General features: G+C 39.2%; 1 protein-coding gene, 1 long non-coding RNA gene and 1 pseudogene across 2 annotated transcripts; 2 read left to right on the forward strand and 1 right to left on the reverse strand.

Annotated features, from left to right (window-relative positions):
• Window positions 1-44,932: 44,932 nt before the first annotated feature.
• LOC144318537 (uncharacterized) lies at window positions 44,933-70,666 on the reverse strand. The gene is made up of 2 exons (XR_013384544.1): window positions 70,421-70,666; window positions 44,933-45,075 (listed from the first exon to the last, which is right to left on the reverse strand). It is a non-coding gene; the product is annotated as an uncharacterized LOC144318537 (long non-coding RNA).
• Window positions 50,503-51,509, forward strand: LOC144318051 (proteasome subunit alpha type-1 pseudogene; annotated as a pseudogene).
• On the forward strand, window positions 70,140-119,916 carry PALMD (palmdelphin). Its single transcript, XM_077905568.1, has 8 exons — window positions 70,140-70,268; window positions 86,826-86,906; window positions 93,103-93,227; window positions 111,141-111,255; window positions 111,392-111,425; window positions 111,532-111,645; window positions 114,345-115,439; window positions 119,554-119,916. Exons 1-8 carry the CDS (start codon window positions 70,224-70,226, stop codon window positions 119,595-119,597), a joined length of 1,653 nt encoding a protein of 550 aa, XP_077761694.1. The 5' UTR covers window positions 70,140-70,223; the 3' UTR covers window positions 119,598-119,916.
• Window positions 119,917-126,466: the final 6,550 nt, after the last annotated feature.

Consider the following 126,466-nt stretch of genomic DNA (forward strand, 5'->3'; position numbering starts at 1 on the left):
AAGCCAAAGAAAACATTTGATCATATCAATTGATGCAGAAAAAGCATTTGATAAAAAATCACTATTCATTCATGATTTTTAAAAACCCTCAGAAAACTAGGAATAGAGTGGAACTTCCTCAGTTTGATTTTTAAAATCTACCAAAAACTACAGATAATGATGAAAGACTGAATGCAGGGGATCCCTGGGTGGCGCAGCGGTTTGGCGCCTGCCTTTGGCCCAGGGCGCGATCCTGGAGACCCGGGATCGAATCCCACATCGGGCTCCCGGTGCATGGAGCCTGCTTCTCCCTCTGCCTGTGTCTCTGCCTCTCTCTCTCTCTCTCTGTGACTATCAAGAATAAATAAATAAAATATTAAAAAAAAAAAAAAAAGAAAGACTGAATGCACACACCTCCATTACCACCACCACCTAGATCAAGAACAAGGCAATGACACCCCTCTCACCACTGTAATTCTGGAAGTTCTAGTCAGTACAATAAGAAAAAAAGGAGGGGGAAAGGCATCGAGATTGGAAAGGAAAAAATGAAACTGCTTCTATTTTCAGATGACATGATTGTCTATGTAGAAAGTCCTAAGGAATCTACAAAAAAACCTCTAGTACTTCCTAATACTGATAAATGAGCTCAGCAAGGTCACAGGACATAAATATACAAAAATCAATTATATTTCTATATCCTATCAATGAAAATATAAATGCTGAAATTGAAAAGGCAGCACTGTTTACAACTGCTCAAGAAAATAAAACACCAGATGTAAATCTAACAGAACAAGGACAAGACTTACATGTTGAAAAGTATAAAACACTTATGAAAGAAATCAAAGAAGATCTAATAAATTAAGAGAAATAACATATTCACAGATTGGAACACCAACATAAAATGGTGTTACTTCTCCTCAAATTGATATACAAGATTTAACACAATTCTTATCAAACTTAAGTAAGACTTCTTATAGATATAGACAAAACTTCTCCAAGATTTATATGGAAAGACAAAGAAACTAGAATAGTTTACAACTTCTAAAAAATAGGTTTGGCTCAGTCAGTAGAGCACCCAACTCTTGGTTTCAGCCCAGATCATGATCTCAGTGTCATGGATGGAGCCCCCAGTAGGTCTGGCTCCATGCTCAGCAGGGAGTTGGCTCCTTTCCCTCTCCCTCTGCCCCTCCCCTCACTTGTACATTCTCTCTCTCTCTCTCTCATCAAATAAATAAATCTTTAAATAAATAATAAGGTGGGAGTAATCAGTCTACCTGAATTGAAGACTTATAACATAACTGTAGTAATCAAGACTGTGTGGTAATGTTGGAGGGATAAGCACACAGATCAATGAAACATAATAGAGAACCAAAAAACAGATGTACACAATTATGCCCAACTGATTTTTGACAAAAATAGAAAAACAATTCCATGGAGGAAAGATTGTCTTTTCAATAAATTATGCCAAAGCAAGTGGACATCCATAGGTAAAAGAAAAGAAAAAAGAAGAAAAGAAAGAAAAGAAAAAAAAGAAACTTGACCTAAGCCTTACCTTATACAAAAATTAGCACAAAATAGATCATGGACTTAAATGAAACACATAAAACTATAAAACTTTTAAAAGAGCACATATGAGAAATTCTTCAGAACCAAGGACTGGACACAGTTCTTAGGCATGGTATCAAACAAAAAAATTGGTAATTTGGACCTTATCAAAATTAAACTTTTTGTTTTGTGGAACTTTGTTAAGGTAAGCTATGGACTAAAGAAAAAATATTATGCTGAGTGAAGTAAGTCAGTCGGAGAAGGACAAACATTGTATGTTCTCATTCATTTGGGGAATATAAATAATAGTGAAAGGGAATATAAGGGAAGGGAGAAGAAATGTGTGGGAAATATCAGAAAGGGAGACAGAACGTAAAGACTGCTAACTCTGGGAAACAAACTAGGGGTGGTAGAAGGGGAGGAGGGTGGGGGATGGGAGTGAATGGGTGACGGGCACTGGGGGTTATTCTGTATGTTAGTAAATTGAACACCAATAAAAAATAAATTAAAAAAAAAGACAATATCACCCAAACTTCTACAATATTTATAGTGTCTGACATTTGATTAAAAATTACCAGTGCTGGGATCCCTGGGTGGCGCAGCGGTTTGGCGCCTGCATTTGGCCCAGGGCGCGATCCTGGAGACCCGGGATCGAATCCCACATCAGGCTCCCGGTGCATGGAGCCTGCTTCTCCCTCGGCCTATGTCTCTGCCTCTCTCTCTCTCTCTCTCTCTCTCTCTCTCTGTGTGACTATCATAAATAAATAAAATTTAAAAAAAATTACCAGTGCTCCCAAGAAATAGAATCAAAAGAATAAATAAACTACAAAAAAGTCAAAAAAAAAAAAAAAGAAAATATTTGCAAACCACATATCCAACAGAGGACAGGTATCTAGTCAGCAGAATATATACAGGATTCTCAAAACTCAACAGAAAGAAAATCCAATTAGGAAGTAAGCAAAAGATGAAAAGTCATTTCACCAAAGAAGATCTACAGATGACAAATAAATACATGCAAAAAGTTGGACACCACTAGCCTTTAGAGAAATGCAAACTAAAACGACAATGACTTATCACCACACACCTATCAGAATGACTAAAACAAAAAAATAGTGACAATACCAAAAGGCAACAAGGATACAGGGAAGCTGGCTCGTTCACACTTTGCTACTTAGAATATAAAATGATACAACTACTCTAGAAAACATTTTACCAGTTTCTTCAGAAACTAAGCATAGCTACCATGCAATCCGACAGCAATTGCACTCAGGCATCTAACCCAGAGAAGCAGACTTATGTGCGCATAAAAACCTGTGGATGAATATTTATTGCAGTTTTATTCAGAATAGCCTCAAACTGGAAATAACACATGGCACTTTATGTACTAAAATTATATACTCTTGGAGCTTTTTAGTTATTTGCTTCTGTGTTCTTCTACCCACCTAAACAATGACATGTTTGAGGTCAGAAGTCTTATCTACCTGTGGGGCATAATGTGGCGAGTTAAAGGATGAAACCTCTGGAGCCAGACAGTGGGAATCAGACCCCACGTGGTAGCTTTCTTGCCTTGGACAAGTTATTTGATTTCTCCTGTGTTTTTATTTTCTCATCTATAATAAGGATAATAATAAGACACCCTCCTGCACAGCACTGGCATGTAGTAAGCTCTCATCACGTACACCTGGCTTCTGGCACCTATCCCAGAGCCCAGCAAAGAGTAGGTGCTTTAATAAAGGTTCCAAAATGCTTTCCCCATAGCGTATAAATTGTTGCCCCTTTCTCTCCCCATGGCTAAAATCTAATCAAGTCCCTTACCACATCTCATCCTATAATAAACTCTGACCTAATAAATGAGATCATGTTTAACGTAGTTAACCCAATGCCTGACGCAAAATACTCAGTGATCATAGCCATGATTACACGGCTACAGCCTGTGACCTCCTTCACAGTTCTATCACAGGGGATCGCTCTTTTCTTGCTCTAATAATAAAGGATAAATCTTTAGCATAACATTTAAGGCATTGCAATCTGACATTAACCAAGTATTACCTACAAGAAAATATTCAGTAAATAATAGCCAAAATTTTACTGACTTTCTCGCTAGAGTCCTTTCCATGCCCTGTATCTAAATCCCATCAAATCACCATTTCCTGAAGAATCCAATGATTCTGTCTGAAATGTTCTTTCTCCCTTCCTCATCTGACTTATATTTTCTCTTCAACGAAGCCCCATACCATCATCTATCTCCACCCAAGCCCTGCCCACACATCTATCCATCTAAATCTGTCTTCAAGCAATGATTTATTATCTTCTTATGCGCAGGGTACAGCGTGGTGCCTGGCACATAATAATGCTCACTAATGTTTGTTGCATTGAATTGAGGAAGAGAGAGAGAATCACTAAAGTCACCAATTTTCAAAACTCTTGAAACCAGCCCTGGTTTCTTGGAAATGTAATCATTGTAATTGAATGCTACATGCAATGTTTGGTAAAGCGCTTGAGTTTCTAAGAAGTAGGACACTAACTTTTAAGACATTATTTAGAGAGTTGCCACATGAATTTCCTAGGAAACCATGAGTATGTCTCTAAGGGGTGTGTCCAAGCTGGGTATCCAAGGAGGTGCCACCACTGTGACCTTCCTCTCCCTGGTTCCCTGCCCCCAGGAGCACTCTTCCCAGCCGCCTTATCCCGTTCTGCCCAAAGTTCCCAAACACACACATCTAGTCTCCATTCCCACTCTGTCCTTCCTACTTCTTCTAGCTACCTTCTTTCTCTTTCCCATCAGATCCGACTCGTAGGCTCCTGTTCTCAGCTTTTTTCAGTAATACTAACACCTTGATGACTAACGCAACTTACCATTTTTCTTCTACCCTTGTCACATCATTTGAGCACTTGAGCAGTTTGAAGTAATTCTTGTTTTGACTTCATAAATCCCAGCCAGGAATTTTACCTCACCCTTCAAATTACCACCACCAGATAGTGCCAATGATGAGAATATAAGCTTTACAGAACGCCAAGCCCAACTTTGTATAAACCTGACTTCATTTTCAAAAATTAAAAGAGTCTAATTAAAAGGGAATAAATTTGCATTCATTATATAATTGAATCAAATAACTCTTAGAGCAAAGATATCACTCTCAAGGTACATGAATCCACTAAATGCTTTTATTTATTTAGTTTTCTTTTCGGTAAGACTTTCTGACAAGATTTTGACAGAGGTTCCTAAATAGATTTTTCCCATCAGGATTTTCTCTGCAACTTTAATGAGCTATTTTTTTCATTAATAAGTCATTCTTTGACCAAAATTAATCTATACAGAATGAGGGTGCGCTTTCCCTAGCTGTTTTAACTTTTTTTAAAAAGATTTTATTTATTTATTCATGTAAGACACAGAGAGAGAGAGAGGCAGAGACCTAGACAGAGGGAGAAGCAGGCTCCTTGCGGGGAGCCCGATATGGCACTTGATCCCCAGACCCGAGATCACGCCCTGAGATGAAGGCAGATGCTCAACTGCCAAGCCACCCAGGCGTCCCTGCTTTAACTCTTAAATACTGTTTCACCAAATCATCTCCCCACCACTCAGGGTATAGAAATATAATCAAATTTTAAAATCTATGCCTTTGCTTTCCTTTTTCTTATGTATATGATACCAAGTCTGATCATATACATACATTTTCCACCTGCAGCCTGAACAGACCTCACAGGTTCCCCCAACTCTTAACATAGAATTTCTACCCCTAGACAAAGTCTGTGAATGTCCTAAGGCCAAGGCCACTGATCCACTCACAACCAGAGCCTCCGAGGTGATCTATGGAGTGATGAGGACAACGCTTCTCTCCTACTTGGGTTAATTTCTAAAGGTGGGGATCCTCACAGGTATTTCTCAAACTTCACCATTTACATTTTTAGTGAAAGAGATGTTTCTATTTTTACTTATGCTCTTTCCCTGTCAAAAGACCAACACTACACTTTCATGTTCAAAATCATTTTTCCTCTTCAATGTCTAAGACTTTATGAGTCAGCCAAGCGTGGGGTCTGGCTCTTTCTGCTTTTAGGATGAAGTTTCCACCCAGACAAGCTCAGCTTGTATAAACAGTTCTCTGAACTGCCTGGGCATCTCACCAGACCAATCCAGCACGCCTCAGTCCTGGAAGGAGCAAAGCTCAGGTTCCAGTTGATTCCCCACCACCTACTGGGACTAAGTGAAGGAATAGGACAAAAATTCATTGCATTAAAACCTCTTGCAGATTCTCCCATTTCAAAAGAGACCATTTGAAAATGAGAATACCTTCACCCAAAGAAACAAATGCCTGACAGCAAAACTTCCAAGAAGGGGATAGCAGGTGAGGAAATACATTTAGAGATTTTATATCAAAACTCCACTCTAACCAGGATTATATTGGCAGCCTCCTCAAAACATCCAGAGCTTTCTTAACTCCCAGACAGAATCACTCTTGATGAGCCTCATGGACCCACCAGCCCACCTCGTGCCCTGGATCCTAAGTAGCCCAGGTGGTATCATGTCGTGTCTCTAGGACACTTAGATAACTGCACTCCAGAGCCAGCTGCCATCACAGGAAGCAAGGTCACACAGGTTTATTGTGGTAATTTGGGGACCCAGAAACAACCTGACATTTAACTTTTGCCACTAATTATTCTAACAATCAACCCACTGTTCTTTCAGTGCCACCTTGAGTTCCGTTCATTTCCATCCAAGCTTTCTTTTTGAACTAAAAATCATTTCCCACCTGACTTCTTTGGCTTTCTCTCTGTGCAGATTTGCGAAAATCTTTCCTCTGGATTTCTTTTATTTTTAAATCTATCTGAGGATTTTTGAAGTGTGTAGACAGTGGTTAATCATGAAGTTGTCAGATTGAGCATCTGCTCCATGTGGGGAAGGGAGAAGAGGAGTATTGACATTTTTAGGGTTTTATTCTGGGCTCTTTACACAGATGTAAAAGACTCACAACTTCCTTCATGGATGAGTTGTGTTGCCTTCATTTTACAGGTGGAAAAACAGAGGCACCAAGAGATGAAGGAATATGTTCAAGCTCATCTGCTCCTAAAGCACAGAGACTGGGTCTGAGCCCAGGTCTGTCAAACTCCAGATCCCATTCCTTTCCATATACAAAAAGTCTTCCATCAGTCAGAAAGAGAATTCTGTAGATAATTCTCTCCACCACCCAGCACGCCCTGAATTTAAGTCTAGCAATTCACTTCCCAAAATACCTCTAAATAGATGTTCCAATAGTCACCACGTTAGAAGAGTATTTCTGCCTTGTATTTGTCTCCAAGTAGATATATCTATTTTGTCTCATTTGTATATTTTTTGTATCTCAGAGGTGCACTTTTAGAATTATTCCATACTTTCTTACAAAGTCCTAGCTTACAAACATACTTTCTCTCTCCTGGAGACCACTCATTTGGATGAAATTACTTGGGACTATTTAACCGAATTACAGTTACTGAAGTCTGAAATAAAACTTAAAGATTTAAATCTACAATCTCAAAAGACCTTGCTACCTGGAAAATTGTTCATTGTTACCTGGAAGAGTTCCTTGATAAAAAGACAGTTTGGGCAATATTGATCGGGGAAACCGTAAACCTTGACTTCTGTAACAGTTTGATAAACGGCAATGAGGAGAAAATAAATGTTAATATAATTTTGTAAACACCAATCAGACATACGAGGTGAAGATTACATAGAGTCAAATATTTGTATAGAACATGCCTAAAATTCTGGGTATTTAACTTTCCTCTGTAAACTCTTCTGAATTTTGATTTGTGTGGGCAGCACTGTTCAAGAATTCTACAAAGAAATACTCAACCAGTGAGGTCAGCCTTTGTTAAGTGCCTGAAAAAGAGAGAGAAAGAGAGAGAGAAAAGAAATGTGTATTAAGAATATAAATCACTGAGTCAACACCACCTAGAGAAAATGCAGCAGCTATGTAGAAATGCAACCAGACAATTTTGAAATCCAAGAGTAATTTACAACGTACTATCTAGTTACAGTAGCCTACAACAGCATCTTGCCTTACAAAGGGCAAAGCAGCCAAGGTCTTGATTTGGACAAAATTCATGTCGCCTGCTTTGGGTGGCTCCTCATTTAAACAAGTAAGTTCTGTAAGCAAATAAAATTTTTATTTAATTTTTAAAATGTTTTCTCTCGTTTCTTTAAGTTGGGAAATCTGTGATACATCAGCATAGCCATTCTCAGTAAAAACGCCCCCCAATGTTCTCAGTTTCCCTCCTCTGGAAAATGTTCCATCATCTTCACGACACCAAAAACCATCTGCTGCTCCTACTACTATACTTATTAGCAGCATCCTTCACTTGCCACTCATTATACATTATCTTGTATTACTAATTATCTTTCACAACTGATTATTTGTGTCTCACACATATGCAATTTGTCCACCAATAGTAGAAACAGAAGTTGTGATACATCTTTATATTCTCCCCAATGTGTAAAGTGCTGTTGTGTATGCAGTGGGTGCTCAACACAAACTTGCTGCTAAATACCTAGCACTGTTTTGTTTTGTTTTTAATTCTAACCAGGGTTATCTTCTTCAATAAATGTGAAATATTTTTGCTAAAATATTCTGCTAATCAGAACAGATCGTTTTTTAGTTCATATAGAGATATCTTTATCACAGCATTATATGGATATAATGTCTAGTGCTGAGACAGTCACTAATACAATTTACAAGAAATATAAACATAATATGTAAGAATTCTAGAAACAAAATACCAGAATAGGCCTTGAGAGATTGTCAAATGATCATTCTGCCTCAGCATTAAATGATCTTTTAACCATTCATTTAAAAACACAGTATAAAGGCTATAACGTCTAAAATTACTTTTTATTCTAGCTTTGATGTACTTTAGATGTGATTCATTAATAACTCTAGTATGTTCCTTTAACTAAAATATTTTGGTACATATTTACTACTCTGTAGTTGCCAGATGACATTGCAGTATAAATCTTTTTAAAGCTTTGGATCTTCCAGGCATTGGTTCATTTGCTACTTTGGCAGATCTAACAAACATTCTCTAATTTTATTATTTCATTTCCTTTTCAATGATCCAATGCCTTTTATATTTTTTCATTTTGATATTTTGGTAGAAAATTTCAACTAAAATTCAGCATGTACTTAATTCTAACCTTGAATAACCCATAAAGTAAATACATGATGACACTGACAAGGATCTCTGGACCTTATCCTAAATTCAGACATTCTTTGGAAGACAGAGGAGAGTATAGGTATCATAACAGTATAAGAAAATCATGACAAATAAGCTGATAAAGATTGAGATGACAATTTTCCAGTTTCTCAAATGTATCAACCCTTAACAACCCAAGATTATAAAGAACTTTGAATAAAAGCTGAATGCCTTCCACTACCTATGTCCATTTTAAACTGGAGCTATATCCAGTCTGTGGAACTGACACTCACTTTAACTTAAAATCTAATCTCTGGAGGATCATCCTAAAACTATCATGGAAAGACTCATAATAATGAGCAGGAAATCTGGCAATCAACCTGGTGCCTGAACCACTCTCCAAACCTTTAATATTCACTAGCCATGAGTCCAAGCACCATTGCTGAGAGAGGTTTATGGACCTTCTGCTCCACTGGAACATTTTGAGGTAAGCCAGAACTAGGAAGAACGTTATTGCTTGTGAGAGAACCTAATAGACAACTTTGAAGGAGGAAATCTGTTTTCACAAGTGAATTATCAACTCCTGGAGGAATTGAGACAAGTGACATTTTTAACAGAGGAGACATCTCCAGAGAAAGTCCCAGTGAGGAGAGGAACATAACATGGACATGGAGGCAGGAGAAAAGTGGAAAGGGGGACTAAAGAACTAGAGAAAGAGACAAGGGAGGAGACTAAGACCAAGCCTGAGGAGTCTGTAGGAGGTAGGACAGGTCATCCAGTATCCCTACTTCCTGAAAGCCCTCTCCCTCCCCAATTCTCTCTCTCACATACACACACACACACACACTAACACTCTAAGAAGGTTAGGTTGGTTACAAAAGAACGTTGGTTGCAATAATCTCCACTGAGGTGCTTTACTAAGCAAGACAGAGAGGTAAAAGAACAATCCCTGCCCTGCCCAGTTGGTAGTGGAGGCTTAGTGGAGATGAGGAGATCAGGATAAGGAGCTTGGATTGACACCAGAAGATCCCTGTCAGCATCTTCTTATCTAGCGTCTGCCTCCCTGACAGATCGGAAAAGTCCCACAGTACAGAGTTTTTGTGTCTTGGTGGCTGGCCATGGCCTAGAAGGGAAAGCTGATCCTTAGGTGAAGACATCTGAGGGGGTGCTTTTTCCCTTCCCTCGTCTGGCTCAGAGCAAGGAAGACAGATTAATAGGGATTTCTCTTTCTAAAATCTTACTCAGACTTTCCTTTTCGGCAAATCTGCCAAAGATATTATTATTGCTACTTTTTGTTACATAAAAGCTAGAATTGAGATATTCCAGATTTAACTTAAATGATTAAATGTTTATATTTCAGCACCCTCCTCCCTGAGAAAAAGTGATAGCTGAACTATAGTTGTAATATCCCCTCCAAAATGCAGATTTTAATGTAAATTAGGGGAAAACCTCCTTAGAGAACACAGTCAAAAATGGAATGGGTTGCCTTTAGAGGGACAGAAGTCTTCACTTCTTCAGGAAGAATCTGAGCCCTAATAAATTATTAGAGAATAGCCATGAATCAGGTGTTTTGTGTGTTTGTGTGTGTGTGTGTGTGTGTATGTGTGTTCAGAGAAAAAGAGAAATAAGTATGGCAAAATGTTAGCAATTATTGAATCTAAGTGAAAAATATATGTATGTTTCTTATTCTTTCACTCCTCTGTATGTTTGAAATTTTCATAATAAAACATTGGGAAAAATGTTATTCAATCTTGTGGACTTAACCTGAGCACTCCCAGTCAAATTATTACATTATATGATCAGTGCTGTCTTATGTTCTTTTCTCACCAAATATATTATAGGCATGTCTTCATACGAATCAATTTATGTTTACGTTATAGTTTAAAGTAGCCCATTGTTTTGCTTTGAATTTTTAAACCAGTCATCATTAGTCCTTGAAATATTAGGTAGTTTCCATTTGTTGTTATTTTAAATAAAGTAGCCATGAGCATCTTACTTACACGTCTTTGCTTCCATGTGATTACATCCTTAAATAATTCCTCAAAGTAGAAATATAGGGACTGGGGAGTACATGTATTTTACATTTTGAAACAATGGTTGCAAGCTTATTCTTCATTGATTTGTACCAAGGTATATTCCCCTACAGCGTACTGAGAGGGCCACTAGCCTCAGTTTGCTAATTGGTTATTAGAAATTCTAAAATATTTTCCATGATAAAATGGTAAGCATTCTTTTCATTTGCATTTATTTCATCATTGATGAGTTATACCTTATTTCATATTTTTAATGGCCATGTGTATCATTTCTTCTGTTTTTCTCCAGAAGTGTCCACTATTTCCTTATTGACTTTATACCTCCTTTATCATGCCTCTTATATAGAAAGCTTAGTGCTTTTTGTCATTCAAATTTGTTTGCTGTGCTTTCCTTTATTAAGGATAGATTTATTTATTTATTTACTTGAATGAGCAGGGGGAGGGGCAGATGGAGAGGGAGGGGCAGAGAATCTCAAGCAGACTCTGTGCTGAGCATGGAGCCCAACCTGGGGCTCAGTCTCAGGACCCTGAGATCATGACCTAAGCTGAAACCAAGAGTTAGACACAACCAGCTGAGCCACCCAGGCACCTCTATTTATCATGCTTCTTTTTTTTTTTCTTTTAAATGTAACTGTGTAACAGAAGGTTTTTTTTTTTTTTTTAAGATTTTATTTATTTATTCAGGAGAGATACTGAGAGGCAGAGACACAGGCAGAGGGAGAAGCAGGCTCCATGCAGGAAGCCCGATGTGGCACTCCATCCCGGGACTCCAGGATCACGCCCTGGGCCAAAGGCAGACACTCAACCGCTGAGCCACCCAGGCATCCCTTATCATGGTTTTACCATGAAAATATTTTCATGCAACCAACTTGCAATTTTTTTTTCAATTTTTCTTTAGATGTTGGCTTTAGATGTCATTTTTAGAAAGTCCTATTCCTTGATTATGAAATTCTTCCTCAGATCTTCAACTATCATTATGCTTTTTTACATTTAAATTATAATTGCTCTGAAATTTAATTTGACATAATGTTTTGTTTTGTTCTGGTTTTCTCCAGACATGGAGAATAAATCTTTTTCCTTCAGGGTTCCATGTCTCTCCTTATGTCGTTCACTGATACTTCAGGATTATTAATTCTGTGCCCTAATTCCATCTGCTCTCTACTCCTAAACGGACTTTCACTCTACTCCTGAACTACTTGCCAATATGGCCATTTGAATTCAGAAAGTACTCCTGACACAAATATTCATGCAATGATACTTAGGACATTCATACAAATTCCTCAAGTTCTGAAAAATCATTTCAAAACCATCCAAGTCTCCGTAAAGTATCAGCTTTCCTGCCACCCCGCTGGCAGGAAATGGTCTAAGTGTCTCAGCTCATTTAAGAAGCAACTTAAGTAAAAGGTAACACTTCTAGCTGTCTAAGAGTTTATCAAAGTCTCCTGTTCACAGAAAAGGACTGAATTTTCTCTTGTGCTGCTGCCACTTTACTTGATCCACACAGGTGACAAGTCAGAGTGTAGCATTTTCCTTACAAAGACGTTTCCTGTGTCCTCTGATCACAGACCTGACATTAGAAAGACAGTGAAACCTAAAGCCAATGGTGAAGAAAAGGAATCTGTCCCACTGTATTATCAAAAATTGGTCTCCTTTTCTCATTCAGGTTTATCCATAAAGGTTTTCTAATCACTTGGTGACAGCTCTACATCTGGAGCCTCTGTGTAGTTTGACAGAACTGAGGTGAGAGAAGGCATATTTCTGTTCCTACAGAATAAAATTCTGTATAAATAAAAGGAAGGCCCTTTCCCTTTTTTCCGTAGAATAGTCAGTGAGGTACTATGAAAGGTAGACTTTCATGAATCAAGCAGAATAAACTGAATGTGTTGGCTATTTCCAAATCACAATGGCTCCATGTTCTCTCTCATCTGAAAGCCAATAGTCTCTGCTTTGTATCAACGAATTTGTTTTCTTTTGAACTAACTATTGTAGGCTTCAGGTTAAGAAATTGCTCTGTGAGTATTAATCACAATTTTATTTCATGTCTTCCAAGCAGGTCATAACGTGTCCCTCCAACAATACTATCCCATCTCTCCCCCAGAAATTCCTTCAGGGAAACTGGCATCATCTTTCCATTTGTTAGTCTTTTGTTGTATTTTCTCCCCGTCACTGGAAGAAGGATGAAGTCATCTAGCTGAACAGGTTTATTTCTTCTTAATTAATAATAAAAAAAATATGCCAGAGGAGGCTTATTTTTTTCTGGAGGATCACTGTGAGCTGTGATGATTTACCGGTCTGTTATTGAGTATGTCACCTACGAAACTAATGCAGAAGGCACTAGAAATGTTGCCACAATCCACTCACCTGTTTGGTGATGGGAGCAAGTAGAAGTATTGTGAAACTTTAAGTGCTTAGTTTCTATGATCCAGTTGCATTCATGGAGTCACCATTTGCACCAGGGTCCCCGGAGGATAGGAAAGTTAGCATAAAGTAGGGTATCTCGTGATATAGTTTTTGAAGTGTAAGCTGTAAGCAGGTCTCCTGCAAGCTGTGCACCTGAACTGCTTTTTTGTGTTTGGTATCCACCTAAACAGTGTCAGTCAGACCATACTGAAGATTGGCAGTGATACAGAAGACAGGAGGTACCATACCTTTTGAAAAGCTATGATTTAGCCATGTGGAATCCACCCTGTCTCCGATAGGGAACTTGCAAGCTTTGGCAGGTCTTCCCGTGCTGGTCTGCCAGCCTCCACACATTATATTTTGAAAGCACTTCCTCCAACTGCCGCTGAGTTGGCAGGGTGGACCTCCTGTGGATCAGTTTTTCCATTCTCTCAGTCCTGCTCAGGCACGGTGTTCTGTTGTCTGTCAACTTTCTATTCTAGACCAGGCCCTGTCCTTGGCCTGCTAGAAACCTGGGAGCTGTTGGAAAAGGGAGAGCGCTGTTAATGGTACATACTGTACAGTCAGACATCTGAATCTTCCTCACCTCTCCAACCACATACCATTGGCTTTAGACCAGCAGTATAAGCAGGAGCAGAGCAGAGGGGATGTGATAATTTGGTTTGTTTAAACCAGATTCTTTTACTGAATGTTCACTGGTCTCCTTATACATCTTGAACACATTTGATTGTAGCCAGAATCCCTTTTGGTCCTCGTTAAGCCCAGGGATCATCTCTCTAGACCCAGTCCAGAGCTATCAGTGACATCTCATGAGATGTCCTTTTGATACATACCAGCAGAAGAATATTATTTTAGTCACCTTCTAAATAAAAAGCAAACTCAGCAGTTGCTTATTGAGCACAGGCTCTTTGCCCAGCACCACCTAAAATACTCAAGATGGCACAAATGTGGCATAAGGCATGATCCTTGCTCTGGAGGTACTTAAATTCTGTTAAGAAGGAAAGTCCACAACCAGAGCCACGAGAGAAAAAACTAGTAATGAATTAAATAGTATGATATAGTTCTTAGTAATATGGATGATAGGAATGCCAAGAAAGAAAAGATATGAGCGAAATGGAAGTGTTGGGAACATACTTCATGAGGGAGGTTGACCTCAGAAGATGAATTGATAGTACTTTGCTTTGTAGAGAAAGTCAGGAAGTAGGAAAACTGAATGCACCATAATGAAATGCTTTGATGTTTTCAAAGGACAACTGAATAGGAAGTATCTTTTGCCAAGGAATACACTTATAATGATAAAAAAAAATGTTACTATTTAATGAAGAGCTTACTATGCAAGCAGTACATTGTATAATGTCATATATGACATAGTGTATAATGGCATTTAATCAACACAATAAACCCTGTTGCCATTATTAGCCTCATTTGAAAGATAATGAAACTGAAGTTTGAAGTAACTAAGTAGTTTGTTCAACAACACGGTAGGCAATAGTGCTAAGAACACAGGCCTTCTGACTCCCAGAACCAAGATCTAGACCAGCTTCACCCAGACCTCATGCTGTATTATGATCACCCACAAAGGACAATGCTTGAACCCTGGGGAAAAAAAAAAAAAAAAAAAAAAGACCAGTCAGAGCCCATATTGTTTAAGATTCCTAAAACTTCCATCCTTAAATAATACTAGTTTGGAGAACCACAGTAGCAAAATCTACCTAAAGAGAACCCAAACTCATCTGGTCACAAGATTTTCATAGTGAATGGGCTATAGGACCCTACTGGTGAAGAACATGGATGCTGAGGCCTTTGGAGTTATAGTGCTTCTCACTATAGTCCAGAGCAGTCCCAGAATTTACAACATAACCTTGTGTTATTGGCAATCAAGAAAATTCCCTGAGTTGTGTAGGAACAACACCTACATAAGTCCCCACAAAGACCTTACAGATTCCTTAGTCTGTCTTAGAACCAATGCAAATATTTCAGGCCTGCCTACTTATGATTAGGCCCAATCTGGACCTCTCACACTGTTCTACTGTGCGGAAGAGCTCCTGGATCACCCAATACCTTGTCTATCTTTGACATAAACTTCAGCAAAGCCCACCATGGATCCATGGGTCTTCTCTTAATGGCCAAGTCTTAGTAATTTATTTATTTGTTCAACAACTATTTATTGAGTGCCTGCTATGTGATAATCTCTGTTCTGCCAAGTGGTATCAGAAAAGGAGTCTTTCTTCTTTTTTCTCCTTTTGTCCTTCCTCATAGGAGTAGTGAGATATGTTGCCTAACCTAATATCATTAAAGTTATGTTGCGAAAGGTGCTCAGTATTACTGAGAAAAGACTGTTGGCTTCCAGTATTGCAATCTGTCAACTACAGGGCTATTTCTTAGTTTTCCTAGAAATAAAACAAAAGTGAGTCCCATTGGCTTTGGAAATAGCTTGTGGGGGCAGGACAGAGCGAGGAATGATGGCAGAGGTTTATAAAAGAAAGGTGGGGAGTTGGGGGAACAGACAAAGAGGAGCCTTCCAGAGCCCATCTGTTCTTGTTATCTATTGCTACATAAAAAGTTGCCCCAAACCTTTGTGACTTAAAACAACAATAACCATTTATCATCTCCCAGGGTTTCTGTGGATAAGGAATTCACAATGTTCATGGTGTCTGCACCTAAACTGGGAGACTAAAACGCCAGAGACTGGAAAACACCATTATGTGGCTTTCCCAAGTGGCCTGGGTTTCCTCACATGATGGCTGCGATCCATAGACAAGCATCCTGAGAGAGCGTGACACACACAGAGAGAGGAGAGAGAGAGAGAGAGAGAGAGAGAGAGGCAAGACTGTATCTTGTTTATGACCTAGCTTCAGACATCACAAAGTATCCACTCTGCCATACTTGATCAGAACCTAGATTCAAGTTAAGGACCTAAGACTCACTTCTTGGTAAGGGAAGTAAAAGTCATATTTCAAGAAGAGCTCATGAAACTGGATAAACATATTTATATGGCCACCTTTATAAAATGCAATCTACCGTATCAGCTATGGCTGAATCTGAGTGGACCACGAGATGATCAGTATGCACAGTAACCAGATGTTTTTGCAATCTCCCCTAAACCATGAGAATGTTGGGCATCTCTTGGAGGGAGAGTATCCCTACGTGCCTTTCCACATATTGTGGAATGGTGCTATTGTGCTGGATCATTCTATTATCAATAACACTAACCTGGAAACAAAAGTTGCCGGAATCCTCTTCCCTGGGTGGCCCAAGGTTAAAAGAGAAACTTGTGTGGGATTTAGTAGGTGGAAGTAAGGCAGTAGGCATTACTCTCTGAAAGCCATTGTAATGGGATATACTGAGGGGCAGAGTTGCCCAGCGGGCTCCACCCCATCTTTGTCCTGCTCCACTATGCATCCATCAATTCTTCCTCTGCTAACCCTGCGGACCGACGGTAGCCTCATGCCTACCACTAGATGCTTGGCTACAGACCCAGAGAGGCAGTAGTAGCTGTACCTACCAGCAGCTTTCCACAGACATCAGACAAGTTTCTGTTCTGATTCCTGCTTCAGTGGGCAGGCATGCTTAGCTTCTCAGATGTTCCTCACACCTTCACTTCCTCATCTGTGAAAGTGCTTTAAGAGGAAGAATTCGGGGACTCCTGGGTGGCTCAGTGGTTGAGAGTCTGCCTTTGGCTCTGGGATGATCCCAGAGTTCTGATATAAAGTCCCACATTAGGCTCCCCTCGAGGAGCTTACTTCTCCCTCTGCCTGTGTCTCTGCCTCTCTCTCTGTATCTCTCATGAATAAATAAATAAAATCTTTAAATTAAAAAAAAAAAGAGGAAGGATTGGTCACTCTTTTCTCAACCTCCAACTTCTTTATGAAGTTCACTCCCTCAGCTCCTCTCAGTTTTTTTAGTCTAATTCCTATGGTAAATCTCTGATTTGATAACATTCATGGTGGCTCTGCTTCTCTGGGTGAACCCTGACTAGCAAAGCTCCATACAGAAAATTCATGGAAGCATCTGGACCAGTGATATTGGCAGACCCACTTCCTGCCGGTTTAGACAATGTGAACACTGGGGCACAGCAAAGGCTTTTTCAAGCAATTGTGTGTGTCTATGTTATATAAAGGGCCAGGCCAAGTAGTGGAGTATTTGCTGTCTATCTTAGCCTTAAAGACAAGACATAGGCAGAAAATATTCAACATAGATTGAAAATAAAGATGTGTTAGAATTGTGTTCTCATGTATTCTTGCCCCCCTCAAAGCTAAGTACTTATATTAATATTGCAAGATGGGGAAATAATGGAGAAATTGAGCAGAATTGGGTGCATGATTCTTCTTTTTCCTTTTAATAATAAATTAATTCCAATATTTAAATTAAATTAAAACCAATATTTATTAGGAAACTCTTTTGCCCACCTCTGGCTAACTTTTGTCAAAGTTGAGCAAGGGGGATGAACAAAATATGAATCCTGTTCTCTAAGAACTTACAATCTAGTAAACGAATGTCTCAAATGTACATTTCTTTAATGAAAGAAGATTTTTTAAAAACTGCTATGATAAAAGTTCAAATGTAGGTAAACACAGTTTAGAACAAAAGAGATTGCTTCTGGTATGTTTCTTTCATATTTGAACAGAGCCATGGAAATCTAGTAATATGTTATTCATTCAACAAATACTTTATTTATTTAAATGTTTTATTCCAGGTCCTTTTACACCAACACATAATCATACCTTACATAAATGCATGAAGCTGTGACTTGGAAACCAGAACCTTTGTTTAGAGAAAGAGGTGTCAGAAAACTAAGTGAAGGCAAGGTGATGTTCATCCTAGTAAACCGCCCTTTGGAGAAGCCATCAAGGTGTTACACCTCTGAGATTCATAATAGTCACAGGTAGAGAGAAGTCGTTCCTCCCTCCCTCTCTCTCTTTCTACCTCTCTCTTTATCTCTCTTTTTGATTAAAAAAAAAATGCCTTCATTCTGGGGCTTGAGGCCCTATGAAGCTAGGAAAATAAAGACTCATGAGGAAAGGAAGTATTTCTTGGCAACAGACTAATCTACAACAACATTGCACTCATCACCAGTGAGTCTTGAAGGTCACAAAACCACACCTTAGTTCACACAGCCATCTTATACCCAAGTGGAACAAGACACTGCAGACCTTGAGGAAATAACTTGCCTAACAAAACACGGCCAACAGTGAGTGTCTGTTAGAAAGCGCTTCCTCTGTAAGACGGAGACAACAGAAACAGAACAGCTTCTGTTCCAAGGCCTGGAGCCTTTTGTGAGAAGACATGCTCACTTTGGGGTTTTTTTGGTTTGCTTTTTTGTTTGTTTGCTTGCTTTGTTTTGTTTTGTTTTTTGTTTTGTTTTGTTTTTGCCTCTCCAACTTGGCTCCACTTCTGCAGGCTGAACCTGCTTGATCTCTGCCAGCAGCAAGAGCTGGTCCTCTCCAGGCATCCCCTGAGCACTCTGTATCATGGCTCCCTCCTTATAGTAATGTAGCAAGTTTCTACTACCTTCTCAGACTTCAACTAGGACCACACAGACTTACATCCTAGTCCTTCTTCTGTAGAAGTAGAACTGTTCTTCTTCAAGTAGAGTGAAACTCTTAACATGTCAAAACAAAGCCTGTCTTAGACTTCCTGAGAGAATGAGTAGAGAACTTAAGGAGCAAGATCAGTGACAATCAAGTTGTTTTTCTAGCCTTGCCAGAGCTGGCAAGAGAAGTGAAGAGCCTTTCATACAACTCTGCCTCAGGTCTTCTCCCCAAAACCATCATTTGACAGAATTGTCCTATCAACAATGGGCTGAGTGCAGGTGGCATTTATTAAATGAAACTATCTTAGAGGCAGTCCTGTCAGAGGAATTAGAACAAAATAAGGTCAAAGACAAATGACAAGTGCTCAAGCACACTGCCATTTATGTCCTTCTGATGCCCTCCAAGTCACTATATGCTCTGAAGCAACTAACATCAAAACCAGAGTATCATCTTGACTCCTTTGTTAACTGAATGCATTAGAAATCCAGGCCTGTAACAGTATATATTCCAAAAAGATAAATTAAATGAAAAATCAGTTTAAATTTTCCTTATGTATGTAAAGAATCACATATTGATTTTATATGACCAGGAATTAGACAGAAGAAGAGGAGATATTCATAGGTAAGAGAAATAGTTCTCAACCGGGAGCAATTTTGCCACATACACCCCCTCCCCAGGTATATCTGGCAAGATCTGAAGACATTTTTGCTCATCACAAACTGGGAGGGACAGAGTTGCTCCTGGCATCTAGCGAACAGAAGCCAAGGATGCTTCTGGACATCCTATAAAGCACAAGACAGCCCTCTTCCCCTAACAAATAATTATCTGGCCCAAAATGCCAAGAGTTCTGAAATGGAGAAATCCTGGAGTAGAGCCACCAAAAATTTATTATTTTCAGCAATCATGAATTTTAAAATATAGTTTAACAGTTCTAATCTAATACTTTGAGCCTCTCCTCATCATTGCAAAGCCCTTGTCCTAACCATTGTACTGACAGATAATATACGAAAGACAACATTGAAATACAAAACTATGCTTACAAATAAGATAAGCATCTTTGTGAAGCAGAGCCAGACAGCAGTGTAAGTTGGAGAGTCTACTAGACTCTGGATACAGGTGCAGGCAGTGGCAGCCAGGAGTTTGGTCCCTATACACAATAAAGAAGGTGGGAAATGCAGCAAGTTTCACTGCATAAAAGCACGTTGTGAAAATAAGTTGAGAAAGGCTGTTACATACAGCTCTGTGATGCTATGGCTTGTAGGAAGCTAGATCCCCAAGAGACAAAGGAAACATATACAGACTCTTAACTAGGACACAAGTCTAGCCACACAGTGTTTAAGAATCTATGTATGATATCCTTAATATCACCATGGGACAGGAACCTGAGCCATCAGCTTATGACCTGGTTCTGTGTTTGGGGCTAAGGAACCACAGACAATGACTGCAAAAGCACTAGACAGCAGAGGGTAGGAGACAATAAATCTGTACATCAATTCCAAAACACATGCAAAAAATTAACACTGAGAAAATAACTTTAGAAAAAGTAAAACATAAATTCACTCAGAATTAGTGGTCCTCAATTGGGGATGATTTTGTCAATCGGGACATTTGGCAATGGCTGGAGATATTTTTGATTATTGTCTCAACTGGTAGGGGTAGAGGTGCTACTGGCATCTTGTACATAGAAGCCAGGGGTGCTACTGCACATCTTACAGTGCACAGGACAACCCAGAACAAAGAATGGTCTGGCCCAAAATGCCAATAGAAAAATCTACTGTAGAAGAAACAGACATTAATGAAAATGTATAAAGTCCTCAAAGAGGTCATTGAGGCAATAACATCCATTTTTAAAAATGGGAAGTTTTGAAACAAGTTCAAGAAATGGAATGAATGCATTAAAATCTGAGAAATGAAAAATATCAAGATTTAAAAATTCAAAAGTCTACTCAACATAGAAAATTAACAAATTAGTGTAAAGTGTAATATAAAAGTAGTACTAAAAAATTCACCAAAATTCCAAAAAGCAGTATGGAAATAATTATTTTAACATGAAGAAGTAGATAAAGGACAGGAAGAAGAGATTAAGTGTCTCCAACTTCTAACAGTAATTCCAGGAAGGATGTTAAAGGCAATGGTGCCAATGCAATATTCATTTTTTTAAAGATTTATTTATTTATTCATGATAGACATAGAGAGAGAGAGAGAGGCAGAGACACAGGAGGAGGGAGAAGCAGGCTCAATGCCGGGAGCCTGATGTGGGACTTGATCCCAGGACTCCAGAATCAGGCCCTGGACCAAAGGCAGGTGCTAAACCACTGAGCCACCCAGGGATCCCCGTGCAATATTCAAAGATAGAGTGGATAAAATAGTTTACAAGGAAGGCTATGGGCACTGATTAAGAGAGCCCTCTAAGTACAAATAGGATGAACAAAGATAAATCTGTATTGAGATACATCAGAGTAAATCAGCACAATATTAATATGCAAAGAGAAAACTTGTAAGAACTGCCAAAGAAAAAGAGAGATCACCTAAAAAGTTACGACTATCAACATTTTTAAAGTATTTTTATTGTCATTAGATTTTGCATTGGTGGCAATAGATGCCAGAAAATAATGGAATGATAGCTTCTAAAACCTTAGGAAGAATAAGTTTAAACCTAAAATTCTATATTCAGCCAAGCTATCTTTCAAAAGTATGAAAAAAATAAAAATACTTTCAGACGTAAGAATACATATAGACTCAATGTAGACAAGAAGCAAAGATGTGTGTAGATAGCCTTACATGTAGAGTTGTATATAATCATGAATGCATACAAACAAACAAAACAAACATATGCATATGTATGGATGTGTACATATAAATTTTAGCTTCTAAACCAGGATAGGAACAAAAAAAGGGAGAATGTGTAAGACTCTATCATTTTAGTCTTTAGAAAAGACGTTATCATTTTAGAAAGACAATGTGGCACACATATACCATGGAATATTATTCAACCATAAAAAAGAATGAAATCTTGCCATGTGCAAAACATGGATGGATCTCAAGGATACAATGCTAAGTAAAATAAGTCAGTCAGAGAAAGACAAATACCATATGATTTCACTCATACGTGGGATTTAAGAAACAAAACAAACAGAAAGAGGAAAAAGGACCCAAACCAAAAACACGGACTCTTAACTATAGAGAACAAACAAATGATTACCAGGGGGCAGATGGGTGAAATAGGTGAAGAGGATTAAGAGTACACTTGTCAGGGCAGCCCGGGTGGCTCAGCGGTCTAGCATTGCCTTCGGCCCAGGGCCTGATCCCACCAGGATCAAGTCCCACATCGGGCTCCCTGCATGGAGCCTGCTTCTCCCTCTGCGTGTGTCTCTGCCTCTCTCTCTGTGTATCTCATGAATAAATAAATAAAATCTTAAAAAAAAAGAGTACACTTATTATGAGCACTGAGCAATGTATATAATTGTTGAATCACTATATTGTATACCTGAAACTAATATAACATTATATGTTAATTATACTGGAATTTTAAACAATTTTTAAACTATCATTTTAAACGAAAGAGCAAGAAGGAGCAAAGAGAAAGGGTAATAACCAGATAACACAAGTAAGATAGTAGAAACAAGTCCAAATATACCAATAATTATAATAAATGTAAATAGATTAAACAATAAAAGTACACAGAAAGTTTGGAAATAAAGGGCTAGAAAAGTTGTATCATGAGACTATTAATCAAAAGAAAGCTCATGTTTCAAATGAGTAAATGTAAATGTTTTGGGAAAAAATAATAAGGAAATGTTGGGCACTAAATAATAAACAAGGAACTTTCCACTGTTACAACAATAAATATATATGCATCTAATAATTTGGCCTCAAGTTTATAAAGCTAAAACAAAGAGAATAATAAAGATCTAAGCAAAGTGATAGTGAGAGATTTTAAAGCATCTCTATCAGAAACAGATCGATCAGGAAAAAATTGAGATTTAGGAAATCCAAACAACATAATATTGCAAGTTTAATCTAAGAGACATAAAGAGAATCCTGCATCTTGCAAATAGATAACATTTTTATTCATACTTAACACATTTTTTGAAAAAAAAAAACTATATTTTATTAATCCTAAGAAGTACATGCTAAAACTTTTTTATTTGCTAGTCATTACTAGATAGAAGAGTTCTTGAGAAGAAGAGCTGGGGGAAAACAGAGATAAAAGAAATATATTTTAGTTTATTTAGTAGATAAATGTCTGAGCGTCTAATATGTTGCATACTCCAAATTAGTTTCAAAAAAAGAAAACTTCCAAAGTGCTTACCACCCAACCCACTGCCACACACAGTCTTGATCCATTCTCCCAGATGCTTCTCAAGTTCCTTCTCCAAACAAAAAGCAGAGATCACTTTTGAAATTTCTCTCCTAATAAGCAGGTAATTCTTTTAAGTATATTTGGAGTACTATTATTTTAAGCTACAGAAAGCTTATCAGGGACAAAGGAGTAAGAATTTCATTAAAGGGTTAATTGATTTATTGAGCCTATTCAGCTAATCATTATTAGTGATTTTAGATTTTACTTAATTGCAAGAACTCAGAGTGGGAGTAGACACACAATTTTAAATCCTTTTTCCCATCGCAAAACCCACAAAACCAGGAACCTGCTCCAAAAATATCTATGGGGCTAAAGGACAGGGGGAAAGGAAATAAGAGGCTTTCATCTTCTCTCAGGGAGCAGCAGGGTAAAGAGCACCCTGACACGAATCTGACTCCACCATTTGTTAGTACACAACCTCTAGCAAGTTCTTAACCTCTCTGAACATCAATTTCCTCTTAGTGAAATAGAGATGATGATGCATCATAACGCTAGTCTTCCGAGATTGTGGTAATGAGAAAATGACATAAGGTCCAAATGTGTAGCCCAGGCCTAATGCGTAATAAATACTCGATCCCTGTTAGATCTCAATCTCTCATCCTGAAACAGTGTGCGGAGAACTCCCAAACACACTAAAGACTGTTCCTTTCCTTAAAGACCCACGCCTAATCCTGAGAGCTGGCCCCACCCATTCCTGAGTTGGTGACATCAACTCCATGACCACTTCACTGTTTCCATACTGGGAAATTGGCAACTTCAATTCAGGAATAAAGAGTCTGTATTGGGTAGCAATGCCCATCAGGATAAAGTATTAAGAGAATTTCATGGATGCAATAGGAGCATATACAGACAAAAATCAAAGCTCCATAACCCTGGGATTATGGAGGGAAAGATGCTATTTTTGTTCCATTCTCAGTGTTTAATATTACTGGGAAATGAATACACTAGAAGAAACAACTTTCTGATTGAAAGAAGATCTAAGGAGAGATCTGACCATACTGTTATTTTAAAAATGGTGTAAAATCCTAAAATCCTGCTAGATGAAAAAAAAAAAACCCACAGAATGTAAAATATTATTATAGCTTTTAGAATTTTCAAATAACAATGCCTTAAATTCAAAATAGTAGCTTATAATTTAGTCTATTCCAATTTACAATCTTCAGCAAAATATCCCTATAATAAGAACATTCAGCTACATTTGGAAAGGCAAAAACTGACCACAAATAGAAGGTAGAATTTGGTTTTGACTTTATATGCCATGAAAGCTACATCTACTTAGCTAATAGGAGGTGCCAGGCTTTGTAACTGTTTTTCCTGTTTGTTGGTTTGTTTTTTCTTATCTTTTGAAAGCTTCCAAACTAGATATTTGCTTTCACTTTCATGTTTAGCAAGAAAATATTTCCCAGCTCTTGCTCCCAACCCAGTGTTTAAGCAGCTGCCACTCTGAATTGACACTCCCCAAAATCCTGGAACCAGTGTGCAATGAGACATTGGCCCTCACATCAAACTTACGTGTGAATTATAGCAAGATGCCCTCTGCCCCAGCTTTCTTTTGATGTAATGCTTCTAAGCTTTCCACTTCAGTAATGAGGTGTCCTATAAGAGAAGCCTTTACACACTTCATTTCCACCTTCCAAATCTCAGGCAAGATCACATAGCCCATGCTCACCCAGAATTATGCAGGGAAGGGAATTCTGAGAAATGTAGTTCAAGTTTAGCTAAATCAACAGAATACAAACCCACTCCATTCTGCTGTGAAATGGATGCCTTGCGCCTTCAGTTCCAAGTGGAGCCTTGAGCCAATGTGTCTGAGAGGAAGACTCTTAAGTCATATATGGCGCCTTAGTTACAAGGGATTCTTGGGCTATGCAGTTCCTCTAGCTTACACAGTAAGCTAAAAGGCACAGTAGAAGGAGATTGGAAGAGAGGCTGAGCCAGCCAACACATAATATCTGCTGTAGTAAACATTTATTGAATCTTTACTCTGTGGTATGTGCTATACTTAATATTGATATGTATCATCATTATAACTTATAAGGAATAGTCTTTCATGACTGTGGAGGCTGAGGAGTCCTACAATCTGCCATCTCCAACCTGGAGATGCAGGAAAGCCCCTGGTGTTGTTCAAAGGCCTAAGAGCCTGAGAGCTAGAGAGCTGATGGTATGGATTTCAGCTGGAGACTAACAGCCTAAGAATCAAGAGACTAACAGCCTAAGAATCTTCTGCATGGAGCAGAAGAAAATAACGTCCCAACTCAACCAATCAGGCAGAGAGCAAATTCAACCTTCCTCTGGCTTTTTGTTCATTTCAGGACCTCAGTGGATTGGACGATATCCACCACAATGGGGATGGCCACCTGCTCTACTGGACTCACCAATTCAAATGCTAATCTCTTCTGGGGACACCCTCGCAGACACTCACAGAAATAATATTTAATCAGTCCTGGGCAATCCGTGGCCCAGTCAATCTCACACATAAAATTAACCATCACAGAGGAGCAAGTGCCAATTAGCAGACCCAGATGGGTTTCCCATGAACCAACTCTCCCTTCCCTCTTTTCATAATTTTCCATTTCCCCGGCTCTCCTGAGCCCCTCTCTCTCCTGTCCCTAGTCTCTCATTCTCCCTTTCAAATGCCAGGTCACCACTTTACAATCAAAGTTGAGTCCCAGCTCCTACTGGACTCATTTCCCTATTGCAATAATATATTACAGCTCAAAATCTGTCTTTACCACTTTAATTAGTACCCAGCTTTATCTTTGGCAATACTAAAGTACTAAAATAAAATGGCTTTCAAAGCCATTTAACTTAAAAAGTTAAATTATTCTGACTGTACAAGAAAACCTATGAAGAAGAAAGGAAAAGACAAAGGAGAAGGAAAAGAAAAGCCATGCTGGGTATTTTGATAATAAATCGATTGACTAACACCTTAAATTTATCATGGATATTTTGATGCTAATAAATGTGAATCTGTTTGAGTTGCTCTGGAATGGAGAATACTAACGTTGCCTCAGCAGTGAATACAGAAGACCACTGCCAACCTTCCTTCCTCTATTTGGCCATTCAACAGATTTTATTGAGTACCTAGTATGTCAAGAACCAAGTAAGAGGACAGAATAATCTGGCAGCCAAAAATAAGATAGAAATCAGAATTTAAGCCTGATTAAAGAAAAGGAAAAACAAAAACAAAAGAGGATCATGCATAATTTATTGTCTATTATCATATCTTACATTTCCTGAGGACCTGCTAAGTATTGGTCCTGTGCTACATGCAAATTTATATTATGGAAGACGTGCCCATCCCCAGATCATTTTAGCAAATGAAATTATTCCAGCCTCTGACCGCTCACCTCTTGTATTTCTTCACATAGTTTCATATTCTATTTTTTTTCTCTCTTAACAAGAAAAATAACCTGGTATCATTCTGATAAAGACTTGGATTAATTCAAATTCACCTAAGCCGAGAAAGCCCACTAGCATTGCCATCAGACTTGAAAGGGCTGGACCCCATCTGGATTATAATTTTCTAAGGCACACCTGAATTGTGTGTCCCTCCCAAGTCTCCTCCTCAATACTCCCCTCTCATATCAGCATTCTCAGTCCTCAATGTGTGCAACATTTTACATAGACTGTAGACTATGGTTTGGACTGAGGCCCGTACTTCCTCCAGACTGCCAGAGGGATATTGTAAAAGAATTCCTGAACCAATTTGAGACTCTTCATTACTGAAAACAGTCTAGATATCTTGTTTTACTCCCAGGAAAGGTCACATGAGATAGTCTATGTGAGAAAGTTTTTTAAACACTATACAATACTCTATAAATGCTCAAGTTTATATTTCCCCACCAACCTACCCTGAACCAGGCTGGCACATGGTTCAGGACTGAAATGGTCCTCAACTAGACTCCAAGTGACAGGAAGTTAAAAGACTAATAAACTTTTTTATTGTGGCCTACAACTGTAAGAAGTCTTTTTTTTTTTTTTTTTTTTTTTTTGCACAAGTGCCAACTCAATAAAAACGAAATTTGTACAGGCCACAAAAAAATTGTCAAAGAAATGAAGAGATTTTCTACAGGCCCTACCACCAGTTAGTCCAGAACAGGAGCTAGAATCAATCCATTTCATTTAAGGTAACCTTTTCTGATGAGAGCTGAGGAGAGGAAAATGAATGATCTCAGTCCTCCATCCTCCACAGTTAGCTTCCTTATGGCTACAGAATCTTCGTTCTCCTTGGTTGGATCATGCTCCTGGGAAAGACACCATGGCCACCTGTTTCTTAGAATGACCAGCTGGACCCGGGCCTGTTGGAGAGAGCTGTGCAACTCTCCTGTGATTTCTGATGCCAGGGGTCATGCTGGGTCACAGTGCAGCCCTGTCCTGTGGGATCCTTCACTCCTGAGACTGCACCTCTGACTGCCACCCTGAAGACCAGCAATTCTTCAAGGTAACTCTTCTGGTTGCCCTGGAAATTGTCTCCTCTATTCCTTTTCTTTGCAGTACTTGAAGAGCATTGGTTTGACGCATAAAACTAGAGGGCCACTTGCCCAGGTTGCTGGATGCTTCTGAGTTAACTGAAGTTTTTAAACCCAAACACACAAAATCTCATCGTAAAATCCAACACAGAGGTCAACAATCCTTACTGTTTCGACCCTTGCTGTCACGATAGTAGGGTAATATGATGCAGGCCACAGGAAAAAGCTTTGCAGCATTACTACTCACCTGTCTAATGGGGAAGCATCCCGTTGGCAACCTCTTTCATCAAAATATTTGAATTTGTCCTCCCAAAATGAGGACCCCTAGCAATCTTTAATGGCCTGGAGGAATTTGATTTATTTGCAGGATAAAACCAAGTTAAAATTTTTTTCAAAAGAAAAAAAGAATATCAGACATCCAAGTCCCTGAAGACCAACAGAAACACTAAAGTCTAAGAAAGGAGATCCACAGAAAGAACTCTTGGGTATGAAGAAAACAGTGACCACAGAGAAAAGATCAACCCAGCCCCACAGCTTCAAAAAGGAGGGCAAACCAAGGGGAATTCTGAGGGTGACAGGTGTAACAGATGGAGAAACTTCATCATAAAAGTGATTGAATGTGAGGATATCAAGGGCAGGGAAGGCAGAGAAACTTAATCAAAAGAAATGACACTTTTCTGCACGGAGAAAGCACACAATTTTTTGGAGCGGCCCAAACTTCATGAGGAAAGGGTTATTACTATTGTTTGTTCTTTCCTATCGCAGCAGCCTAGCTGGAAAGCGATAGTCAGCTAGAAAAAACACAATGCAGCCTTCTGTTCTAGGGGAAGTGGAAACAAAAAAAGAGGTCCAAGGTTGCCTCCTTCTTACCCACTCTGGAGGCACATTTTTATACCATTGTTGGACTTTGCGGTTTTCTTCTGGTTGCCATGGCATCAGAGAGACAAATGCCTGGCTTCCACTTTAAAGCTGAATTCTCTTACAAACAAAATTGTTTCCATTTGAGTATATTCTCACCCTCACGCTCCACCAGACATGCTTTCAAAAGAACATGTCTTTTTTAAAATATAGATGAAATTCATTGCATTCTTCTATTTACCAAAAAAAATTTATTTTAAAAAATTAGAAAATGCAGAAAAATATTGTCTTATATATTTTATTTATTTATCCATGAGAGATACAGAGAGAGAGGCAGAGACACAGGCAGAGGGAGAAGCAGGCTCCATGCAGGGAGCCTAATGCGGGACCTGATCCCAGGACCCCGGGGTCATGACTGAGCCAAAGGCAGCCGCTCACTGAGCCACCCAAACATTCTAAAAATATTTTTTTTAATAAAATGGAATTGCCCTATAAGCTCTTCACCTTCACATGACAAATAATTCACCTTTTGGCATATTTATTTCAGATCTTTCCTCTATATATATATATATATTGTTTATTATATGGTACGTAATTGCAGCCCTGTTAGGTAGAGCATTGTGCAATGCAAGTTCTTTTTTATTTACTTTATATCCTACAGGCACACTCTCCTGAAGCAGATAGGTATTTATAGAACTTCAGCATTTTACCCATTTGAATCCTACATATTCTTATCAAAAGAAGAATTTAATAAGACAATAGTTTGGTTTTTACATCCCCCTGAATCTAAAAGTTTATGAAAAGTTAGCAGCAGGGAAGCATGAGTTAACTATACTCAGAAATGCTTGCAATGGCTATTTGCTTTCCATTAATTTATGCCATTAAAGAGAGTATGGATAGCATCTTATGTTATCCTGAGTTTGTTTAAACAACAAAAAAATCTGAGAAGATAACTATAAAATGTCATGATTTTCCTTTCAATAACTGTGTGTTCTCTACAAGTACCAGAATACTTTACAATTAGTAATTCATTAGCCCATTCATTCTTTCTTTTTTTAAAGATTTTATTTATTTATTTCAGAGAGAGAAAAAAAAACAGCAGTGGGGGAGGGACAGAGGGACAAGCAGACTCCCCGCTGAGCCGGGATTCCCAAAGAAGACTCAGGGCTCATCTCAGGACCCGGAGATCATGACCTGAGCCAAAGTAGATGCTTAACCGACTGAGCTGCCCAGGTGTCACCTCGCCCCCCTTCATTCTTGAAAAACAAATCAAGATTACTAGGCTAGTCCCAAAAGGCAGGAGACTGGACTCTGAAGTATGTAAAAACACCAACAAAGACAGTGTGCTATAGCAGAAATTGTATTGCAGTTTTGCATCACAGAAATCCAGAAAGATGCGTGATCTTGAACATGTTATTAAAATTCCCTAAATCTCAACTTCCTTATCTCTAATAATCTGTATTTAAAAAAAACTACCCAGCCATGGGATTGCACTAAGAATTAGATGACATGAAGTATGGGGGGAAGATGCCTCCCATCATGACTGACACACGGTAGGTACTTGGCAACCACTGATCTCCTTCTTTTGGCGGCAACCTGAGTTGAACTTAAAGCCCTTCCTTGGGGTTACGCTGTTTCTGTAAATAGCGGTGTTTACATTGTTCGTCAGGTGACTAGTAATTTTATGTTGTTTCTCAGCTTCATTAACAACCATGCTTGGTAAATCCTGCCTCCCTTCTCCTCTTAGTAAAAAGTTTCTTAACGAAACTAAGACTCAGGAAGAGCAGGAATGTGCATATTTCCAACAGGTTCCTTTTTCGGAATTCCCAGCTCGGTAGAGGAAACGAGTTGATTTGTGTACCATCAAAACCAAAAGAGAAAAAAAGACTTCCCTGTTCGCTGTTAAGAATCTCCTTAACTATTCTACCAGGGTTTCCAGAATCAAGATTAAAAAGAAAGGGAAAAAAATGACGTTTCCACACGTTTCATATCAATAGAAGGATGTTGAAACTGTGCTGGTAAACAGGGTTAGGAAGCAAAGGCCTCATTAGAACCTAATTGTTTTATAATTAACCCTACTGGAAGCAGCTATCAGGGGGTTTTCTGGAAAGATTTTTGAAGATCACAAGATTAAGTTAAAGCAATTATTTACTAAATCTAAAAATATATAGCAGGCACAAAAAAGCATTCTCATTTTTTAATATTGTCAGGATTGGTCTAAGTCCTAATAAATAGCAAAAAATGTGATTATTTTCTTTTGTTTTTTTTATTTTTTTATTATTTATTTATTTTTTTATTATTTTTCTTTTGGATATTAGATTTGTTTATTTTGCATGCTGCAATCAAGGTAACTAAAACCAAAACCACTTGTATAGATAAATCAATGTAATATTGGAAACTGGAATAATTCAGACCCTGTATTTACATCCACCCTAAATACAAACTACTACTACTACTTCTACTGAGAGAGACAGAGACAGAGAGATAATGGGTAAAGCAAATTACTATTTTTAAATTTTTTTTTAATTCAATTAATTAACAATATAATGTATTATTGGTTTCAGAGGTAGAGGTCATTGATTCATCACTCTTAAATAACACCCAGTGGTGCCTCCTTAATGTCCATCACCCAGTTACCCCCTCTTCCTTCCTCCCTCCCCTCCAGTGACCCTCAGTTTGTTTCCTATGATTAGGAGTCTCTTATGGTTTGTCTTCCCCTCTGACTTTGTCTTGTTTTATTTTTTTCTCCTTCTGCTATGATCCTCTGTTTTGTTTTCCAAATTCCACAAATTAGTGAGATCACATAATTGCCTTTTGCTGATTGACTTAGTAGTTCACTTAGCATAATATACTCTAGTTCCATCCATGTTGTTGCAAATGGCAAGATTTCATTTTTTTTTTTATGGATGAGCAGTATTCCATTGTGTGTGTGTGTGTGTGTGTGTGTGTGTGTGTGTGTGTGTGTGTGTATTACATTTTCTTTATCCATTCATCTCTTGATGGACATCTGAGCTCTTTCAATAGTTTGGCTATTGTGAACATTGCCGCTATAAACATTAGGATGCAGATGTCTCTTTGGATCACTGCATTTGCATCTTTGGGGTAAATAAAGTAGTGCAATTACTGGGTGACAGAGTAGCTCTATTTTCAACTTTTTGAGGAAACTCCATACTGTTTACCAGAGTGGATGCATCAGCTTTCATTCCCACCAACAGTGTATGAGGGTTCCCCTTTCTCTGCACCCTTGCCAAAATTTGTAATTTCCTGTTCTGTTAACTTTAGCCATTCTGACTGGTGTGAAGTGGTATCTTATTGTGGTTTTGATCTGTATTTTCCTGATGCCGCATGATGTGGAGCATTTTTTCATGTACTTTTTGGCCATTTGTATGTCTTCTTTGGAGAAATGTCTTTTGCCCATTTCTTGATTGGATTATTAGTTCTTTGCATGTTGAGTTTGATAAATTCTTTATAGATTTTGAATACTAGCCCTTTATCTGATAGGTCATTTGCAAAAACCTTCTCCCACTCTGTCAGTTGTCTTTTGGTTTTGTTGTCTGTTTCCTTTGCTGTGCAAAAGCTTTTGATTTGAACCATTTAAAAAATGATTATATATCTGCCCTAAGCTACTAAAATAATCTGAGCTTCTATATGTCAATATCATTTTACAGATGAAATAAAACAATATCCAAGAAAATTTTTTATAATAAATTTATTTTTTATTGGTGTTCAATTTGCCAACATACAGAATAACACCCAGTGCTCATCCCGTCAAGTGCCCCCCTCAGTGCCCGCCACCCATTCACCCCCACCCCCCACCCTCCTCCCCTTCCATCACCTCTAGTTCGTTTCCCAGAGTTAGGAGTCTTTATGTTCTGTCTCCCTTTCTGATATTTCCCACACATTTCTTCTCCCTTCTCTTATATTCCCTTTCACTATTATTTATATTCCCCAAATGAATGAGAACATACACTGTTTGTCCTTCTCCAATTGACTTACTTCACTCAGCATAATACCCTCCAGTTCCATCCACGTCGAAGCAAATGGTGGGTATTTGTCGTTTCTAATGGCTGAGGAATATTCCATTGTATACATAAATCACATCTTCTTTATCCATTCATCTTTCGATGGACACTGAGGCTCCTTCCACAGTTTGGCTATTGTGGCCATTGCTGCTAGAAACATCCGGGGTGCAGGTGTCCCGGCGTTTCATTGCATCTGTACCTTTGGGGTAAATCCCCAACAGTGCAATTGCTGGGTCGTAGGGCAGGTCTATTTTTAACTCTTTGAGGAACCTCCACACAGTTTTCCAGAGTGGCTGCACCAGTTCACATTCCCACCAACAGTGTAAGAGGGTTCCCCTTTCTCCGCATCCTCTCCAACATTTGTGGTTTCCTGCCTTGTTAATTTTCCCCATTCTCACTGGTGTGAGGCGGTATCTCATTGTGGTTTTGATTTGTATTTCCATGATGGCAAGTGATGCAGAGCATTTTCTCATGTGCATGTTGGCCATGTCTATGTCTTCCTCTGTGAGAAATTTTGTGATTTCTTTAATGATCTAAAGACTCAAAAAACAAAGTTGAGGGGCACCTCAGTGGCTCATTGGTTGGGTGTCTGCCTTTGGCTCAGGGTGCGATCCCGGAGTCCTGGAATCAAGTGTCACATTGGGCTACCCACAGGGAGCCTGCTTCTCCCTCTGCCTATGTCTCTGCCTTTCTCTGTGTGTCTCTCATGAATTAAAAAAAAAAAAAAAAAAAAAAAAAAAAGATCTTTTAAAAAAGAAAGAAAACCAGTTGAAGTGTTTGGATTTTCTTTCTGGGACAATGACAAGTCATTGAAAACTTTTCACCATGAAGGTTATATTGTCACTAAGATGTCTTAGGAAGGTCATTTAGAAAGTACTTTGCAGAATAAACTGAAACAGAGAAATTGGTATTAGGGAGGTCAAATAGAAGCCTAAATGAAATAATCCAGCAAAGAGATTAATTTTAAAAGAGTGATATATGACATGTTTGTTTCCACTAAAAATAGCTTGGTTTGGTTTGCTTTCTGATTTGTTTTGTTTTTGTTCTCCTACCCCATTAGAAATACCATCTCTATTGTCTCTCCTTCTTTAGAGGAAATGTGGCCACTGTCCCTCCCCTTTCCTTCCCATTCTTGGGAACTCCCTCCTTGTGGCATCTCATTCTTGCTTCAAATTCCAGCCTCTGATTCTGAAACTTCTCTGTAACTATAGGAGCAGATGTCAGGACTGTCCATAATGTTTCCTATTCACTCCTCCAATCTCTCCACTTGCAGTACATGCAAGTTTGGGCCCCTCAGAAAAGCTGCCTCCATGTGCAGCTATAGACTATAAATTCTTTGTGAGATTACCTTTCAACCAAAGAGAGACATGGGATGTCTATCATCCAGCATTCCCAAGTAAGTCTTGACTTTTAACCCCACAAGCTCCTTCAAACTGAGATGAATTTCTTTGCACAGAGAAATTGCAAATCACACACACACAAAGCATTTTCTTTTAAAATGCCCATTCCTGAAGTTTTGAAGAGCTAGGGTTGGCTGGCTAGGGGTGCCAGTGTACAGTACGTGCTTTGGGGCCACTCAGGGCCCAGCCTTCTTAGAAAAGTAATAAGGTTGATCATTCTTTTGAGGTATGCTGCCTGCTTTAGGGAATATATGGAGGGTTTTTTTTTTCACTGTGAGAATATCTTTCTTCTTTGGGATACATTTTTCTATTTCAGATAAACTGAAGAAATGGGAATCTTGATGAAGGCAAAACATGACCAGGTTTATTTTTATACGATCAGTAAGTAAACCTTTTTCACTGATTTAATAAATAGTTAAGAAAATGTATCATATTTGAGGAAGCTCACTGACTTTTAAAATTGAAAAATGGGCAGCCCCGGTGGCTCAGTGGTTTAGTGCCGCTTGCAGCCCGGGGTGTGATCCTGGAGACACAGGATCGAGTCCTGCGTCCGGCTCCCTGCATGGAGCCTGCTTCTCCCTTTGCCTGTGTATCTGCCTCTGTGTGTGTGTGTGTGTGTGTGTGTGTGTCTATGAATAAATAAATAAAATCTTTAAAAAAATAAATAAAATAAAATTGGAAAATATTTTAAAGAATGTATACTTTGATTCGCCATTTTGAATGTGAAAAAAAAGAAATAGTGCTCCACCTGATAAGAAGAATTCTTTGGTGGACAAAGTATAATAAAGAATATCCCCAAATTTCTCTGATAAAAATCTTTGAAATACTTGGAAAATCATTCAGAGTTTAGAGATTACCCAGTATAAAAACATAATCAATATATAAATATAATTACTAAACATAAAAAATAATCAATATTATTTTTCCTAATACGTTTTCTGTCTTCTAGGATCTAGTTAACATGCCATGTCTATTAATTTCAATATAGGAGAAAAAATATTTTTTTAAGCCTCTGGCACTTTCTCAAAGTGCTTATCAGATTGTTTTGAACTTCCCTATTGTCTTTATCCACTACTAAACTGTAAGTTCAGGAGGACAGGACAGCATCTGACATGTGCATCGTTTTATCAGTGACTAGAGACCACAGGCTTCAGCAACTGTTTCTTGAATAAATTCAACAATTTACTAATCAATTAAGATTTTAGCAGCAGAGCTGTTTTTTAAATAATTTTTTTTATGTTTTAATACCTTTAAAATTAGAGACAAGTAGTGAAGATAGTACAGAAAGTTCCAGTGTATTTCCTTTACCCAGTTTCAGTTTCCTTTAAATGTTATCATCTGGCCATGGGGCATTTCTCAAAACTAAGAAGCCAACGCGGGTACATTATTATGAAGTAAACTCTAGACTCTTTCCCAGATTTCAATTTCATTCTCCCATGAGTGTTCTTTCTCTGTTCCAGAACCCAATCCAGGGCACTACACTGTATGTAGTTATCGTATCAGTTTAGCGCCCTCTGGTCTGTGACAGTTTCTCAGTCTTTCCTCACTTTAGAGTTTTAAGGAGTACTGATTATGCATTTTATACAGTATCCTCAGAATTGGTTTGTCCAATGTTTTTCTCATGATTAGACTGGAGTTATGGGGTTTTGGAAAGAATGCCACAGAGGTGAAGCACCCTTCTCACTACATCATATCGAGGGTGTATGATGTGCACATGACAACACTGGTGGTGTTAACCTTGATCACATGGTTACAGTAGGGTTTGCCAGTTTCTCTACAATAAAGTTATTATTTTTCTCATTCCTTACTCTTTCCTTTAGAAGTGACTCAGTAAGTCCAACCACATTCAAAAAGGGGATGGGGAAGTACCTACCTAAATTATTTGGAATTCTTCTGTTAGAAAGATTTGTCTCTTCTCCCTTGTTTACTATTTTATCCAATAATTTGTGTATGAATTTTAATGTATGTATATTTACTTTGTATTTTATAATACTATATTATGCTATTTATCTTGGGGCCCAAATTATTCTACTTTGGTCAATGCACATTCCTTCAGTTTAGCTCCTATCCCTTTGTCACACTCAATTCCTTATTTTTTGAGCATGTCCTTACTTTTTGATACTACAAGATGCTCTAGGCTTATCTTCTGTTTTCCCTGCCCAGTCCAGCAATCAATCATTTATCCAAGGACCCCGCGTTGCTTGTATAGCAAAATGACATTTAGAAACCAAGATGTATTTGGTGCTTGTGTCTTCTGGGATGCCACTGCTCCTTAGACTCTTAGTGGACAAAGCTGGGTAATATATGGGTATTGACCTATATGTACACACATGTCTAATTTTTTTTCTGTATTAATCCATCTGGGTATATGTTAAGCCATAGGTGAGTTCAGACTGATGTTTTCAACTCCAATCCAATACCACAGGATTCATTCTAGCCTTCCCCTCTTCTAACCTCTCACTCTAATAATGAGAAATAATGCACCCACCATCCGCTATCCACTTACTTATTTGTTCATCTCAGCATAAATGTAAAGCAGTTTTGTAATTGTTAATCCATACGTCCATGAAAAACAAATTCACCAGCTGGAATATAGTATGTATATGCATTTCTTTTGTCTTCACTCTTAATAGTTTTGAGCCAAAACCCATTTTCCAACTTATATTAGCTTTTTTCCCCCATACACTAGTGTTATGTTGTACATTTGTACTATAGTTAGAATCATTGGCTAAAGTCTGCATTCCACCTTGGGAATCTCTACCATCCTGGTGGACTTTTTTATAACTTACATAGGTTAAAGTTCACTATATGTGATGTGCAGTTCTATGGATTTTGAAAAACACATAAAGTTATACATCTACCATCCCAATGGCATGCAGAATAGTTCTATCACCCTAAATTTTTCTTGTATATCGCCCTTATAGTCAACTACTGCCCCCATCCACCAACTCCTAGCAACCCTGATATCTTTTCTGCCACTGCAGTTTTGCCTTTTCCAGAATGTCATAAAAACGGAATGATACAAAACATAGCCCATGGGATCTACCTTTTTCACTTAGTAGAATGTATTTAAAATTCATCATGTTGTTGGGTAAATCAACTGTTCATTCCTTTTTATTGCTGAAGAGCGCACCACTGAATAGATATACCACAGTTTATCCATTTTCTAGCTGAAAAACATCAGTTGTTAGTGATTATGAATACAGCTTTTATAGACATTCACCTGCAGGCTTGGGTTTGAATAGAAGTCTTAACTCAGTTAGAAAATACCTAGTAGTGTGATTGCTGGGTCATATTGTAAATCTATGCTTAACTTTATGAGAAACTGCAAAATTATCTTTCAGGGACCTTTTAAAATACTATAATATAGACTACAGAATTAAAATCATTCTTGAACCAATTCAGCTATAAATTAAATGGTAGCATTCATAGTTTATTATCATAATTTTTTTAAACCATGCTAGTTAAAAGCTCCTCTAAAAATGTCTACAATTATTGGTGACTGGAGGGTCTCAGGCCAATTATTTCTCAGCTAATAACATCTGTGAATAGTGTTGTATTACTTACATACAAAAATTACCAGATCAAAGTAGTTTTTGTCTCAAGGGTATTTGTAGCCAGTGTAGCTAATTCATAAAGACAAACTAATTTCAAATGAAGAATGTGGTAATTCTCTGCAAAGCTCATTCAGAATTCTGCAAATACTAATGAGTAACTTTTTTGTCCTACTTTAAAGCATCATATATCTCAAATATAAGAGCATTAGGCTATTAATTTTAAGAAAAATTAAGTAATGGTCCTCAGAATTACTAATGAAGCTCTTCTTTTGTATGTCATATATTTTATATGGCATTCTTTCCATTGACCTCCTGTTTTAGGTAAATTATTCCTAAAAAATTAGTAAGTTATTCTTATATCATCCTCAATCTTCTTCAACTTCAGCCATATACTTTCTTAGATATCTTTCTAAATCTGTTTCCTGAAATGTAAACTAATTTGTCAGTTCTTCAAAAGGCAAGGCTATTTCTTTCATTTCTTTAGTTTTGCCTACAGCTCCAGAAGGTCAGAAGACTTTATAAGTAGGCGTTTTTAACTACTCAACTGTGTCATTTATGTGCTGCCTATCCTTTGTCCTCTCACCAAAGAGAGAACATGGAAAAAAAAATACTAGAGTGTCAATATAAATAAAATGTATTTTCATGTTGTTATTACCTCCTCTGTCCATGAAATCATAGTTTCTGAACAGCTGAGCTAATTATGGACTCATTTTCCATTTATTAAAATACATTTCTCCCACTCTTGTCTGTGCCCTCCTCCAAAAAAGGACAAAATTATAGACTTGACTATTCTAGAGCTTGTCATGCAGACTAAAATTTTCTTAAATTTAATGTCATCTTTACTCTTTACTCCACAACTCTATTAATGGGGAATGACCTATAACCTTTATATCAACCTATCTTCAATGTAGATCAATAAAAAGAACCAGGAGAGGTAATTCCTTCTCTGAGTTCAAGATCCAGGATGAACTTCACAGGTGCAACCTATGCAGATGCTCAGAGCTCCACACTTAAAAAGCTTCACATTTGGTTTAATGCTCTGCTATCTCTGTCTTGAAATTCCTAATAATTTTTGAACAAGGAGTCTCTCATTTCCATTTTGTACTGACCCCTGAAATCATGTAGCCAGTCCTTCAAGATCATATCTTAACCACTAATCAAGACATGGCAAGGGCACTCTGTAGAACTGTGCATAGTTTTTCCTTCCAACAGGATCTGTTTTTAGGGTCATAGCCTCCTGAGTCAGCCAACTTGGTTTTACAAAGGCTACAATTCTATAAATGCCTTTCCACTTGTTTGTCAGGAATGAGGATACAGCAGGGGAAAAAGCAGAGAGGAGCATGATAGTCAAAAAATTCTTTGCAGTTTTTAAATTAAAATGGACCTTTCTAATGGTCCAGATTAATGAAAAGGTTTCTTAGTTAAGGGGCTACATCTAGTAATCTACTCTCCCAGACCTGGAATCAGAGGCAATTAAGTATTACGGATGAGATTTCTGATTAGTAGACCTGCAGATGAAGCCCTTTATCACCACTCACCAGGTTTCTGATCTTGGACAAATTATTTAAACACTGAGGCTCAGTCATCCATTTTTTAAATTTAAATAACAGAAATAATGATATTTCTCTACAGACTTTTGGAAAGTTAGAGAAAAAAACTAAAACATGCTATAAAATAAATAAATAAATAAATAAATCATGCTATATATTCAATATTATGCTGGAACCATTCCCTTTCTAAAAATTAAAACAAACACAAAAAAATTCACACACCCTTAGATGATTATGATCTTTTTAAAGATTATTTATTTGTTTGTTTATTTTAGCAGGGGAGGGGCAGATGGATAAGGGGAGAGAAAGGGACATTCAGACTACCCACTGGGTGAGTATTTCCATTCAGGGCTGTATTCGGGGTGGGAGGGAGTGGAGAGGAGTTCAATGTCACAACCCTGAGATCATGACCCTGAAATCATTATCTAAGCTGAAATCAAGAGTCGGACACTCAAATCAAGCAACTGAGACACCCAAGCACCCCTGGATGATTACAATTTTAAAGACTCCTTAAATCTCCTCCTCTTGAACCATACTCACTTCAGGGCTCTTTTATTATTTTGTCATGTTGTTATTAAAAATTCATCACATGTATTTTTATATCCTAGCTGAAAAACACAAAAGGATTAAGAATAGGCTTCAGCACATAGGTTCTTTACACTTCACAGATCCTTATTAAACTGTTTGGAAATGAATAAAAGGAGATAGAAGAATTGCATCAAAAACAGCCTTTATTCATAGTTTTTCAAGAACTGGCCTACCTATCTCATCAAAGCCCTGTATAAAAAAAAAAGCCCTATAAATCTACACCCTTCTTTCAGATGGATTGATCTCCTTCTTATTAGTTAAGGATGGGTTTCTCTTTCTTACTAGTAAAGATAATAGAAGTAAGAAGAGGGTACTTTCATCTATATTTTGCTTATAAATCTTTACTTCTCTTTAAGAAAAAAATTATCTATTTTTTAATTCATCATCCATTCCCAGAAACACTACATAACATGGTTTACTTCATTTTAAAAATCCACATTTTCAATGCCTTTAAATAAAAAAAATTAGTTAAAGATTGTTTCATGCTGTTATCATCACCAAGTGATGTAGCTAAATTCCAATAGGATGACTTCATAGAGGACACTCAATATTAAATTTGTTCAGAGCTATTTATAATTAAGTTTTAATATGATGAAGTTCGTAAGTAAACAATCTAGATGCTTTATCAAATTCCGCCACCTAAATTTACCCTGCCACAGTCACTTATGCATTGAAACCTTAACTCAAAGGCTTTCTTTCTATATGCCTGATTGTTGACATTGACCCATGAGAGGAAATTACCTAAAAAAAGAGATGGGATGCAGAGTGCAATCAGCCCTCTCAACCTTCCCCAAAAAGTTTAACTCACCTAACACCAGTTAGCAGTTAAGTTGGTCCTGTAAGACTCTGATTAAAGTTCTGGAGCCACAACAGGTCATTTCAATCTATTTTTCAATTTTTTTCATTTCTAACATGGCTCTGTATTATTTCTCAGAATAAAGACATCAATCGTTACTTAACAAACCTGTTTTCCTATTAAAATTGTCATTGAATTTTAGATTTAGTACCTTTGGAATTATCTCACCCATCCCCTTTATTTTACAGTCCAGAAAATGAGAACAGATAATTTAAGAAACTTGCTCAAATATATAGTCCCAGCATACTAATAGCAGACCTGGAGCTAGAACTTATCTCCTGACTCCTGACTCCTGACTCCTAAGACTACCATCCTTTTCATTAACAAGTGAAGCCACTCTAAAGTTTATTAAAACTGTCTGTGTCTTTTGCTAAAAACTTCCTCTTGCTCACTGACAGCAGAATTTACTCAATGCTGGGACACCTGAGTGTCTCAGCAGTTGAGCATCTGCCTTCAGCTCAAGGTGTGATCCTGGGGTCCTGGAATTGAGTCCCACATCGGGATCCCCACAAGGAGCCTGCTTCTCCCTCTGCCTATGTCTCTGCCTCTCTCTGTCTCTCTCTCTCTGTGTCTATCATGAATAAATAAAATCTTTTAAAAATTTTTTTAAAATTTACTCAATGTCAGAAAAGAGACTCAAGTATGGATGAGAATCTTAGGTACAGTCAGAACAAATATTCCTGCCTACACAGGAGTTTAAGTTAGGAAAATCATTTCTTTCAAAGTATGAAGATTTTCCCCATGAATTTGCATCATTTATAGGCTTGACATCAGCTGCCACAATCATGAAACAGCTCCACAACCAAGGAATCTCCAGATGGCTACACCAAGTTGGCAAGATTTGAAATTCTTTCCCTCATGTCTTCATCATCTCATGAAGGATCTGGATATGCATTCATGCCAATATGTCTCGTTTTTTTTGTTTTGTTTGACAAAATCTATAGAACATACAACACCAAGAGTGAACCCTAATGTATCCTAATGAATTTTGGATGATAATGTGTCAGTGTAGGTCCATCAATTGTAAAAAATATCCCACTGGAGTGGGAGATGTTGATAGTGGGGAAGCTATGCCCATGTGGAGACAGGTACCTAGGAACTCTACTTTCTGCACAGTCTTGCTGTGAAACTGCTCTAAAAAATAAAGTCTGTTCTTAAAAGAAAAAGAAAAAAAGTAAGTGTGAGAAATGTTAATGAAAGCTGTAAGAATGTCCCTGTTATGTAGTGGCAGAAATGTTAGTACTGTTGCCTGCAGTAATGGGCAAAGGAGAAAACGTATCTAATGAGCTAGAGGATCTAGCTACAGAGATTTCCAGCAGGTGGCTATACGTGCCACCTGGCTTCTTTTTGCTCCTTACATTAAAATGTGAGTGGAGAGAAGAGCTGAAGAAAAACCTTTAAATATAAAGAAACCAATACTTGCCGAGTTCAAAAATGAAACTCTTTCATCCACAGCCCTCCCAAGATTCTTGAATTAAGAAATGACTTCAGGACAAAGATCAAATCCCGTGGGGCACCATAAGGTCCTTTCTTAAGGCCTTGAGACCTTTCTGGACCAGGCAATACCTAGATAAATGAGACAAAAGGTCAACTGAGGTCTAAGACTAAGAAGCACAGATTTGCTCCTCTAACCAAAAATCCCTCGAAGACTCTTAAAGGTAACATCTTGGTGAAAAATTGACGATTGGTGCCATTTTAAAATAAATTTGGAGAAGCTACTATAGAAAAACTGCCTTATCCACCTTTGTTTGAACTGGCCCAAAACCTTTGGACCAGGCAAAATGGCACTTATTTTAAGCAATTGTTTGAGAAGTCAGCAGAACGGACATCCTGATCACAAGACTGATGGTTGTGGACTTTCTGAAGATAGAATCAGTAGTCAGTAGATGTATAACCCAGGGTAACCTAGCTTGTAAACACACACAGAGAACAGTTTTTTCTCTTAACTTAAATAGTTCCCTCTACCCTCCTTCCTTTTCCTGAAAACCCCCTTGCTTTTACCCTGTAAGCAGGAGCACTACTTAGGTATCTACCTGAATCTGTGCTTCTTGAATGCAATTCTTTAATCCTAAATAAACACTCATTGGTCTGTCCCTGTGACTCTTTATTTTCTGGATGACATTTCTCAGTAACCTTGTAGGAAGATCAAGGTAAAGAGGGGCCTATCTTGAAAAATGTGTTTATATAGCTTCGGTCTAATAGACTGGATTATACATCAATTCATTAAAAACTCACGAAACTTTAAAAAGGGTTATATCTTCTTGGACTTAAAGGGACGGAGACAGTACAAAATGAGAGACCCTTGGATCCCCAAACACTACGGGCTAGGACCACGTTGAAAAAACCACTCAGCTGCAAATACTAGTCATTTCATACAAAAAAAAAGGAAGACTCAGAAGGTAAAGTCAGAAGCCCAGAGATCAGAGGCAAGAGCCTTGGAGAATCCTTCCCAAGCAGTAGTCAGTCAACTCCTGATCAAGGAACTGGCAATTTGTGTCTAGTTGGACTGTAGAATTGCCACAAGTCACAGACCACTGTGTGATGCCTGTTTTCTCTCCTTTTTGAAGAGTGTGAATTGCTATTATCCTACGCCTTTCCCTTGTTGGATACTGGGCACTTCAGGGGACAGCATATTTGTCTCCTTAGCTCACAGGTCTTCAGATCTTGAGTAACTTTATTAAGGAGCTGTACCCAGATCTGACCTAAATGATGCAGTTGTGAACTTTGAGCTGATACTTTAATAGCATGAGATTCAGGGATCTTGTGAAAGGAGATTAATACATTTTTAAAATGGGAGAAACATAAACCATTGGTAACTGGTCTCAAAGATGACTGCTAATGATCCTCACCTCCACGTAGTCATGCCTTGCATAGCCTGTCACACCCATACTGAATCATATCTGTTCCTGTTGTGACTAGTATAATAATGGCAGAAGTGACAGTGTATGACTTCAAAGACTAGGTCATAAAAAGCATTTCAGCTTCTCTCAGTTCATTTACTCTGGAGGAAGCCAAGTGTCATACAGGAGGAGACCAGAATGCACCACCCTCAAAACATGCCTCTTTGGCATCAAGTTAACTTTGAGAAACAGTAAACACCAGAGAAGCTCTGAAAATAGAGTAGAAATTACCTTTAGATTTTCCACAAGGCAAATTTAGATTTATAAAGAAAATCTTCATTGTAAAGATGTCTCCCCATTTGTACCAGGAAGATTATTCTAAATCACAAAAGACTCTTTATCAATGGAGAAGCCACTTAAGTCTGCATAATAAACTTTACCCTTATTTATCATACTTTTCCTATTCATTTTCCCATAACTCACCTCCCCCAAACCCTTCTTCTTCTATTTCAGCTAAAGATGGTATTTAAAACTAAGCCCTAACCACCTCTTTGATTACTCATCCCCCAATTTTTCCCATGTGTATATGAGATATACATGTTAATAAACTGTTTTTCTCTTGTTAATCTGTCTCTTGTTACAGGGGCTCCAGTTAAAACCTAGAAAGGTAGAAGGAAAAAAGATTTTTTTTCTTCCCCTACAGTTCCATGAGGAAACTCAAACAGCCATGTGAGGAGGCCTGGGGAGACAAACTGAAGTGCCTAGCTAACAGCTATATGAGTAAACCACCTTGAAAGTGGATCTTCCACCCCTGTTAAGCCTCAGGTCACAGGAGCCACACCTGACATCTGACTACAATATAGTGAGATACTCCTAAGCTCTTGACCCACAAAACAATGAGAAATAATAAATTATTATTACCATTTTCACTGCCACTAAATTTTGGAGTGATTTGTTACACAGCCATAGATAACAAATACAGCAAAATTAGAAATATAGGAGGTAGGCAGGAGAAAGGACTCAAACATGACACAAACATCACATCTTTGATGCGATTAATGACAAGGCCCAGGCTGCATAGGAAAGCAAATAATGCTTCAAAGGAAGTTTAAGTTGTTTTTTTTTTTTTAATTTTTTATTTATTTATGATAGTCACAGAGAGAGAGAGAGAGAGAGAGAGAGGCAGAGACACAGGCAGAGGGAGAAGCAGGCTCCATGCACCGGGAGCCCGACGTGGGATTCAATCCTGGGTCTCCAGGATGGCGCTAAACTGCTGCGTCACCCAGGGATCCCTCAAAGGAAGTTTAATGAAGTTTTAATGGGGAAGTTTAAAATGAAGTCCCAGTGTTCTGAGATAGTCCGGCATCCCTAATAAGGCAACTGAAATGGCATATATTCCTGTGCTTAGAAATGTGTGGTTGTAGTAATAGTCATTCATTCAAAAAAGATTTTATGGGCAGCCCAGATGGCTCGGGCCGGTTTAGCTCCGCCTTCAGCCCAGGGCCTGATCCTGAAGACCCAGGATCAAGTCCCACGGGCTCCCTGCAGGGAGCCTACTTCTCCCTCTGCCTGTGTCTCCTCTGCCTCTGTGTGTGTGTGTGTGTGTGTGTGTGTGTGTGTGTCTCACGAATAAATAAGTAAAATCTTAAAAAAAAAAAAAAAAGATTTTATGAGCAAATATTCTTAGTAATTTACTTGTGTTTGGTCTTTGCACCCTTAATTTCACATATCTTTTGGTGTTTAATATTCACAGTAACTGTGTGAAGACAGCTATAATTAATTCCATTTTATAGATGAAGAAGCTAAGGCTTGAAAAAGTCACCTAAGGTCATAATTAGGAAATGGCAGAGCCAGGATGGAAATTCAGGTCTTCTGATTCAATGCTTAGTTTTTGTTCCTTTGATCAAAGTTGCCCTGTGGAGAGAACAAAAGAAATAATAAGTCTTGTAAGCCCCATCTTCTCTGAATTTAAAGCTTTGTTAAGGTGAAAAGATATAAATATACAGAGTAGGTAATTCATGATAATTAGCACTTTATTCTCATGGAAACAAAGGAACAATGTAGATAGCAAATGCAACAGGAATTTAAAGAAAGAAGAGATACATGGCACTAAAGAAAAGCTTCATGAAGGGCACCCAGGGTTTTAGTGGAGGAAGAGTACAATTTGGATAGTGGGAGGCGAAGAAATATTTCTTTCAAAGGCCACAGAATAAATCAGGAGCAAAGCTTCAAGTCAGGAAGCACAGCATATGCAGGAAACAGAAATGAGACTTCTTAGATCCAACAGAAGATCTATATTGAATCCCAGAAGAACAGCTAGAAAAACACTGGAAACTGGTAAGAGGAATTGAAGGTATTAACCATCTGCAGCGGGAACTGGAGAATTCTGGACAAGGTGATGACCCATAGTAACCTCTATTCAGGGATGTAAGACCTTCTTCCAGCTTCTGGTATAAATACAGTCAGACCTCCTTTACTTTTCCAGCTCGTTGCTAGAAACTGCATTGGCCCCAGCAGGAAGTCTGCTATCCATCTCCTGAAAATGGCAGCCCATCCTAATCCTGAATTGTCTGAGAATTCCAAGGGCTTTCACAATTCAATTCAAGGGTCATTTCCCAACCCCCAAATGTTGGGGAAATGAGAGAATAAAAAGGCACATCAGTCCACTAGCATCATAGCTGGGCTCACTGTCAGAGTTCCCGCACCAGCTGAACAACTATCCACTGCTGGAGTGACGTCCATACTGGACCAGATGACAGTCATGACCACAGCGTTTCCCTACACTTGCATTTCAATGCTTTTCTTCTGTAATTCTCATATGCTTAGCCATTGTCCCCAGAACAACCTCCTACCAGGGCAGCTGGTCCAAAGGGGCATCTACCACATGCTGTTCAGAATCAATCTCCCCTACATTTTTTTTTAGATTTTATTTTTTTATTTGAGCGAGAAAGCACACTTGGGTGCATAAGTTGAGGGAGGGGCAGGAGAGGGAGAGAGAATCTCAAGCAGACTCATACTGAGCACAGAGCCCATTGCAGGGCTGGATCCCAAGACCCTAAGATCATTCCCTGAGCCAAAACCAAGAATCAGATACTTCACTGACTGATACTCCACCCAGGCACCCCTCCCCTCCTTTAACTCCTGGTCCATGCACTGAACCCAGATCACTAACAATTTAGCCTTTCCCTTGAGGTGATGCTAATAATAGGATTCATCCTAAAGTAAAAATTGAGTGTTTCAATATATGTAAAGAACATACACTATGTGGTACATAGCAAGTTCTCCCTAAATGTTATTATCACTAGTATTTTACATTTGAGAATGCATCTCAAGCTGGTGGGAATCTCAGAGATATGGGCTAAGCATATTGTTGTTTTCAAAATAATTTCTAGCTCTTACTAGTACCACAGAAATAAAATTTGGTCACTCTCCCTTTCCCAGAGCAAAAATTGAGTACCGTCAAGAGTACTTTGTCAAGAGGCAAATCTTCAGCCTAGGTAGTTATTAAAAGTGAGAAGAGATGAGTCAAGATTTCCAATCCTCACTGAGCTCTATGTGTTATAAATAGGTCTTTTATAATAGAGCAAGCAAGTCAGGGCAAGGCAACTTTAGTGAAGAAAAACTAAAAAGACAAGTGGTTGTAGAGGGGGAAATTTCCAGTGGGGTAGCACGAGAGACAGGATCACTTCAGGAAGAATAAAGTATGATCACTATACTATGTGCGTTTTCCGTGCTGATACTGTGACATACAAATCCTTCCTTGTCCTGTCTTCCAAACTTCACTCACGTTTCGCACATCGGTTGTACATCAAAGTCCTGAAGACAGTGTCAGAGTGTGCAGAGTACCTCTGCCATTCAGAAGCATGAGAGGGCCTAGGGCAGGGCAAGTCTCCTCAAAGAAATATGGGCAGGTGAACACTGAGGGCAACCGTGCTCTACTCTACATGCTGCCTTGGAAGCAAGCCTATTTTTTTAACACTCACCAACTCAGGTGGTAGGAAGGACTTCAACAAAGGGCACTCCTTGAGGATTGACTGTTTGGAAGCAGGGAGAATTTTAAAATAACTCTCAGGTCCTTCTCCTCCCTAGGAAATGCCAGGCCCTTTGAGAGCTATTGCATAAAGGACTACTGCCCAAGCATTTCATGTCTAATTAACCGCGGATCCCCACTTTTGTCCCTGTGCTGACACCAATGTTTAACTAAAACTGGTATTCCCAATTCTTCCCCTGCTGCGTCCCCTATCCCTTCGGGATCACGAAGACAGCAGCATCAGTACCGAGAAACCTTCATCTAAATCATCACTTCTTGGGGCCCCTGGGTGGCTCAGGGGTTGAGCATCTGCCTTGGGCTCAGGTTGTTATCCTGGGGGTCCTGGGATCGAGTTCTGCTTTGAGCTCCCCACAGGGAGCCTGCCTCTCCCTCTGCCTATGTCTCTGCCTTTCTCCCTGTATCTCTCATGAATAAATAAATTTTAAAAGAAAGAAAGAAAGAAAGAAAGATAAAGAAAGAAAGAAAGAAAGAAAGAAGAAAGAAAGAAAGAAAGAAAGAAAGAAAGAAAGAAAGAAAGAAAGAGAAAAGAAAAGAAATCACTTCTCTTTTGAAGAATCTATTTCCCTTCACTGGGCCTCTTTAAGTGACATATCATGACAGTTTTCTTTATAATATTTCACCAAGTTTTGGTAATAAAACTGCCTTGGTAACAAAGAAAGTAATACTCTAATCAAGCATGACTGTGAGTGTCAGCCAGTCACATAGAAGCAAAGAAGAAAGCTCTGGAAAATAATATGAAACTTAATGAGCCTGCTCTGCAGGTAGTTCACCTGGGTTCCCCCAGCCCCTTGCTGGGAGAACTTTGTTCTGTCTGTGCCCTGGGTGCCTGCACCTGTCGTCCTAGCCTCTCCCCTGTGGCTCCTGCCCTGTGCCTCACTGCAGACTCACATGACTGACATGGCCTGTCCTCCTGCTCTGGCTCCAGCCACTGACCAGCTACAAAGCAGGGATGATTGACAAAGGATGGAAGGCCCTGCATTTCAGAAGGCGTTTTAAATTCCAGGGAAATATCTGTGAGCTCGAAAGGAAATAAATGCTGGGGGGCCAGCACCTGAGGAGCAGCAAATCACACTCTTCGATGTCATTGTTAGAGTGTGTCATCTTAGTGACAGGATTGGAATAACTAGATTCCCTGGAACCAGAGGGTCAGATCCAGGCAAAATTAGCTCAGCTTTCCATCAGGGTAAGGACTATAATCTTTTTGCGTTCCCTAGAGTGCTTTATAGCCAGGGATCTTAGGGACAGTTTGCCAACAATTAATCTCAGCAGAGGCCTGTGGGTGGCAAGGTGGACAATAACACTCATTTACTTCTTTCTTGTCTGTGGGATGCTCTGACAAAGACTGCCTGCAAGGACCATGGTTATCAAACCATAATTTTGCCAGTAATATTACCTTTCAATAAATGGTCCTCTCGAGGACTCAGTGATCCATGCTGAGCCCAAAAGTGGAACAGCACATGCCAAAGCTGGCTGCAAAGCAATGCATTCACCAAGAGGGGGACATGCACTGACACCCTGCCATCAAACGGCCCCTAGGTCCCAGGGAAGGGTTTGAATAGAAACCCCAGAGACTAGGTCTGAGACAGACCTATCTTCTATGAAACATACTCTTTTTAAGTCCAGATAATATTTCTGAGAATACAAAAAAGAGAGAGATCAATAAAACAAAAAGAATATTTCCACAAACAGGATGGAAATATTATATTTTCTCAAGGAAAATATAATCAGTAGTTTTCATTTTGCCCAGAAAAGAGACAGAATCATAGAATCACAAGATTTTAGAGCAGGAAGGGATCTCGGATATCATCTAGACCAATTTCCTTATTTCACAAGAAAAAATGTAGACTAATTTTTTTTGGGCCAGCCCTCAGCCAATTAAGAATAGGTTTCCACTGAAGGGGAAGGGCCAGGTTGAGCCAGGGCAAAAGGCACTTCCTGAGAAGCGGGGGGCTCTGTGGGATTCCCCATGACCAAGGTGGACACAAGGATCAAGATGCTGAAAGCTGACAGAAGAATGCTGGAAGGGCAGTTAGAAGGAAACCAAAACCAATACTACTTCCCAGATTCTCCTAGACTTTCCTAGAACCCACCCTGAAAGCTTGCAAGCAAAAATGAGGATCTTGAGTCTAAAATGAATTCAACAAGTTACAATCCAATGTCAAATAAAACTGCCCCATGCATTTCTGGGAAGCCCTGATGGTCTTCCTACAAAATGTGGCAAGAAGCATAAGTCTTTTGCCAAATATAGACCTTTGCTCTATGTTCCCTCATAATAATGTTAAATAAGACATGAATGAAGAGAGATAATTAATGACACCAGGAAGCAGGATCCTACAAGCTTTTCCATTTGAATTTAGCATAGTAAAATACATAATTAAAAATATGTACTTTTGACAATTAAAGAGTGCCATTTCTCAAACTCTCTGACAATGCTATAGTCTCATGCTGCTTCTAAAAATTCCTTTCACAGTTGCTACTATAGAAGTTTACGTTCTGCACTATTCTTAGCTCTCAGCTAGGTCTCCAGCAGTTGGGAGGATTCCGGGGAGTCTTCAATGTCAAATTCCAAGGCATGAAGCTCATACCACCTCTTCAAACTTCTCTCTTTAGAGTAAATGCATGATTTTAGGTCTTAGTTAACAAAAGAATGCTGCTTTTAAATATAATGTAGGCTAAAACAAAGATTTTTCTGGAGTAAACTCTTAACCATTTCAACAAAACCTTATGACAGGGTAGCAGTTGGGGTAATAAATAAAAGCATATATATATCATATATATATGATATATATCAGATTTAATATATAAAGCATATTTTTATATTTAAAGCATATATATGATATATATATCAGATTTATTTTTTTTATATATCAGATTTAATATATGATTCTAGTACCAGACCTTCAAAGAAAATTGATATTTCACACAGTAAAACAACTTGATCAATAAATTTAATAGATGATACTGAATGCATTTCTCAATTTCTCAGATCAATTCATTGATCAAATATTTATTGAGCACCTATTATGAGCCAGCACTGAGTGGCTGTAGATAAAAAAAAAAAAATCCCAGACTCCATAGAGCTTACATTCTAGTGGAAAGAAACAAACAACAAAAATAATCATTAAAAAAAGAAAAATTATATAGTGTATTAGAAGGTAGCAAACATCTTGCAAAAACAGAACAGGTAAGATCAGGGCGGAGACGTTATGTGCTTTTAAATAGAGTGGCCTGGGCCATGCTCCTGAAGCCACTACTTCTGCGGGAGGCCGCAGCCGGACTGCACCTGAACCATGTTTGGCAACCAGTATGACGATGACGTCACTGTTTGGAGCCCTCAGGGCAGGATTCATTAAATTGAATATGCAATGGAAGCTGTCAAACAAGGTTCAGCCACAGTTGGTCTGAAATCAAAAACCCATGCAGTGTTGGTTGCATTGAAGAGAGCACAGTCAGAGCTTGCAGCTCATCAGAAGAAAATTCTCCATGTTGATAACCATATTGGTATCTCAATTGCGGGACTTATTGCTGATGCTAGACTGTTATGTAATTTTATGCACCAGGAGTGTTTGGATTCCAGATTTGTATTTGACAGACCTCTTGCTGTGTCTCATCTTGTATCTCTAATTGGAAGCAAGACCCAGATACCAACACAATGGTATGGCCAGAGACCATATGGTGTTGGACTACTTATTGCTGGTTATGATGATATGGGCCCTCACATTTTCCAAACCTGTGCATCTGCCAACTATTTTGACTGTAGAGCCATGTCCATTGGAGCCCGTTCTCAATCAGCTGGTACTTACTTAGAGAGACATATGTCTGGGTTTATGGAGTGCAATTTGAATGAACTGGTTAAACATGGTCTGCATGCCTTACAAGAGACACTTCCTGCAGAACAGGACCTAACTACAAAGAATGTTTCCATTGGAATTGTTGGTAAAGACTTGGAGTTTACGATTTATGATGATGATGATGTATCTCCATTCCTGGAAGGTCTTGAAGAAAGACCACAGAGAAAGGCACAGCCTGCTCAACCTGCTGATGAACCTGCAGAAAAGGCTGATGAACCAATGGAGCGTTAAGTCACAAGCCAGTCTATATGTGTATTACCAAATATGTAAGAATGCAGGAGCCCTTACTGATGACAGTAATCTATACTTTGAACCAAAAGATGCACCATGGTCTTCTGGTATGTTTTAGGAATCAGTCCAGATGTGTTTTTCCCAAGTAACTTGTCTGAACCATATAATGGTGTGCATTTTTCTTTGAGAGGGTCTATATAATCATTTTCTAGAAAGTATAGTTACCTGTACTAATGTTTTTATATGAAGAACATAGTGTCTTTGTGGTTTTAAAAATAACTGTGAAATAAATGAATAAATAAATAAATAAATAAATAAATAAATAAATAAATAAATAATAAGGTGGCCTACTGTACTTCATCGAGAAGGTAATGTTCAAAAAGGCTTACAGCAGGGAGGGAGCTAGTCTCATGTGTATCCAGGGGAAGAGAATTCCAGGAAGTGGGCCTGTGCAAAGACCTTGAGGTAGAGCATATGCGCTTGTCTGAGTGGGAGGGAAAATATAATAGAAAATGAGGTCAGAGAGGAATAAGGGGCCCAGTTCGTACAGGAATTTGTAGGCCACTGTTAGTATATTGGCTTTTAGACTGAGAGTTTTACGCAGAGGCCTGACATGATCTGATTTATGCTTTACAAGGATCAATCCTTGTTGAAACAAATGGTAAGGAGCAAGAATGGAAGCAAGGAGACTAATTAGGAGGGAGAGACAATCATGGGCTTTCACCAGGGTGCTAATGGTGGAGATGATGAGAATTGATCAGATAAAGCATGCAGTTTAAAGGTAGAGTAAATGAGATTTTCTGACTAATTGGATGTGAGGCAAGAGAGAAAGAAAAGATGAGGGATCACTGTAGGAATCTGGCTCTGAGCACTTAAAAGGGTGGTTTTGCCATCAACCGAGATGGAGGCAAATGGATATATTTTGGATATATTGTTGGAGATACAAATGAACTTTTCTAGTGGAGATTTCAACAAGGCAGTGGATAAAAGCAAGTGCTTCAAAGAATTTTGCTGCAAAAGAACCTGGGTGGCGCAGCGGTTTAGCGCCTGCCTTTGGCCCAGGGCGCGATCCTGGAGACCCGGAATCGAATCCCACGTCGGGCTCCCGGTGCATGGAGCCTGCTTCTCCCTGTGCCTGTGTCTCTGCTTCTCTCTCTCTCTCTCTCTCTCTCTCTCTATCATAAATAAATAAAAATTAAAAAAAAAAAAAAAAGAAAACCAAACAATGGGATGGTGACTGGCAGGAATGGTAGAGAGAGTAGAAGGCTCTGGTTTTCATTATTCATTTTAAGATAGGAAATAGAATATTTGTATATTGCATATTTGCATATTGATACTAGAGTTCCAAGAAAGTGAAAAATTGATGAAGCAGGAGAGAGAGGGAAGAATTGTTGGGTCAATGACCTTTTTTATAGTAGGTAAGAAAGCATGGATGCAGATGGAGAATTACCTTTCAACTGTGATTAAGGCTGACAGAGGAGGTATTCGAAGTTTGAGGAAAGATGTGAGAAAAATTAACCAGAAATGTGGGAAAGAGAACAGAGAATCATCATTTTCAGGCAGCATTAAGGATAAAGCATAAAACTTGGGAGGCTCACTTGAAGGTAGTCACTAATTCACAATGGAATAAATTTGAACGAATTATATAGTCAGGCACAGTTGTCTGTTTTTCTCTAGTCTTGCTGAGATTCAGCAAGACTCCCTGGTGAAGCGGTGTAATAGAGAGAATTAGTGGCTTAAGCAAGGAATACCACTGATGCACAAGCAAGAAAATTGGGGGTAACTATACTGATTGCAAATGGAATTAAAGCTTGGTCAAGATGGAAAAGAGGACATCAAGAAGTGACAGTGACAAGATAGTAGGATCAATGCGTTAGAAATCTGGGTGGGATCAAACTGTTGGAATCATGATCCTAGAAGGAGTGAGCTAGAAGATTGAAAGTGGTTGTCACGGAGTAGGAAGAGACTATGAAGATACTGTGAATGTGAGTAGTGACAAAACACAGAGTAATAATCTTTTTATTTACCCAAGGAAAATTACTATAGAGAAGAAAAATATAATGTGAGAAGAAAATGAAAAGAGGGCTAACCACACAACTGTTAAAAGGATCAACAGCTTTTCAGAAGTGACTGCTACATTGCTTCTTTGGGAATTTTGTGGATGTGGAGCAAACAGTGACAGGGCAGCAGCCAGTGTCAGAAAAGGGCACAGGGAAGGCTTCATTTCTCACAAGAACCATCTGCATTTATTTCACCAATTTGAAGTCCCTTTGAGTTCTAACGTTCCTCTCCTAAAATGCATGTAGTACATGAGTCATCTACACCTCAGTGTGAATTCTGATAATTAGACCATTCTAATATTCTCCTGTCTCTGAACTTAGATTTGAGCAAGGAGAAGTTCTGAGTAAAGAAATGAAAAGATGGAATAAGAAACTTTGAGAGACATTCACAACAGCATTATTCATAAGAGCCAAAAAGTGGAAACGGCCAAGTGTCCATCAACTGATGAATAGATAAATACGATATGGCATATCCAGACCGTGGAATATTACTTGGCCATAAAAAGATCTGAAGTTCTGATATATGCTACAACTTGGATGAACCTTAACAACATTATACTGAAGGGAGACCTGGGTGGCTCAGCAGGTTAAGTGTCTGACTTTGGCTCAGGCCATGATCTCAGGGTCTTGGGAGTGAGCCCCCCCTTGAGCCCCTTCAGGTTCTGTTCTCATCAGGAAACCTGTTTCTCCCTTTCCCTTGGCCCCTCTCCCCACTCATATGCTCTCTCTCTCTCTCAAATAAATAAATAAAATCTTTAAAAAAAAAACACATTACACGTAATAAGTCAGAAGCAAAAAGCTGCATATTGTATGATTCTGTTTCTATGAAATGTTCAGAATAGACAAATCTAGAGACAGAAAATACATTAGTGGTTGCCTAGTGCTATGAGTACAGGGAGATTGGGAGTGATGGCTAAGGGGCGTGATTTCTTTTTTGGAATAACAAAAATGTTCTAAAATTGATTGTCATGATGAATACACAACTCTAAATCTACTAGAAGGCCACTTTCATGGGTGCATTGTATGGTATGCAAATTATGTCTCAATATAGTCATTTTTTTTTAAAGAAAGAATCTTCACGTGAGTTTGGGTGAGCTTTGGACAGCTGCAGGACAGCATCAAAATAGACTACAGGAAAGAAGAATTTGAAAAACATTGAAAGAAGTTTTATCTTCCCTGAAATTCGAGCTGAGCCCAGCTGCTAAATCACCCACCATAGGTGGCTCTTAAATCCACTCATCACTGTCTTGGGGCTGATTGCCCGAGGTTGCCCATGCCTTCCCAGCAGAAATATGCATGGAATAAACTAACTTAGGAGAGTTTTCCGAGCACAATGTTCAGACTTCAGTTTCTAAATTCAAGCAGAAAAGGATTCAAATCCTCAGTCTGCAGGGGGCTGTTTGTGTGTGACTTGGTGCAAAGTCTCCTTACCACTCTTGGTCTTGATTCCTAATGGAAATAACAACTGTACCTATCTTCTAGTGCTATTGTAAGACTTAAACCAGGTAAGAAAGTCACAGCACTTATCAAAGTAGCTGGCACGTAAGAACTGCTTAATAATCATAAAACTTTAAGAATGTAAAGAGAGGTGGTGAGAGATTCCAACATATGTAAGGTGTGCACTCCAGCACCCCACATTTATGTCAGGCAAATTAGAAAGCAGACATGTGTTCAAGAGAAGTATGTTTTCCCCCGCTTCCTTCTCTCCTACCCCGTACTTCCTTGTTGACAAATATTCCTGTCTTTGGGGTAAAATCTGCTCTTCCATAAAGAAGAAAGAGTCGCATTGCAAAGGCAGTGACATTTCCACCCAAATACTCAAGCCCAGTGCAAAAGAACTGCTGTATCATCACCTTTTGTGAAAAAATCGGGCCCAATGTCATCAAATGGCCTTCATCAGCCTGTAAGTAAAATTCTCCAAAAATACATTTTATACATTTGACATTAAGAGTTAAATGAGAATTAAGGCACCCGAGTGGCTTAGTCCGTTAAGCATCTGACTCAATTTTGGTTCAGGTCATGATCTTGGGGTCATGGGATCAAGCCCCACGCTGGCTTTTGCTTTAGCCTAAAGCCTATTTAAGACTCTCTCCCTCTGCCTCCTTCCCCCTGCCCCCTGCTCTCTCTCACTGTCTCTCTATTAAAAAAGAAAAAAAAATTAAATAAGAATTTGCTACCAGATGATTAAAATACTTTCTGAATTCATAGATCTCATGTTCTAGTGGACCTACAGATCCCCAAATACATTTGAAATCACAATGTATTTAGTGGTATAATAAAAGTAGTGTGGGCTTTGGTGCCACATGAGAGGAAAATTAGTTTTATCAATCCAGGAAGGCTTCAGAGAGAAGGTAGCTGGGCTCCTCTCCCTAGTGTCTCCTGAAGCATCACAGGAGGGGTCATGAGGACAATACTTGACTAACACCCACCCACAAGATAAGGCATCACTGACTGGTACATCAGTACCTATCTATCAAGTGGAACCTATCACTCTTGAAACATTTGCCCCAGAATCCAATTATCCATGTAGCTGATCAAAATGTACAAAGAAGGAAGATCAAGCAAGTTGGCTTAACAATGAGGACATTGGGTGGGATACATTTTCTGAGGGTGCTGGTGGCTGCACCAGAGTTTGGAATTAGCCAGATTACTTCTCTTTTCACATAGCCAAGTTCTGAAAAGACCAAGATAACTTGTTTGGTAATTTCTTTGGAAAGCCATCAAAAAGATGTAATTCTCATGCCAACATTGTTGGCACGGGTTTAAATATATTGAAGTCCTAAAAGCAAAGTCACTTTTCATTGGTGAAAAAAAAATCTAGTATGTCTCAATTAACTATGCTTGCTCAAAGCTAAAGTCTGGCTATTAAAGTCATGAGGCTCTATTTTTTTTTTAACAAGTATTACCCATTACCTGGAGGCAGTTTTCTCTAGTTGTGAGATATTTACTGTAAAAGAAAGGAACTCTCCCCTATGCTCAATTTGCAAGTCTATTTAATGTTTATACGGCAACCACAAAAAGGTTTGGCTAGTTTAGAAAGAGCAAAGAAAAGCCAAATAGGTATTTAGCTAAATTTCATAGGTCCAGAACTGTGAAAAGAGGAATCCACTTCAAAAAGGGTGACTCAGTGGTTGACGGCTGTCTTCAGCTCAGGGTGTGATCCCAGAATCCTGGAATTGAGTCCCACATCGGGCTCCCTGCAAGGAGCCTGCTTCTCCCTCTGCCTGTGTCTCTGCCTCTCTCTCTCTGTGTCTCTCATGAATAAATACATAAAGTCTTTCTTTAAAAAAAAAAAAGAGTTCTGAGCTTGGAATAATCAAATATTATCTCCTCAGAGAGGCCCTCCTTGACTGCTTAGTCTAAATTCACTCACCACCTATCACCACCACCACCACCCCAGCCAGTAACTCTACTGAAAACCCTGCTTTCTTTTCTCTATTCCACTTAATGCTAGCTAGAACTGGACCCATGCGTTTGCTTTTCTCATGTCTGTGTTCCACTACTGAAATCTAAGGCCCAAGAGAGTAGAACAGTGCACATGCTGCTCAGAACCCTATCACTAGTCCCATGTATGGTGCCTGGTTCATGGTAGATACACCCCCATGTACTGGTGGGATGCATGAATTCAACTATGCCACAACAATTGTTTCTTTCAGGTGGATGGCATTGGAAAGGGTTCACATTATGAGCAGAGTTTCAGATCTCAAGAGACTTTCAGTTGTCATTTGATTCCCAGCAACATGTGTGAAACCAAGATTTTGTTTGTCACTCCAAGTGATTCATCCTTTCCAACTAACCACATAGGCACCACCGCAACACCAATTGGCACACAGGTGACAGGTGGAATGTAATTCCCACAATGGGCCTACTGATTTCAAGCAAGCTCCTTCAGGAAAGGATCACTTCTCACATGAGTTGACCGTTCAGGAAAGCATGAATGCTTAACGCTTAAGCTCACATTTCATTTATTAGACTATGGGAAGTGTTTTCACTACTAAATATACCATTTAAGATTGACCTAAACACTTTGAGGGGTGGTAGATTAGTAAACACACTAAAACTCATTTAGTTATATTTTACCAAGAATAACAATTCTGAGGTTAAAAGGAAGAGAGGGACAGAGAGGACTTCGGTGCAGCTAGGTGGCTCAGTTAGTTAAGCGTTTGTCTTCAGCTCAGGTCATGATCCTGGGGTCCTGGGATCAAACCCCACATCAGGCTCCTTGCTCAGTAGAGAGGCTACTTCTCCGTCTCTCTCTGCTGTTCCCCCTGCTTGTGCCTCTCTCTGTCTCTCTGTGTCAAATAAATAAAGTCTTTAAAACAACAGCAAGATGGACTTCACTCAGAGAGTGAAATATAGGTAATAACCAAGAGCTCTGTGCACACTTGGATAAGAGAAAGAAAATAAAACTGGCCGTGATATGGGATTAATTATGCATGCTGCTAGAATGTTGGCTACAAACTCCAAATGTGTTGTCACTCCTTGGTTTGGCAGAAAGAATCAAGAGCTATGGGCAAAGAAAGGTCCAAAACCAGCATGATATCGTTGTGGGAAACAAGGATCTCAGCTAGTATTTTAATACTTTATCAAAGTGACTTTAGAAAAATCCATGGTTTGGTTTGGTTTGGTTTTGTTCTTCCAAAAAAAAAAAATTGTAGAATGTTGAATTTACATTTTGATACTGGAAGAGCCATTGTGTGCTGAGAGCTCTTCCCCAGGCCACATCAGTCCTAGAGAGCAGGGATATAGGAGCAGTTGTAAGAATCTTCGACTCTTGAGCCCCCAGTCTGTGAGGACACTCCATTCCTAAAAGTCCAATCTTTGCCCATTCTCATTGACCTCAGGGGACTCCACACACTCCAAGTCCTTCATTGAAACTTTCTGCTCTTCCTTTGGTGGCTTCTTCTATAGAGAAGCTCCTCTCCTCCCTGTTCTTTAGAGTTTCTTATTAAGCCCCTAATGGCACTATACTCTGTTGGTTTTTACAGCTCTTACTCAGGATCTGAGATCAAGCTTCTTCCAGTTCAAGCCCAAGACAGTTGGGCTGTACACTTAAAAGTTCTCCTCTTTGACAATACTTAATCAGTCTCCTAAACTAAGGTACAAGTTTTTTCAACAGTCTCCTATGCTAAGATGAGTTTCCTGGTTAGTCAGGGTGTTTCTAGCACTTTCTGGAGCCTGAGAGCCAAAGAATTGGTTTGTCAGTTGTCTCCCTATTTCCCCTAAGAGCCTACGTGCAAATGCTCTGAAATCACAGCATTCTCAAAAATTAGTAGATGGACTTCCTCCTACCTTGCACTCTACCTTTATCCTCTTATCAAGGTAAAACTCTAAAGTGGTGTGAATTTGGTGCCTTTGAAGCAAATGGAAGTGAGAAATTTAAAAGCTGAGCTTAGCAGCCAAAAGCTCTTCTTTGTTTATTGCAGAACCTTACCTGAAATAGAGATACATGGAAGGAAGGAAGGAAAGAAGGAACTGAAATCAGTGGTTTGGACTACAGTAAATAAAGGGGGGGGAAAAACTGACCGTGAATCAGCTAACATTTAGGACTTCTCTGTAGGAGTTGAATATTTCTCCTAAATAGAGAGGTCAGTGGGCTGCCATGTAATATCTATTCAATCAGCTAGAACATTTTGCTCTTTAGTATAATGAAGCTTGTAAATAAAGCTAAGCTCTGAGTTGGTTCCCAAGGGGAAGATCATACAGTTTGCTGTGGTGGAATGTCAAGACGTAAGGGGAAAAAGTGATCCTCAATAAACAAATGCACAGAACTGAATCACTGCATTCTTTTTTTTAGACAAACCCTTCTTATTTTGAGCCCTATGTTAAAAAGTCACTGCTTCTCCTCTTTATAAATAACTTGGTATTTGGGGGCTATCAATTATAATAGCCTATAAGACCTTCTCTGTACATTTCCCCCGTTGTATACCCATTGCATACCATTTGTTTGCATTCCATTTGTCAGCATGAGTATTTGTACTTGGTAGATTTGTGGGAAAGGGGAGAAGATACAGCAGTCACACAAAACTCAACAAAAATTTAAAGTGTTTACACTGCTGTGTTGGAAGTGAGTAGACTGCCTTCAATAACTCCAGGAAACCTAATACTTACTCCATTAAGCCTTCATGAAATCCGTTTTCTTGCTTCCTCACACACACAGATTTGGTAAATTCAAAGAAAGGAAAATGGATCTGCCCCACACCCTAAAAGGATGTGATTTTTATTCCACTTATACCAATTTCTAAAAGATATGTAAATAAAGGAGGAGGATAAGAATAGAGCTTGATAACGATCAAATGTCAAATGGGCCAACCATAGTAAGTTAATAAAGCCTTGAACAAAATTAACCAGAGATAGTCATCTAGCTTGACCTTTCTTTTCCAACTGAATTAGGGTTCTTCCCCTATTCAGGACTGCCTTTAGAGGGCTGATTACTATTGTGGTACCATAATAGCTTAGTATTTCATTATTAAGAATCCCAAGGTCCATGAGCAACAGAGTAGACTGCCCTTTGGAATTTCAGCTAACAAAACAAAACAAACAAACGAAAACTCAGAAACAAACTCATAAATACAGAGAACAAACTGGTGGTTGCCAGAGGTGTTGGTGAAACACATGAAGAGGATTAGTAGTTACAAACTTCCACTTATAAAATAAATAAGTCACAAAGATGAAAAGTAGAGCAAAAGGAATATAATCAGTAATATTGCAATATCATATGGTGTAGATGGTGACTACGCTTACCACAGTGAGCACCGAGTAATGTATAAAAGTGTTGAATCATTACGTTGTACATCTGAAATAATATAACATTATATGTCAACTATACTTCAATAAGAAACATTTGAAACTTAAAAAAGAAGGAAATATTCATTTAAGTAGTTTTTAAATTTCCCTCCTGAAAATATTTTTACATTTAAAATTAGATATATACAAAAGAATAATTTTGTTGCTGAAAAAAAGTTTTTTAAGAGGGGTAATAGGCAATCGATGTGGTGTAGAGTGGCAGCTATCTCTGTGACTATTTGCACAATATTCGACCTTTAGATTTCAGAGGATGTAGGGACTCAAGAACCTCCAGCTCTAAGGGAATTCCTACAGATCTGTTTGTGGCAACTGTAATTCTTGGAACTTAGTGTTCTCTGAAATTCCCACCCCACCCACACTACTGCATGACTGCATAAGGCAATTCTTTCAGTCTTTGCCCTAGGCACACATTAAGCAATCTAACTCCTACAGTTAGAATCTCATCAAAAGAAGAGGAGAGGGGAGAGGAGAGAGGGGAGACACGAGAATATAATGATGAAGTAACAAAGATTTTTTCATACTATGCTAAAACTGAGAAAAAAATTCCAAATGAAAATGATTGGGTTTTTTGGGTTTGGTTTTGTTTAGGTTCCTTTTTAGAGATCTATCTAAGGCATGCAATAATCACTGGCCCTTACAAAGCAGCCATCTCTCCAAAGAGAGACCCATTAAATATTTTAGAAGTAAACTCTGAGTTGGCATCCTTCAAAACACTTATTTCCAAAAATCTTCAGGCTTACAATTGTCTGGAATCCAATCTGTCACTGAACAAAAACCTCAGAGCCTTCATTCGTAATAGCAAAGTGGACTGTAGGCAGACACGCTGACAGCTGGCTAATTTCTTGCCTTACCATGTAAATCCACCTTAACATAACTGGCTTGCACCCTAACTTTCAGACTGATGGCTCTGCCTAGAAACCAACCTAATTGGATAAGCTTCTAGCATATTTCCATAATGACAAAGAGTCATAGGAAGCCTTCTAAGATTTCTAGAGTCAGTCTAATGGAAAGACTGCTGGACAGAGAATGTTACCATTTAATGAATTGGATCCCTGCCCAAATCAGTCCATCCATGCCTCAGTTTCCCATATTGGAAATGAACACATCTGATAGCATCTTGGTTCACAGAGAGGAAAGAGATCCTGGTCTTTCTCCTAAACAAGTCAATCACAGTATTAGGTTATATGTGTAGAAAGATGCATCCATAAATATGAAAGCACTGAGAGAATTAATAATGTGCCTGCAAGATTTAATAGACTTTCTAAGACCTTGGCTTGTACAAGAAGATAGTTAAGTTAAGTTAATAATAATAATAATTGGTTGTTATTTATTTTATAACTGTTATGCTCCATGACCAACTTTACCTAGATATTCACTTAACCTTGATCAAAACAATCTTATGGAAACTATTATTACTACCAGCTTACACCCAAAAAAAACAGACTCTCTTAGATATTAAGTGATTTTTCCAAGTTCACTCACCTAATAAGTGGAAAGGCTAGAAAATTAGACCATGTCTCTCTGATTCCAAAACCACTTACTTGCATTTATTAACTTTCTCATGGCAGAGAATCAAGATTTTGATGTATGTGAATTAGTTAAGGATCATTAATAAATATACAGAGACACATTTATTTCTAATATGTGTATACCTGTGAATATATTTGTATAGTCTTTGAACACCACATGCCTTATATAATAAACTGGGGATTTATAAGCCTGTATATAGATAATTTGTTAAGTATGCCACTCCACCATTTGGTAAGGAATCTGTACCTGAGGAGATTTTTCAGTTTGTCTATGATTGTCTAGAAAATCAGGAGTTGTGACTGTACTAGTTCTCCTTAGTTTCTCCACGTCCTATCCTACCTTGTCCTACCCCACATCCTACCCTACCCTACCCTTTGGCTTAATTAACTCCTAACTGTTCAAATATAAAACACTCAGCTCAGCTGTCACCTCTGCTAGAACGACTTGGCTGAACTCTGGCCTTCCCTCTGCCCTAAATCTGACTTTGGTGACCTAGCACTTTTCATACAGTGTTTACTTGTCTTCTGTTTACCTCTTGTCTTTTCCACTAAAAAGAGTTCATTGTCTTATTCATCTGTCTCTAGCACATAGAACAATATTGGTTACATAGTCCGTAGATATTTAACTAATTTGTGAAATATGAATGCATGAACAAATGATCAGAATCCAGAAGACCCGAGCTTCCAATTAGTAATGACACTGCTCTACAATTCCATATCCAATTTCCAAAACTGCATTCCTGGGATGGCCAAACTGTTCTTTGAAACCTCTTAGGAAATACAGGTGTTTGAAATCTGACAATTACAACCAGAAATATCTATGTCTAAATTTGGAAGTCTAGTTGAACTATGAGTCAATGGCTTCTTTTTGGGGAGGAGCCCCTCAATGATCAGTTTCAACTTCTCTCTTTGCATTTATGATCCCAATACAGATAAAAGGGTGTTCATCTTGCTATACCAACAAAAACTGACATTCAAACTGATGGAGGAAGCAAAAAGAAAATATAGACAGAGGAAGCAAAAAGAAAATATAAATGTTTCATTACACTGAAGGAACCCCACTCAGTATTTCTTTGTGCAAATCTAGGGCAAAAGTGTTCAAGTACTCAAATGCTACAACTTAAAATCAGGTACTCTTTAAATTAAGACCATAAAATTGAAGAGAAAAAGAAAAAAGTTTTTCATAGCAAAAAAGTGAAGAAAGCTCAAACTTTTCAAGTCCAAAAGGCAGCAGAGTCCCCACAGATGCACACTGGACCAGTCAGACATCCAGTTTTGTATGAGCTATCACACATTATGGACACCTTTCAAGATAGTTTTGACTTCGGGAACATTTCTTGACCCAAATATTTTAAACATCACACTGAATCCACTGGCTAAGAGTGAAAGCATCAAGTGAGGGAACACCATGGGACAGCATTTTTTTAAATGCCCCAACCTGAAAACAATGCTGAGGGAAGGGCTGCTTCCTTACTCGGCGAACAAAGGAAGGAAAGTGAATGAGGCCAGCGGTCCTCACCAAAGGCTCTGACTCAAAACAACATTTAAAGTTCAATCTAAATGATCCTGTTCATCCCCTCTGTGGTACACACTGCACAAAGGCATTAGTACCACAAGGTTTAGACATGTGAGTGGTAAATTGGCAGAGAACTCATTGTGCTGGGGCGTCTACCATCCTTGATCTTGGTGGGATGATAATTACAGACTGTATAGTCTCTTGTTTTTCTCTGGTTGAAAGCGATGCTAATACCTGGCATGATACCAATCATTTTCAGGTCCATTTGTAAATTAAGGCAGAGAAAACTAAAAGGTCCCAAATATACTAAATATTAACCTCATGTTATGGGCACATGAGAGGGAGAATAAATCACAAAACCATTTCCTTGTGTTTGATGGGGGCTGGGGGGATTATTTTGCTACATATGTTTGGTTTGCTAATAGGTTTTTTTTTTTTTTTAATCCATGGCTATTTTTGATAGGCTACTAGGTAACTTGAAGCCATGTTCAGAAAACAGCTGCCCCCTTCATCCTCAAAAGTCCAACAATTGGACAAGTTAAATATTCTTTCCACTAAATCAGTTGTTTGAACTTTAGGAGACTCAACCTGAAAGAGCTGTACAATGTTCAAAGAGAAAGCAACATACTTAATTGCACACTCTTCTACCATCTGTTGGTAGAATTTTTTTTTTTTACTGATATACCTCTGCAATACTTCACTTACAGAAAAGTCATACTGTAATCTTTAGACAAATTCCCAAGGAAAAATGGCTATAGACTATGTCCAGTCTTAAAAAAATCAATTCCACAAATCATCAAAATGATCAAATTTGCATGTCATGCGTGATGTACTATTCTAGGTATGTAAAGACATATGTGGTTAAACCTCATGCTATGGGGTCTTTCACAACTAAGGAAAAATAGAGGTAGGATGATACAGTTGACTGAGACGAACCTTTGGGACTAGCCAGTCTTTGAATTAAATCCTGGTTTCACTGCTTACTGGATACCCAACCCTTGATAGGTTACCTAATCTTTTTGAGCGCTGGTTTCCAAATCCATTAGGGAGGCCTATAAAGCACCTGACACAAATGAACAATCAAACAGAAGGTCATAATAATAATCACTCAACAATTATTTGTTGAGTGTTCACTAGGTACCAGGACTGTTCTAAGCACTTCGAACACAGGCAGAACTTTCACTATCTAGAAATTTACACTCTAGTGAAACAGTAAACAAACACATAAAAAGAGTGCAATTTATAGTATTGCAGAAGATGGTAAGACCCATGGCAACAAATAGAACAAGGTGAGGGAAACTGGTAAAATCAGAGCGAGGTTATCTATAGTGTGGTCAAGGGAGGCCTCACTGGGAAGGTGATATCTTCCCAAAAACCTGAAAAAGGGGAGACCATGAGCCAGACAGTTAATCTGGGGAAGTGAGTTTCAGTCGAAGTAACAGCCTAAGACCATAGGGACAAGTAGACTCCTTACTGAGGAGAAAGCCCCACATGGATCTCGACATGGGGTTCCATCCCAGGACCCTAGGATTATGACCTGAGCTAAAGGCAGACGCTTAAGCAGCTGAGCCACCCAGGTGCCCCTCTCTGTGGTTTTCAATCCAAAATCTCTAATCTAAGCTTCCCTTTTGTACTTAATTTGGAACCTACAACTTCTCATTCTTCTTTCCAATTTAATGCTCACTAAAATCTTTTTTGGCTTCCTCCCTTTTAATCATTCCTATTGCTGTCACTTCGGGGTTTTTAAATATTTAAATTAGCACCATAGGTACTATTCCCCTCACTTTGTCCTATGTCGTGGCCTCTGGATTCAGAACTTCTGAAAGACAGACAGAAACCTGGGGATTTATCTCTTCAGAGCACTGGCAAAGTTTTAGACTCTTTCCACAGGCACTCGTGTTTCTTGTCTCGTACCTTCCTACCTAATCTTTCCTTCTTCCTATATGTTCTGAAGAGTCAACAGTTTAATTTCCCTAAAATATGAATTGGATCTTTCGTCTCCCACTCCCCCTCTCCATTTTCCCTGAACATCAAATTCTATGTATGAATGTGTATTTCCATCTCTCTCTCTAATTCCTCATTTGCCCCACGTAAGATCATCTCCTTTCTGATCCTCTATCACATTATGTTTCCCTCCTTCTCACACTTTCTCACACTTAGAAATGGCTTTTAGATTCTGCTTTCTCCCAGCAGTGGCTTTCCTGCAACTCACGTTCATCTTTATCTTCTTCAACTCATGTCACATTTACTGCTTGTGCCCCACACTACCACTACTCACTAGGCTATACTCTGGTGGTTCCAAACAGTGCCACAGGTAGCACTTTGTTTAATCATAATACGAGGACAGCCGATTTACTATTCTTCGTCCCTTACCTGTTTCTAGTATATGTCTTACATCTCCAACCAGATAGTGAACTCATTTTAAGAAAGGGCACTGGCTCAGAATCTGTTATATCCCTTAACTCCTAACATAAGGTCAGGCCATCGATTTTAACTTCTAACCCTTGCCATCCTCATATACGGTGGCTGGCAAACAAAGTCTTCTGGTAAAATTAGTTTGACAAGAGATCTGGGAGCAGACACGTTCTATTGCATATCTGAATTTGGTCACGAATATATATGTAGTTAACAATTAATAATAACATAGATTATGCTGCATTGTGAACTACGGTTCTAGATATTTTGTGATCCTGCTGACTTTTAAGAGATATATTTTATAAATCTAGCTGAGGCTTCTTTCCTGAACTCCAAACTCATATATCCAACTTGTCCTCGACATCACCATGTGATAACTAATGAATTTGTCCAAAACTGAGCTCTTGGTATCTGCCCTCTCTGTCAAAATAAAACTATTTCACCACTTCCCTATCTTAGTTGATGGCAAATTCCATTTGCTCAGGCCAAGAGTCATAGAGTTATCATGAATCTTCTCTTTCTCTCAAACTCCTTATCCAACGTCAGGAAATCCTGTTGGTTCCACTTTAAAATATATCCACAGTTCAACCAATTCCCAATACCCTCATGGCTATCACATTGGTTCAAGCTATCATTTCTCAACTGGATTCCAGCAATAGCATCCTACCAAGTCTCCCTACTTCCATCCTTGCAAAACATGCTGGGTCACACCACTTCTTTGCTCAAAATATCTCAACGGCTTCTCACCCTACACAGAATAAAAACAAAGTCCTTACAGTGTTCTGTAAGACCCTACAAGGATTGAGACCTGTTGCATTTTCAACCACCTCTGTTATCATTCCCTGCAGCACCTCCTGTCAAACCACAGTGGCCTTGTTCCTAAAACATGCCAGATAAAGTTCACCTTAGGGCATTTGCGCAGACTTTCCCTGATAATGTTCTTCCCACTGGCATACTCGTGGCTAACCCCCACCCCTCCTTCAAGGCCTTATCTGAATACTCCCTTCTCATTCTAAATTCCAAATTGCAACCTTCCACAAGTTAGCAATCCTAATTCTCCTCCCTTGCTCTATTTTCTTTTCATTGCATTTATCACTGTGGCTGTCATAAAAATGTGCCCCCCAGACATCCAATTGCAAAAGCATAACCAATAAAGGGTCCCAGCTGTTGCACCCTGAAATCCATCCCTAGATTTGCATTAAGACCATGCCTCTCGGGGGCTGCTCCTAACCAATGGGTGAGTATGGCAGAAATGCTCAAACAGGCTCCCTGGGAGACATGGGACCTCTCTGGTAGCTGACTTTGGCTAGAGGATTTTTCCAGGATTTTTATTTATTTGTTTGTGTGTGTGTGTGTGTGTGTGTGTGTGTGTGTTTGTTTGTTTGTTTAAGAGAGAGAGCATGCATGCGGGGGAGGGGGGTGCGGGCAGAGGGAGCAAGAGAGAGACTCAAGTAGACTAAGTGCTGAGCACGGAGCCTGTTGTTGCAGGGCTCAGTCTCATAACCCCGAGACCATGGCCTGAGCTGAAACCAAGCATCCGCCGCTTAACTGACTCAGCAACCCAGCACCCTAGCTCCAGGACTTTCTGATGGCCTTGCCAGTCTGCCTTAGGGTGTGCTACAGGTCAGGCTGTTTTCACTCAACTTTCTCTTCATTTATCCCTCACTTGAGCCAGACTTGCACTGCAGTCTGACCACTCTCCCAGACTCCAACTCCAGCCCTCTTTGCCTACCTCCCTCATCTTCTCTCAGGGAGTCATTCTCCTAATAAAATCTAATACTTTTAGCTCATTTTGCCAAGTGTTTCCTCAGAAGACTCCAACTAACAGGACGCCTGGGGGGCTCAGCGGTTGAGCGTCTGCCTTCGGCTCAGGGTGTGATCCTGGGTCCCTCTGGGGGGATCCTGCTTCTCTCTCTGCCTGTGTCTCTGCCTCTCTCTGTGTGCCTCTCATGAATAAATAAAATCTTAAAAAAAAGAAGAAGAAGACTCCAACTAACTTAATCATCTTCTTACATATTCTACTTTGTTTGCTTATTATGTTTATATTTCATTGCCTACCTGAAGAGAAATTCCAGAGAGCGGGAATTGTGCTCATCCTTGTATCCCAAACACCTAGCACCATGTGTGACATAAGTACCCAAAAGACATGTGCAGAAAAAATAACTAACAAATGCTTTTTAAATATTAGCAACTATTAGTATTATCAACTAAATAAATGAATAAAGACATGATGATACCAATCAGTTGTCACAACTCTGCTCCCTGCTAAATTCCCTGGTCTTATTTTATCCAAACCTACCCTACACTAGAAAACCTTTGGGTTTTCCCATAGCAGAAATGAGATCTGAGTGGTAAATTGTTTTTAGGAAAAGATCCAGACCAATAATTGGATAAGTGCCCATGTGTTCTGGGCTGCAAATCTGCAATTCTGACTGAGATATTTATCACTACCGCTCTCTTGCATTTAATTTCAGCCAGGACCTCCATACACAAAATCAAAAATTTTGAAGGTTTGATTTTTTTAAGCTTACATACCCATCCAATAACAACCAAACTTGGCCCATGCTTAATCAATCCTCCAAGTCTTTAGTTTCCCAAACCGTCTCCTTTGAGTATGTGTATGAACAAGGACAAACTACTCCCAAGTATGATTTCAGGCTCTTGAAACGTGGGTTTCACTCTGTGGTTGTGTAGCTCCACGTGACAACATGGAAAAAATCTTTTCTCTCTAGGGCCACTAAGTTACTCTAGGGATTCCCAAGGAGTTCTGTCGAAAGGGTGTGCATCCAGATGTAAGCGTTCTGGGAGCTAGAGAGAAGAGGAGGCTGGGGTTCCTACTCTTTCTCACAAAGACTGACACAACCCTTCAGCCTGTGTTTCCCGTTGCACCATTTCCTGGGTAGGCATCGATGAATGGCTATTGTAAAGTCAGTCCGCCAATCCTGGGTTTGCCATTATTAGCTATGTGGCAAATTACAGCTCTGAGCCTCAGTTTCCTCATTTGTAAAATGAGGATAATAGCATCTATCTTCCAGCACCCTGTACCATAAATAGTATGTGAAGCATTTGTCTGTAGACAGTACTCAACAAATATTAGCCATTATTATTATGATCAACAATGCGAAGGAAATTAAACCATCTGGTCACTGTTTGGCTTCTCCTTTTAACCCGTTCAGCTGAATGCTGATTGGAAGGCACTCGATAGCAGCCAAACACATAAGGACAGGATAGATGGTAACTATGGTTTACTACATCAAAATTTAATCCAAGAAATCATGGAGGAAAGAAAACAAAATCAAGTGTAAAGCCTCCAGCCTCTGCTAAGAGTCTCACTGGGCTTGACTTTCTTTTTCTAAAGGGCAAGGGAACACCCACACGGTGTCAGGCTGCAGGAGTCCCAGAATGTCTGCTCACACTTTCAAAGGCCCGCTCCTTTCTCTCGCACAACTGGTGAGGTCAAAGTGGGCACCTCCTGAAAGCCCAGGGTGGCTTTTCTGAATGAGGTCCAAGAAAGAGCGGCGCCCCGGGCAAATCCCAGCCAAGAAACAACCGAGGGTGGTCCCTGTGGCTTAAAGCACACTGAGCCCTGCTGGGGGCGGAGGGGGGCGGAGAAGAGGAGGGAGGAGAGGAGGGGGGGAGAGGAAGGGGAGAGGAGGGGGGAGAGGAGGGGGGAGAGGAGGGGGGAGAGGAAGGGGGGAGAGGAGGAGGGGGAGAGGAAGGGGGGAGAGGAGGGGGGAGAGGAGGGGGGAGAGGAGGGGGGAGAGGAGGGCGGAGAGGTGGGGGGAGAGGAAGGGGGAGAGGAAGGGGGAGAGGAAGGGGGAAGAGGAGGGGGGAGAGGAAGGGGGGAGAGGAAGGGGGAAGAGGAAGGGGGAAGAGGAGGGGGGAGAGGAGGGGGGAGAGGAGGGGGGAGAGGAGGGGGGAGAGGAGGGGGGAGAGGAGGGGAGAGAGGAGGGGGGGAGAGGAGTGCACCAGAAAGTGACAATCTTGTAAAAGGGGCGGGGAGAGGAGGGGGGAGAGGAGGGGGGAGAGGAAGGGGGAGAGGAAGGGGAGAGGAGGGGGGAGAGGAGGGCGGGGGACAGAGGAGGGGAGGAGGGCGGGGGGAGAGGAGGGGAGGGGAGGGGGGGCAGCGGCAGGTTCACCGCGGCGGTGGCTCCCTGACCCTGAAGACCGCAGCGCTGGAACCGGGGCGCGGGCGCGGGCGGGGGCGGGGGCCGGGAGCGGGGCGGGGCGGGGCGGGGCGGGCGCGGACCACCTGATGTCCGCTCACCTCCCGACGAGGCTCTGAACTCGCCGCAGAGTCTCGGATCCGCGGCCGGCGGGCTGCGGGGGGTGCAGCTGGGGCGGGCGCCGGGGAGCTCGGCGCAGGCCCCCGGACACCAACGAGCGGGCGAGGCCGGGGCCGGGGGCGCACCCCCCCCCCGCCCCGAGCGGCCCCGAAGCAGCGGCGGCCGCGCACCGCCCCAGTCGCCGCCCCGCGCTCGCGCTCGCGCTGCAGGTGCCGCCGCCGCCCCCGCCCCCGCCCGCCCGCCCGCGGCACCTCGGAGCCCGGCCTCCTCGCGGAGCTTCTGCTGCGCCGCCGCCTCGGACGCCCGACGCGCCGCAATGGACGAGGCCGCGCTGGTGAGGGAGAGGCTCCAGGCCATCACGGTAAGCGCGGCCCCGCCCGGCTGCTCGGGGCGGCCGCGGACCCCGCGGGGAGCCGCGCCCCGACCCCCGCGCCCCGCGCCCCCCGCGCCCCGCGCCCCGCCCGAGCGAGCCCACGTCTGAAGGGGCACCGGGGGGGGGTCGCTGTCACCCACCTTCTCGGCCCCAGAGTGCAGGGCTCTTCCTTCAGCTGGTCCTTGCCGGGCGGGGAGACGAAAAACCAGATCCTGGACTTAGAAACTTTTTAAAACCGTGAATAATGCACCAGAAAGTGACAGTCTTGTAAAAGGGGCGGGCGCGGGGGGGGGGGGGCTGAGAAGAAATGAAACAACTAGAAACTTTTTATTGGCAGCGGCGGGGCGGTAGGCTCCGGGGAGCTCACAGATCGGAATGAACGTGGTGGTACTTAGACTAAGCATCAAGCAAGACAAAAGTAGCTGAAAGCACGTATCAGATTAATTCTTAGATATCGGTTTTCAGCAGAGTCATAAACTGAGTAAGATCCCGATGAAGGAACGCGGTGCATGCGATGCGATGGATTTGGGAAAATATCTCGTTAATGCCGGGAAGGAAAAGAGTGCATTTTTTTTTTTTTTTTTTTAATGTTTGTTCCGGGAAAGAATCAAGGCAAGAAATAAACTACTTTCCTTAAGTGACCCAGCTTTTTTTTTTTTTTTTTAATTTTCTAAAATCCTGTATTTGGCAGTAACCTGGAAGTCTGTGGCACAGTCATTTACGATTAGCTACAATTTGTGAAATGATTTTTTAAAAACTTGGAAATCCGCATCCCAGTTTCTCAGTATTTTCTAACACTGACATTAGCTGTCAGGAAGAAATGAGGACTTTTTAAAAACGGATGCTAAATCAGGGTGGGTAGGAGGATTTTATTCTCTGCTCTTCTAATTCCCCCAGCATAAATAATAATGCTAATCCAAATTTAGAATTTTGACTAAATGGATACAATGCCTTTAGTTCCACCCAGAAAGGATTCAATAAGTTGAAACATTTTCTCAGCCAATAGTAAGGAACCAGAGGCCAGAAGTCCATCAATAAAGGCTGGCACTTTTCCATAAGACAATGCTTTTGAAATGTCTAACTTCTAACTAGTACATTTTCCTGTCTTCAGAAAACTCTGCTTTGGACTATTGTTTGTTGTGTGTTGTTCTTTTCTCTTTTTCCAATTTTTTTTTTTTTTTTTTTTTTTTTTTTTTTTTTTGGTCTTTAAACTCAGCCACCGTTTCAGCTGTCAGGCTTTAAGGGACAGGAACTGGGCTCTGCTCTGTTGTTTTTGGCATGGGCCTTTTGCATTACAGCTGTTGTTTAAAGGTTACTTTATTACACTGTGTGAGTTGTGTGGGCACAGGCCGGACCTTTGCTTCTACCTCCTAATTTACTAAACTAAGTCATGTAGCTGGTAAAATACACAACAAGCACCCCTTCTCCATTTTCCTTCTGGAAATTGTAGCACACACTTATTAAAGCCCTCATTAGCTCCAGGGCACCTTATAACTACTACTGAGCCCGCACAAGGTCTAAAGCTATGACTGCATGCAGTTGCTCAGGAAGCCTAGGAGTTTTCGCAGAGGGTTCCAGATGCAAATAGAGGTAGAACAAGAGGCATATGACACCTTACAAGCAGGCAGGAGAGTAAGGTTCCTGAATATACTGGGGTATGCTTTTTCTGATGATTAACACACATACACACACACACACACACCTACTGTTTGAATTATTCCATTAGCCTGAACATATCCCATTAGAAGGAATTAAGCAAATCTCCAAAATAAGATCACAAAGTAATTCTCTCTTGGAAGTAGTATGTTTCTATGAAGATTACTGGGGGGGGGGGGGGGGGGAATGGGAAAAAAGTTTATGGGAATAAATTTACACTGGCCTCCACCTCACCAGGCTAAGCCCAATCACATTTGTCACAACCTAGAGGGGAAAATGGATCAGTGGTGTGTCCATGGAAACAACACATCCACTCATCTGCTCGACACCCCAGGAGATGCCAGCTTTCTCCACCCTTGCTTTACCAGGAAGCTACCTCACCCCTTCCTATCTCCCCTGAGAAAATGAAAACAGACAGTATCCAGAGAATTCGCTGGGACTGTTTCATTTGGGAAGTACTAAAAATCTTCAAAATCTCTGACCTAAACTAAAACTCAGACACAGTCTTCTCATTTTGACTGTTTTCCTCCTATTTCCTTACACTGAAACAATGTTTGTATAGTTCAGAAACAAAATCATTAGACTTTTTCAGTGTACCCAAACACAGCAAAACAAACTTCTTACACTCCCAGATCTATTTGATTTTTATATTAAAATGTGCTCCTCCATTTCCTGATCTTCACCTTCATATTTATATTACCTGGTTTTGAGTGTCCAAGCAGTCATTATTTCCATTGCAAGGAGTCAAAAAAACAAATATCTGTCTGTGTCTATAACTTGACAGAACCAAGTACCGGTCTTTTCCAAAGACAATGCTTTTGAAACGTATAACTTCTAATTATGACCTGTTTCTCTAAAAAAATAGATTAAACCCAACAAGGAGATGCAATGTGGCATTTAGGCTCTCAGACTGAAAACTAATACTGTAATTGTGTCATTCATTTCTCACATCACTAAATTGAATGTTATATTGTCAGAAGTCTTCCCAAAGAGTCAGAGAGAATAAAGAAAAAAATTATGAAAGTACACAGAAATGATTATTTAAAAGACAGTATATCAGTTTGGGTACACCAAATATGGATTCTGTTTTGTACACTTATTCTCACGTTTTCCTTTTATTACCTTATCCAAGTACCAGCTCTTCCTTCACTGAATTAATCGTCAAAGTATCTCTTAGCCAAAGAGTTCAGTTTTCAGCTGTTACTCAAAAACAGGGCTGCTTCAAGTTGACTAGATGAAAAGTATCTTGAGACTCTTTTCGAATTAGTACATATTTTAATGAATAGTTGTTTTTTAAAGATTTTATTTATTTACTCATGAGAGAGAGAGAGAAAGAAGCAGAGACCCAGGCAGAGGGAGAAGCAGGCTCCATGCGCGGAGCCCGAGGTGAGGCTCGATCCCTGGTCTCCAGGCTCACGCCCTGGGCCAAAGGCAGCGCTAAACCACTGAGCCACCTGGGCTGCCCGAATAGTCAGTTTTTATACAAAAGAAGAGCTATTAAAGTAGACTGGTAATTTGAAATTCACTTTTAATGTTACTGGAATATATGACACCAATATTTCCCACATCCTCAGGAAGAGTGAAATGAAGGACTGACAATTCTCCCCACAAAACTCTTCTCTAGAAGGAAATTTGGCCCACAGTAAAACCAGTGAAAAGACCAGATGAATTCCCCAAAGAAATAGAAAGATCACTTTAGGATTAGTAATATTCCATAAGCTCTTGACATCCTTCCTCCTCCACGAGGAACACATTATCTTTTCTCGTTTCCCACTATGACCTTAGAAAATACTGTTCCTAATAACATGGGGACATACAGACATAGAAAATTCCTAGACCTTAAACTGGCCAGAGATCATAAAAATACCACTGTTTGGCAGCTGACCCTAGGAGAATTCTGAGAACGAGAATCAATTTTTTCAGAGAACAGACCCAGCTGGGGAGTAAAGGGATAAGAATAAAGGTAACATTTTTATTCCCATCAAGGTTTATCTTTAATTATTAGGAATGTGTGCTATCAACTCATTCCCTCATTCCTTTATTCAATTAATGGTTATTGAGCACCAACCATGTGCCAAGCCTTATATATTTAAATGAAAAGAAGTGAACTAAGAGGAATCAGGAGGAGGCTGGGAGTGGGGGAGGGGGGGTGGATCATAGTGGTGTTGGCAGGATGGACCTCACAGAGAGGGTGACACTTAAGCATAGATGTGAAGGAGGTGAGCTCTGTCAAAATTTAGACAACAGTAATAATCACAACAACAAGCACCTGCCTAGAACTGACTCCCATTTGGAAGAGAGCCATATAAAGTCCTGACACTGGAATCTGAGCAACAGAGCCAGATTTGCCCGCCAAAGCTGCTCGTGACGCAAAATAATAAGGAGCTCTCACATTTCCCGAGATCCACTCCCTATTTCTTTCCACTCCCAAAGAATTTTTTCTAGACTTGTAAACATGGGAATTGGGGAGGCAGCAAATTCTTTGCACAAAACAGAAATCTACCCCATACAAAGACCAATATTCAAACAATGACAAACACACCCAGGTTCTAGTTATTTCTTCAGCATGCGTTGCCTGTCACCACACACTGCACTTCATCTTGTGCCCTTTTTGTCACTATCTGGGATCTTCCAGCCGTTAATAAGACAGTTGATGGCCTCAAGGCAGGATCTGCTATATAACTTATGGGGCCAGTACACAATGAAAATGTGGGGATACTTGTTCAAAAAGCATTCGAAATATCAACATGGCAACAGCACAGCATTAAATGAAGTGCTGGACCCTTTCCAGCGTGGTGCCAAGTATGTCTTCACAGGTCACCTGCCCAGGAGACCAGTCCTGCTTCTGCTTCCAGGCCAGCCGTGATTCATTCTACCGGTACAGACGGGAGAGTGGAAATGAGAGCAAGTAGCCTGGATCTTTACTAATAGTATAACCTCACGTGTGTTTGGATCATTGAATTATTTAGAGTTCTAAGGACTTCTTAAAATAATAATGGCTAGAAGAACACATAAGGCACCACTGTTCCAAAGTACCTCCTGGTTAAGAGAGTTGCAGGAAGAACTTCTAATTTGTCGTGAGAATCTAAAGACATTCACATAACAATGGTACATGGAGGTGTAGGAATCTCCTAAATAAAGAAGTCTTGTGCTAGAATATTCAAACAATAAAGCCTCTGCACAATTTTCCACAGTGCCATACTGAGATTGCATGTTTCTTCCAGCGAGGGAAGGATTTCTTCAAACAAAATGTGCTGTACCACATTTCTTTGCCAAGCATAACAGCCCACCCACAAAGGAGAGCATGTGATGAGGTATAATAATTTTGATAGTTATTAAGGAAACTGCTTTTTGATAACAGGGCGAGGTTTTTCCAGTGTGCTACAGAATGATAATGCTACTTTGCAAAGACTCTACTGACAAGGATCCCCAGGAACTTTCTAAATATTACCGGATGGTTAAAAAACAAAAGCTGCTTCTTTACAAACCTCTGACTGAAATAAATCAGAGTCTAAGCACTGAAGTCTAATTAGAGTGTAAACAAGTGCAGCATATTTTGGCTAAAACTCAAACAGGGCTTCCACTTCCTCATCTCCAGTCTCAAACTACCTAGCTTCTCTTAAAATACAAATATTTTAACTCATTTCAGCGACAGTGATGGCATGTTGGGAAGAGGCTCCCTAACAACTTACTGCCTCAGCAAGTTCCCTCACTAGGAACCCTGTGGGATGTCTACTCTCCTAAGACACAGTAGGAGCAGTTTGAGTGAGATCTCTATTTACAATTTTTCCATAAAACCCCAGTGACTGAGTGGATTCAGTCAAGCCCTTGAAGACATGGAACCAAGCTCTGAATGGAAATTAAAAAATGGTTCCTGTCCTAAGCACCCAGTTTTCCACGTGTGATTGACGGAAGGGTGTAACATATTAAAATGAGCTACAACTGCTACTCAGAATCAACCTATGCTCACGGGCCTAGAACATAAGGGATATCTCTTATCAAAGAATTCCAAGATTAATAACAATAATACCAGCACCTATTCTTTTTTTAAGATTTCCTATTTATTTATTAATAAATAATATGTGAGAGACACAGAGAGAGAGAGAGGCAGAGACACAGGCAGAGGGAGAAGCAGGCTCCATACAGGGAGCCTGATGTGGGACTTGATTCCAGGGCTCCAGGATCATGCCCTGGGTGGAAGGCGGCGCTAAACTGCTGAACCACAGGGATCCCCCAGCACCTATTCTTACATGGCACTTAGGTTTTAAAATTTATATATTATACATAGATAGATGATAGATAAATAGATAGATGATAGATAGATAGATAGATAGATAGATAGATAGATAGATAGATAAAACTTTCACATCCGTATCTCACTTGTCCAAATATCCTATGAGTATTTGCAAAAGCAGATGTCACCATCTCTCTTGTGTAGGTAGGATACCTAAGACCATGAAGTTAAGGGATTAGTTAAATGGCACAACTCAAGCCAATTCTTCTGCTTGTCAGACTCTCTGACCACAGCATCACAATAAATTCTAAGAAAACATCAAAACCACAAACCTCACCCCATTTAGAACTTCCTCTGTGGTTCACCCTTAATAGAGTTTGAAGTGGAGCAAAGAGAAGAATCTGTGGAAGTTCTGCTTCACTTAACCACATTTTCTAACCCAAACCATTCCTTCAGCCATTACGATCTCCTCTGCTTTCTCCAGTCCCCAGGGAGTAGAGGCGAGAAAAGAAAATGTGATGCCATTTCAGAAGCATTTGTAATTGCTTCAACAGGGCGAGGGCAGCATCATTTCCCAGAGCATCGCATACTCTAAGTCTTTACCACCTTCTTCCCATCCACTTCCATTACATGGTCTCCTCCCTCCAGCCAGGATTTCTTAAGGCAGGGACATCACTGCAACTCACACAGCTCCCCAGCACGGAGTTCAACACTAGTTGGGATGGGCACACACACACACACACACACACACACAAAACCATCATGAGTGAGTAAACAAATGAATACCATCAAGCTGAAAAGATTTTTTTCACTGAAGACCACAACCAAGTTTATCATCACCCCTTGATTATTCAGGGATTTGTTTTGTGTTTGTTCTTTATCCTTGTTTTGTTTTGTCACTATGCATTAGAACAAACAAGAAAGGACAGACAAAAGAATAAACGAGTAGCACACAAACTGAGTTGTATTTTGAGATGTGTCAGAATTTGTCAGGCTAGGAAAGAAGACTACGTTACTGGATAAAGGAGGTTTGGAAAATGTGTGCTTTTTTAATTCACTCCATAAACAGTAGTGATAACCACATCCAAGTCCCATAGATTATTTAAGAATTCAGGTTCTGAGAACAAAAATGAAGAAATAATCATAGAACCAAGAGAAAACCTAGAGATTTCCCATTCTAACAGAAGACTACCCACATTCCCATCCTCACTATGCCATGATCCAAAGATGCTCACCCAGCTTCTCCTCCAAGCTTCCAACATCAGGTGTATCCATACCTCCCCCAATACCCTCTTCCATTTGAGAACAGCCATCTGTGTTAAGAGTTGTGATATACCATGCCAGAATGTAGTTTCTTTCAAGTCCCACCCATTCATCATGACTCCAGCCAGTGAAGCCATACGGCTTTATTTTCTTGAATTCAATCACTGCTCATACCACAGGCTCACTCTAGACACTTTGAAATGTCAGTGTCACTCTTAAAATTTGGTGCTCAAAGTGGAACAGAACACTCTGACCCATGCAGAGGGCTTAGTGCTATAACATCAGTTGTTTGGGGAGCTGTATTTCTACTGACAAGCTTGAGAAGGGATGAGGGGTGGTATAAAAAGCATCATTCATAGAGTTATAGAAAATTAAGTTCAATATCAATTCCAACACTGGACCAGCAATGCGACTTGGGGAAATTAACAAACTCTCTGGGCCTCAGCTTCAATGTTAGAATAAACATTAACTTGAAAACTCAGTAGCCAGATACACAAAAATTTATAGCTTTCTGAAAAAGCAATGATTAGTCAGAAAATGTAATGGGAAAATATCTCATTCCTAATGGCTTTAAAGTTTTTTAAAAAACTGTTAAAAGCTAAAAGTATTCCTACTTAGGGAATATGCAGATTTATACAAAAAACTTTTACATTTTTATACCCACTAAGGTAAGGAAATACACAGAATCTATATAATGAAACTACTGAGCAATATATGTGTCTGGGGAAGCACAACATTCCTTGAAGTGAAGCCTGAATACAAAAAAGTTGTCATGCTTTTCCAAATTTATTTTATGTTTAATGCAATTCCAATAAAATCCTCTAAGAAGGCTTTCTTGTTCACTGCTGAGGGCAACGTGAAATTGCTAAACGGGACAATTTGGCAATTGGTAAAAGAAAACTCAAAAATAGTTTTATCCTTTGTCTTAGAATTTCATTAACAAGCAACTTCTACTAAAGAAAAACAAGAGTTGCACTGAAATATGCGTTCCTAAGATGTTCATAACATAGCAAAATCATTTCTTATATTACGAAAATGGACGCAAACTCAGTGCCTAAAAACAGAAATTTAGCTGAGTAAATAAGGGCAATGCGTGTATGTACATATATAATATATATGTATATATTACATGTAATGGAATAATGGGCATCCATTAAAAATAATTTGGAAGACTAATGATATAACATTATATTCATGATATATTTAAAAAATAAGTCAGACTAATATGTAAAAACACACTTCCAATTTTATATGAGCTGTAATATATCATGCAGATATAAATCATATGTAACAGTATTGATCTGTGATTATCTCTGGATAATGATCATTACTATTAGGAGTAACTTAAAATTCTATCAGGATATGTGGTTTTTTGTTTGGTTGGATGTTTGCTTGTTTGGGTTTTTTGTTTGGTGGGGACTAAGATGGATAAGGAATTGCTTAGGTTTTCAATTTCGTTTCTATAGGAATTTAACTAAACAACTCCAAAGTCCAAGTGAAAAAAAAATTACTGCTACTAATTAAGACGTTTTGGGCAAGAGCAATAAAGGAAAACTTGACCAATAAAATGTTCATTTACCTCATCGGCGCATTATCTAAACTATGTAATATGAGTGCCAAAACCAATAATTAAAGAAACTATGCAGGTTATCCAGAACCAGACCCTAATGTACATAAAAAAGTAGTAAATGATAAAAGTCAGTAAATGATAAAATGAACAGATTTTTACAAAGTAAATCAATAGGAAGGAATTCTTTGATAAAGCTTCAGATTAGCCAAAAATTTAGGAAAAAAATATTAGATCCTTAGTACTTACCATAAACCAAATCAATTTAGCTGGATTATAGAGGCTTTAAAAAAATATTTAGGAAATTGGAAGAAAATATGGCTGAACAATTACTGTATCTCAGATGATAAAGATATTAAAAACACCAAGGCAATAGAGAAAAAAACACTTTCAGTACTTCTAAACACAACCTAAATAAAGTTGAAAGACAAATAAGAAAATTATTTGCAACTAACATGACAAACAAAAGGTTACTATTCCTAATTCAAAGAGCTCTTACACATTGATAAGTAATTAATAGGTTTTACAGAAAAATGGGTAGACATCACAAACAGGCAATTTAAAAAATAATTGATAAGATAGCTGAGAAAATTATGAATTATATTTGACCACACTAATCTCAGAAATCTCATTAAGACATTAAAATAAGGTACTATTTGCCTTATTGACATTGATAAAGGATCTTTCACTTGCAACATTCATAATCAGTAAGGGTGAGGTGATGGACACTTACGGAGAAATAGAAGTTAAAACAGCTTTGCATTGAAGTCTTTTTAGCACTGTCTACTAAGAATTTTTAAAACATCCCTACTCCTACGTAACTAACTTCTATGGACCTGTCTTGAAGAAATAATCAGAAGAAAGAGGAAATTTACATATAAGGAACTTCATCACACAACTACTTAGAATAGCAAAAGATTCAAACAGCCTAAGGGACAGGCAAAGAGACTGATTAAGCAAATTACGACGTCCTGAATAAAATTTAATATTTTAATTAATAAGATTTAATAAGATAAATGCTCATGATACAATATTCAGCACAAAAGATGGAACGCAGAACTGAGTGGGGACCCCTCGTGTGGTTTGCACGTGTGTTCATAAAGGGTACACAATATGGTTTGGGTGTACTGAACAAAGAATGGAATAAAATGCACCGAAACATGGACAGTAGTTAATTCTAAAGCAGTGGGAAATCTAAAGAGATTTTATCTTTTTCTTTAAAGTTGTCTGGATTTTTTTAATCCTCTACAATTAACACATTCTACAAACTTCCATAATTTACATTTAGTAAGAAAAAAAAGCGATAATTGGGATCCAGCATTCCTAATAGACAAGGTATTTCAAAATCTTGATTTGGTCATATTTTATTCATTGACTCCTAAAACTAGCTATTCTCTAAAGTTACCTGGAGCAGTTTCTAACAATAAATCTTCCAGCCCACCCTTACTTCACCCTCAAAATTCTGAGTCAGAAAGTTACCTCAATACATTTATGTTTATTTGTTTATGGTTTAATTTTAGTTTTCTCTCTTCTTACAGGGCATTGTTCTTTTTTTTAATGTTAAGACAATCACTTTCAACTATATTTTTTTTCCTGTTTGAATTTACACAAATTTCTGAAAGAAAAAAATAAGAAACTTCATCCAAAGCCATGCTAAAACAAAGGTATACTGAATTCCCACGATCTAGATATCTTCATTTCTCAATTTCCTCACCTACCTAGTGGGGATAAACGTGGTCCCTATTTCAGAGACATTTGGGGAAAGATTAAATGAGTTGATACATTTCAGCGCTTGAATAGTTCCTGACTCACAAAAAGTTCCCAGTAAATGTTAGCTATTGTTGCAACCACCAGAATCTTCATCACCTGCAGATCTAGGAAGATTAAGAGAAAGAAATAAAGTAGTTTTAAAAGCTTCATTTTTGATCAACGAATGTTATCTCCTAGACATTATACGTTTAAATACAACATTGTTTAATAATTCATTCTATGACTGCCAGAGATTAACCAGGAAATTCACCAGTCTTTAAATATTCATGATTCCCCTTAGTTCCTCTTCCAAAAATGGGGGCATTTGCCACTTTCAGGCTTTGGAGAACTTTTCACTCAAGATTCCAGGTTACTTGACAATAATTTTCTGTTACGTTCAGGCGCTTGGGTGGTTCAGCATGTTGAGCGTGGGACTCTCGATTTGCGCTCAGGTCATGATCTCGGGGTCGTGAGATCGAGCCCCACCTCAAGGCTGGGCGTGGAGGCTGCTTAAGATTCTCTCCCTCCCCTCCCCTCCCCCTCCCTGCTCACTCTCTCTCTAAAAATAATAATGATACTTTTCTGTCATGTCGATAAATTTTTCTACTCTCTGAAATGAAACCCATCAGAATATGAGCAGCTCTGTCTTCAGTGCTCTATTTCCTCTTGTGCTTCAATTTTCTTTTAAACTTACTTGTCCTACCCTCTCCAAGATTAAGGATTATTCTCCTTAGTCAAAAATATGGGAGCAAAATAAAAATGGAATAGTTCTATTTTCATCATGTTGCTATAATACCGCGTATCTCAGTTGTCCAATGATTGCCTTTACCTTTCTGCTCTCAACATAACAAGTATATATAATTATCTATACACTCGTGCTTTTTGTGCCCTCCGTGTTTTTCACATGCTTCTCGTCTTGACATCCCCTGAATTTTTTTTTACCTTTATTTACACTGTTACAGGTAGGTACCACCTGTTTATCTTCATTCTTGGTTTCATGAGCTCATTGGAGAGCTCCCAGTGATACCAAACTATTTGGTTTGGTTTTGCTTATAGTAGTGCTCTTTTCTTCTTACCTGAGATCATCTGTAATTGTGTAGCCATGTTTCCACTTCTAAACTGCCCAGGCTTCGAGGTCTGTCTTCCCTCTTGAAATGCTTGTCCCTTTTCCAAGAATTTTTTTTTTTTTTAAGAAGTTTTCAAGAATTTTAGAAACCTAGTTTCAATGAAATCTAGTAAACCTCTAACTATGCCCGGGATTCTTTCCTAGAAATAGTGTGTTAGCACATCCCTTTCTTTCCAGGTTACTGTTATTTGCACATCACCAAGAAGTTCTGTATTGCTGGTAGTACTTAGATACAAATAAGCAGCTGCTTTTACTGTTCTTTGGAGATCTCAAGCAATGAAAATGTCAGCAAAGCTAGTCATGAAATTTTAAGATAAGCTTCTAGCAGAATGAATCTGAAACAATTTGACTAATCGAATTAGCCTAATTCTGTTACCAAGTTCTATTATAAATAATATCTGATTGACCCCAAAATAAAATGCCATATGGATTCCCTTCCTCTTGTACCCCTTCAATGTAGGTGCTTCATGAAGGATCTGTCCTTAGCTCTCCTCTTTTCATAAACATGTCCGCAGTCATGTTCTAACAGTCTTCTGACTTCAGCCATTCCTTCTGAAACTCACACAACCTTATCTCTAGCTCTGACCCCTCATCTCTCTCCAACCAGTGTTTCACCTGCCCACCAAATAACTCCATCTGGTTGTCCCAAAGACACCTCAAACTTAGTGTGAATCCATAATCTCCCCTACCAAATTCTTTCTTTCTTCTCCTGAATTTCTTGTGTCTCTTGGCAATTCTGCTTTACCTAAGCATAAAAGCCCTGTACTCACATTTGGCCCCTTCCTCTCCCACATACACATCACCAGTTGCCAAGTCCTACCAATTTTAACTCCTTGTATCTCTGACATCCCCACCCTCTGCTACCCCTTGCTCAAGCTCTCTTGGTGTTATGTATGACTCATAGCCTAACTGATCATCCCCCATTCAAGTGTTCCTCCTTCAATGTCTATTACACAGTTAGGCTACATTAAATTTCTTAAAACATGGTTTTAGCTCTATTAATCCTCTCAACACTTTCCCTTGCTTTCTATCCCAATACATAGTAAATTCCAAACCCCTTGTCCTGCCATTCAGAAATTTTTTTATTGAAGACTAATTCTCATCCTGTTTTCCCTATTTTATTTCCCCTACTCGTGCGGCAACTAGGATTCCAGAATCGCTGTTCTAAATAATGTCCCAATTTTCTGCTTCCAGGTCTTTGCTCACATGGAGCCTGTAACTTCAATACCCTTTCTCCCCACTCACCTGCTCCCCAGCAACTATCTAACATACGCTACTCAAATGCTATGTCAGAGCCTCTCCCACCCACATCAGCTAGATACAACTGCTTCCTATCTCCCCTCAACTCTCATAGAACTTTCTTTTGTGCCTCAGGAATGACATTTATCACTTTCTTAGACTATATAATTACGAGGATGGTTTTCTTTCTCTATGAGAATGTAAATTTCTTTTTTTTTTAAGATTTTATTTATTTATTCATGAGAGACACAGAGAGAGAGAGATAGGCAGAGACACAGGCAGAGGGAGAAGCAGGCTCCATGCAGGGAGCCCGACGCAAGACTTGACCCCGGGTCTCCAAGATCATGCCCTGGGCTGAAGGCGGTGCTAAACCACTGAGCCACCCGGGCTGCCCAAGAATGTAAATTTCTTGATGAAAGTATCTACTTCTGAATAATTTTTAAATATTGCACAACACCTTGAACACAGCATTTGTACATAAGTACCTCAGTGTTGTATAATTTAATCATTAAATGACTCAGTTTCAGTTCTACCTTATTTACAGATTCAAGCATTTAAGAATATTAGATCCTAAAAAAAAGAATATTAGATCCCCGTTAATCCATATCTCTAAAATACTCACGCTCCCAAGTATTGTGCTTATCTTTATCAAGTACGTGATTGCAATAATATCATTGAATCATGAATGGTTACAATAGCTTTCTAGTTGCACAAAATAAATAAACTAATTCCCTACATAATCAAGAAGTAGCCTTATACAGAATTAGAATTCATGGGTGTCAACTGCTAAAATATTCTAAGTCAGGCAGTTAAATATCTAGGCAACTGTTCATTAAACAGAAGTCTTCCTTAGTTGAACATTAAAGAAGTAAATATCTATATAAGTTATTCATAAGAATTAATTAATAAGTAATTAATTAATTAATAGTTATTAATTGATTAATAAGTATCTGATGTGCCAGGTTATAACAGATGTCTATGTGAAGATACTCAAGTTTCTGGGAAATTTTTGGGAAGCAGGTGGTATTTTATATCTACTTGTTCCATGATAATGTGGGAAGGAATTAGAGGGCTATGGTAACTTTTGATACACTAGCAATAGAGCTAGGTATACAACTTAAGATTAACTTATTTTGCCTTAACAAAATTAAATTATTGCCATCTTATTTTTCAGTAATTCTTACAAGTTCCTATGAAATTTGGCAAAAGGATAATAACTTGCTGTTGAATATTTTATGAGGAAAAAGGGCTTCTGTCTTAAAAGAGAATCATGCCTACAACATCATAAATTATCTTCTTAATTACCTAGACTGACATAAGGGAGGCATCACATTAACTCTGAGAGACAAAACATTGATATTCCTTAGCAACCCTCTAGAAGCCTTGTGTTGCCAAAACACTTCAGATGCCCTGCCCCTACCCACAGCTTTCCTTCCCTTATTACTAATCCCAAGGTGCAACCAGTCCAAACTGGCTGTGGACAAGGGTGGAGAAGCCTTGCTAGGTTCACGTCGGCTCTTGTACTTAAGGCATTCTTCTCTATGGACTACCCGTAGTGAGAGGTGGGTGATTACACACCAATACTAAAAATGAAACGAAAATGAGAAGCCCCACTCTTGTTGTCGACCAGAATTGGCCACAGTTTTTCATGATAGATGGGACAGTGAAGGAAGTTGTGAGAAGCTGGACTAATTACTCACTCAGGAAAATGGTGCCATGAGTCGGCTAAGAGCATGAAGGCTGAACTCAAATTGCCTGGGTTCAAACCCTGGTTCCGTTAGTTGTGAGAGTTCAGATTAGTTAGTTAGTTAAGTTAAACTTACATTTTCTCTTCTAAAATGAAAATTATTGCAACATCTTTGTTATTATGGGGATTCAATGAGATAGTGCCTAAAAAATACTTACCAAAATGTTTGGCATAATACATTTAAAATATTACCAGTGAGCAGTCCTGGTGGCTCAGCAATTTAGGGCCACCTTCAGCCCAGGGCCTGATCCTGGAGACCTGGGATCGAGTCCCACGTCGGGCTCCCGGCCATGGAGCCTGCTTCTCCCTCTGCCTGTGTCTCTGCGCCTCTCTCTCTCTGTATCTCTCATGAATAAATAAATAAAAATCTTTAAAAAAATAAAATAAAATATTACCAATGTTTGCTCAATTACAGCCTTTAGATACAGTGGAAGAGACTCACAGGTTATCAGAGTTTTTGTTCCTAAAGACAAGATTTGATCCACAGAAGTGATATGAAGACCCACCCTCATTGCCTCGTTAGTGGGTTTTTTTTCTTTTCAAAAGAGCTGCTTATGAAATTTACAAAGTGGGATACTGATGTAGTCATATATTCTTCTAACACACAAAGAAAAACATGACAAAGCTAGAGAGCAACATGTTGTTTTTCTTCAACAAATGTACCTGAACTTACACATCCATAAAAAGGTTTTTTATCTTCAAAGGAGTCGTATCAGGAAGCCATGCACTTATTTCAACAGTGCTGTTGAGTATCTTTGGAGCTCTTCCTTCTAAATTACCTTCTGAGCCTGCTTCAAATTCTTTTAGTTGTCTTCATTAGCAACAAATTTTTATCCTTGGGGAGTTTTTAATTTTGAGTGCAGATTTAAAACCCACTCTTATAAAATAGAAGGAAGATAATGTCACCTCTGGCCAAAAATAATAATAATAAGGAAATAAGGGCCTTTTGCATAGTTCATAAAATGCCTCAAACAATTCCAGAGAGGGAATCTCTAAAACATTTCAGGCTTATGGAAGCATTATCAGAATTAGTGTGCTACTTTCTGTGATTAACAGATTATGTCTTATTTACTTAATTTTATTAAATACAGGGCACTCTGCGTCAAACGCTGTGCTAGGAACTTTCACATACATTTAATGCTCATATTTTATGAGGTAGATTCTCGTATTATCCTCATTGTTCAGATGAGGTAATTGAGGCACAGAGAAGTTAAGGATTTTTGTCCAAGGGCACAGAGCTCGTAAGTGGCAGAGCCAGAAATCAAACCCAGGCTATTTAATACATATGCTGTATTTTCTAAAAAGTACAACCCCTGGCCATTAACAGGTATGCTTTCTGGGTTTTTTGAGGTAATGCAATTTAAACTCGGTGAAAGAGGATCTATCTCCCCATGAATTATTTTTTAACCACAGCTAAAAGCCCTCTTACTGTTAACAAGCATTATCTGAACTCTTTTTTCTCTATCTCCACATAGCAAGTTATACAAGGAGGAAACACTGCCACTTTCTAGCTTTCTAGTTTTTGAATGCTCTGTAGGCTAGCTATCCTGTTTTCCCACATAAGCAGACCTTTTCCCCGGCGGTTCCTTCACCCCTGTGCCAGGAACAGTCTCCCTCCTCGCAGGCTTTCCTCCTGCCTATTTCAAAACTCCCTCCTTAAAATTCACTTTTTCCATCACATCACTCAACAGCTCAATCTTGCGAGATTAATGGGAGGGAAGGAAAGACATTAAAATATTTTCAAGTTCTCTTTGAAAAAGCACCTTATATCGTTTTCCACCAGCAAAATGCTTTGAATGTCTCACTTTGCCCTCCGTCGCTTTGAAATCTGAGTTTCCAAAGCAGCTTCCTACCAGTGCAAAGAGCATACTGCTGGCCAGCCATTCGGTAATGACGACAACCCCAAGGAAACATATTTAAGCAAATTGAAAAAGTTGATTATGCTGGAACTTCTTTTATTTCAGGATAAAAGAAAAATACAGGAAGAAATCTCACAGAAGCGGCTGAGAATAGAAGAAGAAAAACTAAAGCACCAGCATTTGAAGGTAATTTATGAATTTAATTTCATTTCAATGATTTTGTATTCAAATAGCTTACTAGCACTCAAAATTTCTATGGTAAAGATGCTCTAGGAAGGAAAAAAAATTCAACATATTTCTACTAACACCCTAATAACCATAGAGGAGGCCAAGGAGCTCATAATATTTGCATATGAGATTAATACCTTCTGGTAAACATGTAGAAAATTGAAAACATGCTTGTATTACTTTTATCTTTTACTACTGAATTTCCTCATTTTCTTGGGTAACCTTGAGAAGTCAGCCTTGTTAATTTGGCCCCGAACACAGTCTTGCTTAACATCCCTAGGGACCAATCCAGCTAGGAAGTCCCTTTTGAAATCAATGAAAAGCCAGCCTTCCCCCAGGGGGTGTACAACAGACACTGTCTGGCTGAGTCAAGGATGCTTATATTTAAAAGCTCAGTGCAATGAATCCAATATTGTTTGAGTATGTTTGGGGAGTTTTGTTTTCCTTTGTTTTTTTGTTTTGACAAAACATGAGATCATAACCAGAAATAAACCTCCATTTTTAAAATCAGACTTTACATCTTCCATGGGTGTGGTCATTTTGTAATTAAAGCACATTGAGTTTCAACATTTTATTGCGTAGTTTAGCCACAGGATGCAACCAAATGACAAACAGGAGCTCCTTGTGAACAGACCCAAGCAGGAAGCTACTTATCTAGCAAGGCTGCTTAATTAATCCCTCAATGAAACAATGCCTTACACTCGTGGGGTCTACACACTTAAGATAAACCTGCCGAACTCAGCTCACTCGGCTTTCTGATGGATCAAGTAGCCACCTCTGAAAAGAAACATAATTTGGGATTCCATTTAGCCTCCGCTCTCTGGATTCTGTTTCTTTGCTCCTATATAAATTGACATTTCCGATGTTTGATGGATAATTTCAAAGTAGATTTAGCCTGTTATCCTTGCAGTATGTCATCCTGAATTTATGCGACTAGTAGATAGAGCCAAAAAATGCAGTGTGTATAACCAGAAAAATCAATGGAACTAAAACAAATTTTACCAAGTTATTTTGGTGAAACTCTGATCAAAAGTCAAATCCACAGTAATTTTTGAGCTAAGCCATTTCTAATTCCATAACCAGTGCTTATTCTCTCTCTCTCTGTCTCTCTCTGACACACACACACACATACTCACACACACTTTGAGTCTCACAATAAACTAATGACTACTTCTGAGTAAATGGATAGCTCTCTAGCATTAGCAATTACGGTCCTTATAGAGTGGGTAGCCAAACAGTAGAGCTCACAGTAGGAGAAAGGGTTAAACATCCCCTGAGTTCATTGTAGGAAGCAAGTTTGACAAAAGAAAGCTCTGACCCTGACTCGCTGAAAAGTCTGTTTCTGAGGTGACACCTTTTTTCTTTTTTCTTTTTTTTTTTTTTTTTTTTCAAAGGGAGAAGCAGGTTCCCTGCAGGAAGCCCCATGTGGGACTTGATCCCGATCCTGGGGATCATGCCCTGAGCCAAAGGCGGACACTCAACCGCCAAGCCACCCAGGTGTCCGTAAGCTTCCTTTTTTTTTTTTTTTTTTTTAATTTTTATTTATTTATGATAGTCACACAGAGAGAGAGAGGCAGAGACAGAAGCAGGCTCCATGCCGGGAGCCTGACGTGGGATTCGATCCCGGGTCTCCAGGATCACGCCCTGGGCCAAAGGCAGGCGCCAAACCGCTGCACCACCCAGGGATCCCCCTTTTTTCAATACTTGCCAAAACCAGTCCAAAAATAATACATGATCTTCCCTATAGGTTTGCTTTCTGGAACCCAGGAGACTTTGTCTAATCCAATCCAATCAGAACATTTATCATGCTTTATATCTCCGTACACTGTTGTGCAGATTGTGTACTGCACAAAGATACCTGAGAAAGGGGTGCTAAAACCCTGCCCACACTCCCTTGGAACTGTGCATGCTGGCATAGGACTCCTTCTGTCTGAAGGAGAACATTTCTTTTTCTCTGCACAAAGGTGCTATCCATCTTCCCGAGCTGTGCACTGACCAGAAGGGGTGGAGGTGAGATACACTTTTTCCTGATTATCATATTAATGCCACACAGACTAACAGTGGCCCCAGAGGGCTGTAGCCCTTCTGTCTGCAAGCTAGCGGGGAACTCAGGATTAAATAAATAATTAGGACAAATTAAAAGTTTTTTTAATTTAAATAAGAATATGGGACGCCTGGGTGGCTCAGTGGTTAAGCATTTGCCTTTGGCCCAGGCTGTGATCCTGGAGTCCTGGGATTGAGTCCCACATTGGGCTCCCGGCATGGAGCCTGCTTCTCCCTCTGCCTGTGACTCTGCCTCTCTCTCTGTGTCTCATGAATAAATAAAATCTTTTTTAAAAATAAAAATAAAAATAAATAAGAATATAAGGTGTGGGACCCAGGTGGGTGGGTCAGGGGTTGAGTGTCTACCTTCGGCTCAGGTAGTGATCCCAGGGTCCTGGGATCGAGTCTCACATCGGGCTCCCCACAAGGAGCCTGCTTCTCCCTCTGCCTGTGTCTCTGCCTCTGTGTGTGTATGTGTGTGTGTGTCATGAATAAATGAATAAAATCTTTAAAAACAAAAACAAGATTAGGCGTACTCTTCAATCTGAGGTGGTCAAAGCAGATCTATTAAAGATGTGGGATTTAAACCGAGTCTAAATGATAAGTAGGATTCATATGGATGTATAGAGGGCCTTTTAGTAAAAAATACTTATTAAATACCCATTATGTGTAAGGTACTAAGCAGGACACTAAGAAGACACAATGAAGTTTGACCTGTGTCCTTAAAATGATAACTGACACTGAAACCTGCAATGACACTCCCACCGTGATGAGCACCGCATGCGAGGCATGGACCACAAAGGGAACACAGAGGAAAGCAGGGCTGTTTGAATAGTGTTTTGCAGAAAATGGTTGCCTGTACCAAACAGCAACTGGGCACCATTACAAATGGGGTTCAGAGATGTGCAGAAATATTTTTTAAAGATTTCTCTATTTGAGAGAGCAGAGTGAGAGGGGTGGAGGGAGAATCTCAAGCAGACCCCACACTAAGTGTGGAGCCCCACTCAGGGCTCGATCTCATGACCCCGAGCTCACTACCTGAGCCAAAACCAAGAGTCAGTCACTTAACCGACTGCACCACTCGGGCACCCCTGAAGTATTTATAAAGTTCATAATACAATACGTTCACCAAGTCAAGAAAGCTCTGTTGTCTCTACAGTTAACCAGTCTTTCTCTTCTTCTCTTCTTTATCCATCTGTCTCCACCCTACTGACTGTCCTGAGCACTTTCCCAATTGCGAGCTGTTTCATTACACTTCAGTGACACACTTTAAACACAAACACAAACATTTACAAAGGACTCCTCTGTATCATTAGTACATATATTGCAAAGTAATGGTAGCAACTCGTTCTGATATTCTCTGGCTCTGGAACCTGGCAATCAGTTATACCAATGACACTCTAGAAAGGGAATTTCGGGGGACATGAGTAGCATTCTAGCTTTCAAACATTCTTGAGATTTGTACACTATGCTGCTCCTTGCCTAGTTACATGATCGCAGTCTGCTGCCAAGAAACACAAAATACACTTAGCTTAGAAAACTTTTCTTTTCTGGAAGTCCACTTGATTTGTATGAAAAATTAATTTGTTCCTAAAGTCTACTGTAATATAGCATGCAAAATGCTTCAGGAAAACCTTTCCCTAAAAAAAACTGCCCAAAGATCTATTACCCACATGTCACTTATATTTTCACTTAGTTACGATGGCTTTTGATTCTGAATATCATTGTGGTGACATACATTTTTCATCGACCTTATAGATGAAAGCACAAGTCTAAACTGTGACCTAAAAATAAAACAACTATATGTTATAGTATGTGATTGAACCGTATCGTTTTAACTGCACATCCAAATTGCATATTTTATATTCAGAGGCAAAGAGTTGATTCACACATTCATTTTTGTCATTTTACTTCTGGCAAAGATCTCAGAAGTAAATGACCTTTTGTGAATTATGAACAAAATTCTATAAGGCTAAAATTAAAATTATTCTTATTCCTAGCCACACTAAGAACCAAGGCTATAGCCCCAAGTTCAAATAATCACATCACAAGAATTATTCTCTGTTCTCTGTAACTCAGCAACATAAAACCATTCCATCTCAATGCTTCTTATAGTGATATGGATGTAAATGACTGAAACTGTCCTCGTAGGTGGTTTGTAAGGACTATAATTTACTTTGAGAGGTGTCATCTGTCTTCATTACTATGCATTAGCTATCATCACATTCCATCAAAGAAAAATAAATTAAAATCAAGGTAAATTCTTAAAATGATAGTATACTAAGATTTTCTTGGCATCTTTGATCTCAAGTGATAAATCTTTGACCTTTATTAATAACATTTAACTGTGTCTGTAGGAGAACATTTTTACAAACGGCTAAACAGCTATAATTAAGGGTTAAGATAACACTGAGGAAAATAATCTCTGGCTACAAACCACTCTTATGGGGTGTGTTGTCCACAAGCAATTGCCTGAAAATCTGAAAAGGCCAGCACAAATATGATTAGCTGGGACAAGGTCGTTTTTCAGTCTGGTGGCTTTCAAACTGTTTTGTGCATCCATGGCTGCCAGGCCCCCTCCATGCTTCAACTAGAGCAGTCCAGGTTTTATCAGTCCTAAAAACTATAATTCCATAGAATATATATTTGTAATCAATGTAATGTTTCTTATTGTCTTGGAAACCATTGCCTCACTTAAAATAACCATCACTTGATAATTACCTACCACAGTCAACCTTATTTAAATTTTGTTTAAAATTCAAAGGTATTTATATTCCAGTACCATTAATCCTAGCATCCTCCCCAGTTCTTTTTACTTGGTCTCATTTTAATCGTGGTGTAAGAGAAAGAAATCTCAGAAAATACAAAGTTCCCATTCTTCTCTCCTCACCATTTTAGAAACAGTCAATCCCCAATAAGCAATTTTTGAACAAATAATTTATAGGTAGTTAGATATATAGGGAGAACAGTTTTCTTTTTTTTTAGATTTTATTTATTTATTCATGAGAGAGAGAGAGAGAGAGAGAGGCAGAGACACAGGCAGAGGGAGAAGCAGGCTCCATGCAGGGAGCCCGACGTGGGACTCGATCCCGGGTCTCCATGATCACACCTTGGGCTGAAGGCAACGCTAAACCGCTGAGCCACCCGGGCTGCCCGGGAGAACAGTTTTCTTCAGGAGAAACTCAAACTCTCTGAAATAATATCTAACAATTCCGAAGTAAGACATGGATAGGATGCTAGCTAAGTTCCCTCCAAAATTAACACATGTCTCATTTGCTTTAAGTTTTCTTACAGGCAAAGTATAGGATTGTAATTCCTTCATGCAAATTCAAGGGGGTTTTTCTGCATGTGATAAAACATAAGGTTTTTGTTGTTGTTAAAGTTAACAAAAATTCAACTCACCAATATTTAGACAGATCAGTGAACTTTGTGCATCACATTATTGGAACAAGTAATCTGTGCTGAACTTGGGTATCTGGAACCAGGATGGTTCTCAGAAAAAAAAGAAGGGGTATTGGGTAGGCAAAGCAATAAATCCTGACCACACCACTTAAGGCTAACATTGAATGGTTTAAGATACAATAGCAGTTTCTTGTTTTGCCCATCATTTCAAATAATCCCACAAAGATTTTTTGGAACATGAGCTGTACACTGTCATTGAGATGATAAAAAATGGCTTAAAGGAGGCTTCCACTTCAAAGACACAAGATGTATACCCATTAACCAAATAAATAATAGTAAGGTATCACATGATAAGGTCCCCGTACAACTGGTAGACATACAGCATATGTAAACAGACAGTGCTGCATGATTCAGAGAAAAGAGAGTTCTCTGAGGGTGAGCATGGGGGGGAGGATGGAGAGTTTCACAGAGAAGGAGGGACCTGAACGAGAACTTGAAAGATAATAGAATTTAGATACATAAACTGGCTTTGGAAGGGAGTCACAAAGTGTACACTGAAGGAAAATACCAGATTTATTCAGGCAAAGCAGTGGGAAAAAATCATTTCTCTTTACTCTGTCCATATTAAAATTCAAAATATTTCAAAGCAGTCAGAGATTTTGGAAATTGTTGACTGATTTAAAAACATCTTTATGTTTCCTGATATCAGAAAAAGGCCTTAAGGGAGAAATGGCTTCTAGATGGAGTCAGCAGCGGAAAAGAACAGGAAGAGATGAAGAAACAAAATCAACAAGACCAGCACCAGATCCAGGTTCTAGAACAAAGTATCCTCAGGTATGACCCTCACTGAGACACTCCACAACTTCTTTTAGTTTGACTTTGCATATATAAGAGCCATTCTTATTTTTAGAGACAAAATCAGATCTTCCATTTGGATTTCTAATAAAGGCTAAGACAACACCAGAAGACAACAGATATATTTTTTAAATACATAGTAGTGACTTACCCAAAGCTCTCCAGGCCTATTTCCTCATCTATAAAACGGTAGTAATAATATCTTTTGTAGTTATTGAGCAAATGAAAAATATATGTATTTTGTATATTGTAGCTCAGCTACTGGCACCTACCTGGCACATAACAGGTGATCATAAAACAGTCTTTCCCAGCCCCATCCCCCACTCTCACCTTAGGACAGGTGACAGCCCTACAGGTGTGTTTACACTGTGCCTCCATCACCCTTCTCCCAGGCTCTCCCCAGTCACAACCATACTTTGGAAGAGAAGACACCATAGGAATACTTTACTAGCATTTTCTCTCTTCTTCTTCCCTAATTACTGGGTCGCAAGTGTTGACCTCACTTCTCAATGTCCTTCCCTGCCCATCACACACCATCGGTACTAAGTCAGCAACTTATGACATAACAAGGAAAGTTTTTAAATTGCTTTGGCTTAAAATGAGGTGATGGATATGAAAAAATTGAAAAGCTGGAATAGAAGATGGGGTTATTAGTATTATCACAAAATACAGATAGCATGGAAGAAAGAAAATGTTAGAACCATTTTCTAACCTATGCATGGAAAAAAGATGGGATTTCTTATGGCATAATAATGACAACAATTTAAAGCCTATGGATCTTTGAAACATAGGTAGCTTTCAAAATCTCACTCACCGCGACTTTGTTCTCTTTGGTGAGAACTATAGGAAAAGACCTGCAAAGTGAAAATATCCCATAGCTAAACGACCACATTCTGTCCATCCTCAGCACACTATACGGACAGATTGCATTAGGCCTCAAATTGACAACATGGAAAAAAGCTTCCTTTTTAAACTGATTTTCATTTTGCTTGCCTAATTTCATGCACTTATATACTTAAGAGCTAAAATCATTGACTACTCATTGAGATGTTTTTAAACTAACAGTTCTTTAAAAGTTATATTGTAATCATTGAAATGCTTACATTTACAACTCCTCCGTTGGTTGCTCAAAGATGTGAAGTGCTTCTGAATAGTAGATAACAAATACTTAAAAATAACTCAAAAAATCAACTCTAAAGTTTGGAAAGCGTGATCCTCCATAAGGCATCCCTTAGCAAGAGCTTCTTACCAAAGTCTGGCTTAGCTGATGATTACTTTCTCATCGTCAATACAGAATCCTTTTCTCAAAGGAGTTCTGGATTTAATCCCTGCATCCCCTGCACTCTGTAGACACCTCCATGCTTCCCTTCAGAGCCTCCTCATTAAGAATCTTTGCCCCTATTGAACACCTACAACTTTCTCTGCACTTGATGATAATTGAAGTGGCTACATAGACTCCATTAACAAGTTTGGGCAGCATTGTAAGTAATCCCAGAGAATTTACTAGGGTTCTACTGATTGCTTTCAGTCCATGCCTGAATGCTCTGAGAAGCACATAAGCTTCTAGCGGTATTGACCGTGGATTGCCTAGTTAGAGCTCCTATCTGACAAAAAAAAAAAAAAAAAAAAACAAAAGGAGAAAGAGGAGCCAGAAGAGGTAGAGAAACCATATTTACCAGCCATATTACCCACCAGATACTTTACGTATATCATCCCATTTAATCTTCATAACCCTGACACAGTGTCATCATCTTCACTTTTTGTGCAGAGGTTGAAAAATTCACACAATTAGGAAGTGGAGGATCAGAAACTAACTCATTTGACTACGCTATGCTGCCTATAGAGTGACAGCACACAGCATTCCAGACCACACTCTATGGTCTGAAGAGTTATTATCTTTTATAGGAAGTCTCTAATATCTATATTAAATTACTAGTTACGTGTCTATACATTACCCAATTTCTGGCACCTTATTATGAATTATGAGGGTTTCTTGTTTTGTTTTAATTGAACTATAGTTGACATCTAATATTATTATATTAGTTTCAGGAACACAGCATCGTGATTCAACAACTGTACATTACACAGTGCTCACCATGATGAACATAGTCACCATCTGTCACCATACAATGTTATTACAATATTATTGACTAGATTCTCTACACTGTGCTTTTCGTGCCTGTGACTTCACTACAACTTTGTTTTGAATCTTTAGGATGTCATTAACCATCAGTGCTCCTTTATTAACACCGAATGATGTCAACCCCTAAATAGAAATAATAGTAACAAGAATGATTCATTTTTAATTGCCCTTGTGCAATTTGCAAAGCACTTGCACTTACATTAAGCCATTTAATTTTCACAGCAATCCTAGAAAGCACTGACACCTCCGTGGCAGACACGGCAAAATAGGCTTGGAAAGGATAGAGGACTTAGTCGAGTTCACAGAAGCATGGGTAAACATGGGCCTCAAAACCAGTCAGGTTTAGTGTTCTCCTGCTGTAAAACTAAAGGAGTGCTGTAAGTGGAAATGTCCTGGAAATGCTGAAACACCTACCACCTCCCAGCAAATTGCCTTGTTTAAGGAATGGCCCTACAAAGGTATTTGCCAAGAGTTACTAAAGAATTTGCATCACTGTGACCCACAAAGCCATGTTTATCTTGTTAAAAATGTGCAGAGAACAGAATGTTCTGAAGCAACATACAGAGAAAAAAAATATCTGTGCCTTGTCTGTATTAAGCAGCCTCCGCTACTGCCCCACATCGTAGAAATCATGTTGCCAGAGCAGCTTTACCTGATAACTGAACATTTTCTTCTCAGATATTTCTAAAGCTGCTCAACATCAGGTTCGTGTTTTTAGATTTAATCTGTCTCCAAAACAACTACCTGCGGCACTTAAAGGAGCTAGTATTACCAGCTAAATAAAGTACATTTTCCTGTTAGCTCCAAGAAGCAACCAAGTCAACCAATGGGGTCGAGCCAGGCACAGCCATCTTCCTTCCCTAAGCAGGGGAAGCATCCCCAGCCCTGAATGTGTTTATCATTTGACTTCAATGACTGCTCAAGGGTGACATTTGCCATCTGCCAGGCCTCTCAGCTAGAGGATAAGATTTTAATGGGAACATCAAAATAGAAACGTTGCTGTTCCTTCAGGGTCTGTAGCAGGACCAGACTGCCCCTGGAGTTTTCATTCCTACTACTATACTTCCACAGTCTTGTGAAATGAACTGAAAGAGTGTGGCCTTTGGCATTCAAGTCCCTATTTCTGCCAACCATAGTACATACAGAAGCTTGGATGTGTTCTTTCATCTCTTTGGGCCTCAGTTTCCTTGTCTGTAATAATGGGATAATTATAGTGACTTCACAGGACTTTATCAGTGAAGCAACTTCTTGAGTGCCTGATACATGTAGGTGTTCAAAAAATATTAGATCCTATTCCTTACTAGGAGTCAAAAACAATTGAAAGAAGGACACTGCCTGGAGATTTATCAGGGGCTTTTTATCTTTTGGCCAAGATCTCTCATTTCCTTATGCCAGTACAAAGAATCTTTTTCTTTGAGTAAACTGAGATTAGCACCCAAGTAGGATTCTTTCCATTTGGAAATAATTGATGGGTTTTCTTTATGGCTTGAAGACTGAAATGCTAACAACAGCAGTTAGTTTTTACAGTGTGTGTTATAGACCAGGCACTGTGTTAAGTCCTTCATATAGATTATTTTGTTGAATACCAACAATCACCTTATGAGGTAGATAACATTTAATGGGTGAGAAAAATGACATTTTTAGATGCTGACTTGCCCTGACTCCTACAGCTAAAAACTTAAGACCCAAGATTTAAAATCAAATTAGAAGTCTTAATTATAGAAATAAATTATGCCTCAGATCCTGCAGAAAACTTTTACAGAAGTCAAATCCTGTAAATGCTACCCTTTTACAGCACTTTTTATTTCCAATCCATGCTATGATTTCACTCTTTCACATGCATCATTTTATATAGACGTTCAGATGACTCTCTGCCATATTGAAAACACTCAGAGGTTCCCTGACTCACACCTAACCTTTAAGTAAAGCATGTCTGCTTATTCATCCTCTCAGTTTTTCTTTCAGAGAAGCAACATTTCAGAAAATAAGTAGGTTTCCATGGTTTTTGTCTCAGAGACACATTCTCAGCTTTGGAACAATATTAGTATTTTGCCTGGTGCCCTGATTAATACCTTAGGAAGAAATGTTCCCAGGAGGAAAATGATATTGAACAACTCCTTCTGAATCACTTTGCTTAAATAGACTTTCAATTTGTCTCCCAGATGAGCCTTGTTCTTACTGTGACCACTGAACCACTTACTTCCTGATTATAGGCGCAGGTGCAAATCCAGTGCTGACTTTTTAGTCCAGACATCCATGTGCATACATTTATAGGCTGGCTTAGAAATCCTCTTTTGTCACGTCTGTTGATTCCCTCCATCCAATAGCCTGTACCCCAAATGACCACCATCCCCCCACCAAGCACCCTCAGAAGTATCCCAAGGAACTATGTCATTCACATTCTAGATTCCTCTTTCCTATGCAGCTGCCCAGCTGTTCTCCATGACTCCTGCCAAAATGGTTTACATCAAGCTGCCCTCCAGACACTTGCTACTTTTTGAGCTGTGTCCAAAGACCTCTGACTTCAATTGGAGCACACAGAGCGCCTGACAGAAATGTCACAAGCATAAAATGCAAAAGGTTAACTGCCAAGGAGAATGAGACAAACGCACTGCCTTCCCTTTGAGAAGGATTATCTACTTATGATTAAATGTTCTTTAGTAAGGACCTTTTTTTTTCATATTCTAAAGTGTACTTCTGACCCTCTGCCTTCCTTTAATGAGCTCTCATTTGTCTCCAAATGGTTAGAAACTGCCTGCCCATATGGTACTAATAGGAAGATACATGAAGGAGTAGATTTCTGTGTGATTGTATGTCATGAGAAAATCTGAGGAGCGGGCCGCAGCTACCACTACCCCACATAAAGGAAATTCCTCCACAAAGGGAGATTCAGTATTAGGAAATGCATTCTTCTCAATATCATATAAAGCAATAATCTACTCAGTTAACTCAAAAAAAATAGCAGGTAAGATTCAATTTCAAAAAGGAACTCAAAGGATTGACGTAGAAATATAAAGGTTAAATGATTTTGATGCTGGTTGTGGTTTATCGAAATCCAGCTCATTTGATTTCAATCCAAATTTAACCCTACCTAATGCTCTGATCTACCTGTGAGGTCCACCTGTACCTTAATGAAACTAATGTCGCATCCAATGCAGTGAGGAAGGCTACATATCACATTCCAAATGTTTCTGCCTTCCTGCCCTGACCTAGCCAGCCATATCTAGCATTACATTGTGGGAGATAACACAAGGTGCTCTTTTGTGACAACATGAGAGAGAAGAGAAAGGGAGAAAAGGCAAAAAAAAAAAAAAAAGAGAGAGAGAGAGAGAGAGAAACCACCATTTGTTTCTTCTTCTTAAATTTGCTGTTGCCTAGAAACACTTAAGAAATTATTCTGAAGCAATTACATGAGTCAAAATCATTCCAAGCTTGTTTTTCACTCTCCATATTTGAGTAATTGGTTTATCAGATTTGTAGGAGTTCATCTGTTGTTGTTTTTAATTTCCCAGATATTCTGATTATTTTTAATTCAGGAGATTTTTTTAATTTCACAAAAAGACCAAAATGAATCAGATTTCCAGCAAAAAAGAAGAAGTATCTGTCCCCCAGCCCCCATCAGAAAAAGCCTAGTACAATGCCTAGCACATAGGGGAATACCTGTGACTATGTAGCTTGATAAATAAATGAATGGAAAAATATGGATGATGGATGGATGAAAGGATGGGCAGACTTGAACATATCACCTATTAAAGGGACCAGCTAAAAAAAAAAGGACCAGCTAAAGACTACACAATGACATGAACGTTAAGGAACTAAAAAAGGAAAGCCTCAGAATCTTTAAAAAATAAAAAAAGAGTAAGTACCCAACCATCTTGAGTAAAGGGCAAAGTTACATGACAGTGGTACCCGTGGTTTTTGAGGCCACTGTTGATGGCTCACCATCACTTCACTTTCTCACCTTTCCCTCTTTCATAGGCTGTTTTATTTCCTTGTCCCCTACCTCCCAACCTTCTCTGTTGTTCACACCTACCAATCTCATCCATTAGGTTAGTAGAAATAAGGGTTAAATTTACCCAGAATAAACACTCCCCCACCAAGGTAGGCTTAAAGGTAGAGTAGAATGACACCACTCCACTGTAATTCAATAATAACAGCTATCCTTTATGGAACTTATACTATGTACTAAGCATTATTCTGAGAATGATGGTTCGCTGGAGGAAGTCTGATCACCATTATTTCATATAGAAGGCCACTAGAACACAGAAAACTAAATCCAATAAGTGAAGCCATGAGTCACATGTAGATCTTTCTGACTCCAGACTCATTCCACCATGATCCACTCAGCTTATTCTTGATACAGTTCAATAAACACATATAGAGAATCCCCCACATCAAACCCATCTTCATCTAGAGATTGAGAATCATAGGTGCCTCCAAGCAAATATTTATTTATGTTTACCTCCCTTTAGATCTTTTAACTTTTCAAAGTGATTTTACATTAATTATTTCATTCAAAACACGGTAACTCAGAACAGAAACTTAAAACCATTAGTATGGATGTCATAAATCTTTGGCTGTGTTGACATGAGTAGAGAAGGAACAAAGAAATAAATGAACAAAGGAGAAAGTAGGAGAATTAGTTTCAGTGATCCATCCTCCAAGTCATTACCATAAAGAATGTTCAAAGGCAGAGACTCTTTTGTATAATGTGCTACCAAAGGGCTTAGGTTTCCCCATTCCCCAAGATTGTCGCCCACCCCAGCCTCTTGGCTCAGAAAGCTTCCACACCACACCCCTTGGAATGCATCTTTTTCTGCCATAAGGCAAGTGTCACCTAGTCCATTTAGACCACCCCAGGCTAACTGATCCTTGTTTGTTATTCTATGTTATATTAAGGTTGGAATTTATATTTATTGGTCTTCAAATAATAGGGTCCTGTTCTTGGTATCAAGTATGAACAATTAATACTAGAAACAAAGCAAAAATGAATTGGATAGAAAGTTGAAAACACAGTGGCTGCTCTATAATATTGTTGGAGTCAAATGTTAAGGGTTACAAGGCACAAAGCCGGTAATTATTTCTGAGTAGAGAGAGTCAGTGGCTGTATACATCATTGAATATGTTTTGCCATTTGATAATACGGTTACAAGTAGTTTATTCACTTAAAATATTTTCCTTTACAACCTTTTTTTTAATAAGAAAAAAAACCTCCCCAAATCAGGGGGAAGCACATTTGCAGCTAACTTATCATGTCTTGGCTATAGCAGTATTTGAAGATCACTTGGGACACTCATTACACCTATGCAGAGGTCAGTGTGAATTATTATTGAAATTATTTAGCTCTTAAGTATTTGGCATGTACGACAAGGCTCTCTACAGGCTCTAATTAAAAAACACACACCCATTCGAGAAGCCAGTATGCCATACGGCACCAACCTCCAGAGCATGCATTTATTTGCTATTATTTTAAAATTACATTTGTAATCTGCGCATGAAAGTGGGTGATTCTCTGAAAACCAGTTTGGTTTCTTATTTTTCATGGCAAGTGAAACCCTTGATTTACAAAATACGATTCTGATTAAGAGGGTTTGCTTTCCTGCTAAATTATTATCTTCTAACATTACCTGCCTACATGGTAGTTTCAAATCATGATATATCATCTGTCCATAAGATAATTATTAATATTTACTGAGTTATATTAGGAGATATGATTCACCCATGCAAAAGCTGCTCATATGTAACCATAAATTACTAAGCTTTTCTAAACATCTGCTCTGTTCGCAATTATCAGAGCAGACTGACACGTGTTTCAATGTCACTGCTGGGCCGGCTCTCTGCTCCTTGTTATCTTGAAGCTGCTGTGTTATACTCCTCCTGTTCTTAAATGCTCAGGATTAGAGGCAATAGATCTGGCTCAAGGCAAACTGAGTGTTTGTTGTATGCCAAATGCCCTTTAATTCTCTGGCATGCTTACCCATGGCATGTGATTGTTTGCACTGGTGGGTTAGCTCTTCCTTATTACACACATACCCTTTTGGCAAGGGCTGATAGTAAGGCAATTCTGGTCCTATGCCTATGCATAAAAGTATTCTTCATCTTTTTTGGTATACTTTTATTTCAGTTTGGTGAATAAAATGTGCCTGACACATAGTAAGGACTTTTCAAAAGTTTGTTAAATGTTCGATGAAATTTATCAGACCCATAGTTTTAAAAAATAAAACAACCCCCTTCTACTAGACTGTATGTTGTCAATTTTATAAGAAAATATAGTTTGATAATATCATGAAGCAAACTATCTATAAAGATAAAATATCTTGGGGCACCTGGGTGGCTCAGTGACTGGGCATCTGCCTTTGGCTCAGGTCATGATCCTGGGGTCCTAGGATCAAGTCCTGCATTAGGATCCCCACAGGGTTGGGGATCCATGGGTGGCTCAGTGGTTTAGCTCCTGCCTTTGGGCCAGGGCGTCGTCAAGTCCTGGGATTGAGTCCCGTGTCAGGCTCCTGGCATGGAGCCTGCTTCTCCCAATGCCTGTGTCTCTGCCTCTCTCTCTCTCTCTTTCTCTGTGTGTGTGTCTATCATGAATATATAAATTTAAAAATCTTTAAAAAAATAAAAAGAAAAAATCCCCACAGGGAGCCTGCTTCTCCCTCTGCCTGTGTCTCTGCCTCTCTCGCTGTGTCTCTCATGAATAAATAAATAAATAAAATCGTTTTTAAAAAAATAAAATATCTTTAACCTTTGATCCATAAGTAATAGCTTATTTGCCCATTACCTATGACCAACACACCACAGTCAAGATTACCTGATTGAAGTCATCAACTACATATACTCAATAGTATCTGTCGTGATTCTAAAGCTATTCATTTAAATGAGGTATGGTTAAAAAATAAATAAAAAGGGATGCCTGGATGACTCAGTGGTTGAACACCTGCCTTTGGCCCAGGGTGTGATCCTGAAGTCCCAGGATTGAGTTGCACATCGGGGTCCCTGCATGGAGCCTGCTTCTCTCTCTGCCTATGTCTCTGTCCCCTGTCTCTGTCTCTGTCTTTCATGAATATATAAATAAAATCTTAATTTTTTTAATTTTTATTTATTTATGGTAGTCACAAAGAGAGAGAGAGAGGCAGAGACACAGGCAGAGGGAGAAGCAGGCTCCATGCACCAGGAGCCCAACGTGGGACTCGATCCTGGGTCTCCAGGATCGCGCCCTGGGCCAAAGGCAGGCACCAAACTGCTGCGCCACCCAGGGATCCCTAAATAAAATCTTAAATAAATAAATAAGTAAATCTTTCTTTTTTCATTGTAAACCTTAGCCATTCAGTATTAACTAGCTATCATCAATATAAATCATGTCAGATTTGATAGATGATTTAGAAACATGTGAATTCCTTAATCACTAGGCGCAAAACTGACTTATTTTTCTATTTTTACTGGCTAACTACCTGAAATGCAAGATACTAATGAGTAATTTTGCAAATCAAAGAAAAATATTTGGAAAATCTCATAGAATTGGTCACTCAGAGATTCATCTCCATAAGACAATGCAATAGTTAGCATTGCCGGTTTTGTTGCTTTAAACAATTCTATAATAGCAATGGCTTAAACAAGATTAGAAAGTTCATTTCTCTCACACCCATAACAATCCTAGCTGGGAGACATTCAAAGGAAGAGGAGAAGCAATGTCCCATGAGATGATCAATGATCAAGAGACCCTGTTTCTTTCTGTCCTGTTCCTTTGCTGTTTCCTAAGCAATCTCATGGTTGGATGGCCAAAGACAGCTCATCATCACCACATCTGCATTCCAGGGTAGGAAAGGGAGGATAAATGGAGGGCAAACTGTTCTATTTTAAAGATATGACCTGAAAATTGGAGAGGTCACTTCTGCTAATATCCTATTGCCAGAATTTAGTCACATGGTACCATTTAAATGCAAAGACCAGGAAATGTAGTCTGTAGCAGGGTAACTGGGAGACACATTAAACTCAAGGAGTTCTATTACTAAAAAGAACAGGGGAAATGAACTGGGGTGAAGGGGGGATTAGCAGGTTGTCAAAACAGACTAGCATATTATCTCAATTATAAAATAGATAACATTTGTTAAATAGACACCATTCCCATAAATATTATGAAAATTCTAGTAATAACTGGAGCGTGTTTTGGTTTTCTGGCTAGAACTATATTTTTAAAGACAGTGTGTCCCTGAGGCTATATATTAACACCCACACTTGCTCCAAAATCATCAATACTAAAGTTGAAGATCAAATCCCCAAATGGACCTGGTAGGTTTTCTTTTTTTTATTAGAGTTGTCATAGATGGTCCTCCTCTCCGTAGCAGAGTAGGAAGAGAAAGGGGTAACTACTCCTACATTATTGAGTAATTCCTCTGTGTCACACCCTATGCTAGAAGCTTACAAACATGATTTCATTTATCTCCTTAAGACAACCTTTTGTGAATACTGTTATTATTCACTAGATAAGAAAACCAAAGATTGATTGGGCTAAGGAAGTAAACCAAGTATGTTAGCTTTAGTTAACTTTGAGCTCCCTTTCTTATTACCATGGGTAGAACTGAAAACAAAAAAGTAGACCTTCACCCAAAAACTAACAAAATGTAGGTAAATCACCAACCATCTCCTGTTCTCCCAAGATTCAGTGGGAAAGGAAAGGAAAGAGAATCTGCAGCCCAAGCGAAGAGTCAAAGATGACAACTGCTCACCACTCCAGGCCTAATTCAACACCTTCTGGAGGCAAACCCATTCTGAGAGCCCATGATTTCCCAAAGAAACTGGATCCTTCTTTGTCTAACTTGGGGTAGGGTTGGTGAGGTGGTCCTAACACTTCCATCAACTGGTTTTAGAAGTATATCAGCGGTGATACAGACCTAGGTCCAGTGCTGCTGATTCAGGCCAACCCAGAGAAATGAAAATTGGGTCTTCTTTGGGTGTAGGCCCAGCTTTTAATGAGAGAGCATGGACTCCCCAGAGGCAAACAGGTCATCAGTCCTTTCAAAGTATACAGCTAAAGCCAGTCATAAACTTTATTTCAAACATAGCCTCAGTGATTACCTTCAAACTATGGTTGTATAATCAAATTACATCAGTCAGTTTTTCTTTAAGGCCTAAAACTTCTATTACTTTGAACAATAGTTCTATGGCCAAAGAAAGGCTCTCTATAAAGTGGCTATAGCTGAGGGAAACCCCGAGTCTGAAAGAGACTGTTCTAAGACTTCCACCAAAATCCAGACTCAAGCAGCGAAAGAAAGAAAGAAAGAAAGAAAGAAAGAAAGAAAGAAAGAAAGAAAGAAAGAAAGAGAAAGAGAGAGACAAAGCCTTGACTTTAATTCTGGTCAGACTGTCCACTAAGCAGAAAAATTCCTACTATAACAAAATGACCCTAATGAAGACCAGGACAGAAATACTACCTTTATAGGTATGAGTCAGCAACTTTTACATGTGGGTAGACCCCAGCCACCATTTCAGTCTTTCCTTTCTTTGTTATGATAGGAAGTAAGAAATCCTTTTACACCACTAAGCAAAATGAATGTTGTATCTAAGTTCATAAGAATCCATTTTTTAAAGTTTTGTTCCCATGGTGGTTAATTAGAAAGCTGTTAAAAGCTCAGGCTCTGCCGACAGAGATTTGATTTCAAATTCTGTCCTGCCACAAGCTACCTGTAAGCCTCCAGGCCAGTTTCCTGTCTAGGCGCCCTGCTTGCTCATCGGTCAAATGGAACTAATCATGGTACTCATGGGGGTTGCTGGGAGGACTAATTAGATCAATGCCTGATGTGGGGTAGATCCTCAGTACATTTTAAGGTTGTTATAATTGCCAGCAAGTAAAATGATGGAAGGTAGGATGTAACTGTCCTGAGTTCTGGCTTTTTTCGTCCCAATGGCAAACTTCATTAGGTTGTTAGTCCTTGTTAACTCCACCAAAAAATGAAAGAGATAAATGGACACTTAGCAGCAGAAAAATTGCCTTCCGAAATAACCCCTTCTTGGTATATCCAGCATTTATGCGCTGTCCTTTTCCTAAGACAAAAAAATTGCGTGTTGAAATTGGACTGGGGACATTATCTCGTGATGATTAAGGGAGGTTATTACTAGAACAGTGCATGAAATGAAAGCTACCTGCTTTCACCTAGGGAGCTCTTGAAAATAACCCTATTTTTCCCCAGCAAATAGGCAAGGAAAAGAAAGATTCCAATAATGGATAGCATTACAAATCCTTTTTCATGTACTCTGCTTATCTAAATTGGCGCATGATGCCTGCCCACCATCTCTCAGAAATCGTGAGAGGTGCTAACTCATCCACCAGGCCCCGCCTAACAGCCCAGGAGGCACCCAAGAAGGATATTTCTCTTTCTCCGCTGCCTGTTGCTCGGCAGACTGAATCAGCATTTCTGGGAGCTCAGTTCCCATTCAGAAAGGTAATACCTTCTAAAGGTGGGCATGGGAGCACTTATGGAAATTCTAGCCCATCTGCTGAGAGATAAGCAGGTGAAGGTTAGAAAGTTATCCCCTAGTGACCTCCCCCAAAAGCTTTCCATATAAAAAAGAAATCATTTCACATATACATAAGCTTATATTTTATAGATATAAAACTAAAATTTCACAGATACACATATATGTATGTTTATGTATGTATGTAAAATGGATGAGCATATATGCAAATATATATACACCATGCACAGATATACACACATACACACACACACATACACACACACACACAATTTCCCCAGTACTTCATTTACACTTGCTAAAACTTTCTCTCTATCCAAGCCTTTTGGAAAAGGATTAGATATGAGTCCCTAATTTAGGGGCCAAATTTTTTTGAGCTTTAAATCTGGGTTGAGGGCAGCCCCGGTGGCGCAGCAGTTTAGCGCTGCCTGCAGCCGGGGGTATGATCCTGGAGACCCGGGATCGAGTCCCACATCGGGTTCCCTGCATGGAGCCTGCTTCTCCCTCTGCCTGTGTCTCTGCCTCTGTGTGTGTGTGTGTGTGTGTGTGTGTGTGTGTGTGTGTGTCTATGAATAAATAAATAAAAATCTTTTTATAAATAAATAAATAAATAAATAAATCTGGGTTGAGTATCCTCTTCACTATGAATGGTCACTGAGCCAGAAAAAAAAATCAATAAATGCATAGATAGATATAAATACAGAGAAATTTGGAAAGGAAGTTAACCCAAATGGTAATTTTAAATAAAAATAGAGGTGATCAAATTCTATTGAACAAATAATAGTTTGGATTCCATATCGTAGCTGAATGGAAAAGAGAAATAATGAGGAAAAAGAAAAAATATCAGGGAGATGGATATTTTAAAAATCCCTTAGGAAGCATGTATCAAGCACCCACCATACCAAGCATTGTCTCAAGCTTTCTCAACTTCAGCACCATTGATATTTTGGACCAGATAAGTTTTGTGGGAACTGTTCTGAGCATCATAAGATGTTTAGCAGAGTCCCTGGCATCCACTGACTAGATGCCAGCAGCAAGTCTTCAAGTTGTGACAACTAAAATGTCTCCAGCATTGCCAAATGTCCTCAGTGCAGGGGGAAATCACTGTCGGTTGAGACCCTCCCCCCTGGGCTATATATACAAAAATGGTGTCTGCATGCCAGTTGCAATTTTTGTTTTATGTTCCTTAAGAACAAGCAATCCTTAAAACCTTGGTGCATTATCTGGTGTGGAGCTCGTTAGACCTCTTCTTCCATTGCCAGACTACCATCATGCCTTCCCCTCTGAGTTTTGACCCTGTGAGGGGAGGCAGCAGGAGCCAGTTCCATACTCTGTTACTCTTGTTCCCGTCCCTTCCACTGGCATTCTGATGTCAGAGAGCTTTTCTAGAACGACAAATCTCTAACATTTATCTTTTGATGTTATTTATATTGTCCACAAATAATATACAGATATATCAAATCAACATGTAACAATAGGGTATAGAGTTTTGCATTGAAGTGAGAATCAGGAAATGCCATCTATCAGTAAGCATCTCTGGTAGAGGTTTGTGATTCTAAGCCAAGAGGCTTCCTTATTATCCTATATAAATGACAACTGGCTGTAACTAGATGATAAAGAACAGAAAAAGGATGTTTGTTTGTTTCTGCGGTTTTCATAAACATGCCTGATGTGTCATTTGACTGCAACCTTATATTAAAGGGTCTTTCACCCAGTGACTTGAAAACCTTCAAAAACATTCATTAGCAGATACTTTGATGAGGTTAGCAGGCTTTCAACCTGATGCTCTTCCCATACTAGTCTAAAGACATCCATGAGAATCACGTGGCATTACATTATCTCAGGCCTCTCCACAGAGGGAAGCAACTGCAAATACCAGTACATTTGGCCAAAACGAATAAGAATCTGTCTCTGTGCCCCAGCTATAGAAAGGGGCAAAAACAGGAGGAAACTAGCATTTGCTGAATGCTTGCTATTTCTTTTATTCTTTGTTAAACCCTGTGAAGTAGTAACACTGCCCAGATCTATAAATGTTTAATTGCTCCAGAATTCAGTCCTTGGAAGCCCTGACTTTCTAGGAAATCTTATTCACTCCTATGGCTATAAGTACCAACTCCCAAATTTATATTGAAACCCAGACTTCTCTGAGCTCTTGACTTTTATATCTAGTTGTTTTAACCTCATCACCATAGACTGTCTCGAAGTTACCACATCCCCCACCAATCCCCTTTCTTCTCACTCCCAGATTTCTGTCTGACCAATTGGATTCACATCTTCCCAGTTATTCACAAACACTAGAATCACCCTTGATATCTCTCTTTCTCTCCCAGCCCACATGTTATGTATCAACAAATCCTGACAACTCTTCCTTCAAAATATTTCCAGAATATCTAATCACTTCTCATCCTTCTACCAGCAACTGCCTGGAATAAGCCACTTTCATGGAAGTATGACAACTGACCTCCATGTTTCCTCCTTGCACTCCCCACCCCCAGTCTATTCTCCACACACCAGCCAGTGTAATTGGTTGAATTTCAGGTCATAACACATTTGTCCTCTGCTCAGGCCTCCCTCATGGTTCCCCAAAGGCCTCACTGTGCATGAGGTCCCATATGATCTAGTCACCTGTCGCCTCTCTGACTTCATTTCTCACCACTGTTCTCCTTCCCTGTGCACTTACTTTGGGTTTGGTCATTACTCTTCCTTCTCTTGGAAGCACACTTCCCCTGAAGCCCTCATTCATCCTTCTCTCGCTTCTTTCATGTCTTTGCTCAAATGACACTTTATCCGTTAGCCTCTCCCTGACCACACTGTATAAATAATGCCCCCCCTCCCGAGGACAAAGTTTAGCCCTGGCCTCTTTTTGTATAGCTGCAAGTAGGAATCTTTTTTTTAATCACTCGAGGGATAGAAAAAGAAAAACAAAGCAAAAAAGATGAATATGCAACAGAAATTGTATGTGGCCTGCAGAACCTAAGATATTTACTATCTGGCCCTTCATAGAAAAGGTTGCCAGCCCCACTGTGTCCTCCCACTAGAATGTAAACTCCTTGAAGGCAGGAAATTTGTTTTGTTTACTATCATATCCCCAGCAGATAGGATTGTGCCTGCTACAAAATAGAGACTCAACAAATATTTTTATATGAACGAACGAACGAATGAGTGAATGAATGAATGAATGAATGAAGATAAGCTTAGTAAGGTCTGCTGACTTGTCCAGGGTCACACAGGAAGTTGGAAGATGAACCAGTATTTAAGCCCAGATCCATCTGGTTCCACAGGTGAATCATGCAGTCCAAGAGCCACTTGCAGCAATGATTGGAACGCCCTTGTTTTCTCAAAGGCACCTCATTAGACTTTACTATTGGATAAAGAACTCTGTGAAACAGGGTGTGGAAGGAGAAAGAGACACAGAATATTGCAGAAAACCTTTAATAATTATACCATATTAATGCTTAGATCTGATATCAACCGTATTCACTGTGCTTTCATACACATCACCTCTTCTTGGCTTCACCAAATTTCTGTATAAAGTAAGGCAAGTACTCTGTTCTCATGGTTCATGTTACAAAACCAAGTTTCAGGGAAGTTAAAGGAATCAGTTCTCACAAATAGTGAATAGCAGAAACAGAATAATTCAGATCTATCACTTTCCACTCTACCAACCAACATATATCCCCATAGCTCTACTGATGGGCAAATGTGCTACCATGGATGGAGATAGATTTTACTAGGATAACAGATAGACCTCGGTAACTTCTAAAAAACCAAAATACTACACTTACTTGGAGTTCTAGGATACCTGAGAAAACTTCCTTAGCTGCAAATAGCCAATCACCGATGGCCAGAGGCAGCAAGAAAGTCAGAACTTTGAAACTGTAGCAAGGAGTAAGAGAATGGTCAAGCAGACCATACCCTGGGCTATTATTGGTGTGACAATAACACAAGATTTTTGAGCTGCCATATCCAGAGTCAGCTTTAAGAAGGAAGCCAAGAAAATGGACAATTACCATAGCAGATGCAAATACCCATGGCTGTCACCTCCTAGACTAGCTGCTCTATTTAATCAGCCATCCCTTGAGGCAGCTGACTTTAGAGTTTAGGATATTTGGCTCAGATACCACGTATTTCATATTTAGTGGCAGCCAAGGGTCAGCCTTACTAACTGCATGAGTGCCAGTGGCTGTGTTTTTATACAGGACAGATGTCATGACACCACACCCCAGTGTTAACTTGAACCTGACATGCAGCTGTACTCTGGTCAAGATTCCAGCTCAGAATGTTTGCAATAATCCAATTTTGAATGTCTGTCTTTTTGTCTTATAAATTCCCTTATACTTCATCAGGCCATGTGTGCCTTTTTTTTCCCCAGAAAAAGAAGTCTGGGGATCCCTGGGTGGCGCAGCGGTTTGGCGCCTGCCTTTGGCCCAGGGCGCAATCCTGGAGACCCAGGATCGAATCCCAAGTCGGGCTCCCGGTGCATGGAGCCTGCTTCTCCCTCTGCCTGTGTCTCTGCCTCTCTCTCTCTCTCACACTGTGTGCCTATCATAAATAAATAAAATTTAAAAAAAAATTAAAAAAAAAAGAAAATGAAGTCTGTGCAACAGCAGCAGCTGAGGCCACTATCCTATATTTTGTCCATTTCTCATCTCTACCCTACTCAATATAATATGGCACAATTCTTCGGAAACTGTGAAATTAAAATGAAGCATCATTTTCAGTCTTAGTATACACAGGATTTTGAAGAGATAGTTTTGATTATTAAATTAAGCCTAAATATTATAATCTTACAAAGTGTTGATTGGCTAGAAAAAATAATTATAATGCTTTCTCCAAATAATTTATATGAAGACATGGGTAAGAAAAATTGATGAGCTATAAAATAACTATGGATGGACCATTCAGGAAAGGATGAACCATTCCTTCTGGTTCAACTTTAAACTTAAGTCTCTTTATAAAAGAAATTTCTCTAATTATTTGGAAATAACATCAGTAATTACAATGAAGCAAATGAGGCAAGTTTCAAACACTTTACTTAAGAATTCCTTCTGTCGAAATTTTTGTTTTAAACTTGAATTGAAGATTGTTAAATCAAAGCCAGGTGTTAGGTACCTTCCATGTACTAAGTATGATCGCTAGTGTGATGCTGTGTTCTTAAAAGGTATCTGGATATTCACATGCAATATTCCAAGGAAAGTGTTTATATGGAGAAGATAGACTTGGGAACTTTGCATTTGTACTTCCTGAAGCGATGAAAAACATTATCTTTCTGTTGTCAGAATTGAGAAAGAGATCCAAGATCTTGAAAAGGCTGAGCTACAAATCTCAAACAATGAAGAGGCAATTTTAAAGAAACTAAAATCAGTTGAGAGGACAACAGAAGACATAATAAGGGTGAGCATTAACATTTAAAATTATAAACCCCTCCCAGAATGAGTCCACAATTAGTATATCATTCTTTAAACTATATCCACATCTAGAATTCATGTTTTAAACTGTATTAGTCATGGAGAACTCTTTTTTCTTATAGTCTGTGAAGGTGGAAAAGGAAGAAACTTCAGAAGGTATGTTTTCGAGCAGTCTATGATATTTTTTAATAAATCCATGGAAATTTTTCCCATTACTGTAAATATATCCTAAATGTATTTTGAATTAATAATAATTTTACAGAGTCAATCGAAGACATCTATGCTAACATCCCTGACCTTCCGAAATCCTATGTGCCTTCCAGATTAAGGAAGGAAAGAAATGAAGGAACAGAAGATGATGAACAAAACAGAAAAGGTATGTGGAAAATCTGTACCCAAAGGTAGGTTCTCATTCAGATTTTACAATGTTAGATATTAGCAACTTGCTGTGACATCTGATGCTTCAGGTGAAGCAATGGTCCATTTTACAAAGTTCCATGAGGTATTTGCATCACTTGCATAGGTATGGATAATGGGGTTATAGTACTCATGCAAACTAGGTAGGCACAAATAAGAGAAAGGCTTGAAAGAGCCAAACTCTTAAAAGCAAAGCTCCACTGCTTAAAAATCTCTATCCCCAAGTATTCCATCTAGTAGAAACTCTCTTGGGTCACTAAGATCCTTTATGAAAATGAAAGTATCCCCTTGAGAAGGTTAGACATGATTTAACCCCCATGTGGGAATGATTTTCATAAAACTTATACTTCAAAGCCTCTGGACAAAATGAAGGCTTACCTGGGAGCAGAAAGGGAAACTTTGAAGTTTAGAGTAGAAAAGAAAGCCACACTCTATATGTATCAAGCAGTCATCCATTTAAATATTCAACAAATATTTAGTGATCACATACCACATGGCAAGCTCAATTCTTGCAGTAATCATAGAGTGGTGAATAAAACAGCAATAATCTCTGCCCTCTTGGGGCTGACATTCTCAAGGAGAAAACAGCCCCTAAATTAATTACGTAAAATACATCATATTAGGGTGTGAAAATAAAGACTAAAGCAGAGGAAGGGGACAGGGAGAGAGGGGTGCTGTTTTAGTTGGGTAGCCAGGGAAGGCCAAGAACCACCAGGGGACCAAGGAGGAGGTATGAAATCCAAGATGGTCCAAAAAGGGAGGCAGGAGGTCACAAGAGAAGTAAGCGCTGCCATGTTGTCATTTGGCCCAGATTCCTGTTGGCTCTTTTTTTTTTCAGGGAATTAATCCATTTTATTTTTTTAATAATAAATTTATTTTTTATTGGCGTTCAATTTGCCAACATACAGAACAACACCCAGTGCTCATCCTGTCAAGTGCCCCCCTCAGTGCCTGCCACCCAGTCACCCTTACCCCCCGCCCTCCTCCCCTTCCACCACCCCTAGTTCGTTTCCCAGAGTTAGGAGTCTTCCATGTTCTGTCTCCCTTTCTGATATTTCCTACCCATTTCTTCTCTCTTCACCTCTATTCCCTTTCACTATTATTTATATTCCCCAAATGAATGAGACCATATAATGTTTGTCCTTCTCCAATTGACTTACTTCACTCAGCATAATACCCTCCAGTTCCATCCACGTCGAAGCAAATGATGGGTATTTGTCATTTCTAATGGCTGAGGAATATTCCACTGTATACATAGACCACATCTTTATCTGTTCATCTTTCGATGAACACCGAGGCTCCTTCCACAGTTTGGCTATTGTGGACATTGCTGCTATAAACATCGGGGTGCAGGTGTCCCGGCGTTTCATTGCATCTGTATCTTTGGGGTAAATCCCCAGCAGTGCAATTGCTGGATCACAGGGCAGGTCTAGTTTTAACTCTTGAGGAACCTCCACACAGTTGGTGGGAATGTGAAATGGTACAGCCACCCTATTGGCTCTTAAAACTCCAGTCATAAGGAATTTGCCTGAGCCGTGAGGCAGAGCTCAACTACCCAGCGCTCTCTAGATTGGTTGTTTTCGGTTGAGCTGATATTGCTCTATTTTTTTCCTCCTACCTGAATATTGGAGTAAAAGAGACAGCAACAGGAGGCAGGAGGAGAAGCATGTGATTCTAGCCTTCCTCCCCGCTCTGCATTGAAACAAGCTCCCTGCTGGGAGAACTTTAGAATGCTCCTCCGTAATTTCGGCAGGCTACTGGTCCACACAGCAAGGATGTAACTAAAAATATACCGTGCTAGGCCTTTTACCTGTTGTAATGCCCAGGGCCATGTATTCCTCCCAACAAAGAGGTCTGTTGCCTCCCATTGAATAATGTAAGAATATAATCCGTCTTGTCAGATTTATTAGTTACAAATAGAATATTTTTTGGTTTCCCAATGAAGATCTTTGCTATTTGGAATCATCAGCTTCTCTTCTCCAACCAGGTTTTCAATCCCATTTTGCAGTATTTCCGTGCATCCTTACATAGAAACCTATGTCATTACAGGGTTGACCATTATACAACTAATGAATAAAATCAAAACTTTTAAGAACCAACAACAAAATCTCACATAAGAGAATATCAAAGAGGGACACCTCGATGGCTCAGTGATTGAGCATCTGCCTTTAGCTCAGGGCGTGATCCCAGGGTCGGGGATTGAGTCCCACATCAGGCTCCTTGTAGGGAGCCTGCTTCTCCCTCTGCCTGTGTCTCTGTATCTCTCTCTCTGTGTCTCTCATGATTAATAAATAAATCTTTAAAAAAAAGAATATCAAGAGCATAATTAGCATAAAAATACACTGTGAAAGCAGGCTACTTCATAAGAGAAAACTTTAATTAAATCAGAGATCAGGAAAAAAAATAAAAAATAAATAAAATAAATAAAAATTAAAATTAAAAATCAGAGATCAGGGGCACCTGGGTGGCTCAGTGGTTGAGCATCTGCCTTTGGCTCAGGTCGTGATCCCAGGTTCCTGGGATCAAGTTCCGCATCAGGCTTCTCACAGGGAGAAGCTCTTCCCTCGGCCTATGTCTCTGACTCTTTCTGTGTGTCTCTCATAAATAAAGAAATAAAATCTTTTAAATAAATAAAAGATCAAATTTCTCTCTCAACAGCTTTGTATGCCATGGAAATTAAAGTTGAAAAAGACTTGAAAACTGGAGAAAGTACAGTCCTGTCTTCAATACCTCTCCCATCAGATGACTTTAAAGGTACAGGAATAAAAGTTTACGATGACGGGCAAAAGTCAGTATATGCAGTAAGCTCTAATCATGGGGCAGCATACAATGGCACCGATGGCCTGGCACCAGTTGAGGTGGAGGAACTTTTGAGACAAGCCTCCGAGAGGAACTCTAAATCCCCAACAGAGTATCATGAGCCTGTCTATGCCAATCCATTTGGCAGGCCTACAACTCCACAGAGGGAAAAGGTAACTCCTGGTCCAAACTTTCAAGAAAGGATAAAGATGAAAGCTAATGGACTAGGTAATGATATGAATGAATCCATGCTCAAAATGGACAATGGGCTTTCAGAGGAGAGGGACAACAGCCTCAATCATATCAGTCCCGTTCGGCCAGTACCTCAACCCCGATCAGTGACTCAACAAGCAGAGGAGATGCCGCACACCCAACAAAAGAGGCTGATGACTCCTTGGGAAGAATCAAATGTGATGCAGGACAAATATTTGGCCTCTCCAAAGGCAAGACTGAGTCCCAGTGAACCACTAGCTGGGAAGTCAAACCACCAGGATTCTTCTGCTTGCCAGGAGGATGAGGAAGATATTAGATATAATATCGTTCATTCCCTGCCTTCTGATACGGCTGATTCAGAACCTGTGACGATGATTTTCATGGGGTATCAGCAGGCAGAAGACAACGAAGAAGAAAAGAAGCTTCTGACAGGGTATGACGGGATCATCCATGCCGAGCTGGTTGTGATTGATGATGAGGAGGAAGAGGCTGAAGGAGAAGCTGAGAAACCATCCTACCATGCCGTGGCTCCCTGCAGTAAGGTTTACCAGCCTGCCACACCAACACCACTTCCTAGAAAAAGATCAGAAATGAAGCCCTATGAAAACACAAGCCACAGATCTCCCCACAAAAATTCCATATCCCGGAAAGAGCAAGAAGAAAGCTTAGGCAGCCCTGCTCAACAATGTCCACTTGACGTTCAGATAGCCGGAGACGGGACCGAAGACCCATCCTTAACAGGTAATGAGAATAACAAGGCTTGCCACTGCTGTTTAATCGTGTGACAATCTTCCTTTTGCATTGTTAACAAATCCTTTTGCTTTCAGCTTTTTTTTTTGATCACCCACAAACTAATACACGCTAAGGGCTTTTTTATTGTTATTATTCATCTGACCTGAATTATTGTTGCCATAACTAAAGTAAGTCACTTTGAAAGATAAAATGAAAAAACTATTGTTGCCTGATTTGGATACTGCATTGATTGACCTTAGAAACGAAATTTGTCTTCTGTCACAGTGTGGTACTGTTTGTGAATGTGTTTGGATCACTAATATGTTGGGTCATCTACATCATGTCTTTTCCCACCAGAATCTGAGGCCAGCTACTTGTTTGTGCCTTTTATTTAAACTTCTTACCTAAGTTAACAAGTTGCCTTAATTTTGCAAGAAAAAAAGAAGAAACAAATTTTATTTTCAGTGTGATATTTTATTACTTTGCTATATCTTGTTTCTCTATACTTTTATAGTTTAACTTTATTTCCTTAATTTTCTACATTTTAAAACAGAATGTCAATTTATCTTACATTACCTATAATATTTAACTTTCCATAATCTTCCTGAACTTAGTGATTTTTTTCTATTTTATATATATTCACATTTCTCATTCTCTATAAAGTTTTATAGCTATCTAGCTTTTTTAGTATTAAATGGAAAAAGTAACACTTTTTTCTAGAAAAGTAACCGCTCATCAATTTAAATTCCTTGTTATCACTTGAATATTATATCCTATTTCTCATTTACAAAAAAATAAATAAATAGGAGCCTGATAAAATCAAGTATAATAGCTGTACTTAACCTTAGCTAAAGACCTATGTCAAATTACCCAGACATATAGGCTCTGAATGTGTGAATGGGATAGTAATTTTAATGTTTCTAATGGAAGGATTCTTGTTAAAAAGCAATAAATATTACATCCCAGCTAATTCAGCAAGTAGAACCTGATAATTCTATAGAAGTGTGGCAGTACTTGCACAATTCAGGAAGGGTTCTTCTGCAACCCATATGCCCAATACTGGATTGCCAATAATACAATAAAATTAGCCTCTTCCATTCTTTTAAGTAAATTACACTTACACCAAAATTTTAATTATCTGGAGAATTTCTAACCTCTTGGTAAGTGTACAGTTATCTTCCTAAATCAGAATTGAATGATGTGTCCCCACAATGAAAACCTACTAAAATGAAAACCTCCTTTCCGTTTTGAGAATGAATTTAGTTTGCTGATCAAATTGTGCATCTTAAATTCATTTTTCAAACAACAACACAGTAGACCTAGAAAAGATAAACACACTGACTATGGTCAAGAGCAGGAACATTACCAAGCATAAAACCTTCTATCTTTTACCTTGAATGTTAGCCACCTCCTCCCAAATGCCCTTACTCCTTCTCCCCTACCCATGTCAACACATTTACCCCATAGAAAAAGACAGGAAGTGACTAACATTTCCAGACAACACTAATCATGCCACTGAACTAACATAATGAAAACAGGAAGACCTTTTCCAGACAAAGTAACAATACAAAGTTCCGTACTATCAATCAAAGCATATTATAAACAGAATGCCCCAAATTCCTTACCTTCCATCATGATATTGTTTTACATTCCTGTTTTCCAATTCAGTGCATGGATCACAGAAATGATATTTTTCTAATGGGCTTTTAAAATAAGCATACCATATTGACATATGTCCTCACCCTCACAAGGCACCCATAGAAATATATAGCCACCTATGCAGGTCGATTTCACAAGCACCACATAGGTTGAGTGTCTCCCTCAACACCCCATAAATGCTTCTTGACACCTGAAACTCCATCATTTCAGTAAGTTCCTTTATTCATGGTCCCCTAGTAAATATAAATATATTGGTAGGCATAATAATTAAGAATTATTAGTCTTGGTGTAAATATTGTTATGAGAGCCTTATCTAAGAGCAATTTTGAACTTGGAAAAGAGCACAAAGAAGGAAGAAAAATGGGGGAAAGTGGAGCTTGGAGATCCAAATGTCTTAGTTAAAACTCTTGAACAGGTTAAGACATGACAAGAAAATTCAGCAAAGTTATGTCCATCTGCTAATGTAAATATAACAGGATCATGTTCTAAAGTACAGCTCAAGGCCAGATACATCCACCAACGAGTGGCCCCAATAACTTTTTACTGGGATTCCACTACTATTCCCACCAACTAGGCAGCTGGCTTTCTTTGGTAGTCCTCACCAACCTACTCTTGTACTTCTAGCTCTATTCACCCCTCTTAGATATGTCAGCAGCATTTCAGGGTGATGGAGGTAGGGAACTTCAGCTCCGAGGGATTCACATGCTTCTGGTGTCAAAATTGCCAACGTGTAGCAATCATTAGGAGCCAAGGAATACTGAGAATAAGGAGGCAAGCTCTCTTCCACCAAGTTCAACCAGCCAAAACTATGTGTCTGAATTGCTGTGGGAAGAAGAAGTAAAGGGCAAAAAAGAGCAGAAAGGAGAAATAAAAGCAAGAGTTGATGGCCCAGATTCTTTTTAACCTGGTACCCCTTCCTGTTGCCAATATACTCTAGCTCCACACATCTCCTTGCCATAGGTCTAAAGAAAAAAAAATAGATTCTAGCAATCTAGAATTCTTTTTTTTTTTTTCCCTTAAGAAATGGGACAATGAGCTACTGCATTACCTCACTCCTGAGGATGTGCACATCTAGGATGTCCTTCAAAAACTCCATTAAAAAAAAAAATCCATTAAATGTCCACAGCACAAAGGCTGTGTCTGATCTCCTAAATCTCAAGTTGAGGAATAGCTGTAAGGAGGAAGACTTTGTCCCTGCCTTAAAAGAGACCTTTTAAAAGTCCCTTAAAATGGACTTTTCCCCTGCCCTCTTTTTTGTTAGGGCCAAGGTAGATATCCATAAAATCCAAGAGTAGAAAATATAAAGCTTTGCCTTCTGCCTTAAGTTCACCTCCTGCTGTAGAAATACAGCCCTCTCCTCAGGCTTCACCATCCAACATCAGTAGACAGTAGACACCATCCTGGCAGTAGACACCATCTTCCTGGCTACAGAGCAAAGGAAATTCTCTCAGTTGGTCCTAAATTCGAGAAAATATTCATGACTCTGACATTAGAAATGACCATTTCCCATAAGGTTCCACAGGAAAGAATGCTCCTTGACTTCTTTTAAATGAAAACATTTCAAATAAGTAGAATAAGAATAAAAATTATCATAGTCTTGTTACAGTATTGGATCCCTCCATCCCTTCTCGTATTTGTGAAAAAAGAGCACCTTAGAGATGGGGGTCATTTCATTTGTTAATACACAACTAATTATATGGCTGGAAAATGAGAGAATATGTAGTGCCTTGAAAGCATCTTTCAACTTTTGAAACATGACCAAGGCAGCCATACTTTGAAGTCCTAAGTATTAAAGGCATGATACCAGAACACTGGAGGAGTGCTATGAATTCTACATCTATAAAAATGTTTTCTACATCACATTTATCATTAGCAGTAGAATATGCTCAAAAGATATATTGTCTTTTGAAAGTATACTTATATCCTGACAAAGACATAATTTTATAATTACTCCAACTCTTAATAACTGGTCAACATTTTTTCCACTCACAAAGAAATATGTTTTTGTCCTTCTATATCCAAGGATGGAGCTCCTTGGGTAAGCAAGTTGGATGACTTAAATGATAACTCAGCCATGAATTAAAGTTTATGTCAATGCTTTTCTTATTTTTAGTAGTGCATAACTCAGAAATATGCACAAAACAGTCATTGATGTGTAGGAATTTATCTAAAGCTAATAATGAAAATCGCACATTAATCTATATTTACTCAACTTATGCTGTGTTTGTCCTACTAATTTTTCTAATCTTTATAGAAATTAGGTTCCTTCTAGTTCTGAACCTGCTTCAGCCCTAGTTAACCATAGCTTATTATTTCTACTATCTTTTTGTGCTACTAAAACAATGCTCACATTGTTGGATAAAATCATCTGAGGTATGTTTCAAACTTTCCTGCATTCTATGAAATGGTCATTTAGAGTGAAAACTAAAGCTTTTTTTTAATAACTATTTTTTTTAATTTTCAGCTTTAAGGATGAGAATGGCAAAACTGGGAAAAAAAGTTATCTGAGAGGTGTATCATCTACCTAAACATCCTTTGGAGAAGAAACTAAGAAACATTTGCCACCTTCTCTTCTGGGTATTTTGTTTCTTTTTTCCTGAGACTCCAGAAATTATAATTATAGCCATATTAAGCCATGTGAATAAGCAGTACTCATTATTTGTGGGGAAAAAAATCCCAAAAAAGCTAGGGAGAACAAATGCTTAACTTTTCCAGTTACTTGACACAATTCAGTGGTGGGGGAGAAACCAGCATATTTTTATTGTATTGATACCAAAGCATTTCTAATAAGAGTGTGTTAAATTTAAAAATAAAGTTATTTAAAATAGCCTGACTATATTCTATTAACCAACATGGTAATTTTGCTAATACAAAGACTGAAAGATCATAGGAAGCCATTGCAACCTCATCACAGAAATATTCATCTTCAACCCCAACAAGTAAATATGACATCCCAAATCCACAAGGCATTAAGACAACCACATCCTCCTGCTAAGGACCAATGGATTTGGTAGAGACTTCAGACTCTTTGCACCCATCCCAAAGGTGCATGTCATAATTATCCTCATATTTTGGGACTAGATTTGTAGTATCTTGATAGTGTTCATGACTTTGTACATGATAACTGACACATTTATTATTCTTGAAGTATTTTTTCTTTCATTCAGTTCAGTGTGAACTCCATGGTGTGATGACTGATTATGACCTAAGGCTATTAGATGGAGGACTTCCTGTATTCTCGAGGAATACAAATCTAGTCTAATGTTTGACAATCCTTGTAAATATGTTAGAAGCCTAATATTAAGACTTAACAAGAATGTGTACAGCCCGTCACCTCTAAGCTTTCTGCCAAGGTGTTAAATCCTGATTTGAAAAATACTCCTATGCCAATTCTCTCCTACTCCACCTTATTGTACTGTCCTCCACCCAACACTCTTAAAATCCATCTTCACACGTCTTCCCCTGGATCAGGCGAGTGCATATTATCCAGGTCCTGCAAGTCCTTCAGTAAATAGTCTGTTTCTTCTCAGAGCAGAAACTGAATTTCTCTGGTGAAATTATGAGACCTTGTCTTGGTTATTGGTGTGGAGGCAATGAGAGACAAAAGAAGCAGATCCTGATGAGGACAAGCTTAAACCTGCCAAGCATCAACCTCAGATGAATTGTTTGCAAGGGGCAGTTGTTCTCTAGCATAAGAGAATGCCTCTCTCTGCTGGCCTGGAATCTGGGAAATCTGGAGGTTCAAATTTCAGAGACACTGTGACACAAACAACCCTATCCCAGGTCCAATGGTCCCATTCCTTCCCTTTCATGGCTCTGACTTTAGCATAAGTGACTTGTCAAACCTGCACATTCTTTTGCAGGTCTGCCATCCTTGTGATTAAAGCATTGATTTTTGGTTTTGATTGTTTGTACACAAATATTTATTAGAACACTGCCTGGCACCTAGTAAGTGATCAATAAATGAATGAATAAATTAATTAATGGTTCAGAAAAGGAAAGATAGAGTCTACGAGCGGGCACTGGTAATACCAGCTGGCCTCAGGCAACATAAACCAGAATCTGGCTGGCAGATCTCTGGCCCCTTGCCACGGGTCCTGGTGCATAAAAATAGCCCAGCGTGGCCAAAAGATACAGAAGGCTGGACTTGGCCTTTTATCTAGGGGTGAAGCTAGAGCTGCTGTGGAATTGGCTGCCAGGTGAGCAGAGGGGGGCTGCAAAGCAGGAACTGGTCAGTCAGGGCAGTTGCTAAGAAAGTGTACTACCCCACATTCTAACCCACCGACTCCTGTGCTCAGCGAAAACGGAAGTGAGGTGACTTCTTGTGACTCTTGCCTCACAGCATTCCTCCAGCACTTTCTATTGGCAAAGCGTAACATTGTATCAGCTGGCAAAAGATGTTTACAGGGTCAAGATCACGAATCGGGGCAAAGGATGTATTTGGAAATGAAACTTTAAATGATGATGATGAAGATGAAGCATTAAACTGGCACAGTCCATCCATTTTTCTACTCGAATATTTATCCTTCCACATACATTTGAACATTCGAGAAACCAAAAAACAACTACATCCAATAAGATGTAGCTATCTTTTATACAAAGATTTTACCCTCTCCCCAAAAGGAGACAGATACTCTCAAGAGTCCTTGCTTGTAGCCACAGCTAACTATGTTAGACATTACTTTTTTAAGACTTTATTTATTCATGAGAGACAGAGAGACTGGCAGAGACACAGGCAGAGGGAGAAGCAGGCTCCCCATGGGGAGTGTGGTGCGGGACTCAGTCCCAGGACCCTGGGACCATGCCCTGAGCTGAAGGCAGACGCTCAACCACTGAGCCCCATAGGCATCCCTGGACACTACTTTCAAGAACAATTTTAGATTAACAGAAAGATTGAGAGGATAATACAAAGTCTCCATATGCCCACACCCAGTTTCCCTTATAACTAATTTCTTACATTAAGTGGTATGGTGCACTTGTTGAAATTAAATGAACCAATAATGATACATTATTATCTCATAGTTTATTCAGATTTCCTTAGCTTTTACCTAATGTCTTTTTTTGTTGTTGTTGTTGTTCTAGGATCCCACACAGAAAACTACATTACTTTTGTCATGTCTATTATGCTACTCTTAAAAATTTCTTGTTTGATAACCTTGACAATTTTGAAAAATTTCTTGTTTGATAACCTTGACAATTTTGAAAATTACCGGTCAGGTATTTTTGCAGGATGTCCCTCTGTTGCAAATTATCTAATGTTTTCCTCAGGATTAGAGTGGGGTTGTAGGGAGAAGACCACAGAGGTAAATTGACATTTTCATTGCATCATATCAAGGGTACATATATACCTTACATATATAAGGTACATATATGTCATATATTATATGACATATATATTATATATAATATTATACATATATATACACGTATATAATAACCATTACATTGGTGATATTGACCATGATCTCTTGCTAATGTGATTGTCAGGTTACTCCATTGTAAAATCATTTTATCCCCCTTCCTGTATGCTTTGGAAAGAAGTCACCATACACAACCCATACTTAAGACAGCAGGGAATTAGACTCTTTCTCCTTGAAGGTAGGGAGTACCTATATAAATTATTTCAAATTCTTCTGCACAGATTTGTCTATTCTTTCAATTTATTTGTATACTCAATCATTAATTTAAACCAGTATGGACTCATGAATGTTTACTTTACACCTGAGTTACAATCTAACTCAACACAATTTGTTGCTCAAATTTGTTTCATTTTGGCTCATTTCAGTTGGTTCCTCTATACCTTTGATGTATGCCCATAAATGCTTTGAACATGAGATGTCTTTCCATTTCATTAGATCTTTAGTTTCTTTCAATGATGTTCCATACATTTCAGTGTACCAGTCTTGCATTTCCTAAGATTTATTCTTATTTTATTCTTTTTGTTGTTATTATGAATGTAATTGTCTCCTGAACTTCACTTTCAGATTGTTCATCACTTGTGTTTGGAAATGCAGTCAATTTTTATACATTGATTTGGCATCCTGCAACTGCAACCATCCTGAATTCATTTGTTCTAGTAGTTACTGGATTCCTTAGGATTTTCTATATATAAGATTATGTCATCAATGAAAAGTGATAGTTTGACCTCTTCCTTTACAATCTGGATGCCTTTTATTTCTTTTTCTTGCCTAACCGCCCTTGCTAACATCCCCAATACCATGGTGATGCAAAACGGTGAGAACAAGCACTCTTTCTTGTTCCTGATCTTAGAGGGAAAATGTTCAGTCATTCACCATCAAGTATGATGTTAGCTATAGGTTTCTCTTAGATGACTTTATCAGATTCAGAAATTCCCTTTTATTTCACATTTGTTGAGTGTTTTATATCATGAATGATATAATATTCTCTTTAATTCTGTCCACTTTTTCTTCATGTGTTTTTGAAGTCTTGTGGTAGGAATATATACATACTTATAACTGCAGTGTACTCATGATAAATGAATGCTTTAGTCATTAAGAAAGGTCTCCTTTTAGGACACCTGCGTGGCTCAGCAGTTGAGCGTCTGCCTTTGACTCTGGGCTGCATCAGGATCAAGTCCCACATCAGGCTCCCCGTAAGGAGCCTGCCTCTCCCTCTGCCTTTGTCTCTGCGTCTCTCTGTGTCTCTCATGAATAAATAAATAAAATAATTTTTTTAAAAGAAGGGTCTCCTTTTATCTCTGATAATATTCTTGGCTGTAAATGAATTTATCTAGCATAAGTACAGATATTTCAGCCCCCTTGTGCTTACTATTTCAATGGTGTATCTTTTTCCACTCATTTGCTTTCAACCTATCTACCTCTTTATATTCAAATTACATCATGGATTTTCCTTTTTTTTACTAGTCTGACATTCTCTGCCCTCTAATTGGAGTATTTAGTCCACTAGTGTTTTTTTAAATTTTTTAATCTAAATTCAATTTGCCAACATATAGTATAACATCCAGTGCTCATCCCATCAAGTGCCCTTCTTAGCACCTGACACCCAGTTACTCCATCCCCCTACCCAACTCCCCTTCCACAACCTTTGTTTCCCAGAGTTAGGAGTATCTCATGGTTTTTCACTCTCTCTAATTTTTCCTCACTCAGTTTCTCTCCTTTCCCTTAAAATGCCTTTCACTATTTCTTATATTCCATGTATGAGTGAAACCATATGATGATTGTCCTTCTCTGATTGACTTTTTACTCAGCATGATACCCTCCAGGTCCATCCATGTCAAAGCAAAGGGTGGGTATTCACCCTTTCTGATGGCCGAGTAATATTCCACTGTATATATACACCACATCTTCTTTATCCATTCATCAGTCGAACGACATCATGGCTCCTTCCTTAGTTTGGCTATTGTGGACATTGCTGCTATAAACATTGGGGTGCAGGTGTCCCAGCATTTCACTACATCAGTATCTTTGGGGTAAATCCCCAGTAGTGCAATTGCTGGGTTGTAGGGTAGCTCTATTTGTAACTCTTTGAGGAATCTCCACAGTTTTCCAGAGTGGCTGCACCAGTTCACATTCCCACCAACAGTGCAGGAGGGTTCCCCTTTCTCTGCATCCTCTCCAACGTTTGTTGTTTCCTGTCTTGTTAATTTTCACCATTCTCACTGGTGTGAGGTGGAATCTCATTGTGGTTTTGATTTGTATTTCTCTGATGGCAAGTGATGCGGAGCATATTATCCTGTGCTTGTTGGCCATGTGTCTGCTTTGGAAAAATGTCTCTTCATGTCTTCTGCCTATTTCATGACTGGATTGTTTGTTTCTTGGGTGTTGAGTTTGATAAGTTCTTTATAGATCTTGGATACTAGCCCTTTCTCTGATATGTCATTTGCAAATATCTTCTCCCATTCAGTAGGTTGCCTTTTAGTTTTGTTGATTGTTTCCATCACTGTGCAGAAGCTTTTTATCTTGATGAAGTCTCAGTGCATTTTTGCTTTTGTTTCCCTTCCCTTCATAGATGTGTCTAGCAAGAAGCCGCTGTGGCCAAGTTCGAAAGATTGTTGCCTGTGTTCTCCTCTAGGATTTTGATGGATTCTTGTTTCACATTTAGATCTTTCATCCATTTTGAGTTTATCTTTGTGTATGGTGTAAGAGAATGGTCCAGTTTCATTCTTCTGCACATGGCTGTCCAATTTTCCCAGCACCATTTATTGAAGAGACTGTCTTTTTTCCAGTGGATAGTCTTTCCTGCTTAGTTGACCATAGAGTTGAGGGCCCATTTCTGAGTTCACTATTCTGTTCCACTGATCTATGTGTCTGTTTTTGTGCCAGTGCACACTGTCTTGATGATCACAGCTTTGTAGTACAGCTTGAAATCCGGCATTGTGATGCCCCCGGCTCTGGTTTTCTTTTTCAATATTCCCCTGGCTATTCAGAGTGTTTTCTGATTCCACACAAATCTTAAGATTATTTGTTCCAACTCTCTGAAGAAAGTCCATGGTATTTTGATAGGGATTGCATTAAACGTGTAAATTGCCCTGGGTAACATTGATATTTTTACAATATTAATTCTGCCAATCCATGAGCATGGAATATTTTTCCATCTCTTTGTGTCTTCCTCAATTTCTTTCAGAAGTGTTCTGTAGTTTTTAGGGTATAGATCCTTTACTTCTTTGGTTAGGTTTATTCCTAGGTATCTTATGCTTTTGGGTGAAATTGTAAGTGGGATTGACTTCTTAATTTCTCTTTCTTCAGTCTCATTGTTAGTGTATAGAAATGCTACTTCTTTCTGCGCATTGGTTTTGTATCCTGCCACATTGCCAAATTGCTGTATGAGTTCTAGCAATCTTGGGGGGGGAGTCTTTTGGGTTTTCTATGTATAGTATCATGTCATCTGTAAAGAGGGAGAGTTTGACTTCTTCTTTGCCAATTTGAATGCCTTTAATGTCTTTTTGTTGTCTGATTGCTGAGGCTAGGACTTCTAGTACTATGTTGAATAGCAGTAGTGAGAGTGGACATCCCTGTCATGTTCCTGATCTTAGGGGAAAGGCTCTCAGTGTTTCCTCACTGAGAATGATATTCAGGGATGCCTGGGTGGCTCAGTGGTTGAGCATCTGCCTTTGGCTCAGGGCATGACCCCAGGGTCTTGGGATGGAGTCCCATATTGGACTCCCTGCAAGGAGCCTGCTTCTCCCTCTGCCTATGTCTCTACCTTCTCTGTGTCTCTTATGAATAAATAAAATTTTTTTAAAAATTATATTCACTGTGAGCTTTTCATAAGTGGCTTTTATGATATTGAGGAATGTTCCCTCTATCCCTACACTCTGAAGAGTTTTAATTAGGAATGGATGTTGTATTTTGTCAAATGCTTTCTCTACATCTATTGAGAGGATCATATGTTCTTTT

Source organism: Canis aureus, chromosome 8 (genome assembly GCF_053574225.1).
Source record: "Canis aureus isolate CA01 chromosome 8, VMU_Caureus_v.1.0, whole genome shotgun sequence".
In the NCBI taxonomy this organism is placed as follows: domain Eukaryota; kingdom Metazoa; phylum Chordata; class Mammalia; order Carnivora; family Canidae; genus Canis; species Canis aureus.

Coding starts and splice junctions, on each gene's coding strand:
- PALMD (XM_077905568.1), top strand. CDS start 70,224: ATGGACGAGGCCGCGCTGGTGAGGGAGAGGCTCCAGGCCATCACG. Junction 93,228..111,140: donor CTAGAACAAAGTATCCTCAG/GTATGACCCTCA, acceptor TTCTGTTGTCAG/AATTGAGAAAGAGATCCAAG. Junction 111,256..111,391: donor CAACAGAAGACATAATAAGG/GTGAGCATTAAC, acceptor TTTTTCTTATAG/TCTGTGAAGGTGGAAAAGGA.